General features: G+C 47.5%; 2 protein-coding genes across 20 annotated transcripts; one reads left to right on the forward strand and one right to left on the reverse strand.

Moving 5' to 3' along the window:
• Window positions 1–53,161: 53,161 nt before the first annotated feature.
• On the reverse strand, window positions 53,162–58,270 carry JMJD4 (jumonji domain containing 4). 2 transcript variants are annotated; one of them, XM_077857445.1, is made up of 6 exons: window positions 57,890–58,270; window positions 57,567–57,732; window positions 55,606–55,740; window positions 55,051–55,318; window positions 54,416–54,562; window positions 53,162–53,574 (listed from the first exon to the last, which is right to left on the reverse strand). In XM_077857445.1, exons 1-6 carry the CDS (start codon window positions 58,152–58,154, stop codon window positions 53,272–53,274), a joined length of 1,284 nt encoding a protein of 427 aa, XP_077713571.1. In that variant the 5' UTR covers window positions 58,155–58,270; the 3' UTR covers window positions 53,162–53,271. The 2 variants fall into 2 exon arrangements, with proteins under 2 accessions (XP_077713571.1, XP_077713572.1); XM_077857446.1 differs by having other exon boundaries at window positions 55,615–55,740; window positions 57,890–58,269.
• Window positions 58,271–58,333: 63 nt separating this feature from the next.
• Window positions 58,334–110,367, forward strand: SNAP47 (synaptosome associated protein 47). 18 transcript variants are annotated; one of them, XR_013357194.1, is made up of 10 exons: window positions 58,343–58,593; window positions 64,568–65,102; window positions 74,832–74,912; window positions 86,499–86,989; window positions 93,241–93,365; window positions 103,654–103,817; window positions 106,619–106,667; window positions 108,083–108,133; window positions 108,604–108,629; window positions 109,196–110,367. XR_013357194.1 is itself a non-coding variant. In XM_077857441.1 (7 exons), exons 2-6 carry the CDS (start codon window positions 64,618–64,620, stop codon window positions 98,700–98,702), a joined length of 1,278 nt encoding a protein of 425 aa, XP_077713567.1. In that variant the 5' UTR covers window positions 58,337–58,593; window positions 64,568–64,617; the 3' UTR covers window positions 98,703–98,717; window positions 99,514–100,126. The 18 variants fall into 18 exon arrangements, 7 of the variants coding, with proteins under 7 accessions (XP_077713570.1, XP_077713567.1, XP_077713569.1 ...); XR_013357195.1 differs by having other exon boundaries at window positions 107,088–108,133; window positions 108,436–110,367; XR_013357190.1 differs by having other exon boundaries at window positions 108,083–108,629.
• Window positions 110,368–143,679: the final 33,312 nt, after the last annotated feature.

Below are 143,679 nucleotides of genomic sequence, written 5' to 3' on the forward strand. Positions count from 1 at the left end.
AGGCTCTGTGCAGAACGGGCTGCGTGGCCCTGGGAGCAGGAATCCAACAGCGAAAGCCCGGGAGAAAACGGCACCGGGGACACAGCCCAGGATCCGGCACTCCCCCCGGGAAAGGAGAAGCCAGGATAGCACAGGACAGCAAAGACACTCCTGCCCCAAGCTAAGCAGATCAGCGGCCCCGCCCCCGGAGCATCCAGGCCCCGGCAGACTGAGAGCTCTGTTGTTACTGCAGGAGCAGATTCCAGGGCTCCAGAGCTGGCCACTGCCACTGCTATTCTTCCTCTGGGGCCTCACAGGGTAAACAACCCCCACTGAGACTCAGAGTGGCCTCACCGGATAAACAGCTTAAACATCTTTCACTGAGCCCTGCATTAGGCAAGGAGCTGAGCAGCTCCCCCAAATGCTAACACCTGAAAAACAGCACAGCAGGCCCCTCCCCCAGAAGACCAGCTAGACCGACAGGGGAAAAAAAAATTATTGACCAAACAACACTGGAAAGTTCCAGGGGATTTACACTATACAGAATCAGAGGATACTCCTCATTATTTTTTTGTTTGTTTGTTTTTGTGGTTTTTTTTTTTTTTTTTGACTTCTGTATGCTTACCCCGCCTCTTTTTTCTTTTTTTCTCTTTATTTTCTTCTTTTTTTCTTTTTTCTTTTTTTCAGCTTATTTCCGTCTTTCTCCTCTCTTTTTTCACCTTTACCCAATACAACTTGATTTTGGCCATATGCACTGAGCAAAATAACTAGAAGGAAAACCTCACCTCAAAAGAATAAATCAGAAACAGTCCTCTCTCCCACAGAGTTACAAAATCTGGATTACAATTCAATGTCAGAAAGCCAATTCAGAAGCACTATTATAAAGCCACTGGTGGCTCTAGAAAAAAGCATAAAGTACTCAAGAGACATCATGACTGCAGAATTTAGATCTAATAAGGCAGAAATTGAAAATCAATTAAATGAGATGCAATTTAAACTACAGGTCCTAATGACAAGGGTTAATGAGGTAGAAAATGAGTGAGTGAAATAGAAGACAAGTTGATGGCAAAGAGGGAAACTGAGGAAAAAAGAGACAAACAATTAAAAGACCATGAGGATACATTAAGGGAAATAAATGACAGCCTGAGGAAGAAAAACCTACGTTTAATTGGGGTTCCCGAGGGTGCCAAAAGGGACAGAGGTCCAGAATATGTATTGGAACAAATCATAGCTGAAAACTTTCCTAATCTGGTAAGGGAAACAGGCAATCAGATCCAGGAAACAGAGAGCTCCCCCACCCTAAAATCAATTAAAAACCGCTCAACACCTCGATATCAAATAGTGAAGCTTGCAAATTCCAAAGATAAAGAGAAGATCCTTAAAGCAGCAAGAGACGAGAAATCTCTAACTTTTATGGGGTGAAATATTAGATTAACAGCAGACCCATCCACAGAGACCTGGCAGGCCAGAAAGGGATGGCAGAATATATACAGGGTACTAAATGAGAAGAACATGCAGCCAAGAATACTTTATCCAGCAAGGCTCTCTAATTCAAAATGGAAGGAGAGATAAAGAGCTTCCAAGACAGGTAGGAACTGAAAGAATATGTGACCAACAAACCAGCTCTGCAAGATATTGAAAGGGGACTCTTAAAATTCATCTTTAAGGGATCCCTGGGTGGCACAGCGGTTTGGCGCCTGCCTTTGGCCCAGGGCGCGATCCTGGAGACCCGGGATTGAATCCCACATCGGGCTCCCGGTGCATGGAGCCTGCTTCTCCCTCTGCCTGTGTCTCTGCCTCTGTGTGTGTGTGTGTGTGACTATCATGAATAAATAAATAAAATCTTTTAAAAAAATTCATCTTTAAGAGGAGTCCAATGGAGCAAACCACAAAAACAGGGACTGAATAGGTATCATTATGACACTAAACTCATACCTTTCAATAGTAACTCTGAGCGTGAATGGGCTTAATGACCCCATCAAAAGACGCAGGGTTTCAGACTAGATAAAAAAGCAGGACCCATCTATTTCCTGTCTACAAGAGACCCATTTTAGACAGAAGGACACCTACAACCTGAAAATAAAAGGTTAGAGAACCATTTACCATTCAAATGGTCCTCAAAAGAAACCAGGTGTGGGCATCCCCATATCAGATAAACTAAAATTTACCCTGAAGACTGTAGTGAGAGATGAAGAGGGATACTATATCATACTTAAAGGATCTATCCAACAAGAGGACTTAACAATCCTCAATATATAGGCCCCGAATGTGGGAGCTGCCAAATATATCAATTAATAACCAAAGTTAAGACATACTTAGATAATAATACACTTATACTTGATAACTTCAATCTAGCGCTTTCTACACTCGATAGGTCTTCTAAACACAACATCTCCAAAGAAACGAGAGCTTTAAATGATACACTGGACCAGATGGATTTCACAGATATATACAGAACTTTACATCCAAACTCAACTGAATACACATTCTTCTCAAGTACACATGGAACTTTCTCCAGAATAGACCACATACTGGGTCACAAATTGGGTCTGAACCGAAACCAAAAGATTGGGATCATCCCCTGTATATTCTCAGACCATAATGCCTTGAAATTAGAACTAAATCACAACAAGAAGTTTGGAAGGACTTCAAACACGTGGAGGTTAAGGACCATCCTGCTAAAAGATGAAAGGGTCAACCAGGAAATTAAGGAAGAATTAAAAAGATTCATGGAAACTAATGAGAATGAAGGTACAACTGTTCAAAATCTTTGGGATGCAGCAAAAGCAGTCCTGAGGGGGAAATACATCGCAATACAAGCATCCATCGAAAAACTGGAAAGAACTCAAATACAAAAGCGAACCTTACACCTACAGGAGCTAGAGAAAAAACAGCAAATAGATCCTAACCCAGCAGAAGAAGAGAGTTAATAAAGATTCAAGCAGAACTCAATGAAACCGAGACCAGAACTGTGGAACAGATCAACAAAACCAGGAGTTGGTTCTTTGAAAGAATTAATAAGATAGATAAACCATTAGCCAGCCTTATTAAAAAGAAGAGAGAGAAGATTCAAATTAATAAAATCATGAATGAGAAAGGAGAGATCACTACCAACACCAAGGAAATACAAATGATTTTAAAAAAAATATTATGAACAGCTATATGCCAATAAATTAGGCAACCTAGAAGAAATGGATGCATTTCTGGAAAGCCACAAACAACCAAAACTGGAACAGGAAGAAATAGAACCTGAACAGGCCAATAGACAGGGAGCAAATTGATGCAGTCATCAAAAACCTCCCAAGACACAAAAGTCCAGGGCCAATGGCTTCCCAGGGCAATTCTATCAAATGTTTAAAGAAGAAACCATACCTATTCTACTAAAGCTCTTCCGAAGATAGAAAGAGATGGAGTACTTCCTAATTCGTTGTATGAGTCCAGCATCACCTTAATTCCAAAACCAGACAAAGACCCCACCAAAAAGGAGAATTACAGACTAATATCCCTGATGAACATGGATGTAAAAAATCTCAACAAGATAATAGCCAATAGGATCCAACAATACATTAAGAAAATTATTCACCATGACCAAGTAGGATTTATCCCCGGGACACAAGGCTGGTTCAACACTCGTAAAACAATCAATGTGATTCATCATATCAGCAAGAGAAAAACCAAGAACCATATGATCCTCTCAATAGATGCAGAGAAAGCATTTGACAAAATACCGCATCCATTCCTGATCAGAGTGTCAGTATACAGGGAACATTCCTCAACATCTTAAAAGCCATCTACGAAAAGGCAACAGCAAATATCATTCTCAATGGGGAAGCACTGGGAGCCTTTCCCCTAAGATCAGAAACAAGATAGGGATGTCCACTCTCACCACTGCTATTCAACATAGTACTGGAAGTCCTAGCCTCAGCAATCAGACAACAAAAAGACATTAAAGGCATTCAAATTGGCAAAGAAGAAGTCAAACTCTCCCTCTTCACTGATGACATGATACTCTACATAGAAAATCCAAAAGCCTCCACCCCAAGATTGCTAGAATTGATACAACAATTTGGCAGCGTGGCAGGATACAAAATCAATGCCCAGAAATCAATGGCATTTCTATACACTAACAATGAGACTGAAGACAGGGAAATTAAGGAATCAATCCCATTTACAATTTCACCCAAAAGCATAAGATACCTAGGAATAAACCTAACGAAAGAGGGAAAGGATCTATACCCTAAATCTACAGAACACTTCTGAAAGAAATTGAGGAAGACACAAAGAGATGGAAAAATATTCCATGCTCATGGATTGGAAGAATTAATAGTGTGAAAAGTGAATGTTACCCAGGGCAATTTACACGTTTAATGCAATCCCTATCAAAATACCATGGACTTTCTTCAGAGAGTTAGAACAAATTATTTTAAGATTTGTGTGGAATCAGAAAAGACCGCGAATAGCCAGGGGAATTTTAAAAAAGAAAACCATGTCTGGGGGCATCACAATGCCAGATTTCACGTTGTACTACAAAGCTGTGGTCATCAAGAGAGTGTGGTACTGGCACAAAAACAGACACAAAGATCAATGGAACAGTAGAGAACCCAAAAGTGGACTCTGAACTTTATGGTCAACTAATATTTGATAAAGGAGGAAAGACTATCCATTGGAAGAAAGACAGTCTCTTCAATAAATGAGGCTGGGAAAATTGGACATCCACATGCAGAAGAATGAAACTAGACACTCTGTTTCACCATACACAAAGATAAACTCAAAATGGATGAAAGATCTAAATGTGAGACTAGATTCCATCAAAATCCTAGAGGAGATCACAGGCAACACCCTTTTTGAACTCAGCCACAGTAACTTCTTGCAAGAAGAAACAAAAGCAAAAATGAACTATTGGGACTTCATCAAGATCAGAAGCTTTTGCACAGCAAAGGATACAGTCAACAAAACTCAAAGACAACCTACAGAATGGGAGAAGATATTTGCAAATGACCTATCAGATAAAGGGCTAGTTTCCAAGATCTATAAAGAACTTATTAAACTCAACAGCAAAGAAACAAACAATCCAATCATGAAATGGGCAAAAGACATGAAGAGAAATCTCACAGAGGAAGACATCAACATGGCCAACAAGCACATGAGAAAATGCTCTGCATCACTGGCCATCAGGGAAATACAAATGAAAACCTCAATGAGATACCACCTCACACCAGTGAGAATGGGGAAAATTAACAAGACAAGAAACCAGAAATGTTGGAGAGGATGTGGAGAAAAGGGAACCCTCTTACACTGTTGGTGGGAATGTGAACTGGTGCAGCCACTCTGGAAAACTGTGTGGAGGTTCCTCAAAGGGTTAAAAATAGACCTGCCCTACGACCCAGCAATTGCACTGCTGGGGATTTACCCCAAAGATACAGATGCAATGAAAAGCCGGGACACCTGCGCCCCGATGTTTCTAGCAGCAATGTCCACAATAGCCAAACTGTGGAAGGAGCCTCAGTGTCCATAGAAAGATGAATGGATGAAGAAGATGGGGTTTATGTATACAATGGAATATTCCTCAGCCATTAGAAATGACAGATACCCACCATTTGCTTCGATGTGGATGGAACTGGAGGGAATTATTCTGAGTGATATAAGTCTTTCGGAGAAGGACAAACATTATTTGGTCTCATTCATCTGGGGAATATAAACAATAGTGAAAGGGAATAAAGGAGAAAGGAGAAAAAATGATACATATAATTTAAACTTCCTGTTGTGAAAAGCTTTTCAGAGGGGCGTTCCAGGAAGGCCTATATCTCCTAGAGGTGGACAGCACCTTACATGACCCGTCCAAACTTACTAAGTAGCTGGGTTCAAAAACCACTCATTGAGAGTCCAGTGGATAGCTGAAATTAAGATAAGCTTCTGCTTAGGGTCCAAGACAGCCAGTTTCATTGTGTCTCAAGGCTAATGTGGCACTAGAACTTACCCCCACCTGGGAGGGGCTAACTGAAAGTTCCACTCAAGGAACGCTAGTTCCTTAGCGTTCAGGGGGTCACAGGGAATATGCACCTCTATACCAACTGAGGAGAGGTTGTGCTAACTCACACCAGTGACAGATTTGTGGTCAGCTACAGGCCAGGAAAGCTGCTTTCTTATTGAAGAGTACCTGGCCCCTGCCCTTGCCCCTCCCTCACAGAGGTTGGCCCTAGCTGCTAATCTCCCTCAGCTGTGAGGGATGGCATGTTCTGGATTCCCTCCAGAAGGGTCTGGTTCTCACACTGAAGCCCACAGCTTTGCCACTGCCCAGGCTTCTCTGTCTGCTGGGCTGAGAGGTTTGACTTTCCTCAGAGAAGGCGCCAGTGGAGAGCTATAGCTCTTTATCATGTTAGCATCACCAATTGGCCATGGGCTTTTAAGAGTTTCATTTCTGAGCATCTCTCTCTCTGCCTTCTTTTCACCAGTGTGAATCCCTGATCCCACTTCACAGCGTCCACCCACCCCTGGATGGAAACTGTTCCCGTAAATCCTACATCCTGAGCATTATGAAAGCTACTGATGAGAAGCCCACAAGAGAGAAATCAAGCAAGTCATGTGACTCGGAAGGCTGGACATCAAGTGGGTTGAAAGTATTGACTGAACATCAGAAACTTGAAAAGAAGAGTTTTCTTTCAAAGGAATTCCTCCTCAGTTGGCTAAACTATGTGCATTCCTGGTATTTTTTCCACCTGGAGGGCAACTGAGCAGAAGGCTGCTCAGCAAGAGAAAGGTCACAGGTGAAGACTTCACATTTGTTTTTCAAGAACACGTATTTCAGGGCATCTGGCTATGGCTCCATCGGTCAGAGGAGCATGTGCCTCCACACATGATCGGCATGCCTCCTGAGTGCCAGCACCACATCAGATGGGTGTAGAAATGACCTCAACAAGCTAGACTGGTGGAGGATTAGGGACACTATGGCCCTCCGCTTTCACCTCTTCCGGGTCATTCAGGACTGATCCCAGGGAGTGGGATGGCTGGATCCTTCAGTAAGAGCGTGTGCAGCTTGCAAAGGCATCACCCCTATCCAGGGCATTTCTTGAGACAGCAGCTGAGAGTGGGGCAGCACCCTGAAGGGAGGAAGGCCATGAAAGAGGTCAAATCCAAAGATGCTGGAAACGACAGCATCCCTGAGGTACCACCTTGACCTCCACCCTCTCAGCGTCTGGGGCCTGACCCCAAGGATGACCTTTTTTTAAAAAAGATTTTATTTATTTATTTATTCATGAGAGACACAGAGAGGCAGAGAGAGAAGCAGGCTCCATGCAGGGAGCCTGATGCAGGACTCGATCCCAAGACTCCAGGATCATGCCCTGGGAAGGCAGGTGCTCAACCCCTGAGCCGCCCAGGTGTCCCTCAGGAGGATGACCTTGATGTCACTCCTATGAAGATGGGGGTGGGGGGAAAGGAGCAGAGGAGTTTGTCCCTGACAAGCTTCACATGGCAGAGCCCTCCTGAGCAAACAAAGACCCCAAGGAGTGGCAAACCCTAAATGCTTGTCTATTGGGTTGAACAAGGAGAAGAGATATGGAAGGGCAACTCAACTATGTGGGGAGGCTAAAAGAACATAACGATTTTTTTTTAATAACAAGATCTGTTTGTCCAGAATTCTCATTTTCATGCTCAACTTCCTGTCCTTGAAGAAAAGAATGTCATTCACTCCCCTCCCGGCACTCCCCTCCAAGTCACCTTCCAGGGACATGGGAGGAGGTGTGCTTCTTGGGAGGAAATGAGGAGAGTCAGCACACCCCCCTAACACCTGCTGAAGGGGGGATGTGTTTTGTGTGTGTTTTTTTGCTGCTGCGGCTACTTTTTAAAAATGTCTAACATTCAAAAAATTATTCTGGTTTCCTTTATATGCAAGTCTTATCTCAGATTTGACTTTTGAGAGGAGGAGGGAGGGTGGGCCACATTTCCTTCGGCCATGGTGGAGAAGGATAAGATGGGTGCAGACCTGTACATATTTTATGTTGTCAGGGTGAGCAGAGGATTCAGATTCAGCTCTTGTGGGATGGGATCTAATTTTTCCATGAACAATCAAGCAAAATATCAAGCAAACAAAGGGCGAGTAAAGGTTAGAAGAACATGGACAAGATCAGCTATAGATTCTGGAGTTTCCAGAGCAACGATTGCATCAGAGTCATGTGAATGTCAAAGATTTCTGGGGACTATGTTTATGGGTGCCTTGGCATGTAGGTCCTCTTAAATTGACAGTACTACCATCCAGTCACTTTAGCATATTGTCTCCAGCTCATGTGAGAAGTGTGGTCATGCAATTATAATATGGGCTTAATGGAGAATGGAATTGTGCCAGAGAAAGTGAGACAGCATCAAGTCATTGAGCCTAAGAGACTCTAAGAGAGTGACTCTCTACAGTAGATTGAGGCAGAAAGAAGCCAGATGAATTTATGTTTTGTTGGTTGGGTATCTGTGGCAATGGGGTGGGTGTGGGTGGCTCTTTGTTTGTTTTCTGGACGAGGTGAAAGAACTCTTCAAGTGGAAATATTTGCACAAGGGGTCTGGCAGGATGGGAGGGTGTGGGTCAGTCCATTCACCGAGAAAACAGGAAAATCTGGATTTTCTTTTTTTATTGGAGTTCAATTTGCCAACATATAGTATAACACCCAGTGTTCATCCCGTCAAGTGCCCCTCTCAGTGCCTGTCACCCTGTCCCCCTTCCCACCTCCCTTTCCACTACCCCTTATTTGTTTCCCAGAGTTAGGAGTCTCTCATGTTCTGTCACCCTCTCTGATATTTCCCACTCATTATGCTGAGTGAAATAAGTCAGTCGGAGAAGGACAAACATTATATGGTTTCATTCACATGGGGAATATAAAAAATAGCAAAAGGGATTAAAGGGGAAAGGAGAGAAAATGAGTGGGAAAATCAGGCTTTTAAGTACTAGGCAATGGGAGGAGTTTAGCGTTGCTCTTTTCAGCAAATGGCAACTCAGCAGAAACAACGGAACATTCCCAGAATGAATTGAGTTGCAGGAGCCAGCTTGAGTTTGCCCCACCACCCTCAGTGCATGCATACATATAAACACAAACACATATCTGGCCTACCATCCCCAAATCCATTGGAGGACTCAAGGGCCGGAGGGGATGGGGTGATGGGTGGCTGAAGGGAGGTTCAGGGTGATCCATTCCAATGGATCTCATTCATTCATTTCATTCAAATGCACAAGGCTTATCTTTGTGTATGGTGTAATAGAATGGTCTAGTTTCATTCTGCACGTGGATGTCCAATTTTCCCAGCACCATTATTGAAGAGACTGCCCTTTTTCTGGTGGATAGTTTTTCCTGCTTTGTGGAATATTAATTAACCATAGAGTTGAGGGTCCATTTCTGGGTTCTCTATTCTGTTCCATTGATCTATGTGTCTGTTTTTGTGCCAGTACCACAGTCTTGATGACCACAGCTTTGTAGTACAACCTGAAATCTGGCATTGTGATGCCCCCAGCTCTGGCTTTCTTTTTCAATATGCCCGTGGCTATTCGGGGTCTTTTCTGATTCCACACAAATCTTAAGATGATTTGTTCCAACTCTCTGAAGAAAGTCCATGCTATTTTGATAGGGATTGCATTAAATATGTAAATTGCCCTGGGTAGCATAGACATTTTCACAATATTCTTCCAATCCATGAGCGTGGAATATTATTCCATCTCTTTGTGTCTTCCTCAATTTCTTTCAGAAGTGTTTTGTAGTTGTTAGAGTATAGATCCTTTACATCTTTGGTTAGGTTTATTCCTAGGTATCTTATGCTTTTGGGTGCAATTAAAAATGGGATTTACTCCTTAATTAAACTCAAAATGGATGAAAGATCTAAATGTGAGACAAGAATCCATAAAAATCCTAGAGGAGAACAAGGCAACGCCCTTTTTGAACTTGGCCACAGCAACTTCTTGCAAGATACATCTATGAGGGCAAGGGGTTGTTGGGACTTAATCAAGATAAAATGCTTCTGCACAGCAAAAGAAACAGTCAACAAAACTCAAAGACAACCTACAGAATGGGAGAAGATATTTGCAAATGACGTATCAGATAAAGGGCTAGTTTCCAAGATCTATAAAGAACTTATTAAACTCAACAGCAAAGAAACAATGAATCCAATCCTGAAATGGGCAAAAGAAAAAAAGAAAAAAAAAGAGGGAAAAAAAGAGAAGAAAAGAAAAAAGAAAGAAAAAGGGGGGGGAAGCAAACAGAAATCAAAAAACAAGGGGGAGTATCCTCTGATTCTGTATACTGTAAATCCCTCCACTTCCCCTGGGACTTTCCAGTGTTGCTAGGTCAATAATTTGTTTTTCCCCTATAGGTCTAGCTGGTCTTCTGGGGGAGGGCCTGCTGTGCTGATTTTCAGGTGTTAGCACTTGTGGGAGCTGCTCAGCCCCCAGCCTGGTGCAGGGCTCAATGAAAGATGTTTAAGCTGTTTATCAGGTGAGGCCACTGTGAGGCTCAGTGGGGGTTGTTTATACTGTGAGGCTCCAGGAGGGTGGGGGTGTGGGGGTGAATGGGTGACGGGCACTGAGGGAGGGCACTTGACGAGATGAGCACTGGGTGTTATTCTATATGTTGGCAAATTGAATACCAATAAAAAATAAATTTATATAAAAAAAGAAATGGGCAAAAGACATGAAGAGAAATCTCACAGAGGAAGACATCGACATGGCCAACAAGCACATGAGAAAATTCTCTGTATCACTGGCCATCAGGGAAATACAAGTCAAAACCACAATGAGATACCACCTCACACCAGTGAAAATGGTGGAAAATTAACAAGGCAGGAAACCACAAATGTTGGAGAGGATGTGGAGAAAAGGGAACCCTTTTTCACTGTTGGTGGGAATGTGAACTGGTGCAGCCACTCTGGAAAACTGTGTGGAGGTTCCTCAAAGAGTTAAAAATAGACCTGCCCTACGACCCAGCAATTGCACTGTTGGGGATTTACCCCAAAGATACAGATGCAATGAAACGCCGGGACACCTGCACCCCAATGTTTCTAGCAGCAATGTCCACAATAGCCAAACTGTGGAAGGAGCCTCGGTGTCCACGGAAAGATGAATGGATAAAGAAGATGTGGTTTATGTACACAATGGAATATTACTCAGCCATTAGAAATGACAAATACCCACCATTTGCTTCAACATGGATGGAACTGGAGGGTATTATGCTGAGTGAAATAAGTCAATCGGAGAAGGACAAACATTATATGGTCTCATTCATTTGGGGAATATAAAAAATAGTGAAAGGGAATAAAGGAGAAAGGAGAGAAAATGAGTGGGAAATATCAGAAAGGGAGACAGAACTTGAGAGACTCCTAACTCTGGGAAACGAACAAGGGGTGGTGGAAGGGGAGGTGGGCGGGGGACTGGGGTGACTGGGTGATGGGCACTGAGGGGGGCACTTGTCAGGATGAGCACTGGATGTTATGCTATATGTTGGCAAATCAAACTATAATAAAAAAATATACAAAAAATGCACAAGGCTGTCTGTTAAAGTCAGAGCCTGGAACATCTCTCCATTGAAAGGCTTTCTCCCCCAGCCCTCAGGCTGCAGCTTCCAAACTTCAGGGGAGGGGGGAGAGGAAGGGATGGGAAAGGGATGGAAAGGGAGGGGAGAGAAGAGGAGAGCAGGAAAGGGAAAGGGAAGGGGAAAGGATGTCTGAAGAACTCACATTGTCTGGGGGCAAAAGAGTCCCCTCCTGGTTTCCTGACCCAGGAAACCCCAATAAACCCTTTGGGAATCCTGGATGTGGAGGATGACATCTCACTCTAATGCCTTCCAGGGGTAGGTGTGCATCTGGGAGGGTGTGGCATGGTGTGGCTTGCTGAGTCTGAGGGGGACTTAAACACATGATGGTGGTGTCTTTGGGTTGAGAGACCAAACACTGGCATGGAGTGATAAGGGAGAGGGACTACAGGAGGCTCGCCAGGGGACAGTTCTGACTCATCCACCCTTGGTGAGGGCCCAGCAAGCACACTCTTTCCTCTAAAGCAATGCCAACAGTTTACTGGTTCTCCATCGACCTGTTGCTCCCTCTTGCACCCACTTCCCAAGGTAAATCCTCAGTTTCATTTGACATAGTCACTGGCTGTTTCACAAGACACCTTCTGTCTTCTAAAAGGAGGAAGGAAGATGGACAAACATGAACAAGCCCAACAGATGTCACCTCCACATGGAGAGGTGGATGGTGGGGAGACCTCACCAGACAAATGGTGAACCATGATCCCAGGGTTCTTGAAAAAATGAAATGGAAGGAGCACCTGGCCAGCTCAGTCAGAAGAGCACTCAACTCTGACCTCAGTGAGAAGAGCACTCAACTCTTGTCCCCAGTAAGGGTCGTGAGTTCAAGCCCTACATTGGGTCTAGAAATAATGAAAAATGAATGAATGAACTTTTACAAAATTAAGTATGTATGGGGCACCTGGGTGCCTCAGCGGTTGAGTGTCTGCCTTCGGCTTGGGGCACCATCCCAGGGTCTTGGGATTGAGTCCCGCGTCAGGTTCCCTGCAGGGAGCCTGCTTCTCCCTCTGCCCATGTCTCTGCGTCTATCTCTCTGTGTCTCTCATGAGTAAAGAAATAAAATTTTTAAATCCTATAAAAATTAAAATTTAAAAAATGGAAAGATAATGTGGCAAGGAGGATGTGAATGTACCTAATACTGCTGAACTCTAGGCTTAGAAATAGCTAAAATGCTCCATTGTAGGTGATGTCTATTTTTAACCACAACTTAAAAACAAAACAAGACCCCTTTTCCTTGGCTCAGAGTAAGGGAGCTCCTGGGTCAGGTTGGAAGGGGTCCTGTTGTCCGCAGTGTGGGAAACCAGGATTCAGCAATCTGTAATATTTTCTTCCTCTCCAGGGAGACAGACGTGATCACTGATGTCATCCCTGTAGAAGCAAGGCAAGAAGGAAGAACTTCAGCATTTCTTTTTTTTTCTTTTCTTTTTTTTAATCTATAAATTTATTTTTTATAAATTTATTTTTAATTGGTGTTCAATTTGCCAACATATAGAATAACACCCAGTGCTCATCCCATCAAGTGCCCACCTCAGTGCCCGTCACCCAGTCACCCCCACCCCCCACCCACCTCCCCTTCCATCACCCCTACTTCGTTTCCCAGAGTTAGGAGTCTTTCATGTTCTGTCTCCCTTTCTGATATATCCCACTCATTCTTCAGCATTTCAAAGTAACTTTTAGGGGCACCTCGGAGGCTAGGTCCCGTTAAGCATCTGACTCTTGCTTTCATATGCCAGGAGGTGGCACTCTTGACTCACCTGGTCAGGCTGTGGGGAACTCTGGAAGAAAGGTATCAGGCCAAGATTTTCCAACGGGCTTGATTGGCTCCAGAAAGTTGATCTGAGTTTCTTAAAGCTGTCTGATCCTATCTGAGTTTTGAACAAGAGTCACTAAAAACAGTCATCATTGTCCTTAACCCATTCAGTTCCATGTTGTTTCTTTTTGTTCTGTTTAAATATAGCTTTTTGTTAGTTCTGACAATTCATACTTTAGTTTTATGATCTCAGGGTGACCAGAGACCAGTATTTGTCAAAAGCCCTTTTCGTGAATCTTCTTGAATCTGGACCATATTTTTGCAAGAGCATTAGAACAACACCTGTAAGTGACAGGGCAGTAAAAAAAATGGACATGGTTAAAAACCCAATGAGAGTTCATTATAATGCAGTCGATAAGATACGTTGATTATTGTTTGTAACACACAGTATTTTAACAATTCGAATGTCCAGTGATGACACTGTACCAGGACATGTTACAACTTTAGCAATTTCATTTCATTTTTGGAACAACAACAGCATTCACGCACCCAATATAATCTAAGAGGGCTTATAATTTTTTGACAATGCTTCTCGTGGAACTTCACATAGCAGGTAAACTATGCTAATTAGTCAAAAAACTCTATTTAAGGTTTGACTTCCTGGGAATCTATTGAAAATCGATTAATGAATGAATGAAAAAGCCACCAGCCAGCCAGCCAGCTAAACCAACCAACCAACATCTCAGAAGGTTTCAAGGCACATGCCTACAAAGGATCATGGATCCTTACAAAACTGAAAACTTCAGTATCTGTTTTGCCAAGGTAGCCCTAGAAGATTCTACAGGAGGTTATAGAGTTGTCACCAAAATATTACTCAGCCATTAGAAATGACAAATACCCACTATTTGCTTTGACGTGGATGGAACTGCAGGGTATTATGCTGAGTGAAATTAGTCAATCGGAAAAGGACAAACATTATATGTTCTCATTCATTTGGGGAATATAAAAAATAGCGAAAGGGAATAAAGGGAAAGGAGAGAAAATGACTGAAAATATCAGTGAGGGTGACAAAACATGAGAGACACCTAACTCTGGGAAATGAACAAGGGGTAGTGGAGGGGGAAATGGGTGGGGGGTTGGGGTGACTGGGTGATGGGCACTAAGGAGGGCACTTGGCGGGATGAGCACTGGGTGTTATGCTATATGTTGGTAAATTGAACTCCAATAAAAGAATTTTAAAAACAAAAACAAAATGTAGCTCCTTTAATATCGAGAAGTTTTCACTCTCTTACTTAGGTAAAGATTAGGTAAAAACGAATATAAAAACCTTGTTGTTCCAGGCAGGTAAAGAAAAAAAGTCTTTTCTTCTCTGTTCACAATCTCTTATCAAGAGTAGACTAAGAATTCAAGAAAACTTTGGCGTTTTAACAGAGAGAAGAGGCAAATCTCAATGTTATACCAGTGTGCTTGTAAAACTCACTTCTTCCAATCTCAGTCAGTCCTGACCATGCATATATAATTCCGTTTCAAAAAGTCTCCTTCAGGGATGCGTGGGTGGCTCAGTGGTTAGGCGGCTGCCTTCAGCTCTGGTTGTGATCCCGGGATCCGGGATCAAGTCCCACCTGGGGCTCCTGCCAGGAGCCTGCTTCTCCCTCTGCCTAGGTCTCTGCCTCTCTCTGTGTCTCTCATGAATAATTTTTTTAAAAATCTTAAAAGAAAAAATAGGGACACCTGGGTGGCTCAGTGGTTGGGCCTCTACCTTAGGCTCAGGGCTTGATCCCAGATTTCTGGGACCTAGTCCCACCTTGGGCTCCCTGCAAGGAGCCTGCTTCTCCCTCTGCCTATATCTCTGCCTTCTCTCTGTGTGTCTCATGAATAAATAAATAAAATCTAAAAAAAAAAATAGCCGGGCTCATTTCAGGACAAAATTATTTTCTTTTTCCTCAACAAAAATGTATTCTCATGCCTTGTACCTCTTCTACACGTCTCCTACCTTCTCAAACAAGCAATTGTTTTCCATATTGTTTTCCAGCAGTCTCGATTCCATGTGGCAGACTTTTTGTATTTAACTGTACTTATTTACATTTTTTAGAGAGAGAGCACTTGTGTGAAGGGGGAAAGGGAGAAAGGGAGAGAGAGAGAATCTTTCTTTGTTTTTTTAAGATTTTGTTTATTTACTCATGAGAGACAGAGAGAGAAAGAGCCAGAGACCTAGGCAGAAGCAGGCTCCCTGCAAGGAGCCAGATGCAGTAGTCGATCCCAAACCCCCTGATCATGCCCTGAGCCAAAGGTAGATGCTCAACAGCTGAGCCACCCAGGCGTCCCCCATGTGGCACACTTTGAACCTCAGTCTCTGGTAAAAAGTCAATAGGAACGAATGGCGCACTGTCTATTGTCCCAGAATTCTTTACATTGGCAAATGTATGAACACATTTCATAGTTTTTAGAAACACTGTGTGTGTGTGTTTATAATACAATTTTTAAGAAAGCATGAACCATGTTTACTAACACATCCAAGTATCTGCAGTTTCCTGAATAAGACAAAAGATAAAAAGAAAAAAAGGGTGGGGAGGAATGAAAACATAATGGAACAAAAAACCACCTTGCGTGTCTTAGTGATTCATGCTTTAGTATTTTACCTTATGTTGAAAAGACGTAGCTATCCAATGAATTCAACCCAATTATCAATTAACCTAGCACGACTTCAAAGTTTCAGGTCACCAAAGATTTTGGAAGCTACTGTAAAGGTTTACCTAATAAACCTGTTTTCAGGCAGCCCGGGCGGCTCAGCAGTTTAGCACTGCCTTCAATACAGGGTGTGATCCTGAAGACCTGGGATCGAGTCCCACGTCCGGCTCCCTGCATGGAGCTTGCTTCTCCCTCTGCCTGTGTCTCTGCCTCTCTGTGAATAAAATGTTTTTTAAAAAATAAACCTTTTCACTTTTATTTTACCTATTTTCTCTTAACAATGAAAAGTATACAAAACAGACAAAATAAACCATTTTAAGTAGTTTCTGTGGATAAATCACAACAGGTACAACTTAACTAATCCATTGAGTTACAGCAAAGTTGAGTAGGGCCCTCCCTCAGGCCTGGACCCTCCAGCGTCCCGGTCAGTCCGAGAGTTAACAAGGGTGTAAGTAGTTCTCATTTTCTTTTTTGTACCTGTTGTATAACAAGATAGCAAATGTGGTTTACTGGTGACGGAAAGGTCTATTTCAACTACCACCATTCGAGGCTCACAAACTGTGATGGGAGTGCAGCACATCCCACCACCCACCCCAAGGGCTTATAAGGCAGACAGAACTGAAAATCAAGTGATTTTAGAACTCGAGGGAGTGGGGGGGATGGGAGATAAAGCTGGTTTTCTGTGTGATGTGTGACATTGATAGCTCCAAAGACACGTCTTTTTAAAATAAACCAACAACCTTGAATTGACTTGAAAGCCGGATATGTCGCCCCTGTGTCCACTAAAAAGTCAACTGATTTGTTCCCCACTCCCATTGTCAGGCTCTCATGAGAAAGTCTGAAGTGAGCAGTTTAAGTCCAGGGGAGCCCTCGGGCCCCATCCTGCCTGCTGATCTGCGAGGTACTCCAATGTGAACCTCAGAAGAAGGTGGCCGGCCCAATGGCTTGGGGTGATTTTTGCTCCTTGGTGGGGTTGGGGAGGTGGGGAGGAGATGGCACTGGTGGCACCTGGGATGGCAGAGAGGTTTACCACTCCAGCCAGGGGCATGGTGCAGGGGGAGAAGGAGGGGAATATGGGGAAGGAAGAAGGGGAGAAACAGAAGTGGGGGCTGAGGTAGATTTAAAGTTTTGGGTTTTTTTTTTAAAGATTTATGTATTTATTCATGAGAGACACAGAGAGAGGCAGAGACACAGGCAGAGGGAGAAGCAGGCTCGCCGCGGGGAGCCCAGTGTGGGACTTTAACCCAGGACCCCCGACATCACACCCTGAGCAGAAGGCAGATGCTCAGCCACTGAGCCACCCAGGCGTCCCTCTTTCCTTTTTTCTTATCCATCACTTTCTGCTCTTCCACCTCCACCTCTGCCTATTCCTTCATCTCAGTCTCCTGTCTTTTCCTCCTGTAATACAGGCTTCATCTGGGGTTGCCTTTCAACCCTCTGAAAGAAGTGGTGGAGCAGACAGTGGGTTGAACATCAGTTCTGCTGCTTGTGCTTGGGGAGGAGTGGATTTCAGATTTCTGGCATCTGCCTGGCCTGCTCTCCCCCTCTTCTGTATGATTTTGACTATTGGGAAGCAGTGGTTGAGTCAGGTGTGTAAAATTTTGGTCTATCCTTATGTCTCTGGACAACCTCTTGGGTCCTGTCCCAGGAGGCATCTTTCTGATGAGGTGACCTAGAAGTCCGAATGTAGGCAATTTCTTTTTTTCTTTTGTCTTTCTTAAAGATTTTTTGAATTTCTTTATTCATGAGAGACAGAGAGAGAGAGAGAGAGAGAGTCAGAGACCTAGGCAGAGGGAGAAGCAGGCTCCATGCAAGGAGCCCGATGTGGGACTTGGTCCTAGATCCCGGGATCACGCCTTGAGCTAAAGGCAGACGTGCAACTGCTGAGCCACACAGGTGTTCCAAATGTAGGGAATTTCAGACCAGATCATAGGAACTTGTAAAACATTGGGGCTCGTCTTTAACTTTCTGAGCTGTACGGTGCCCAATTTTTACCCGCACCTGCCTTTCAACTCATGAGCTAGACAGTTCCTTTACAAACAGATTTTAGCAATAGCCCCTGTAGGCAGAGGAAACCTCTTCCACAGAGAACACATACACAGACACATAGACACGAACAAGATGCCAACAAACTCTATCCTTTGTATCACTCCTATTTGTGGAGAGGTCACAAAAGACCCGATGTTCCAATATCCCCCTTTTATGAAAACAACTCCAGATGTCAGGTAGCGTGACCACGTCTACCGTGACCACGTGTTCTGATCAAATCAGAACAGGGCCGGTTTCCTGCAAAGATACCAAAAGCTGCAGAAACAAACCAAACAACCAAAGACCAGAGTATCTCCCCCAAGGGAACCAAGCATCAGTTCCCCACCAAAAGTCAGGGCATTCGTGAGGGAACCATACGTCAGAGGCTAGTTGAAAGCTACATTCAAGGAATGCTTGTGTCTGAGAGTTAAGCACGGTGCATTTCCATTGCTCGCCCTCACCTACTGTTCAGATAGGTTCTTAACGAGTGAGAGGCTAGTGGAAATCGCATACAAGGAAGAAACCATTCTCAGAGTTAAGACAGGGCCTTTCCTTGCGCCTCCTGGTAAGATATTTCTTAGCTCCCTTATGAGAGAACCTAGTTGAAAGTTCCATTCAGAAAAAACGACTTTCTCAGACTTAAGTACAATTCACTTCTACTGCACCTGCGCCACCTACTGTCCAGAGGAGTCAGGCTCTGTTTAAATAGAGGCAAGTTGACAGCTGCCTTCAATGAACCCTGTTATTTGGAGTTATGTACAGGGCATTTACATGCGCCTCCACGCTACCTGTTGACATAGATTCTAACTCCCTTATGTTAGAGCCTGCCTGCAAGGAACACTTGCTTCTCAGAGTGCAGGAGGCCACATTTCCCGCGAGCCTCCACAGGTACAATTGATCTAGGTTCTAAGGCCAGGAGGTGAGAGGGTAGTACAGAGCTTCTCTCCAGGAACGTGGGTTGCTCACAGTTCACTACCTAGCATATCCATGGACCATCCACTCCTGTGCAGCTAACTTGTATCTGCCGTGGGTGAGAGGCTAGTGGCAAGCTGCAGGCCTGGAATGCTTGTGTCACACAGTTTAGCACAGCAGCTTTCCATGGCACCTTCTCACCTATAGTGGAGCTAGATTCTAACTCCTATAGGAGCGAGGCAAGTTGAAAGCTGCGTTCGAGCAGTGTTTCTTTCTGAGAGTTGAGCGCAGGGCCTGTCCCTCGCAGCCCCACACCTACTGTGGAATTAGCTTCTAACTCCCTTAAGTTAGAGGCTTGTCAGAATCTACCTGCAAGGAAAGCTTGTTTCTCAGAGTACAGTAGGCTGCATTTATTTTTTTTTAATGGAGTTCAATTTGCCAACACATAGCATAACACCCAGTGTTCATCCCATCAAGTGCCCCCCTCAGTGCCCGTCATTCAGTCACCCCTACCCCCCACCCACCTCCCTTTCCACCACCTCCTTGTTCATTTCCCAGAGTTAGGAGTCTCTCATGTTTTCTCTCTCACTCTCTCTAATATTTCCCAATCATTTTTTCTCCTTTCCTGTTTATTCCCTTTCACTATTTTTTATATTCCCCAAATGAATGAGACCATATAATGTTTGTCCTTCTGCGATTGACTTATTTCACTCAGCACAATACCCTCCAGTTCCATCCATGTCGAAGCAAATGGTGGGTATATGTCGTTTCTAACAGCTGAGTAATATTCCATTGTATACATAAACCACATCTTCTTTATCCATTCATCTTTCCGTGGACACCAAGGCTCCTTCCACAGTTTGGCTATTGTGGACATTGCTGCTAGAAACATCGGGGTGCAGGTGTCCCGGCGATTCACTGCATCTGTATCTTTGGGATATATCCCCAACAGTGCAATTGCTGGGTCGTAGGGCAGGTCTATTTTTAATTCTTTGAGGAACCTCCACACAGTTTTCCAGAGTGGCTGCACCAGTTCACATTCCCACCAACAGTGCAAGAGGGTTCCCCTTCTTCCACATCCTCACCAACATTTGTTTCCTATCTTGTTAATTTTCCCCATTCTCACTGGTGTGAGGTGGGATCTCATTGTGGTTTTGATTTGTATTTCCCTGATGGCCAGTGATGCGGAGCATTTTCTCAGGTGCATGTTGGCCATGTCTATGTCTTCCTCTGTGAGATTTCTCTTCATGCCTTTTGCCCATTTCATGATTGGATTGTTTGTTTCTATGGTGTTGAGTTTAAGAAGTTTTTTATAGATTTTGGAAACTAGCCCTTTATCTGATACGTCATTTGCAAATATCTTCTCCCATTCTGTAGGTTGTCTTTAGTTTTGTTGACTGTATCCTTTGCTGTGCAAAAGCTTCTTATCTTGATGAAGTCCCAATAGTTCATTTTTGCTTTTGTTTCTTTTGCCTTCATGGATGTATCTTGCAAGCAGTTACTGTGGCGAAGTTCAAAAAGGGTGTTGCCTGTGTTCTCCTCTAGGATTTTGATGGAATCTTGTCTCACATTTAGATCTTTCATCCATTGTGAGTTTATCATTGTGTATGGTGCAAGACAGTGGCCTAGTTTCATTCTTCTGCATGTGGATGCCCAATTTTCCCAGCACCATTTATTGAAGAGACTGTCTTTCTTCCAATGGATAGTCTTTCCTCCTTTATCTAATATTAGTTGGCCATAAAGTTGAGGGCCTACTTCTGGGTTCTCTATTCAGTTCCATTGATCTATGTGTCTGTTTTTGTGCCAGGACCACACTGTCTTGATGACTGCAGCTTTGTAGTACAACCTGAAATCTGGCATTGTGATGCCCCCAGATATGGTTTTCTTTTTTAAAATTCCCCTGGCTATTCGGGGTCTTTTCTGATTCCACACAAATCTTAAAATAATCTGTTCTAACTCTCTGAAGAAAGTCCATGGTATTTTGAGAGGGATTGCATTAAACGCATAAATTGCCCTGGGCAACATTGACATTTTCACAATATTAATTCTGCCAATCCATGAGCATGGAATATTTTTCCATCTCTTGGTGTCTTCCTCAATTTCTTTCAGAAGTGTTCTATAGTTTTTAGGGTATAGATCCTTTACATCTTTGGTTAGGTAGATTCCAATTGCTTTTGGGTGCAATAGTAAATGGGATTGACTCCTTAATTTCTCTTTCTTCAGTCTCATTATTAGTGTATAGAAATGCCACTGACTTCTGGGCATTGATTTTGTATCGTGCCACACTGTAAATTGCTGTATGAGTTCTAGCAATCTTGGGGTAGGGGCTTTTGGGTTTTCTATGTAGAGTATCACGTCATCGGCAAAGAGGGAGAGTTTGACTTCTTCTTTGCCAATTTGAATGCCTTTAATGTCTTTTTGTTGTCTGATTGCTGAGGCTAGGACTTCCAGTACTGTGTTGAATAGCAGTGGTGAGAGTGGACATCCCTGTCTTGTTCCTGATCTTAGGAGAAAGGTTCCCAGTGCTTCTCCATTGAGAATGATATTTGCTGTGGGCTTTTCGTAGATGGCTTTTAAGATGTCAAGGAAAGTTCCCTCTATCCCTACACTCTGAAGAGTTTTGATCAGGAATGGATGCTGTATTTTGTCAAATGCTTTCTCTGCATCTAATGAGAGGATCATATGGTTCTTGGTTTTTCTCTTGCTGATATGATGAATCACATTGATTGTTTTACGAGTGTTGAACCAGCCTTGTGTCCCGGGGATAAATCCTACTTGGTCTTGGTGAATAATTATCTTAATGTACTGTTGGATCTTATTGGCTAGTATCTTGCTGAGAATTTTTGCATCCATGTTCATCAGGGATATTGGTCTATAATTCTCCTTTTTGGTGGGGTGTTTGTCTGGTTTTGGAATTAAGCTGATGCTGGCCTCATAGAACGAATTTGGAAGGACTCCATCTCTTTCTATCTTTCCAAACAGTTTTAGTAGAATAGCTTTGATTTCTTCTTTTAACGTTTGATAGAATTCCCCTGGGAAGCCATCTGGCCCTGGATTTTTCTGTCTTGGGAGGTTGTTGATGACTGCTTCAATTTCCTCCCTGGTTATTGGCCTGTTCAGGTTTTCTATTTCTTCCTGTTCCAGTTTTGGTAGTTTCTGGCTATCCAGGAATGTGTCCATTTCTTCTAGATTGCCTAATTTATTGGCGTATAGCTGTTCATAATAGGTTTTTAAAGTCATTTGTATTTCCTTGGTGTTGGTAGTGATCTCTCCTTTCTCATTCATGATTTTATTAAATTGAATCTTCTCTCTCTTCTTTTTAATAAGATTGGCTAATGGTTTATCTATCTTATTAATTCTTTCAAAGAACCAACTCCTGGTTCTGTGGATCTGTTCCACAGTTCTTCTGATCTCGATTTCATTGAGTTCTGCTCGAATTTTAATTAACTCTCTTCTTCTCCTGGGTGTAGGGTCCATCTGCTGTTTTTTCTCTAGCTCCTTTATGTGTAAGATTAGCTTTTGTACTTGAATTCTATCCAGTTTTTGAATGGATGCTTGTATTGTGATGTATTTCCCCCTTAGGACTGCTTGTGCTGCATCCCAAAGATTTTGAACGGTTGTAACTTCATTCTCATTAGTTTCCATGAATCTTTTTAATTCTACCTTAATTTCCTGGTTGACCCTTTCATCTTTTAGCAGGATGGCCCTTAACCTCCACGTGTTTGAGGTCCTTCCAAACTTCTTGTTGTGATTTAGTTCTAATTTCAAGGCATTATGTTCTGAGAATATGCAGGGGACGATCGCAATCGTTTGGTATCAGTTCAGACCCGATTTGTGACCCAGTATGTGGTCTATTCTGGAGAAAGTTCCATGTCCATTTGAGAAGAATGTGTACTCAGTTGAGTTTGGATGTAAAGTTCTGTAGATATCTGTGAAATCCATCTGGTCCAGTGTATCATTTAAAGCTCTCATTTCTTTGGACATGTTGTGCTTAGAAGACCTATCGAGGGTAGAAAGAGCTAGATTGAAGTCACCAAGTATGAGTGTATTATTATCTAAGTATTTCTTCACTTTGGTTATTAATTGGTTTAAATATTTGGCAGCTCCCACATTAGGGGCATATATATAGAGGATTGTTAAGTCCTCTTCTTGGATAGATCCTTTAAGTATGATACAGTGTCCCTCTTCATCTCTCACTACAGTCTTTGGGGTAATTTTAGTTTTTCTGATATAAGGATGGCTACCCCTGCTTTCTTTTGAGGACCATTTGAATGGTACATGGTTCTCCAACCTTTTATTTTCAGGCTATAGGTGTCCTTCTGTCTAAAATGAGTCTCTTGTGGACAGCAAATAGATGGGTCCTGCTTTTTTATCCAGTCTGAACCCCTGCGCCTTTTGATGGGGTCATTAAGCCCATTCATGTTCAGAGTTACTATTGACAGATATGAGTTTAGTGTCATCATGATATCTATTCAGTCCTTGTTTTTGTGGATTGTTCCACTGAACTTATTCTTAAAGGGGAATTTTAAGAGTCCCCCTTAAAATTTCTTGCAGAGCTGGTTTGGAGGTCACATATTCTTTCAGTTCCTGCCTGTCTTGGCAGCTCTTTATCTCTCCTTCCATTTTGAATGAGAGCCTTGCTGGATAAAGTATTCTTGGTTGCATGTTCTTCTCATGGAGGACCCTGTATATACCCTGCCAGCCCTTTCTGGCCTGCCAGGTCTCTGTGGAGAGGTATGCTGTTACCCTAATACTCCTCCCCATAAAAGTCAGGCATTTGTTGTCTCTTGCTGCTTTAAGGATCTTCTCTTTATCTTTGGAATTTGCAAGCTTCACTATTAGATGTCGAGGTGTTGAACGGTTTTTATTGATTATAAGGGAGGATCTCTCTATTTCCTGGATCTGAATGCCTGTTTCCCTTACCAGATTAGGAAAGTTTTCAGCTATGATTTGTTCAAATACATATTCTGGCCCTCTGTCCTTTTCGGCGCCCTCGGGAACCCCAATTAAACATAGGTTTTTCTTCCTCAGGCTGTCATTTATTTCCCTTAATCTAACCTCATGGTCTTTTAATTGTCCGTCTCTTTTTTCCTCAGTTTCCCTCTTTGCCATCAGCTTGTCTTCTATGTCACTCACTCGTACTTCCACCTTGTTAACCCTCGTCGTTAGGACTTCTAGTTTGTATTGCATCTCATTCAATTGATTTTTAATTTCTGCCTGATTGGATCTAAATTCCAATCTAGAATCAGAAATAGTCCTCTCTCCCACAGAGTTACAAAATCTGGATTACAATTCAATGTCAGAAAGCCAATTCAGAAGCACTATCATACAACTACTGATGGCTCTAGAAAACAGCATAAAGGACTCAAGAGACTTCATGATTGCAGAATTTAGATCTAATCAGGCAGATTAGACCTACCCTTGATAGGTCTTCTAAGCACAACATGTCCAAAGAAATGAGAGCTTTAAATGATACACTGGACCAGATGGATTTCACAGATATCTACAGAACTTTACATCCAAACTCAACTGAATACACATTCTTCTCAAGTACACATGGAACTTTCTCCAGAATAGACCACATACTGGGTCACAAATCAGGTCTGAACTGATACCAAAAGATTGGGATCATCCCCTGCATATTCTCAGAACATAATGCCTTGAAATTAGAACTAAATCACAACAAGACGTTTGGAAGGACCTCAAACACGTGGAGGTTAGGTACCATCCTGCTATAAGATGAAAGGGTCAAGCAGGAAATTATGGAAGAATTAAAAAGATTCATGGAAACTAATGAGAATGAAGATATAACCGTTCAAAATCTTTGGGATGCAGCACAAGCAGTCCTAAGGGGGAAATACATCGCAATACAAGCATCCATTCAAAAACTGGAAAGAACTCAAATACAAAAGCTAACGTTACACATAAAGGAACTAGAGAAAAAAACAGCAGATAGATAAAACACCCAACAGAAGAAGAGAGTTAATAAAGATTTGAGCAGAACTCAACGAAATTGAGACCACAAGAACTGGGGAACACATCCACAGAAGCAGGATTTGGTTCTTTGAAAGAATTAATAAGATGGTTAAACCAATAGCTGGCCTTATTAAAAAGAAGAGAGAGAAGATTCAAATTAATAAAATCATGAATGAGAACGGAGAGATCACTACCAACACCAAGGAAATACAAACGATTTTAAAAACATATTATGAACAGCTGTACGCCAATAAATTAGGCAATCTAGAAGAAATGGACGCATTTCTGGAAAGCCAGAAACTACCAAACTGGAACAGGAAGAAATAGAAAACCTGAACAGGCCAATAACCAGGGAGGAAATTGAAGCAGTCATCAACAACCTCCCAAGACAGAAAAATCCAGGGCCAGATGGCTTCCCAGGGGAATTCTATCAAACGTTTAAATAAGAAACCATACCTATTCTACAAAAGCTGTTCTGAAAGATAGAAAGAGATGGAGTACTTCCAAACTCGTTCTATGAGGCCAGCATCAGCTTAATTCCAAAACCAGACAAACACCCCACCAAAAAGGAGAATTACAGACCAATATCCCTGATGAACATGGATGCAAAAATTCTCAACAAGATACTAGGCAGTAGGATCCAACAGCACATTAAGAAAATTATTCACCATGACCAAGTAGGATTTATCCCGGGGACACAAGGCTGGTTCAACACTCGTAAAACAATCAGTGTAATTCATCATATCAGCAAGAGAAAAACCAAGAACCATATGATCCTCTCATTAGATGCAGAGAAAGCATTTGACAAAATACAGCATCCATTCCTGATCAAAACTATTCAGAGTGTAGGAATAGGGGGAACATTCCTCAATATCTTAGAGCCATCTACGAAAAGCCCACAGCAAATATCATTCTCAATGGGGAGGCACTGGGAGCCTTTCCCCTAAGATTAGGAATAAGACAGGATGTCCACTCTTACAACATAGTACTGGAAGTCCTAGCCTCAGCAATCAGACAACAAAAAGACATTAAAGGCATTCAAATTGGCCAAGAAGAAGTCAAACTCTCCCTCTTCGCCGATGACATGATACTCTACATAGAAAACCCAAAAGCCTCCACCCCAAGATTGCTAGAACTCATACAGCAATTTGGAAGCGTGGCAGGATACAAAATCAATGCCCATAAATTAGTGGCATTTCTATACACTAACAATGAGATGGAAGAAAGAGAAATTAAGGAGTCAATCCCATTTACAATTTCACCCAAAAGCATAAGATACCTGGGAATCAACCTAACCAAAGAGGTAAAGGATCTATACCCTAAAAACTATAGAACACTTCTGAAAGAAATTGAGGAAGACACCAAGAGATGGAAAAATATTCCATGCTCATGGATTGGCAGAATTAATATTGTGAAAATGTCAATGTTACCCAGGGCAATTTACACGTGTAATGCAATCCCTATCAAAATACCATGGACTCACTTCAGAGAGTTAGAACAAATTGTTTTAAGATTTGTGTGGAATCAGAAAAGACTCCGAATAGCCAGGGGAATTTTATTTTTTTTATTAGGTTTTTTAAAAATTTATTTTTTAAAAGTTAATATGTGCATACAAGGAAACTGAAAAACACAAGAAGCAAAGAACAAAGTCATCCATAATCACAAGCAGTTTGCAGTTTGACTTCTAGGTCCCGTGTGTGTATCTATCTATACAAGTAAGCATTTTAAGTAATATTGTACAGTTACAAAGGACAAATGATTCCTAATTTACAACATCTAGTCTTTCTAGATGTTAAAGAGGTTGCCAGTGTATGACAAAAGTAGTAAACAAATATATAGTGTACACTTTGTGTTTAAATTCATAGGAAAGACTATTCTGAAAACTAGAAGTGAAATTGTTAAATCCCCTCTAAGCATTACAGATGCTTATACTTTTCACTAGGTTGATATAGATGAGAAGAGGAAGGGTTAGGCCAGAATGTTCTTTCAGTGCTACTATGTATGTAGTGGGCAAATTTTAAATACTTAACTTGAAACATCTAGTATTCTGGATGTTTGAAAGTGAACAACATGTTAGGAGTAGAGAGTTAAAGTAACAACATCCTTTAAGTATTAATTTACAGGAATGGTTGTTACTTTGGGAATGGAATTGTTAAACCTGATGTCTTGGAGAATATGCTGACTGTTCACTGGGGGACAGGGGCAGGGAAGAAGTGAGAAGAGAAGGGTTCTGTGCCCTTGAGTCTTTAGACTAAAATTCTGTTTAAAAGTAGAGGTAGTAAAATAATCCCTTTATAAATGTCCTTTTGTTAGTTTTTAGGAAGGACTGTTCTGGGAATGTCTGTTAATCCACTTCTTAGAGCTAGATGTAGTCCTATACTTAGTCGTTAATATGGTGGAGGGAGCAGAGGAGGGGTGAAGGGAAGGGCTTTTTGCTAGTATCTCCACATCTAGAAGACAGTTTTAGGTTATAACCATAGGTCTATATGTATGTTTTTATGAAGTACCTGTGTTTGTTGTGGAGAAGTTTCGTTATTTTGCAACATCTAAGCTTTTTGGATGTCCTGAGGTGACAATGTATGATAAAATGTACAGCTAGTGAATTAACCAATTTATAAGTTTCTCTTTGTTATCATTGATAGGAAAGAAGCATCTTGGACATGAGATTGTTAAGCTGTCTCTGAGAAGTGTCAGAACTTACTAGGTTGGCAGCCAGGGGAATTTTAAAAAAGAAAACCATATCTGGGGGCATCACAATGCCAGATTTCAGGTTGTACTACAAAGCTGTGGTCATCAAGACAGTGTGGTGTTGGCACAAAAACAGACACATGAATCAATGGAACAGAATAGAGAACCCAGACGTGGACCCTGAACTTTATGGTTAACTAATATTCCATAAAGGAGGATAGACTATCCACTGGAAGAAAGACAGTCTCTTCAATAGTTGGTGCTGGGAAAATTGGACATCCACATGCAGAGGAATGAATCTAGACCACTCTCTTGCACCATACACAATGATAAACTCAAAATGGATGAAAGATCTAAATGTGAGACAAGATTCCATCAAAATCCTAGAGGAGAACACAGGCAACACCCTTTTTGAACTCGGCCGCAGTAACTTCTTGCAAGATACATCCATGAAGGCAAAAGAAACAAAAGCAAAAATGAACTATTGGGACTTCATCAAGATAAGAAGCTTTTGCACAGCAAAGGACACAGTCAACAAAACTCAAAGACAACCTACAGAATGGGAGAAGATATTTGCAAATGACGTATCAGATAAAGGGATACTTTCCAAGATCTATCAAGAACTTCTTAAACTCAACACCAAAGAAACAAACAATCCAATCATGAATGGACAAAAGACATGAAGAGAACTCTCACAGAGGAAGACATAGACATGGCCAACACGCACATGAGAAAATGCTGTGCATCATTTGCCATCAGGGAAATACAAATGAAAACCACAATGAGATACCACCTCACGCCAGTGAGAATGGGGAAAATTAACAAGACAAGAAACAATAAATGTCGGAGAGGATGTGGAGAAAGGGGAACCCTCTTACACCGTTGGTGGGAATGTGAACTGGTGCAGCCACTCTGGAAAACTGTGTGGAGGTTCCTCAAGGAGTTAAAAGTAGACCTGCCCTATGACCCAGCAATTGCACTGTTGCGGATTTACCCAAAGATTCAGGTGCAATGAAACGCCGGGACACCTGCACCCCGATGTTTATAGCAGCAATGTCCACAATATCCAAACTGTGGAAGGAGCCTCGGTGTCCATCGAAAGATGAATGGATAAAGAAGATGTGATTTATGTATACAATGGAATATTACTCAGCCATTAGAAATGAAAAATACCCACCATTTGCTTCAATGTTGATGGAACTGGAAGGTATTATGCTGAGTGAAGTAAGTCAATCGGAGAAGGACAAACATTGTATGTTCTCATTCATTTGGGGAATATAAATAATAGTGTAAGGGAATATAAGGGAAGGGAGAAGAAATGTGTGGGAAATATCAGAAAGTGTGACAGAACATAAAGACTCCTAAACCTGGGAAACGAACTACAGGTGGTGGAAGGGGAGGAGGGCGGGGGTGGGGGTGAATGGGTGACGGGCACTGAGGGGGACACTTGACGGGATGAGCAGTGGGTGTTATTCTGTAAGTTGGCAAATTGAAAACCAATTAAAAATAAATTTATTAATAAAGAAAAAAAGAAAAGAAAACCCAAAGACTCCACCCCAACATTGCTAGAACTATACAGCTTTTTGGCAGTGTGACAGGATACAAAATCAATGCCCAGAAATCAGTGGCATTTCTGGACACTAACAATGAGACTGAAAAAAGAGAAATTAAGGAGTCAATCCCATTTACTATTGCACCCAAAAGCATAAGATATTTAGGTATAAACCTAACCAAAGAGGTCAATAATCTATACCCTAAATCTACAGAACACTTTTGAAAGAAATTGAGGAAGACACAAAGAGATGGGAAAATATTCCATGCTCATGGATTGGAAGAATTAATATTGTGAAAATGTCTATGCTACCCAGGGCAATTTACATATTTAATGCAATCCTTATCAAAATACCATGGACTTTCTTCAGAGAGTTGGAGCAAATCATCTTAGGATTTGTGTGGAATCTGAAAAGACCCCGAATAGCCAGGGGAATATTGAAAAAAAAAAAAAAACATAGGGGCATCACAATGCCTGATTTCAAGTTGTACTACAAAGCTGTGGTCATCAAGACAGTGTGGTACTGGCACAAAAACAGACACGTAGATCAGTGGAACAGAATAGAGAACCCAAATATGGGCCCTCAACTCTCTGGTCAACTAATATTCGACAAAGCAGGAAAGACTATCCACTGGAAAAAGGACAGCTTCTTCAATAAATGTTGCTGGGAAAACTGGACAGACACTGCAGAAGAATGAAATCGGACCTTTCTCTTATACCATCCAGAAAGATAAACTTGAAATGGATGAAAGATCTATATGTGAGACAAGAATCCATCAAAATCCTAAGGGAGAACACAGTCAACACCGTTTTTCAACTTCTTGCAAGATACATCTACGAAGGCAAGTGAAATTAAAGCAAAAATGAATTATCGGGACTTCATCAAGATAAAAAGCTTCTACACATCAAAAGAAACAGTCAACAAAACCGAAAGAAAACCTACAGAATGGGAGAAGATATTTACAAATGACTTATCAGATAAAAGGCTAGTTTCCAAGATCTATAAAGAACTTATCTAACTCAACACCCAAGAAACAAACAATCCAATCATGAAAGGCCAAAAGACATGAACATAAATTTCACAGAGGAAGACAGAGACATGGCCAACATGCACATGAGAAAATGCTCCGCATCACTGGCCATCAGAGAAATACAAATCAAAACCACAATGATATAGACCTCACACCAGTGAGAATGGGGAAATTTAACAAGACCAGAAACAACAAATGTTGGGGAGGATGTGGAGAAAGGAGAACCCTCTTACACTGTTGGTGGGAATGTGAACTGGTGTAGCCACTCTGGAAAACTGTGTGGAGGTTCCTCAAAGAGTTAAATATAGACCTGCCCTACGACCCAGCAATTGCACTGCTGGGGATTTACCAGATGCAGTGTAAAGATACAGATGCAGTGAAACGGCAGCATACCTGCACCCTGATGTTTATAGCAGCAATGTCCACAATAGCCGAACTGTGGAAGGAGCCTCAGTGTCCATCGACAGATGAATGGATAAAGAAGAAGTGGTCTATGTATACAATGGAATATTACCGAGCCATTAGGAATGACAAATACCCACCATTTTCTTCGACATGGATGGAACTGGAGGGTATTATGCTGAGTGAAATTAGTCAATCAGAGAAGGACAAACATTATATGGTCTCATTCATTTGGAGAATATAAAAAAATAGTGAAAGGGAATAAAGGGGAAAGGAGAGAAAATGAGTGGGAAATATCAGAGAGGGTGACAAAACATGAGAGACTCCTAGCTCTGGGAAACAAACAAGGGGTAGTGGAAAGGGAGGTGCACGGGGGGATGGGATGACTGGGTGACGTGCCCGGTGGGGGGGGGGCGGGCACCTGATGGGACGAGCACTGGGTGTTATACTAACTATATGTTGACAAATCAAACTCCAATAAGATAAATATACAAAAGAAAAAAAGAAAGTTCCTCAAAAAATTAAACATAGAAATACCATATGACCCAGCAATATGACTTCTGAAGAAAACAAAAACACCGACCTAGAAAGACATATGCACCCTTTTGTTTATGGCAGCATTATTCACAGTAGCCAAGATATGGAAGCAACCCTAAGTGTCTGTCAATACATGAAGAAAGAAGATATAGCTTATATACATAATGTAACATTATTCAGCTATGAAAATGAATGAAATCTTAACATTTGCAGCATCATGGATGGACCTAAGGGTAACATGTTAAGTGAAATAAGTCAGAAAAAGACAAATCTAGTATGATTTTACTTATATGAGCAATCTAAAAAAGAAAACAAAACAGATGCAGACTCATAGATGCAGGAAGCAAGCTGATGGTTACCAGATTGGTAAGAAGGGGCTAGGGACAAATGACAAAGGTGAAGAGGATTAAAAGGCACAAACTTCCCATTATAAAATAAATAGGCCATGGGGATATAATATATACATAGGGAATATAATCAATATAATTCTAGTAACTTTGTATGGTGAAGGATGGTAACTAGACTTACCCTAAGGATCATTTCATAATGTCCAGAAATATTGAATCATGCTAATGTACACCTCCAACTACTAAGAATTTGTGTATCAATATAGTTCCATTAAAAATTAAATTAAAAAATAAAAATAAAACTGTTAACTCAAAAAGATTCTGGAGGTCGGCTCCTTCTACCATGCATACTATGTAGTTCCTTGTGGCCAGGCCCCAGCTGCCCAAGACCTGCACATTCAGGGCTGCTCAGTGCAGGGTTGCCAGGGATCTGGAACATGGCAAGGGTATGCAAATGCTGGTTGCCGGGAGATGGCTCGCAGTGGACAGGGGTTTGTACAATCACATGCCTTATATGCACAAATGAGCTCTCCTAGTCAGGGCAAGGGACAGTGACTTGCTGGCATTTCCTCCAGTAAGAGACAGCTGGGGTCATTGCTGGGAGAGACACTTGGTACCCAACCAAGCAACCAGTACAGATGTATTCTGCACATACTGGACACGCGGGGCTGTGTCGTTCACGGTTCCCAGGGATCTAGAACAGAGGCCAAGTCATTGGATCAGTCTCTAGGGAAATAAAGAATACGCCTAATTTCAAGGCATAACCAACAGAAATGAGCATACTTTTCCCAAGGCATGATTGGAAGATACTGGAATATATTTCCAGGGCAATGCTAGCTGGCTGGATGGTGATTCTTCCAATAAGAAACCTTGGGGTTCCCTGGTTCAGGAAGAACCCTTGACCTGATCAGGCAACAAGTCCAAATAAGGATTAACCCTCACCAATTTGCAGCTGCTGCCTCAGGGTGCATCTCCTGATCCATCCCCACCTGCTCTGTGCTGCCTTGCAGGCAGATGAGCTCTAGGAGAAGCCGGCAGCCTCTCAGGCTGAAGTCACGCATTTCCCATTCTCAGTCATCTTCATCCATTCTTGTTCACATGTATCTCTCTGTTGGGGTGCACGGCCCCATAGTTGGAAGGAATTCACCAGCTGTGCCCATACTGCACCACCCTCGGGCCTCCAGCGGGGGCTCCACAGAGCAAGGACCTGGGGTTTGCTCACCACGCAGCCAGAGAAGGGCCTGTCACCAAAGGGGCACCTATAAATTCTGCAAGAAGGCTGGATTCTGGGTCTGCGATGGAGGAACCAGGAGCTCTACTGGGGCACCAATCATGTAGGGTCAAAGACTCCAGCTCCCACATGATGGGAAGCAGCCTCCACTAGAGACCACCCCACTGTCCATCACAGCTCCTCCCAGCCCTGAGAGACACAAATGATATCGAATCCCAAAACAACCTAGGGGCCAGTTCTACCTCCCAGAACTTGCTCATCCTCCCACCTTGAGAGTGTACTTTCACTTTAATAAAGTGTTACTTCCCTTCTGGCTGTCTTTATTCAAGTACAAATCCCCATGTAACTCTTCTCCTGGGGAATTCGAAGACAGAAACCTCCATTCACACAATGTAGGGTCATGAGTAACAGCTTCAAATGGCACCTGAGTGCCACCAATTTGCATCTGCTGCCTCAGAATGATTTGGGGAGGCTAGGCTTCCACCATCCTCTAGACTATGCAGTCATTTGGGGACAGGCACTAACTTTCCAGACCTGGGGAGCTCCGTTGCTCAAGGTCTGCTGAAGGAGTATGAGCTGGGCATGTGCAGCTGCGCAGATCAGTGTTGGGGGGCAGGATCTGGAATAGGCAAGGGTCTATTGGGGCCAAGTCACAGGATTCAGGTCTTGCAGGACCATGTATGTACGTGCCCAGTTGCAAGCTCTACCCTGCACAAATGTGCATAGTCCCCCTGAAGACAGAGATGGAAGACATTTCACTGCCTTGCTTCAGCCTAGCCCATTGGCTAGGATATCCTTCACTAAGAGACTTGATTACTGTAAACTCAGGACACCATCAGGCATCCAGTCCACATGGCACTGGTAGTCCCTAGTTTAAAGCTGCCACCTTAAGAAGATTGGGGGTGTGGGGATTGGGATTGTGTCCACTCTGGATGCTATGTAGGTTTGGGGGACCAGCCTGAGCCCAACAGGCCTGGAGAACTCCAAGAGCCAAAGGCTAGCTGACAGGTCATATATAGGTGACACAGGTCAGGGGAGTATGGAATCTGAAACAGAGCATCTGTAGGGAAAGGCTGGGTTCCAGGACTGAGCTACTGGGGGTACCACGCCACTACCTAATTCCAAGTGCTCATCTCCTAATCTTCACCCTGAAGACACGTCTAGAGGAATCTGGACTGCCTTGTCAGGCAGGGCAGTGCAGGATGGGGTGAAATACCCTCTGATAATAGACACCCAAGGGCCCTGGTTATGGTAAGTCCAGGACCCCATCAGCCACTGGTCTAAGTGGGGAGTGACTCAGCAGTTTAAAGCTGCCACCTCAGAAAGATTTTCAAGGTAAGCACTGTCCACCCTGGGGATTCTGCAAGTTCAGGGGACCCGCTGAAGCCCAAAAGGTCTGGAAGCCCCAACAGCCCAACTCTGCTGGCTGACACAGTGCTGACCCTCTAGGAACACACTACTTGTCTCTCCTGGTTTAACATCTGAAAGTGCTGATTAAACTCACATTTCCTCTCCTGTCTTAACCTGCTAGACCTAAATGGCCTTCACCTGCAAGTCTCCGTACTCACTGTCTTCATTATGTGTACATTACGCATTTCTTTTCCTTCCTTCCTTCTCTACTTCCTCCCTCCCACCCTCCCTGTCTGCCTTCCCTCCTTCCTTCCTCCTTCCCTCCCTGCCTGCATTTCCTCCTTCCTTCTTTCTTCGTTTCATTTGTTTAGGCTAACTGGTGCACATTAATTTGTCCAAAGCTTGTATCTCCATGCATTGTATCCAAATAAGCTGCTGGCCCCGAGGGTAGTTTTTCTAAGTAGTCACAGACACACCTTAGCAAGTGAGTGGAAGTCATGCGGCTCAAGACTGAAACCAATTCCTGTCAAGTATACCCTGGCCTTTAAACTGCTCAAGCCACTTATCTCCCCTCAAAGGCCATCCACACCTGGGTTAATCTGCATGTCTGGGTGATGATGGAGAGGACAGACAGGACTTACAGGAAAGGCACAGGAATGTGCAGGACACTGAGTAGCAGGGCTTCCAGGATCCCCCAGGTCTCTCTTGGTTTTAAGGGCTGAGGCTGGAGTCCTGGCAACCTCCTGGGAAACTACCTGCTTCCCGCAGCCCAGCCCCTATAGCATGTAGCTCCTGGGTGAAAGGGTTGCTTGGTGCAGGACAAGGTGGCCCCCAGTATGTGCAAGCAAGTGCTTGTGTACATCTTGGTCTTCCTTTTCACCTCCTTCTCACCTCCTCCTTGCCTACTCACCTGATTCTGCACATTCACCATCTACTCTTCTATTGGCCCACACACATCTACTCTGTGCCTGCTGTGTGTCATTAAGCAACATGGCCACTGAGCATACTGATGTCTTTAGGAATACTTGTTCACCATTTTTTTTCACCATTTTTTTAAGCAACCAAATTGGGTATCTAGGCATTCTATTGATAACTAAAACTAGTTGGATTTAAGCTAGACAATTTCTAACATTTTCAGTTAGTTGACATTAGTTATTTTAATTGAAATGTGATTTAATTGATGGTGAAAGTAAGATAATACTTTGATAGAACTTGTGTTGAGAATACATCTATTCCTATTTTTGTCCAATTGATTTTAAAATAACAATAATGAGGGATTCCTGGGTGGTTTATTTGGTTAGGCATGGGACTCTTGACCTTAGCTCACGTCTTGATCTCAGGATTGTGAGTTCAAGCTCTGGATTGTCTCCATGCTGGGCTTGGAGCCTACTTAAAAAAAATTTTTTTAAATAAAAAATGAAATAAAATAGCAATGATTACACAGTGCGTCTGAACTTCTAAATATACATTTTATTGGTAATGAAAATAGAGGTAAGGGGAAATCAAAATTTTATGACTGTTAACTCCTGCTTTTGCATTATACAAAATAACCTGATGTTAATAAAATTAACATTAAGGGACCATTAAGAAACAATAAATAAGTATCACTTGTGACTTTATAGGTATAGGATATAATTTTAGTGACTGAAAGTGTCCTAAGTTTTTTTTCTTTAAGAATTTTTAAAATTTATTTATTCATGAGAGACACAGAGAGAGGCAGAGACACAGGAAGAGGAGAAGCAGGCTCCCTGCAGGGGGTCCAATGTGGGACTTGATCTCAGAACCCCGGGATCACACCCTGAGCTGAAGGCAGACACTCAACCATTTAGCCACCCAGGCGTCCCCAAAGTCTTTTTATATTAAAAATATACATATCTGTATGGGGAACCAGCTGCGGAGCCCATCTGAGAACTGAATCTTGTAGTCCTCAGCACACTGGGGATGTGGGAGGTAGGTCCTGATGATTCACGGACAAACGTGGCTAGGTAGGGCTAGGTAGGGGGCCATGGAATCAGGCTCACAAAAATCCCAAAAATGTGGAGATGAAAGAAAACAGAGATAAATAAACCATCCTGTCCCAGGTGCCAGGGGTGGTATCTCCTTATAACTACCTGTGACCAACAAAGAATTACTGGATTGTAAAAAGGAAGTGAGCCATTAAAGATGCTGTCACTAGTCCTTACTCAAGGATGGTATCAATAGATATGTAAAAGATTTAGGTTCCCTGGTTGGCTTTCAATAAAATACCAACCCTATAAGCTCTCAGTGGCCACCCAGTTGGGACCCTCTCACTTCTGAGAGCTTTCTCTGTATCTTTGCTTAATAAACTTCCATCCCTTCACTCACTCTCCATTGTCTGAGAGATTCATTCTTCGACTCCCTGAGACAGGAACCTAGCTCTCCCATATCACCGAGTCCACACACTGACTCTCGACCCATAGTTCTCTAGATATATCTCTTCCACTCCCCACTCCTTGAATCAGTAGCCTATTCTTTTACCTTTTGAAGTAAACATGTTTTTTTCTGAATCTCAAAGCTAATCATTCCTATAGCTAACCTGCTAGCTCTCTTAGTAAAAAGTGGAGGAGACAAAGCCTCAGTATCCGAGTCCGAGTCTGGTTTGAGTCCCAGTCCAAGTCTCAGTCCCCCTGTCCCCAATATTAAAATTCAGTGAGACTCCATGTCTTTCTTCCTATGGTCACCTCTGACTATCCTGTCTCTGCAGCAAGTGGCACATGAACAGAGACCTGCAATCAGAGTTCTGCATGGTGATACTCTGTAACTTGGGTCATGTGACAAGGCAGAGGACCTTGCTGAATGTTTTGGGCAGGGTAACAATGAGGCAGAATTCATCTAGTCTAATGCATTATGTTTCCCTTCTAAAATGTTTGATTTAACAAGCTGGGGCACACATAGCCACTGAACATTTGCAGGAACTGGTCCAAGTTGCTAGCTCCAACTAGCATCTAAGGTCAGGAAGTTAGAAGCAATCTCAAAAGTATGTGTCAAAGCATAAGGCCAGTGGCCTACACTTAACTCTAAGAAACAAGTGTTACTAGATAAAGTCAGTGTCCCATACTTCATTCTGAGAAACAAGCATTTCTAGAATGAAGATCGTACCTCGCATGTAATGCAAGAATTTAGAAACTATCTTCTTACTTCCTTATATTTGATGCTAGTTGTAAACTGCATTCTAATAAAACTTGTTCCTCAGAGTTATGGGCCACTGGCCTTATGCTTTCACATACTTTTGAGATAGCTTCTAACTTCCTTACATTCGGTGCTAGTTGTAAGCTGTATTCTAGTAACGCTCGTTACTAGAGTTCTGACCCAACCCAGCTCAAGAGCCTTGTCCTGAAACCCATGGGACTGATGAAACATGAATTACACCACAAACACCAGCCACCCACCAAGAAAGAAATGGTGCTAGTTCTGCTGGGGATTTACCCCAAAGATACAGATGCAATGAAACGCCCGGACACCTGTACCCCGATGTTTCTAGCAGCAATGTCCACAGTAGCCAAACTGTGGAAGGAGCCTCGGTGACCATCGAAAGACGAATGGATCAAGAAGATGTGGTTTATGTATACAATGGAATATTCCTCAGCCATTAGAACTGACAAATACCCACCATTTGCTTCAATGTTGATGGAACTGGAGGGTATTATGCTGAGTGAAATGAGTCAATCGGAGAAGGACAAACATTATATGGTCTCATTCATTTGGGGACTATAAAAAATAGTGAAAGTGAATAAAGGGGAAAGGAGAAAAAATTAGTGGGAAATATCAGAAAGGGAGACAGAACATGGAATACTCCTAACTCTGGGAAACGAACTAGGGGTGGTGGATGGGGAAGTGGGCGGGGGATGGGGGTGACTGGGCACTGAGGTGGGCACTTGACGGGTTGAGCACTGGGTTTTATTCTATATGTTGGCAAATTGAACACCAATAAAAAATAAATTTATAAAAAAAAAAGAAATGGTGCCAGTTTTGTGAGGGGAAGATAGCTAGAGCCCGAGAAATCTGAAGGACCTCTGAACCCTTCCCCAAATCCAGCACCCCCCCTCCACCCACCAGCCATGCATCTGAGTCTCACACTAAGCCTTGCTTGCCCACAACTCAGGCCCCCAAGGAGGTCTCCCCCATGCTAGCAATAAGACTTTCCAAACTCCTGGTCCCTACCCTAAACCCAGATTGGATTCTGACCTGACCATGTGGGACCCAAGGAATTTAACAAAAATCCCCTACCCCTGGACAAGCAGAGCAGGACTAATTCCATTTTGTGCTACACCTGCCATCTCATGTATAACCCCCATATGGCCTGCTTATTGCTTAAGGCACTCTCCCACCCTAGTCAATTCACTGAGCACACCCTTACTAGAAACCAGCTCATATAGGAATGCAGAACCCCTAACTGCCAAAGAGTGTAAACCTCGGCTTTTGCACACCAAACCTGCGTGCCAATTCTGACCAGAGTGATAGGCTAGTTCAAACGGTCACTATAGGGTAAATTGTAATTCAATTGGCCACCTGCGTGTGGGCCGACATGACTATGCAACTTTCTCTGTGTGTTACAATCTCACTGGCCACTGGCCCCTATAAAACTGCTATACCTCTTAACCTCGGGGTCCAAGTCCCTGCTCCGCTGTGTCTGGTATACTTGGACCCAAGCTCGAGCTTGCTAATAAACCCTCGTGTGCTTGCATTGGTGTCGGCTCCTTGGTGGTTTCTCAGATTCGCAATCTTGGGCGCAACAACCCAGCCCCAGAGCCTGGCGCCAACACCTGAGGGACTGGTGACACATGAGCAACCCCAGAAATCTTGACTACCCATTCAGGTAAAATAGTCCCATTTTTATGATGGGTAGACCAGGAGACCGAGAAATCCAAAAGGCTCCCTAACCACCAGATAATATTCAAGGTCCCCTTTCACACCATCCAGAAGCCTGAGCCTCATGCTCAGCCTTGCTCTCAAATCAGGCCTGTGGGTAAATTTTCTCCATGGCGGTAGATAGGATCCTCCAAGTTCCTGGGCCCTAACCCATGTGTACCTGGACCCGTACGGTAACCCTAACCAAAACCCATACTCTAGCCCTCACCCTAACCCTAAACTCTAACCTGTACCCTTACCTTAACCCTAATGGCCTTAACCCTAATGGCCTTCCTGCTCCTTCCTGGGAATTGCTCTCCCACTTAGCCAACAGAGCTTTGAAGTGTGTCTGTAAGTATCTGCTGTGCTTTATCTCAATTGATTTTGGGCATCTGTTAGCAAATTGTTTCCTGAGGCCCAAGAAAGGCCAAAGAATTTTTTTGATCTGTTCTACTATTCTTCTGGTCTCTATTTCATTGAGTTCTACTCTCAGATTTATTATTTCTTTTCTCCTACTTGGTTTAGGCTTTATTTCCTCCAGCTCCTTTCAGTGTAAGATTAGCTTGTGCATTTGACATTTTTCTAATTTTTTGAGGGAGGCTTGTATTGAGATGTACTTCCCTCTTAGGACCATCTCTGCTGTATCCCAAATGTTTTTTTGTTTTTTTTTGTTTTTTTAATTTTTATTTATTTATGATAGTCACAGAGAGAGAGAGAGAGGCAGAGACACAGGCAGAGGGAGAAGCAGGCTCCATGCACTGGGAGCCGGACGTGGGATTCGATCCGGGGTCTCCAGGATCACACCCTGGGCCAAAGACAGGCGCTAAACCGCTGCGCCACCCAGGGATCCCCCAAATGTTTTTGAACAATTGTGCTTTCAGTTTTATTAGTTTGCATGAATCTTTTTTTTTTTAATTTACCAGATATTTTATTGAGATATTCTTGACATAGAATATACGTATTGTGAAATGATTACTACAGTAAGTTAACATCCATAACCACATAGTTACATTTTTTTCTTATAAGAACTCTTAATATCTATACCCTTACCTAGTTTCAAACATACAATATTCTTTTTTTCTAATAATAAATTTATTTTTATTGGTGTCCAATTTGCCAGCATACAGAATAACACCCAGTGCTCATCCTGTCAAGTGCCCACCTCATGCCCGCCACCCGTCACCCCGACCCCCACCCACCTCCCCTTCCACCATCCCTAGTTCATTTCCCAGAGTTAGGAGTCTTCCATGTTCTTTCTCCCTTTCTGATATTTCCCACTTATTTTTTCTCTTTTCCCCTCTATTCCCTTTCACTATTATTTATATTCCCCAAATGAATGAGACCATATGATGTTTGTCCTTCTCCATTGACTTATTTCACTCAGCTTAATACCCTCCAGTTCCATCCACGTCAAAGCAAATGGTGGGTATTTGTCGTTTCTAATGGCTGAGGAATATTCCATTGTATACATAAACCACATCTTCTTGATCCATTCATCTTTCGATGGACACCGAGGCTCCTTCCACAGTTCGCCTATTGTGGACATTGCTGCTATAAACATCGGGGTGCAGGTGTCCAGCCGTTTCTTTTTTTTTTTTTTTTTAATTTTTATTTATTTATGATAGTCACAAAGAGAGAGAGAGAGGCAGAGACACAGGCAGAGGGAGAAGCAGGCTCCATGCACCGGGAGCCCGACGTGGGATTCGATCCCCGGTCTCCAGGATCGCGCCCTGGGCCAAAGGCAGGCGCCAAACCGCTGCGCCACCCAGGGATCCCAATTTCATTGCATCTGTATCTTTGGGGTAAATCCCCAGCACTGCAATTGCTGGGTTGTACGGCAGATCTATTTTTAACTCTACAATAAAATATTCTTTTTTTTTTATCTTAAAATTGGAAGTGTGCATCTTTTGACCCCCTTCACTCACCACTAGCAACCATCAATCTATTCAGTGTATCTATGAAGTTTGATTTTTGTTTTCTAGATTTCCTTTTTTTATTTCTTTTTATTGGAGTTCAATTTGCCAACATATAGCATAACATCCAGTGCTCGTCCCATCAAGTGCCCCACTCAGTGCCCATCACTGAGTCACCCCCACCACCCACCCACCTCCCTTTCCACCATCCCTAGTTCGTTTCCCAGAGTTAGGAGTCTTCATGTTCTGTCTCCCTTTTTGATATTTCCTACCCATTTTCTCTCCCTTCCCCTCTATTCCCTTTCACTATTTTTTATATTCCCCAAATGAATGAGACCATATAATGTTTTGTCGAAGCAAATGGTGGGTATTTGTCATTTCTAAAGGCTGAGTAATATTCCATTGTATACATAAACCTCATCTTCTTGATCCATTCATCTTTCGATGGACACCGAGGCCCCTTCCACAGTTTGGCTATTGTGGACATTGCTGCTAGAAACATCGGGGTGCAGGTGTCCCAGCCTTTCATTGCATCTGTATCTTTGCCAATTTGAATGCCTTTTGTTTATTTTTGTTGCCTGATTGCTGAGGCTAGGACTTCTAGTACTATGGTGAATAGCAGTGGTGAGAGTGGACATATCTGTCTGGTTCCTGATCTTAGGGGAAAGGCTCCCAGTGTTTGCCCAATGGGACTGATATTTGTTGTGGGCTTTTCGTAGATGGCTTTTAAGATGCTGAGGAATGTTCTCTCTATCCCTACAGTCTGTAGAGTTTTGATCAGGAATGGATGCTGTGTTTTGTCAAATGCTATCTCTGCATCTATTGAGAGGATACTATGGTTATTGTTTTTTTCTCTTGCTGATATGATCAATCACACTGATTGCTTTAGGAGTGTTGAACTAGCCTTGCATCCTGGTGATAAATCCTACTTGGTCATGGTAAATAATCTTCTTAATGTATTGTTGGATCCTATTGGCTAGTATCTTATTGAGAATTTTTGCACCCATGATCATTAGGGATATTGGTCTATAATTCTCCTTTTTGGTGGACGCATTTCTGGAAAACCACAAACTACCAAACTGGAACAGGAAGAAATAGAAAACCTGAACATACCAATAACCAGGGAGGAAATTGAAGCAGTCATCAAAAATCTCCCAAGACACAAAAGTCCAGGGCCAGATGGCTTCCCAGGGGAATTCTATCAAACGTTTAAAGAAGAAACAATACCTTTCTACTAAAGCTGTTCGGAAAGATAAAAAGAGATGGAATAATTCCAAACTCGTTCTATGAGGCCAGCATCACCTTAATTCCAAAACCCGGCATGAATCTTTTTAATTTTCCTCTAATATCCTGGTCGACCCAATCATTGTTTAGTAGGATGCTCTGTAACCTCCAAGTGTTTAACCTCTTTCAAATTTCCTCCTGTGATTGAGTTCAAGTTTCAAATCATTGTGGTCTGAGAATATGCAGGGAATGATCCCAATCTTTTGGGGTTGGTTGAGACCTGATTTGTGACCTCATATGTCATCTGTTCTGGAGAATGTTCCATGTGCCCTTGAGAATTATGTGTATTCTGTTTCTCTAGGATGGAATGTTTGTATATATCTCCAAAATCCCTCTGGTCCACCAGGTCATTCAAAGCCCTTATTTCCTTGTTGATCTTTTGCTTAGATCTGTCCATTGCTCTGAGTGGAGTGTTGAAGTCTCCCACCCAGAGCAATATACACATGCAACTCCTATCAAAATACCATGGACATTTTTCACAGAGTTGGAGTGACTCTGATCCCCCACAATATGATACATACATCCTGGTTTCCAATCTGGGGCCAAGCCAAGAGCCCACATGGCACCTTTCTGAGAGTTACAGAAGGCCAGCCCAGCACCTCCTAGAAAATATTTCTAATAAAATACAAGTCTATCAGGACTACAGTGTGAAAAGTCCCCAAAGGTGTGCAGTGCATAGCCTAGATGGTAATAGTTAGCAATCCTAACAAGGGTTGACCCCCCATCTCATTGTAACTTCCTCTGTGCCCTGCAGAACTCATGATATGCCCTCAGGAAAAAAAAACCCTCAGGAGACAAACCTTTCATCTGAATGCTCCTTTCACCTTCTTGTTCAAATCTTGTCCAACCACAATGGAATGAAACTAGAAATCAGTCACAAGAAAATGTGACATTCAAGAATATAGCGATCCCTGGGTGGCGCAGTGGTTTGGCGCCTGCCTTTGGCCCAGGGCGCGATCCTGGAGATCCGGGATCGAATCCCATGTCAGGCTCCCGATACATGGAGCCTGCTTCTCCCTCTGCCTGTGTCTCTGCCTCTCTCTCTCTCTCTCTCTGTGTGTGTGACTATCATAAATAAATAAAAATGTAAAAAAAAAATTTTTTTAAAGAATATGTGGAGGTTTAACAACATGCTACTAAATAACCAATAGTCAAAGAAAAAAATCAAAAGAAAATTTTAAACTATCTGAGACAAATGAAAAAGAGAACCTTCAAAAATTTATGGGATACAGCAGAAGTACTTCTCAGAAGGAAGTTCATAGAAATTCAGGCCTTCATCAATCCATGAGAAATCTCTTGAGTAAACAACCTAATTTTCCATGGCAAGGAAATAGAAAGAAATACAAGCAAAGGAGAACAGTACGGTAGAAATAATGAAATAACAAAAAGGAATGTGAAAATAAATCCAATGGAGACTAAAAAGACAATAGAAAAGATGAATGAAAACAACAGCTGCTTTTTTTTTTAGAAAGATAAACCAAATCAACAAACTTTAATCTAGACCAATGAAGAAAGAGAGAGGACTCAAATGAATCAGAAAAGAAAGAGGAGCCATTACAACAAATACCATGAAGCTACAAAGGATCATTAAGAGACTACTATGGACAGTTATATGTCAACACATTGGATAACCTAGAAGAAATGGTAAGTTCTGAACAACAACATAGAAAGATTGAATCCTGAAGGAAAATAAATCTGAACAGACTGATTACTAGTAAAATGATTGATCTGATAATGAAAAATCTCCCAACAAAAAAATGTCCAAGGCCAGACAATTTCATTGAGGTGTTCAACCAGACAGTAAAAGGAGAATTAACACCAACCCTTCTCAAACTCTTTATGAAATAGGAGAGGAAGACAAACCTCCAAACTCATTTTATGAAACTGGCATTACCCTACTACCAAAACAGGACAGGACACTACAAGAAAAGAAACTCATAGGCCAATATCCTTCATGAGCATAGATGCAGAAATACTCAACAAAATATCAGCAAACAGAATATGTCAAGAGAATCATACAACATGATCAAGTAGGCTTTATTCCAGGGTTGCAAGGATGACTCAACATCTGCACATCAACCATTGGAACAAACCACCTTAATAAAATAAAAGATAAAAATCATTATGATTTTTACAATAGGTGCAGAAAGAACATTTGACAAGATTCAACATACACTCATCATACAAACCCGAAACGATCTGGGGTATACAGGGAATGTACCTCACCACAACAAAGGCCATATATGAAAATCACACAGTTGATATCATATGCCAAGAATGAAACACTGAAAAGTCTTCCACTTGAGGTGGGCACTTGACGGGAAGAGCACTGGGTGTTATTCTATATGTTGACAAATTGAACACCAATAAAAAATAAATTTATAAAAAAAAAGAAAAGTCTTCCACTAAGATCAAGAACAAGACAAAGGGGCCTCCTGGGTGGCTCAGTCAGTCAAGCATCTGCCTTCAGCTCAGGTCATGATCCCAGGGTCCTGGGATCGAGCCCAGCATTGGGCCTCCTACACAGTGGCGAGTCTGCTTCTCCCTCTCCTCCCCATTCATGCTCTCTCTCACTATCTCTTTCTTTGTCTCTCAAGTAAATAAATAAATAATCTTTAAAAAAGAACAAGACAGGGCAGCCCAGGTGGCTCAGCAGTTTAGCACCACCCACGTTTAGCCCACGGCATGATCCTGGAGACCCAGGATGGAGTCCCACATTGGGTTCCTTGCATGGAGCCTGCTTCTCCCTCTGCCTGTATCTCTGCCTCTCATTCTCTCTGTGTCTCTCATAAATAAATAAATAAAATCTTAAAAAAAAAAAGAACAGGACAAAGATGCCCACCTTCACCACTTTAATTCAGCATAGTATTTAGGGGCGCCTGGGTGGTTCAGTGGTTAAGCACCTGCCTTTGGCTTTGATGTAATCCCAGGGTCCTGGGATCAAGTCCTGCATCAGGTTTCCTGCGAGGAGCCTGCTTCTACCTCTGCTTATGTCTCTGCCTTTCTCTGTGTCTCTCACAAATAAATAAATTTTTAAAAAATCTTAATTCAACATAATATTTAAAGTCCTAGCCAAAGCATTTAGACAAAAGAAGGAAGGAAGGAAGGAAGAAAGGAAGGAAGGAAGGAAGGAAGGAAGGAAGGAAGGAAGGAAGGAAGGAAGGAATGACATCCAAATAGGAAAAGAAAACTGTCACTATTTGCATATGACGCTATACTATATATAGAAAACCTTAAAACTTCCACCAAAAAACTTAGAATTTGTAAACAAATTCAGTAGAGCTGCAAGATACAAAGTCAATATATAGAGCCCTGTTGCATTTCTATATACTCATGACAAACTTTCACAAAGAGAAATTAAGAAAGCAATGCCATTTACAATTGCACCAAGAAAAAAATCTAGGAATAAAACTAAGAGTGTGAAAGACCTGGTATACTGAAAACATGGTGGGGAAAAAAGGGAAATATTTGTGTATGTGGGGGTGGGGGTTGATAAAGGTAAATATACATTATACTCAATAACTGGAAGAGTTAATGTTAACATGGTCATAGTACCCAAAGCAACTGCAGATGTGATGAAAATATCTGAATTCCAATGGCATTATTCAAAGAAAGAGAAGTCAGCCCAAAAATTTGTATGGAATTGCAAAAGACTGCAAATAGCCAAAGCAATCTGGAAAAAGAAAGCTGGAGTCACCACACTACTGGATTTTAGGTTAGATTATAAAGCTGTAGGCATGGAAACAGTGTGGTATAAAAACAGACACATGGGTCAATGGAACAGAATACAAAACTCAGAAACTAACCCACACATATGTGGTCTTAACTTACAACACAGGAGCAGAAAATATACAAGGGGTAAGGACTGTCTCTTCAGTTAATCATACTGAGAAAACTGGAAACTAAATGCAGAAGAATGAAACTGGATCATTTTATTACACTGTACACAAAAATTGTAAATGAATGAACAACTTGGACATAAGAATCTATATACCTCTGAGAGGAAAACAGACAGCAAGTTTCTTGACATTGGTTTTGGTGAAGAGTCTTTTTTTCAAAAAATTTTTCATTTATTTATTCATGAGACACGAGAGAGAGAGAGAGACAGAGACAGAGACAGAGACAGAGACAGAGACAGAAGCAGGCTCCATGCAGGGAGCCCAACATGGGACTCGATACCGGGTCTCCAGGATCAGGCCCTGGGCTGAAGGCGGCGTTAAACCACTGAACTACCCGGGCTGCCCCAAGTGAAGAATCTTTAGATCAGACATCAAAAGCAAAGGCAACAACAAAAAAATAAACAAGACCACATCAAACTAGAATCTTCTGCACAGCAAAGGAAGCCATGAAAAAATTAAAAGACAACCTACCTAATGAGAGAGAATGACTGCAAATCGTATGTCTGAGAAGAGGCTAATATCCAAAATATACAAAACAGTCATATAAATCAAAACAAAGCAAAACAAAAACCTCTGTATAAAAAATGGACAGGGTGCCTGGGTGGCTCAGCGATTAAGCATCTGCCTTTGGCTCAGGGAGTGACCCTGGGGTCCTGAGATCGAGTCCCACATCAGGCTCCCCACAGGGAGCCTGCTTCTTCCTCAGCCTGTGTCTGCTTCTTTCTCTGTGTCTGTCATGAATAAATAAATAAAATATTTTTAATGGACAGAATATGTGAATAGATACTTTCCAAAAATGGCATCCAGGAGGCTAATAGGCACACAAAAAGTTGTTCAACATCACTAATCATCATCAGGGAAATGTAGGTCAAAACCATAGTCAGGTATCACTTCACAACTGTTGGAATGGTAATTGTCACAGAGACATACAACAGATGTGGTCAAGGATGTGTAGACAGGGAACCCTGGGCAATGTTGGTGGGAAGGTAAATGGGTGCAGCCACTGTGACAAATGATATGGAGGTTCTTGGAAAAAAATAAAATACAACTACAACATGACTCAATAATTCCTTTACTGAGTATTTGGAGAACACAGAAACACTACTTCAAAAAGATAGATACACTTGCAGGTTTCCTGCAGCATTATTCACAATAAGCAACTCATAGAAACATAGACCTTGAAGGCCTTATGCTAGGTAAACCAGATGCAAAGAGACAAATACCAGGTGATCCCATGTATATATCAAATGGGGGAAAAAAAATACTGAACCCATCGATACTGAGAACAGATTGGTAGTTGCCAGATTTGGGGATCAAGGGAAATGGGTGAAGGTCATCAAAGGTGCAATGTTTGAGTGATAAAATCCATAACTTATGGAATCTTCTGTGCAGCACGGAGACTAAAGCTAATTCTGCGTGTTGGGGTACAGCTTCCCCTGCTATTTGAAAGTGCAGTGTTCCTATGAAATCTTTTGTAAGCAGAAATGATCTAAATAAGCAATTACCATTAATTTATACAGAAAAATTAGTGAACATGCTAAGACTCCCCCAAAATTACTTCTCTTTGGCTTATTTTACTTTTTTTAAAAATTTAAATTCAATTTGCCAACATATAGTATAACACCCAGTGCTCATCCCATCATGTGCCCTCCTCAGTGCCCGTCACCCAGTTACCCCCAACCCCCTGCCCACCTCCCCTTCCACTACCCCTCAGTTTGCTTCCTAGAGTCATGGTTTGTCACCCTCTCTAATTTTTCCTAGCCATTTTCTCTCCTTTCACTTGTAATGCCTTTCACTATTTCTTATATTCCACATATGAGTGAAATCATATGATTGTCCTTCTCCAATTGATTGACTTCACTCAGCATAATGCCCTCCAGTTTCATCCACATCAAAGCAAATAATGGGTATTCATCCTTTCTGATGGCTAATATTCCGTTGTATATATAGACCACATCTTCTTTATCCATTCATCTGTCGAAGGACATCATGGCTCCTCCCACAGCTTGGCTATTGTGGACACTGCTGCTATAAACACTAGGGTGCAGGTGTCTCGGCATTTCACTACATCTACATCTTTGGGGTAAATCTCCAGTAGTGCAATTGCTGGGTCATAGGGTAGCTCTATTTGTAACTTCTTGAGGAACCTCCATACTATTTTCCAGAGTGGCTGCACCAGTTTGCATTATCTTCAACAGTTGAATGTATGTATGTGGCTATTCTTTAGGATCTTCTACATATAAGATCTTGTCATCTATAAATAGACAGTTTTACCTCCTGCTTTCCAATTTGGATGGTTTTCTGTTTCTTGCTTACTTGCTCTGTCCAGACCTTCCAGTGAAATATTGAGTAGGAGTCATGAAAGTGTGTGTCTTTGCCTTGTTCCTGATCTTAGGGTGAAAGCTTTGTCTGCTGAGCATGATGCTACCTGTAGGTTTTTCATACATGTCCTCTATCATGTTGAGGACATTCCCTTTAATTTCTACTTTATTGAGTTCTCTTATCGTGAAAGAATGTTGGGCTTTATACAATACTTTTTCTGCAGCAGTGGAGATGATGGTGTGAATTTTTTTCCCCTTCATTCTACTAATCTGGTATAGGTTGCTCTTCATAGGTGGAACCCTTTAATCTCTGGGATAAAACCCACTTCGTCATGATGTACAAATCTTTTAAGTTGCTGCTGGATTATGTCTGCTATTATTTATTGGGGGGGGGGTTCTGCATGTACAGCATAGGGGATATTGGTCTGTAGGTTTTTGTGAGGTCTTTAGTTTTGGTATGAGTGTGGTGTTAGCCTTGCAGAAATTAGAAGAGTTCCCTCCCCTTCTATTTGCTGGATGAGAAGAATTGGTGTTAATTTTTCTCTAAATGTTTAATAAGATTCAACTGTAGAATGTTCTGTAGTTTGTGTGCTTCTAGGAATTTGTGAAATTCATCTAGATTATCCGATTTAATTGTTCATAGTCTCTTATAATAAACCCTTTTACTTATGTAGGGTTGGTAGTGTTGTAACTTTGTTTCTGATTTTGAGTCCTGTCTAAATTTCTCTTAGTCAATCTAGCTAAACATTTGAGAATTTTTTTCATTTCTTCAGAAAAACAATTTTTGCTGATTTTCTTTACTGCTTTTCTGCTCTCAATTACATTACTCTCTGCTCTAACATTTTTTTTAATGTTTACTTTGCTTTTTTTCTAGTTCACAAAGTGAATCTTCTAACTGACCTCTGGCAATGCCAGCCTCAGGATCACTGTCTCTAGGTTATGGCTGACCAGGTAGCTGAACACTCACAGACTAGAGTGGCCCAGGTCACCATGACTCCGGTCTCATTGCTGAATCTCTTCTATGGCTGGGCATGATACCTGACCATCGAGAGGCCAGCCTGGAACCCTGTGAACCACCTGCTGCCCTAGGTAACTTCTGCTCTCTGGGAGTCTGAGGACTAGCTGACCCTGGCCAAGGAGCACTGCTAATGGGCATAGGGCCCTGCTGGCAACCAGGCATTCCCCTCACCCCTTTACAGGTATGGGTCACTGCCACTGCAGAGCACTCACTCTCACACACTGGGTCTGATGATTACAGTTCTCTCCTCATGTCTACAACATCTGCACATGACCCTCCCAAGGGTCCTGGCTCTGCTTCCCACTGCTCCAACCTTTCTCAGGGTAGGTGGAATCTCAGGTTCCACCCTCAAGGCCAATGGTGAATGAGAGTCCTGCCCCCCCTTCCATACCCCACCACTCCCTGAAGACAGGAGAGACCCCCTTCACATACCTCACTCTTTGCCAGGTGAGAGGGGCAGCTGAGTTCCACTCATATCCCCTGGTAATGCTGCAAATGCCAGGCACTAGGGGATTTGAGACCATAGGGGATGGGGTCAGTGGGAAGGGACAATATCAGAAGAGGTGAGAGGGTAATTGAATTTTTGTACAGCAGGTTAAAAAAAGGTATATTTATTTGGACAATATTGGTCATAAATAGCAAAAGCCACACTTGAATACTCTTTCTACTATAGCTGGGAGTTGTGATTTTGTTCTTTCACTTCTTTCACTTCCAGCATTTAAATGAAACAGACTCCTCCTTCAATAGGAAGTCTTGCAGGGTCATTAGTCTTTTTTAGGTGAGAGAAGCAAGGGGGACCAGCCACATTTCTCTGGCTTCTCTGAGAAACACCCAGATGCCCCTTGCTTGGGGAACACGTCAGTATTGGGACCCTGGATGAGAGCAGAGATGGCCCCACAGAATCATGGCATTTAGAGATTGAAGGTCCTTTCACATGCAGGCAACCACTAAAATTTGGGAGCCCTTAAAAATAGAGACTGCCAGGACCATTTTCCATTTGCCCCAAGTGGGGAAAATCATACAAAAACAAAAACAAAACAAAAATGAAACAGGTGAGAATGCACAATGTGGAAAGGACAAGGCCAGAGGAAGGTTATCAGTGAACTGGCTAAGGGCAGGCAGGACTTTGCCTCTGCAAACCCTCCCCAAGGGCCCTTACCTAGATGTAAATCCTCCTGGGGTTCTTTCTCTGATCTCAGAACTCCTTTTCCCGCTGGCTTCTCATATAGGAGAAAGATTTGTGATGCAGAGTTTAGAGCTACAGCTGCATCCCATTCCATAAGCATTCCTGCTTCCTGTACACAAGGACCTGCAGCATCCCTGCAATGCCTTGCACAACTGCTCGCCACAGAGATGGCCCCCACCCCCCACCCCCTGGGTCCACTATGGTCACTCCTCTCTGGCTGAGGCCTGATGCTGTGTCTGGTTACGTCATGGGGGTGAGGAGGCTGAAAGATGCGGCCTGACCAGAGATGGGTACCAGCTGAAGCGACGACCCTTGGGCAGCCCTGAGCTGACCAGAGTGCCCTCCCATGGCCTTTCCCAGAATGAGCTGAAGGGCTACACCAGGCCAGCGAGGGAACCACCAGTGTGCTCATCGCATATTGCCAACATCATCCCCTGAATACGCAGCCTACAGAGTTAAGAGCTGGGTGAATGAGGGGTTAGGCCCCCCTGCCCAATGGCTGCGAGTGTTACCGGAACACAGCACGGCTCACACCCACCAGGGTCAGTGACTGCAGGCTGTGGAATGCAGGTGCGTGTGCAATAGGTGGACATAAGATAGAGCAACATGGAGCAAGCACCCATGGAACCACACGTGGCAGTTCTTGGTGGCATAGTGGGCTGGATGGTATAGAAGGGACATGCGAGGAACACTGACAAATTGTGTGTGCAGCGGTCAGAGGCTTGCACAGTGAGTGTACAGCACCATCTAATGGCACACCACGAGTCAACAACCTGGTCCGCCAGGGTCCAGTGTGTAGTGTGCAGTGAGACATGGTCTGATGGCACAAAGTGGGCGTGCTCAAACCAAAAGCCTGAAAGTGAGCACAGGGGGAGGCATGCTGGGGAACGGGGGACACACAGGCTTGGATTGTTGTATGTAAAAGGATGACAAACAATGGCCATGCAAACCATGCAGCTGACTGGAGAGTAGCATGAGCACCCACCTTTGAGTGACACACAGCGAGTGCAGAAGCGACTATATGGCAGTGGGACTGCCAGTGGTGGAGGCTGATGGGACAGAACATGTGAGCAAGGGGTGAACATGAGCCACACACAGGCACATGTCCAGACACAACTGTCTGGGGCAAGTGCAAAGAGCAGGGCGGCCTTGGGACTGTCCATGGCTGCTGTGCAAGGAGTGGTTGCTGGGTGTCGAGGCAGCATGGAGCAGAGCAGCACACCTGCCGAGTTCCAGCACGTGCTGGGAGTGACTGTCAGTCAGCTCTACACACCCGCTTGGCCAGACCAGTGCTACGCCAGTCACTCAAATGCCAGTCTCCATGCAGCCGTGACCCCATCCTTCAGAGGTGGTTAGCTCTGAACTCCACACAGCTTGATAAAGCAGATTCCCCTCTACACTTTGGGTGGGCCTCATCCTATCAGTGGGGGGCCTTTAGGCAAGGGCAGAGGTCTCCCAAGGAAGCAATTCTGCTTCCAGACCACAACGCACAGACGCTGCCTGGGTTTCCAGGCTTTGGGCCAAGACCACGACATCCATTCTCCCCTGGGTCCTTAGCCTGTGGCCTGCCTCACAGATCTCACTCACCAGACCCCACTCTCTCACTCTAGATATATCTTGGGGGTACCATGTCTCTGAAGAGCCCTACTACTGTCACTGTTGAGTGGCACATGGGTGTGCGAGGAGTGGAAGCTGAATGCTGCAGGTAAGTATGCCCTTCAAAAACTGGACCAGAGTGCAATGGTGCCTTTTCTCCTAGCAGAGGAAGCTGGGTAGGGCCAATGTGTGCAGAGTGGTTTTGAACTTGCTGGTCACCTAACATGGCCAGACCATGTGAAGGGTGGGAGGGGGCCTGCAGGGAGCCTTGAACACCTTGGGCAAGGTCCTGGCCCTTGCTGGGTCCCCAGCCATGAGGGTGGACTCAGAGCCAGATTGACAAAGGCAGTACTGTCACATGCAAGAGGGAGATGGCATCCCTGGTGCCAGCAGACCCCAAGTGGCACCTGAAAATGACAGACCCATGATGCCCGGGGACCGCCTGAGGGACGAGGTACGAAGCTTGGCTTGGTGCCCTGACCAAATAGACCTCTTTGGCTTAGGGCCCTGGGCAGGGGACAAGGGGGCAGGGGAGGCACAGGCCAGTAGAGGGAAGGCAGGCTCTACATAAATAGTGGTTCTTCTAGGATACAGACAGAGGCCCTGGTCTAGGGGTTGCCCTGGGCCCAAGTCTACACCCTACACGGAGAAGCTTGCTCCAGGGGAAGATGTAGGCAAGCGCAAATGTGGTCCCATTGCAGAGGGGGCCCTGCCAGGCAGGCCAGCTGCCTCACCCCGCCATGGATGGGAAGCCTACTGGCTCGGATGCTGGCCTCTGCTCAGAGAAGGCTGGGGGCATCAACTATCCCAGCCACATGCCGCCCCAATTCCTGAGTCCCCAGCACACTCCAGGCCTCTGTGCTGCAAATCTCATTTGGCATTACCTTCCACCCCCCTCACTGGATCCAAGGCACTCTGGCTGAGCCTCATGAAGACAAGAAGCGGAATCTTCTGCACAGGCATCACAGTCCGAGGGATGCCAAAAGACAGGCAGGATAGTACTAGACCTTTAAGAGACACTTGAGACAACAATGGTTCAGCAGGAAGGTGACATGTCCGAGCCCACACAGAAGCACTGAGCTTTATTTCTGGAAGCGACACTAGAACAGACTGCCTGCCTCCCAGGCTGGTGCCTCAGGGTCCCGCCTGATCCAGGCTGCATTCGCTAAAGAGAGGCGGTGGTGACCATGACCTCTTCCAGCTGCTGCAAGAGCTCCTCTGGCTGCAGAGAGAACATGCTAGTGTCCAGTCTCTGGAAGTCGGGGTGGGCCACCACAGATGCCAGCACCTCTGCAATCCGGCTGACATCAAAAGCAGCCTGCTGGCGGCCCAGCCGAGTGTCCTGACTGTCCTCCACTTCACCATGGCCCATCCCTTTGGCCAAGAGGAGGAGCCTCCTTTCAGCGATGATCTTGAGGAAGTGGTAAAATTCTTCAAAATTGATCCCAGAGCAGGATCGCATGATGACCTGGCCAGAGGAGAGCAGAGCATGAGCAGTATCTGCTGACTATGGGTAGGGCCCAGACTGCAAACTATCTTAAGAGTGGTCCATCCCACCTGCACCCCGATGTTTCTAGCAGCAATGTCCACAATAGCCAAACTGTGGAAGGAGCCTCGGTGTCCATCGAATGAATGGATAAAGAAGATGTGGTTTATGTATACAATGGAATATTACTCAGCCATTAGAAATGACAAATACCCACCATTTGCTTCAATGTGGATGGAACTAGAGGGTATTATGCTGAGTGAAGTAAGTCAATCCTAGAAGGACAAACAGTATATGTTCTCATTCATTTGGGGAATATAAATAATAGTGAAAGGGAATAGAAGGGAAGAGAGAAGAAATGTGTGGGAAATATCAGAAAGGGAGACAAAACATAAAGACCCCTAACTCTGGGAAATGAACTAGGGGTGGTGGAAGGGGAGGAGGGCGGGGGGTGGGGGTGAATGGGTGACGGGCACTGAGGGGGGCACTTGACGGGATGAGCACTGGGTGTTATTCTGTATGTTGGTAAATTAAACACCAATAAAAAATAAATTTATTAAAAAAAATCTGATATAACCACAGTAAATGTACAAAACCAATAAATTAATGGTGATATAATAATAATAAAAAAAAAAAGAGTGGTCCATCCCTGATGGTGGGGACAGCCCTGGTCCTGCTGAGCTTCCCCCCACTCCCATTGCAGCCCTGATCCTGCTGAGCCTCCCCCTACCCCCCCCTGCCCCCCGAGCCCTGGTCCTGCTGAGCCTCCCCTTCTCCCCCCTCCTCCACTGCAGCTCTGGAGAGCCCCTCCAGGCTACCCTACCTGGCAGTGTTGGTGCCAGTCAGGCATCGTGTCCCTCCACTCACTGACCTCCTGCTGCACAGCACGGAGCTCTTGCTGCAGGAAGTGCCACATATTGGCCAAGTTACAACCGTTGACCCAGTTGTGGTTGATGGAAATAGTGTCATCCTGAAAAAGGTGGGGCATGGGTGTCCCCATAAGTCCATACCAGACCATGCCCACCACTGTCCAGAGGTCCTTCCGACTGTCTCCCAGTGGATGCTAGCATGAAGAGGGGGCTGGTGTCTCCTGAGTCCATAGCTGACCCAAAGCAGGGATCCCAGGGGGCTGGTAACTACCCACTGCTGCCCAGGAAGAAATATGGAAAGGAGGGGAAGAAACAGAGGCTGGGACGGGGGCCCTTGCCCATAGCCTGTCCGTCCCATACCCAGGCTCTCCTAGAGGGTAGCTTGTCTGCTGTGGGATCAGGAGGGGGTGGGCCTGGCCCTCTCTCTGGAAAGGCATCTGAGACGTGCCAAGGGTGAGAAGGGCTACCGGGCAGGCCAAGGGGCAGACGACACTCTGGGGTGGGGGTCAGACCAGTGGGGCCCCAGGGCATCTCCCTGACCTGTCTGGGCCACGCTGCAGTCACATGCGGTGGGGTGTGCCCACCCTACCAGGTTGTGGACTTGGTGGTGCCACCCGCTGGGCACAAAGACCATCTCGCCCGCCTCCTGCGTGACCTCCAGGGGTGGGCTGCAGTGCTCGCGCATGGGGTACAGCTGGCTGTCAAGGAGTGCAGGGGAGGTCACATCGTAGGGCAGGCCACCGTGGCAATCGCGCAGGGCTTCTTCCTGCCCCGGAGGGAAGAAGAACCACTTTTTCCTCCCACAAATGTTGACAGACCAGCTGAAGGAGCGGAAGATGTCGGCATGGAACGGTGACCTGTGTGAAACCTCCTGTTGGTGCCTCTTGGCTCAGAGGCGATCTGCTTCTTCAGCACAGGCTGGCCACGGACATGGGCCCCAGGGTCCTACCTCCCCCACTTGAGAACACAAGGGCTCTAAGCAGAGGCTCCAGGGGCAGTGAGTAAGGAGGCTGGGGACTGGAACACCTGGCAGCCTATTCCACGGACTGGGCATCTTAGAGAGGCTCTCCCGGAGTCGACGGGGTAGGGGAGGGTGTGGGGGAGAGGCAGGCAGGGACGAGGCACAGGAAGGAGGGTGGCGCACAAATGGTACCAGGTGCCGGCAGGCCCCATGTAGATGAAGCGGTAGTCATCCACGTCCAGGATGTCCCAGTACTCATTGAGCCAGTCAGATGAGAAGTACATGGGCAGGGTGAACACATCCTCTGCCAAGGAGTCCCTGGATGGAGTGACACAAGGCTCTGGCAGGAGTGCTCACCTCCCCACACCTGTGCCCCCAACACACGGGAGAGCAAGTTTCAGAGCGAGTGAATGACCCTGAGGTGCCTTCTGGAGCCGGTGCCTGCAGTAAGGCTGAGTGGGGCCATCTCAGACCACAGCCACTACAGCCCGTGACCCCACCTAAGCCCCATCCGAAGAACGAACCACATGAGCCAGCTTTGCCGGTGCTGTGACGCAGCTTGGGTGACCCATGCAGGCAGCACCCCATAACCCAATTATTCCAGACCACTCTTGCAACATTCCCAGGATTTCAGCCTCTGGTTGAGCTGGGGCTTTAAGTGCCTCATCTGCATTTTGCTGTTTTCCAGAACCTGTGGCCTCATCTATACTCTCACCCCGCCAGTGCCCTCGAATCTTATCAAGTGGATGCACGACCCGTGGCCCAGGCAGTACGGCCCATGTCCACCCATCGGCCCATGTCCATCCATCGAGGTCCCTCTCCCCTACCCCTCAACTCCCTACTCCTCTGGTCCAAGAGCCTGATCCCCACAACCAAACCAACGGGCCTCCAGACACAGGAGCTCATCAGCCCAAGGGAGAGCATAGCTCTCCCAGTGACATGTTGGAACAGGCTCTGGAGTAGCTCACACATCTTCATGGCCAGAGGTCATGACAGGGGAGATCCCCAAAACACCATGCCGATCTCTCTGTTCCATGCCTTGGTCACACTTCTGCTTATCCTTCAAAACTCCCAGAGCCACCTCTGCCTGCCTGACTCAGCCTTCCTCTGCTGTGTATTCTAGGGTTTCCAGAGAAAATACAGGATACTCAATCAAAACTGACCTTCAAATAAACAGTGGATAAGTTTCAAGGACAACCATGTCCCATGCAAAACCTAAAAGACAGTTACACACAAATACCCACTTCTTGTTTATTGGAAACCCAAAACCACCATGCAGGAGCATCTGGGTCTAGGAGTCCCTATGTGTGCTAGAATAGGAGTCCCTGAGGGCCAAGACCACTGTCCCTTGGCCAGCTCTCCATGCCAAACATGCAGCGTGGCAGGGAGCATCTGTGAGGTGCACTCTTGGATGGATCCAGAGAATCATAAGGAAGTGAACCCAGACTCCCTTTAGCATGCTGAGCCTTAGTTTCCACATCAGAAAAATAAATATTCAGTTGTTGGCTCATTTATACAACACGAATTGAGCGTTTACTGTGTGTCCTGTGCCAGCTGGCTGGGGTGGCCAGCACAGCCCTGGGTAGGGGAATGGGCACAAAACCCAAGGACCCCCTCTGAGAGCAGGAATGCAGCCAATGGGTGAGGCTGCATGAGGGTGTGACATGTGTCCCAGAGCCCCCATCATGGGACCCCCTGGCGCGGGAGCAGGGTGAGTAGGTGGGGACCAAGCACAAGAAGGAAAGCTTCCTTAAAGTCAGTGAGTCACTGTTCACTGATGGAGAGTCTCCCCAGGCTGGGTACCGCCTTGCTGAAACAGTGGCTGAAAGAACCTGAGTATGCAAAGCAAGGCTGTGCAGGACGGGCGGCAGCCAGGGTGTGAGAACCGGCCTAAGCTGAGCGGACAAGCGCAGCACCCGACAAGAAGGGTGCCGCTGCCACCGCCAATCAGAGGCCTGGGGTGGCCAGCACAAGTCTGGCACACAGGCCGGGAGAGGTGGTCCCCTCGGCCCACCGGGGCTCCCAGCTGGGGGCCCTGCGATCGGACGCTACGCTGAAGGAGCCAGGACTGCACACCTCCCAGGGGGCAAGCTGGGCGCATCCAAGGCTCAGTGTGAGGTACAGAAGCAGCATCCGGCCTTTACCTGCACAGGTGCCAGTCCTTGAGGTAGAGGCAGCCGCGCGGAGAGGAGTAGCCCCCCTGGATGTAGTCCTTCCAGTAGCTGATGTAGTCGCGGAGGAGCATCTGCTCCTTGGGGTTGGAGTTGTACTCCCGCACCCCGCAGTTGGCCACGGGGACCACCACTTCTCCTGCGGCCAGGGGCAAGGCCGGAGGGTAAGGCCACTGCCCGCGGAGGCGTGAACCCTACGGACGCACCCCCGCCCCCACCCCGCCCCTCCCGCCCCTCCCGCCCCTCCCCGAGGGGCCACACGCCCCCGCCCAGGCGTCCGCGCGCCCCGCCCCTACCATACTGGCGGAGCAGGTGCTCGAAGTCGGGCTTCCCCGTGGCGGTCACCCAGTGCCTGCGGCTGCCCCAGCCCTCGGTGAACGCGCTGGAGAAGACGCACGGCACGTTGGGCAGCAGGTAGCCCTTGAAGAAGTCGGCGTAGGAGAAGGAGTCAGGCCTCTCGATGAAGTCCACGCGGCCCGGGGACGCGCCCACCCCGCCTGCTGGGCGCCCCCGGAGGCCTCGGAAGTGGCTCTCGGCGAACACGCGTGTCTCCCGGTCCATCCTGCGCGGGGCGGGAGAGCGGCGAGGGCCCCGGCTTCTGGGCCCCCGCGACCCAGCGAGGGGCACGGGCCGGGAACGCGCCTCCCGGCTCCCGGCTCCCGGCTCCTTAAGCCGGGCGGGGAAAGGAAGTACTTGCTAAAACTACTTCCGGAGTAGAGGCTAGTGCGGAGACCGGAAGCTCACAGCCTCGGTGCCAGCCGGAGCGAAAGCCGAGCGGCACAGGAGCTCGGAGCCCGCGGTCGGCCCAGCGCGGCCGAGCAGAACCCACACACCGCGGCCCCAGTTCCGGCCGGAGCAGGGATCCCGGCGCGGCGGGCCCGGGCGCACGCGCACAGCAGCCCGCGGACCTCTTTCTGCTCGGGCGCGAGAGCGGTCCGCAGCCCTCCGTCAGGCGGCGTCGGGCCCGAGTCTCGCCGCGTTCGCACCTGCGGTGATTCAGGTAAGCGGCTCCCGGAGTCTGTGGCCGTCCCTTGGGTCCGCCCTGCCTACCGCTGCTGCCTCGGGGACAGCCCCTTCTGCTGCCAGCGCGCCCCAGGCTGGGGGAGCTCGTGGGACGTGCGCCGGGCTGACAGCGGGGTCCCGGGGGCAGGGCAAAGGGCGGCGCTTGGAGGGGCTGCCGAGGTGGCGGTGGACGGGGCGGGGGGGGGGTGCCGGTGTGGGGCGTGGGCGTGGGCGTCGGCGGGGAGGCTGGAGAGGGGGCTGGGGGGCTGGGGGGGTGCAGAGGAGGTTTTGCGGGGCTTGGAGGCCGGAATACGGTGGAATACGGAGTATCTGAGGGGATGCTGGGGAGCCAGAGGGATGGTAAGGACCCAGAGGGGATGTGGGGGGACCCAAGGGGATGCTGGGGACCTGGAAGAGATGTTTGCGACCTAAGGAGATGATGAGTGGCTGGTGGGGAATAGAGGCCTGAAACGCGAGTTTGGGGGAGCAAAGGTGAGGATCTGAGGCTGCACTCCAGCAGGATTGGAATGGGGGGGCCTGGGTGGGGGTGACCAGCAAGGGTCTGAGCACGTAAGAGAAAGTGTCCTGGGAACACAGCCTAACCCCGTTGGGAGGGAAGGAAAGAAGGCGGGCTGCTTACTGTGAGGGCTCTGCAGATGATAGGCACGTAGAGTGGGCAGGCCTTCACACACCTCACACCTGGTAAAGCACTCAGGTCCTTGAGGGAAAAGCAGATGCACCTGTGTCATCTTGCACCTGGTGAGACACTCCTGACTCAGTTCTGTAGGAATGTGTTACAGCTCTGAGGTGGCAGTTGGTGACTGTGCCTTGTAAAATATGGATGTGGGCTTACATCATTCCTGAACAAAGGGACCCTCTGAGTGAAAGGGGGGGCAGAGGACGCCCCTTTATTAGACGAGGAAGATACCACTGTGTTTACCTTTGCAGGTGTGATAAGGAAGGCCTGGGGGTGTTGGGACTCTGAGCTTTGCAGGGCTTGAGTGGGACTCTTGCCCCTGAAGAACAGGGTGGACCACGAGGAGGGAGAGGCAGAGAGGAGGGAGGGACCAGGAGAATGAGTTTGGGAGCGTCTGACATCAGGGCGAAGAGGGTCCACGGTGGGAGCTGAGAATGCCAGACAGGGGGGCAGTGGAGCCGCAGGAAAGGCTGCTTCCCAGGCAGAATTCCTCAGGGACCAGCAGGTGCCCATCTAGGAGAACACGACGGCAGTGTGTGGGGAGAGGGACCCCCATAGTCCTCCCTAGATGGGACTTTGAGATACAGTTGTCCTCCCAGGCATTTGTGCATTCGTTCGTATTTTCCACTCCTTTCTCCCCCCATCGTACACACCCCCTCCCGCCTATTTCTTACGTATGGAAACATGTATGTAAGCTTTTGCTGTTTTTAATCTTTTTTTAAAAAAAAAATTGAGCCAATACTGTCCACATCTTACCGTGGATTGACTAGATCTTCCTTAATTATTGGGTTTCAGTTGTGCTGAATGCAGATCACCAGGAGGCAGTTAGGAAAAGCTTGGGAAGCAGAGCGTTTATAACTGTCTGAAGATTTAGAAAATGTGGTTTAAAGTTTGCCTCTTGGGAGAAACACGGAATTCAGATAGGTGTCTCCTGGGAAGAATCCTGGATTCTGGCTCCTGAGGCTTGGTCATTGAGACTAAGTTACCTCAGAAACAGGAGGCTTTGGGCCACCAGGTCCACTTGCTCCCCAGAATGGTGGAGGCAGCCAAGCCAGGGTAGGAAATGAGACCCCGTGTTTCGTGCTGTGTCCACACGGTGGCCCTCTGGTTCTAGACGTGTCACCAGCACTGCACAGATGGGGCTGTGGCTCTCAAAGGCGCCTGGAAAGCAGCCCTGGCATTGCCTGGGAACTATGAGAAATGCACATTTTCCGGGCCCCGCTCGGACCTATGGAGTCAGAACATGGAGGCAGAAGGGGGCTTGCACAGTCAGCCCTCAGCGGGAAGGAAGACTGCTCCTTCTCTCCAAGGAGTGAGGAGGTTGGTGTGTGTCATGTGACTCGGCCACAGTGTGGCCCTGAAACACCCCAGCAGCACACTGGCACCTCCCGGGTTGTAAGTGGGAGCTTCTGAGGAGCAGGAGATGGAGGTAATGGAAACGGTGGCTGCCGGCACCAGGAGACACTGCTGCCACTGTTCTGCCTCCAGACCTCCTTGTGTTCAGAAGTCCTTGGAACTTGTGTAAAATGTCGCTGGTTCTGTTACTTTAGAAACTGACTAAAAATAGGGTGTTTATTTGATGCTGAGTCTCACCCAGGGCACAGGCCGGTGCAAGCACTAGGAGACATCCGTGTACAATAGTATGTGGTTCAAAATGCCGGATGCCGCACACTCCATCCACGTGCCGGTTCGTGTCTCCCCTTGAGCATCCCTCAGAGTCCTGCACCAAGATCTTCCCATCCTACTTCAGCTCCATGCCCTAGTTCAGGCCCTAGGTCAGTGCAGGTCGATGTGGGTTCCAGGTTATAATAGGCAAGGACTGAACAAGGCCTCCAGGAATACACCATGGATCAAAGACCCAGGTCAGCACACTTAAGGAAGAAAGCCATCCACGGTGAACACAGTCAGTGTTTCCGTGTGATGTCACTAGGTGGTTCAGTCAGTGAGTGTTTACTGGGTGCCCATGGTGTGCTGGCATTGTGCCCAAGGCACCGTCCTCCTGACGTGTACACTGAGCCTGTCACCATGTAGGAACATGCCCAGGCTCCTGGAGGTTGTGGCAAGTGCTGCGTGGTCAAGGAAGGATCTGCTATGGGAGTGAGGGGGCTCCCCTGGAGCTGGCCATGGGGTGGGGAGGGTGGGAGACCAGAGAAGGAGCCCGCTGTCTCCAGAAGGGCAGCTGTGTCGGACAGGGGTTAGAACACATGTGGGCATTGCATTTGGCCACCTGCAGGCCTGGGGAGGCCTGGGCAGAGCAGCATCAGTAAGCAGTGGGGAGCAGCCTGTCTGGGGGTGGGAGGCCTGGTGGTGGGAGCCGCAGTGGGTGTCTCTTGGAGGAGCGGTAGCCAGAGAGGGCTGTGGCAAGAGGGTGGGGGGGGCGGCGCTGGTCTCTTCTAAGATGGAGACCTTAAAGCATCTGTGCAAACTGATGAGAGGGTCAGGACAAGGAGGGCAAATGTGCGGCTGTGAATTCAGTTTTGTGAACAAGGATGGCCACACATAGCCCTCTGTCTCTGCGCTGTCCCTGGCCGCTTCCACTGTCCAGCGGCAGAGCTGCGCCCTGGCAGCAGGGCCCACATGCCCACAACACCTAAGATACCGTCTGGCCTTTGGAAAAATAGTGTGCCCTAGTGTCGGAAGAACGGAGAGGTTGATGTTGCTGGAAGGGGTCGTGATCAAGGGCACAGGACCAGGCGCGGCCTCGTATGCAGTGGGGCCCTGTTTCCCGCAGTGGGTAGTGGGGAACAGAGGGCAGGCAAGGGCAGGCAGGACATCTGGGGACAGGTGTGGCAGGTGAGTCTGCAGCTCAGGGAGAGGGAGGGTGTGGGAATGTTGTTCTTGCTTTGGCTCTCCACTTCACCCTTGTTTACTCCGTCTGTTTAGGAAGACGCCATGGAAATGTGTGGGAGGCAGAGTGCTGTCCACAGCTTTCTCCTGTTGCTTTTTCCTGGAATCCATAGTGAGAAGTTTCATTTCTCCTCCTCTTTGAATCCTAGTGCATTTTAGAGCTGATGTTATCCTTGCCTTTTCGGTTTTTAGTGGTGGGTAAACAGGCCCAGAGGGCGAAGTGACTTTCCACAATGGTAACATATGTGGCAGACTGGGGTCCTCGGACCCTGCCGTGCTCCAAAGTGCCCCCAGGGGCACAGACTCTTGGAGGTAGGGACTCAGCCTCCATGCTGCAGCAGGCCCCCAACCACTCGATGCCCCGACTCTCTCTGCGGGTTGGAGACTTGTGTGGGGGTCAGGTGGCTGAATGGCAGGAGGCTCCCTTCAGCCGGGAGGACCGGGGTCAGGCCATCTTCAGGTGGTGGGGCCCAGGCATCCAGCCTCCGACCTTGGTCTTGAACTGGGAAACACCCAAAACTGAATAGTCGTCCCTGGTTCTGACAGTCTGAATGACTGCCTGTGGCCTGGTGGCCCAACAGCACTGGCAGGTCTCATGCGAGGGACCTTGCAGGTCTGTGCTGTCAGAGGCCCCGGGCTGGCAGCACTCTGTAGTCTGGATTTGCTTCAATGTCAGGTGGGGGGAGAAGTCTGACCAAGACACGTTTGCTTTCCAGTTCCCTCTGTCCAGTGAGAGACATGGTCACAGCGGAAAGGCAGCCACACTGCCCCAGATGGTAGACTTGCACACCGTCCCAGCATGGCCAGAAGACTCCTGTGAGAGCCCACAGGTCATGCCCTGTAGGAAGGTGACTCGGTATTCCATTCCGAAGGTCTGGTGTGTGGGTTTGTGGACTCTTTGCAGAGGCCCCTAAGCTCACACTGTGAGCTGTGAGCTTGCCATCTACTAGGCGCATCGGTAGTGTTGCGATGCATTGCCAACTCTCTAGTCTCTCGGATTCTGTATAATGAGGAAGCTCCATACCATGCAAGCTCTTTTGTGTTTTGCCTAGCTTTTCTTGTTTGATGCCGTCACTAGAGGTCTCGGTCTTTAAAAGTATAACTCTGTGGACAAATTCATAGGGTTTCAGTAGATGCTGAGCTCCAGGAGCCAGGGATGATGTCAGAGTCAAGTCCTGCCTGCCAGCTGCCCCACGTGGCATGTGGGGCCTGGCACCTGTGGCCACGATTCAGAGACTCCCTGAGGCTCTGGCCATGCTGCAAAGGCCCACATTTCTCAGTATTGTAAAAGATAACATCAGCGATTCATTCTCTCATTTTTGTAAGTAGGTTGTGCCGTAACTGCATGTATGCAGCAGGGGATGCGGGAGAGTGGAAGACAGGCCCCAGTATAGGTGGCCCCCTGCCCAGATGTGAGGTGCACAAGGTATTTCCAAGCCTAGTTGTAGCCAATTCCACACCCTGTACTTGTGGTTTGACCTTGTACGAGGTCCTCTTCCTTTCCTAGCTTTGTTGGCTCATCTGGTTAAGTGAGAAGGACAGACATAGTGTTCTATAACGATTGTCTTACTCCGTCATTCCTGGGTTTCCATATTTCATTAACAAATGAAAACTGTAGGAATGCTTGGGTGGCTCAGCAGTTGAGCATCTGCCTTCGACCCAGGGTGTGATCCCAGAGTCTCAGGATCGAGTCCCACATCAGGCTCCCTGCGTGGAGCCTGGTTCTCCCTCTGCCTCTCTCTCTCTGTGTCTCTCATGGATAAATAAATAAAATCTTTTTAAAAAAGTGCAAACTAGATGTGGATGGTATATGTTCACTATGTACAACTGTATAAAACTGAAGGTAGAGCTAGATAATTACGTAGAACTGTATGGAATTTGTGGGCCATGCAAGAAGGGAAAAGCCTTTGTGTAGACTTTCCCTTCATTATTTCCTTTATGATAAAAATTTCAAGAGGAGAATGTTAGTGTAGGAATGTGTGAGGAGGGACTTCCAGGTAGTTCAGCAGTTGGGCGTCTGCCTTTGGCTCAGGCGTGATCCCTGAGTCCCAGGATCGAGTCCCATGTTGGGCTCTCTGCATGGAGTCTGCTTCTCCCTCTGCCTATGTCTCTGCCTCTTTCTCCCTATGTCTCTCATAAATAAATAAATCTTAAAAAAAATAAAAGGAATGTGTGAGGAGTGTGTATTGGTGAGATTGTCACAGCCAAAACAGTGTTCTTGTGAAGGATCCTGGGGTTGCAGTGGCATCGGGCTGTGGGCCCTGGTTTGGGTGATGTGGGCTTCCGTCCTGCATGTCTGGGTGGTAGGAGTCCCCAGTGTGCTCAGCAGCCCAAGCACAGCCTCGCCACCACTGTCCTAGTGTCTGTAGGCCAACTGTGCTGACGCTCATTAGACTCTCCCACCCACTAACTTGTCCCTCTCCTCCAGAGACGGAGTGGCTGACGCCGAGCCGTAGGACAGACCACCTTGGGAGCCAGATGAGCAGAGAGATCTGCGTGCACTCTTGGCCTTGTTCCTACTACTTAGAACCAGAGAAGCGATGGGTTCCTGGAAAGCTTTCATTAACTTCTCGCTCCCTGAGATTTATGACTGATAAAACCGGGGAGACCTTGGTCAGCTTCCCGCTGTCTAGTGTGGTTGAGATAAAGAAGGAAGCTTCTCACTTTGTCTTCAGTTCCATCACCATCCTGGAGAACAGCGGCCTCAAGCACTGGTTCAGCTCCTTGCAGCCCAGTCGGAATGCAGTCTTCAGCATCATTGAGCATTTCTGGAGAGAGTTGCTGCTGTCTCCACCAGAGGCAGCGCTCCCTGTGACCAAGGGGAAGCAGCTGACAGGTCTGATGGCCTGTTCTCAGAAGCGCCTAGAAGAGACAGCCCGAGTCCTCCACCATCAGGGCGAACAGCTGGACAGCATCACCAGAGGCCTGGACAAGATGGAATCGGACCTGGACATGGCTGACAGGTATAGGGAGTGTCTCAGACATACGGGTCATGCTGTGCACGGTTACACCGATTAGGCGTTGGTGGGGGGCACACTGTGTGCCAGGTGCAGAGCTTCAGTTTTATGTGATTAAGGAAGATTACCTCATTTAATCATGTGGGGGAAATGGGCCCAGAGGCTGGTGATTTCTTCAGTGTCATGCATACTAAGTTTGTTATTTTGCGTGGCCATGTAGCCTCAAGGTTTGAGCTGACTCACTTTGGCTCCAGGAGCTGCCACTTTTGCTGCCACACCAGCCACTCCCAATCTTCTACCTCAGAGACCCCCCACTCTTTTGGGGGGATTGGGGTTAGGGACCCCAAGGAGCTTTTGTTTTTGTGTATGATGTGTGCCAATGTTCCTGCATTTTTTGAAAACTAAGAAACTAAGAAAAGATGATTTGTTCGTCTAAGAAATGCAATGATGAACCCATGATCTAGTTATAGAAATAACTGTCAATGAAAAATAGCATTTATAAAGTAGATGTGTTAGTGGGAAGAGTAGCACCTTTAAGATTTCTACACATCCCTTTATAGAAGACTGCCAAGTCCTCCTGCCTGTGTCTACAGTCTGCCTGCCGTGTTATCCTATGTCCTGGGGCCTCTGGGCTCTCCATGTGCCCAAGGGAGAGAGCGCGTGAAAAGCCAGGCAGTACCATGGTGCTTAACCTAAGGAGGGGTGCTTGTGGTGGATGAAGTGGGAGGTCATGAACCCTTTGTGAGCTTTCCTCCTGGGAACACAGTTGGGCAGTTTCTGCCTTTTATGCCACCCCGGGGTCATGGGACCAAGTTGTGGGCAGGAGTGATGTGAGTCACTTCCACGCCTGGTCCCTGAAAGCCTGCCACCCAATCTCCAGTGTTGTCTTCCCCTCACCTGGAAGTGGCACACAGAGAATCCTCCCCTGGACTCGGGGGCCCGGGGCAAAGTACACAGACATGAGTTGGATGGAGTGTGGGTTGCCAGGCGGCACCCCAGAGCAGATCTGACCCCAGCCCTCCACAGGGGTTCTACCATCAGCATTGGAATAACAGAAATTCAGGTTTCGGTGATGACATTAATAAGAATTAAAGGAAGGGTACACAGTACCGGCTAGAGGACAGTGAATAAGCATTTTCACACACTGCTATTGGGAATGTCTGTTGGTGTAATCCTTTCGGAGAACAATCTGGCAATTTAGAAATGTTCTTTTAACAAAGGACAGGGGAAGATGAACCTGAGAATAGGAGAAAATGCTTATAACATCCACCCCTATTCCCACCAAAGGATTCACACCCAACCAGGTAAAGAACTCATATGACAAAATGGGAATAAGCCAATTCGACAGAAAAATGGGCTGTGGCCGTTGATTGGAGAGTAGGATAAGCGTCTGTCGGTGTCCCAGGCAGGTAGAAGTAGAAGGCTTTAGGTAATGCGCTGGGCCCCGTGGCTGCGTCCAAAGCTGCTGCCATCCGTCTTCCAAGCCAGTAGGGGTGGGATGTGCACAGGGAGGCCAGGGCACATGCTCTTGTCTTGAAGCAAATGACGCAGGCCCATGACAGGGAGGCTGGCACCCCTGATAGATGAAACAACACTGACGGCCAGTCAGCGTGTGGGTCAGGACAAGAAGTCTCCTGCTGCTGTCATGGATGTGACTTGGCTCGGCCACTGGCAGGACCTAGCCAGGCCAAGGATGTGCAGACCCTGTGACCAAGCCCACTGTGTGGACGAGCTCTGATGGTCATGAACAGCTGTGGTGGCTGCTCCTCAGGGGGCTGGGCAGGTAAGTGGTCCCTACTGACTGTGATGCAATACACGGATTTTATCAGGCTGACTGGTCATATCCACACAGACCCACCTGGATCCCCCCGAAAGCAACAGGAACAAAACAAAATCAAGTGCGTACTACAGAGCACCACTTATAGGAGCTTTTAAATAGGCAAAGTAGCAGTATAGGAAAATGCAAGGAGCACCCAAGTGTGAAAGCCCAAGCTGGAGGGGTGTGCACGGCCACCACGGACAGCTTCCGCAGACCAGCTGATGGACCCCTGGGCGGGGGGGATCTCCTGCTGGCACAGGTCCTCAAGTGGGTCCCTGTGAGCCTTCGGGTTTGTCTGTGACGTGGGGCTCTTCCCCTCAGTGGTCAACTGTGTTCCTTCTGGAACTCCCATTGTCTGGTTATCAGGCGTCCTGTACTGAGCTTCTCATAGCATTCTCATTTTCCTCTCTCCATGTTTTTTTCTTGTTTCTAAGGTTTTATCTTCCTGCTACCCTTCCATTTTTGTGATATTTTTGATTTCTGATTGATTTATTTTTTATTTTTTTTTAATTTTATATATTAAGATTGTATTTATTTATTCATGAGAGACACAGAAAGAGAGGCAGACACACAGGCAGAGGGAGAAGCAGGCTCCATGCAGGGAGCCCAATGTGGGCCTCGACCCCAGGGATCCCCAAAGATTTTTTTTTAATCTTCCTTTTAGTAGCAGCTGTTGTTTCTCTCTGGGTTGCTGTCCTCTTACCTCTCAGAGTTTGCTGGAAAACCTCCTACAGGGAGGGCCAGGGATGTACCTCCCATTTCCGTGCTCTCAGCTCACCACACCTGCTTCAGCAGAGCAGGAAGTGGTGGCCAGATGGTAGTGGGGCCCAGCAGCACGGGGTTCGTGAGGTCGGCAATCTCACCAAGCTCTCCTTAAATGAACTTTGAGTCTGCTGGGTTGTGAGCCCCAACTTCACGCCAGCTTTTGGAGGTCCCTGATCTTTTTCCCCATAGGGGGTTTGCACTGCAGCCTGGCTTATTTCTTGGCTTGTGCCACTGCGGCCTTACAGCTTACTTTCTTGGTTTTGCAAAGTCTGCCTGGTTTCCAAGTTCTAAAATTTTGTTGCTCCTATCTCTTCTCTTTGTCCCCAGGGAAAATACGTGTGTTTACTTTGCCTTCTCTGATCGCGTGGTTTATACCACGAAGTACGTGTGTGTCTTTGTCATGGCTCCTGGCACAGAGTGCCTAAGGCCCTTGGGGTTTCCCCAAGTGAGGAGAGCGATGGAGGTGTCCTGGTGCTCATAAGGAGCCCCTGAGGGAGTGTGGAGGAGGTGACCTTGGGTGGCCCCTCAGGATGGGGGCAGGTGGCCAGGGGACCCAACCCTGGGAGCAGAGGGTTGGACACTTCAGTCCCCTCCCCCCGCCCCGACCTCTGGGAGGGGAGAGGGGATCAGTCACCAATGCCCAGTGATGTAATCAATCACGCCTTTGTCATGAGGCCCCATGAAAACCTGGGAGGATGGGCTTGGGGAGCTTGGGGCTTGTGAGCACATAGAGACTTGGAGAGAGTGACCTGCCCCGGGGCTGGCCCCGGATCACAGCCTTGGATAATAAGCTGGTAACATGGGACGTTTCTTTGAGATCTGAGCCACTCAAGCAAGTTCAGGGACCCAAGGAGGAGCCGTGGGAGCCTCTGGTCTGTAGCCGGGGGGTCAGTGGGGGCAACCCCTGGACTTGCAGCTGGTGTCTCGGGGAAGAGGGGGAACCTGTGGCGTCTGGTACCGTCCCCAGATGGGCAGGTGGTCAGGAGTGAGTGAAGGGCTTCCTGTAGGGATAAAACCACACACAATTGGAATTGGTCATTTTTAGCCAGTCTTCTGTTTTTCCAAACAGCATATCCTGGAGTATCTTTTTCAGCAGACCAATGTATACTTATTTAGAATAGTATCTGTGTTCAGTTCCTACTGCTATGTTTTGAGGATTAGCTCTGGGCTGTGTTCTCTTTAAGTTATTGCAGTTGTTCAGAGGAGCGCTGGCGCCCTGCAGATGCAGCGGGTAAAATGCCGTCCTCACGCTTGGGCAATGGCCCCGCACCCTAGTGGATGGGAGCCTAGATGCAGGTCAGTGAGCACCTGCTTCCACATGAGTGTGGTGAGCTGGGGCTCTGCCGCTTGCCGAGCTGTGGAGGAGCAAGAGCACAGCAAAGCCCTCCACGGACTGCAGGTCCTGCCATGTTCATCAGAGCTCACCATGAAACAGAAGTGGCAGGGTGCATGTACGGTGTCTGCAGGGGTCATGGGGCTGGTGGCTCCAGACTCCAAGTTGGGTAAAACAGACATATGGCTTCATCTGTCCAATAGATCAAGCTTTGGCCAAGTGGTCTCTTTTGATTTACCATTTGGCTGTTTTCTATACCTGGATCCATGCTTTTTTTTTTTTTTTTTTTTTTTAAGCATGACCAGATTGTTGTGTTTTTTTTAAATATTTTTTTTTTTAATTTTTATTTATTTATGATAGTCACAGAGAGAGAGAGAGAGGCAGAGACACAGGCAGAGGGAGAAGCAGGCTCCATGCACCGGGAGCCTGACGTGGGATTCGATCCTGGGTCTCCAGGATCGCGCCCTGGGCCAAAGGCAGGTGCCAAACCGCTGCGCCACCCAGGGATCCCTGGATCCATGCTTTAATGGGAAATTAGGAAGAGTAATACAAGGCTGCTCTCATATTTGCTGTGACAACCCCCAAACCCCTGCTGTTTGCTTAGGGTTCCCACTGGGAAATGAGGGTAACTGCTAACTAACCTGAAGTATCGGAGCCATTAGTCTTACGTGTTGTGTTGCTTTTCCTGAGAATTTAAATGGTGACCCAGAGAAGCTCCCGTTGAATTGAAGAGAATCAGATCCTTCTACCCCCGATGGCTGCCCTACCACTTCCCTGTGGGGTCGGACACCTCCAGTGCCTAGGAGAGCCCATTGTCTCAGAAGGGCCACCCCTTCACATCTCACTCCATCCTGGTGTCCTTGGGGCCAGCAGCACCTGATGGGGCCGGAAGCGTGGCCTCCCCTGACCCTCCCGCAGAGCCAGCACCTTCAGCCCCTGCTGCCATGGCTTCCATTCTCATGGCTGAGATCTGTTATTCTCCTCTTAGGATTCTTCCCCACCCCAACTCCTCCCCACCCCACCCCACCCCACCCCACCCCTCCCTTGCCTCCCGGCAGCCCAGCCAGTAACCAGGTCACAGCACTCCATCTGAAAACCTCTGTGCTCTCCTTCCCCACAGTCCCAGGTTGGAAACACAGGGTGTCCTCGGTGCTCTTCAGGAAGAGGGATCCTCCCTGTCTCCACATACCTCCTCTCTGCTCTCCCTCCTCCTCCTCTCTCTCTCCCTCCTCCTCTCTCACCTTTCTCCTCTCTCTCTCTCCCTCCTCCACTCTCTCCCTCTTCTTTCTCTCTCCCTCCTCCTTTCTTTCTCCTCCTCTCTCTCCCTCTTCCTCTCACCTTCCTACTCTTTATCTCCCTCCTTCTCTCTCCCTCCTCCTCTTTCTCCCACTCCTTCTCTCTCCCCCCTCTCCACATGTGTGTGTGCATGCGTGTCATATGTGTGGATGTTATTTATGTTTGCTGTATAGATGATATGTCTCTGGAGGACCCTGATAAATATGGAATCTGGTACTAGGTCTAATGGGTGTTTTCTGAACATATTCTGTAGTTTCTGGGATTTCTAACCTGAATAGATTTAAAGGTGCTGCTGACTCTTATTTCCAGTGGTGTAGAGGGAACTACTGCATGGCCTTTGGCTCTAGACATGCCTGAATGCCACCATGGGACACCCCTACTCACATACTTTAAAAGGTAAGGTTCTGAGTGACCATTTCTCCATAGTAACGAGACTTGCTCACTGCTCCTAACTCCCCTGCACAAAGTAGGAGAGGGAACGGATGAGTTCAGGGTGCCCCATAAATGTCCTGACCATTTCTGTCTCTACTCTGAAAGAAACCCTGAGCTCCTGTTTGCAGGGCCAGGATCTCTGAACATGAGATCTAGAGTGTCATCTTTGAGCGCATGGATCACATGCAGGAGGCATGCAGCCCTGTGGAAGTACCACATGATGCTCCCAGTAAACACAGACAGAAGTCTGCAGGACTTGTGTGGGAATAGCTATCACAGGAGGGGGCAGCAGGGAACAGGACCGAACAGGGGACAGGACCAAACGAATGGGAGAGATGCTAGATTTGGTATTACAGCACCTGGGGTCGGAGAGGGTTCTGGCCAGTGGGTGACATGCACACTGAAGAGTGGCCTACACTGCGTGAACTTTGGAATGGTAGCCTGGACTTACCACATTAGACCCACTCGCCCACCTGGTGTGGTCCAGAGGACACATTTTCCTCCAGGACTGTGAGAAATGCATTTGTGAAGGGCCCCAGTGTCCTTGAGGTTCTGGGTGGCTCCTTTCTTGTCTGTAGGCCAGAAGGGACGGTGGGACTACAGCAGGGATAACAAGATTCTGAGGTGGCAGGGCCAGGTGGTGGCCCTTGGTCACTGAAGACAAGTGGGGATGGTCACCATCATGCACAAGAGCCAAAGCAACAATCTCAGTAGTCTGACTCCCAGAGACCTGTGGCATTTAAGCAGGATGGCTGTGCATTGGGGAGCAGGACTCAGTTTTTTTGAGACTACTAGATGCTGAAACTGCTGCTGATTGTAACATACCATTCAGAGTAGGGGCTTCTGGGGGGTCAAGAGATCAGTGGAGTTTTAGCTCAGGTCTGCCTCACAGTGGGCCCAGTAGGCCCTGAACCCACTCCAGGGCTATTTTCCTGGTACTGGAGCACATAATTAGAATATACACACTCAGCAGCTAGCAGAACCCCATGCTGGTTCCCTGATCGGGGCAGCAAGGGCTATTCTGGTGGCAGAGGCCAAGTGGAAGCCTCCAGACTACCTAGAAGAGTAAGCCATTCTTGGAGGGATTTAAGAGATCAGCACCCCATCAAGGACCTGAAGGGTGCATGAATAGTGAGCCCTACTTCATCTCCATCAGCTCACTTATTCGACTTTGCAGAAAAAGACAGATCTTGGGAAAAAACAGTGGACTGTCCTAAACTTAACCAGCTGGTACTCTAACTGTAGTTGCTGTTCCAAATGCCTGAGCCAAACAACACCTTCTCTGGAGCCTGATAATGCTGCAGTCGGTCTGGCAAATGTTCTCTTTCTGTGCTGTTTGTCAGGACAGCTAAGTCAGATTACTTTCAGCCGCACATCTAGCAGGACATCTGCGTCATCCCACATCAGGGATATTTCAGCTCTCCAGCCCTGTGTCACAGTGTATGTCCGAGGGCCCTTGACTGGCTTTCACTGCACAGGATAGCGTGCTGGTCTATGACATGGCTTACACCATGCAGACTGGATCGAGTAAGAATTAGCAGCTACTCTAGATGCATTGGAAAGATGTTTGCATGTCAGAGGGTACGAAAGAAACCTGACAAAATTAGGGACTTCCCTTCTCATTGAGATTTCTGGGAATCCAGTGGAGTGAGCAGGGCTTGCTGAAATATCTCCTCTAGGTGAAGAAAGAGTTTTTGCACCTGGCTCTTCAGTTGGAGCACCTGAGTGGCTCAGTCAGTTAAGTGGCCGACTCTTGGTTTCAACACAGGTCACCATCTCAGGGTCATGAGAATGAGCCCCATATTGGACTGCACACCCAGTGGGAAGTCTGCTTGAGATTCTCTCCCTTCTCCCTTCCCACTCTGCCCCTCCGCCCATCACACACAGGTGCACACGTGCTTTTTCTCTCTCTTTCTCAAATAAATAAAATCTAACAGAGAGAGAGAGACACACACAGTACCTGGTGAGCCCCTTAGCATTTTGGAAGCAACATACTCTTCATTTGGGTGTGATACTCCAGCCAGTTTACAAAGTGACTTGAAACCTTTGAGTGGGGCCCAGAACAAGAAGGCTCTGCAGCAGGTCCAGGTTGCCACTTGGGCCACATGATCCAATAGCACTCAAAGTGTTTGCAGTAGACAGAGGTGCCCTTTGGAGCCTTTGGCAGACCTTTGTAGGGAGTCACAGTGCATGTGTGTGGGATTTTGGAGCAAAGTCCTACCATCTTCTATGGATAACTGTTTTTGTTTGTTTGGTTGGTTGGTTGGTTGGTTGGTTGGTTGGTTTTGTTTTGTTTTTGTTTTGTTTTGTTTTTGAGAAACCGCTCTTGACCTGCTACTGGGCCTTTGTAGAGACTGAATGCTTGACCATGGACCACCAGTTATCATGCAATCTGAGCTTTTCTTCGTGAAGTGAATATTGTGTGACCCACCAACTATAAAGTGGGGCATGCACAGTGACACTCCATCATCCAATGACAGTGGGATATGGGAGATAAGGCTCAAGCAGGCTCTGAAAGCACAGGCTAGGTCACATGACAGGTCAGCTCAAATGCCACGGCCCCCACTCCTGCTGCACTGCATTCTCTGAGCCTGCCCCTATGGTGCATTTCCTACATGGGGAGTGCCCCCCATAGCCAGTTCTGAGGAGGAAGATAGTGGAACCTGGTACAGATGGTTTTGTGCAATATGGAGGCATCACCCAGAAGTCCACAGTGGTGAAGGGAAATCCTTTCAAGGGGCAGAACTTCAGTCTATGCACCTGGAAAATCATTGTGTTGGGTGAGTAGTCTTGTGTATACAGTCTTCTGACCCACTCTCAGCCTCATGAGGATGGGTCTTAGGGCTGGAACACACAGCCTGTGCCAGTTTATCCCCTAGTAGGGAAATAGCTTTCCCTGTTACAAGCTCAGCCGGTACTCTTGTCCTACACAAGCATACATGTCAGTGGCTCTCAGGCACACCCGCAGCTTTCCGTATTTCAGACTGCAGGGGGTTGGAGGGGGCATGAACTGCAGCATTACAGGGATATGTATAAGCCAGTTGCCCTGTGTCAGCTGCCGGGGGACCTACTGGCCATGAGAGACCACTGCCTAATATTGGAACTGATTTCGTTCTGTCTCTTCTCTACGTAAGTAAAGCTGGGTTAGGTATTACCCCATCCAGTGATTGACCACGTTGTGTTCTGTGGTAAATGCAGTACCAAGATGCTATGGGCAGAAGTGTTTAGAGTCCTCTCCTAAGACTGGTGACCACTATGTGGTACTCTGCTCAGCCATTTCCTTGGAAGGAGGAATGGCCAGAGGTCAACTGCATACTGCTTGACTGTGGCCAGTGGTTTGGCTGGATGTTTGGGGAATGGAGGAAACACAATTAGAAACTTCACGACAAGGAGGTCTAGAGTAGAAGTATGTGGATACACTTCTCTAGTGGGACAAGAGGCAAAGATGTAACCTGTGTGAATGCTTCAGCAGAGGAGGACTGTGATAACCATGTGGACAAGATGACCTGTTCTCTGGGTACCAGTCAGCCTGTTTCCCCAGCATCTCCTAACCCAATGGGCCCATGAGCAAAGTGGCCATGGTAACAGGGATGGAAGTTATGAGGGGGCTCAGCAATGTGGACTTCAACTCACCAAGGCCAGCCTGGTCACAGCCACTGCTGCACGCCTAATCTGGAGACCCCAGTGCTGAGTCTCCAGTATGGCTCCATTCTCCAGGCTGGTGAGCCAGCTCCTTGGGGGCTGCTTGATTACATTGGACCACTTATTGTGACTCTCCTGAATGTGACAGGTCACTTTTCTCTTCCTGCTTTCAAAACTCTTTTTGCGTCTTTGAGTTTCAACACTTTATAATGTATCTCAGTGTGGATCTTTTTAAGTTTATCCTCCTGGGTGTTTGGTGAGCTTCTTGAATGTTTACGTTCATATCTTTCATCAGATTTGGGAAGTTTTCAGCCCAGTGTTTCCTCGGATTACTTTTCTGCCCCTTTCTTGTCTATCTGGGATTCCTGTAATACATTTGTGGATGCTTGATAGTGTCCCACAGATTGTTTAAGCTGTATTCATTTTTCTTTTTCTTTCTGCCTGTCAGACTGGGTAATTTCAAAGATATTACCTTCAAATTTGCTGATTCTCTGTTCTCCCTGCCCACATCTGCTGTTGAATCCCTCTGGTGAGTTTTTCATTTCAGTTATTGTATTTTTCAGCTCTAGAATTTGTTTGGTTTCTTTTCATAATTTCTGTCTTTTTACTGATATTCTTGTTTTGTTCATTTTTTTTTATTCCTTTCAGTTATTTGTTATAGTTTCCTTTAGCTCATTGAATATATTTAAGATTTTGGTGTAACATCTTTGACAAATAATCAAAATATTAGAGTTTCCTCAGAAATGGTAATAGGCCTTGTGAATGGCCATACTTCTTTCTTTGTATGTTGTGTAATTTTTTTCTTGGAAACTATACATTCTGTTATGGTTGTGGTAACTCTGTTATGGACTAAGTATTTGTTTCCTTGATACTCATATACTGAAGTCACCCCTCATTGTGATGGTGTAAGGAAGCAGAGCCTTTCGGAGGTGATTAGGTTTAGATGAGGTCATGAGAGTGGAGCCCCCACAATGGGATAAGTGGAAGAAGCTAGAGACCTTTCTTTGCTATGTGAGGACATGGGAAGGCAGCTATCTCCAAGCCAGGGAGAGAGCTCTCCCACAAAACCAGATCTGCTGGCACCCTAATCTTAAGCTTCCCAGTCTCTATAACTGAGAAATCAGTCTGTTGTTCAGGCCATGCAGTTTGTTATTTTTTTTTTTTTTAAGATTTTATTTATTCATGAGAGACAGAGAGAGTGGCAGAGACACAGGCAGAGGGAGAAGCAGGCTCTGTGCAGGGAGCCCGATGAAGGACTCAATCCCAGGACTCCGGGATCACAGCCTGAGCTGAAGGCAATCAACCACTGAGCCACCCAGGTGCCCCAGTTTGTGGTATTTTTGTTATAGCAGCCCAAGCTGACTGACTCACTCTGGAAACCTAATTCTCCTACACCTTGGGGATTGGTGGTCTTTGCTTATTGAGGATTGGGGCTGACCTTTGTGTCTTTTCCAAACTATTTTTGCAAACCATGTCTTCTTTGTTGTGTGTGATCATTGAAGTTTCTCTTGCCTTGTCTCTCCGCTCAGCTAGTGAACTGAAAAAAATCTTAGATATCTGGCTCCTGTCAAGGGAAAAGGAAATACGTCTTGTCTCTTTGAGTTCCCTCTGGCGGGAAAGCCGCTTCAGTTCATGATGTTTGAAACCTCTGTGTTGGCCTCTCCATGATAAAAAGCAGCAAAAGGGCCCCATAGAACTTCTAGAAAACAAATTTGTTTACATATATTAAAATTCTGATTATATACTTCCTACTTCTTGGTATTCTATATCTTTCTTTAAATGAAATGAAGACAAGTTGGTTTTGATATCAGGAGTTTGCTGGAATCTAGTTGTTGAGGTAATTAGTTTGGTTGTGTTTTCACTGGCATCTATGAGTATGGCCTCAGTGCTCAGATGTTGGAAAATGGCACTGTGGAATGACAGTTGACTCTTCACAGTTGAGCCTAATGTAGCTCAGCATTTTGACAATGTTTTCCGTTGTCTTCCTGCTGTATGCTATTGCTAAGTCGTGTAGGATTGTGGCTATTTTTTCCTCCCTATCCTAGATATTCTGAAGTTTTATTCTGATGTGTCTTAGATTTTTTAAAATAGCCTTCTAATTTACATACCATATGATTTACTCATTGTATGTGAACAATTCAGTGATTTTTCTTCAATTTACAGTGTTGTGTAGATATCACTATAGTCCAATTTTAGGACATTTCTGTCACTCCCACAGGTTGCCTCAAGCCCTTTGGCAGTCATTCTCTTTTCACCCTGCCCAGGTCACCACTGATCTACTCTTTCTCTGTAGTCTTCTCCTTTTTAGAGAGTTAACATACATACCATGTTTTTGGGGGTTCATCCTTGTTGTAGGATATAAGGATATACTTAAGAAGTACTTTGTTACTTCATATTTCTTCTTCTTTCTTCTTTCTTCTTTCTTTTGTTTTTAGGTAGGCTCCATGCCCAACATGGGCTTGAATTCACAACCCTGAGATCAAAGAGTCACATGTTCTACTGACTGAATCAGCCAGGTGCCTTGTTGCTTTGTATTTCTGACTAAGATTCTATTGTATTATCTATTAACATATCACATTTTGTTTATCCATTACCGATTTTGATGGATGTTTTGTTGTTTCTGCTTTGCTGCTATTATGAATAGTGCTGCTATGGACACTTGTGTACAAGTGTTCGTATGAACATTTGTTTTCATTTCCCTTGGGAGGGAAATTGCTGGGTCTCTAACATTTTGAGAAACTGACCAATTGTTTTCCAAAGTGGCTGCACCATTTTATGTCTCTGCCAGTATTGGGAAGGCTCCAGTTTCTCCACAACCTCATCAACACTTGTTATCACCAGCCTTTTTTATTATAACTCTTCTAGTGGGTGCAAGGTGGCATCTCACTGAGGTATTGATTTTCATTTTCCTAATGATAATGAGCATCTTTTCATGTGCTTTTTTCCCATATGTTTTCAGATCATTTGAGTGTTTTTTATGTTGTCGTGTTTTTATTATGGAGTTGGTAAGAAGTCCTTATATATTCTGGATAGAAGTCTCTTTATGGTATATATGATTTGAAAGTATTTGCTCCCTTTCTGTGGATTGTTGTTTTACCTTTTTTTTTTTTATTTTTTTTTTATTTTTTTTTTATTCATGAGAGACAGAGAGAGAGAGAGAGAGAGGCAGAGACACAGGCAGAGGGAAAAGCAGGCTCCATGCAGGAAGCCTGGCATGGGACTCCATCCCAGATCTCCAGGATCACACCCTGGACTGAAGGCGGCGCTAAACCGCTGAGCCACCCGGGCTGCCCCTTTTTTTGTTTTGTTTTTAAGATTTATTTATTTTAGTCTTGGGAGGGGCAGAGACAGAGGGAGAAAGAGAGAATCTCAAGCAGACCCCTGCTGAGCACAGAGCCTGATAGGAGGCTCAATCTCACAACCCTGAGATCATGACCTGAGCCGAAATCAAGAGTCAGATATTTAACTAACTTTGCCACCCAGGTGCCTTCATTTTACTTTCTTGAAGGTATTTTTTGAAGCAGAGAACTTTAATTTTTTTTTCTCCAAGGAATCAAACACAATTTATTTTAGAACTAAATAGAACAGATTGAATAAAAGAAGTTTTGTCTTAAACTTTCCAAGTAGATATTTTCTTTTTTTTTTTTTTTTTAAGATTTTACTTATTTATTCATGATAGACACAGGCAAAGGGAGAGGCAGGCTCTGTGTGGGGAGCCCTGTGTGGGACTCGATCCCAGGACCCCGGCATCAGGACCTGAGCCAAAGGCCACTGAGCCACCCAGGCATCCCCCAAATAGATATTTTCTCCTCAGGCTTCATGTTATCAACTTTAAGTCCCATCAGTGACCTTCATAATATTCACAAAAGATGTGCAGATTGTGTCATTTGGTTGAACAGTCGAGTTTGGAAATAACAATCTTTACACTTTTTGTGCTTAACCTTTTTTTTTTTTTTTTTTTTTAAGTAATATCTATGCCAAACATGGGATTTGAACTCAAGACCCCAGGATCAAGAGTCACATGCTCTGCAGACTGAGCCATCCAGGTGCCCCACTTTGTACTTTAGAACAATTCTCAAACATGTTATAATGCTCATGACTGTTCAATTAATTTTTTCTTCTTAAAATACTTACAGCAAGAGAATCATTTATACATATTCAAAAACAGAATTCATCCATTTTCTTCTGCGTTCATGGTGGGAAAAACTTATCCAACCCAACAGATGTAGCAAAGTCTGTTTCCTATTTTGGCTTCTCTGTTTTAATGACCAGAGAAAATCCTTTGTTGTTTTTATTTTTGGTTTCAACATACTAGTACCAAATATCCTTTTCTTTTTCTTTTTTTTTTTTATAAGATTGTATTTATTTATTCATGAGACACACACAGAGAGAGAGAGAGAGGCAGACACACAGGCAGAGGGAGAAGCAGGCTGCATGCAGGGAGCACATGAGACTCGATCCCAGGACTCCAGGATCAAGCCCTGAGCCGAAGGCAGATGCTTTAACTGCTTAGCCCCCCAGGCATCCCAACATTGATCTTTTCCATTCAAAAAATCAGCATTTCAGAGCTTTGCAGTTTCCCACCTTCAGACACTGCCAAGGGGACTTCCCTCCCTGGAGCATACCATGGGACCAGGGCAGAAAACTGTGGCATTCTTGTGCCCAGGCTCTCTTCGTAGCTGCGTCCTCAGCTCCTCCTTGGGATGCTGGGACACCAGGGCCTGACTGCATCACCTCCTGCGCCTGTAGCCCTGCTCTGGCTGCCTGATGAGATCCAGTGTATCTGTTTTTCTTTTGTCACTTGCCTTTGATGTCCTACATGATTCATTGCCTAGTCCAAAGTCACAGAGGTTTACTCTTTTTTAGCCTTTCTGTTTAGGTCTGTGATCCACTTGGAGTTCATAGCATGAGAAATGGGTCCAACTTCTTTTCTTTGTGTGTAGATATCCAGTGGTCTCAGCAATATCTCACTGTTTCCCCCATTGAATTGTCTTGTCATCCTTGTTGGAGACCAGTTGACCCTAATGTAAAGGTTTGTTTCTGGACTGAGTTCTATCAATAATCCATGTGTGTGACCTTATGGCAGTACCACACCATCTTTATTTCTGTAGCTTCATAGTAAGCTTTGCACTCAGGTAGTGGGAACTCCACCAATCTTTTTCAAGATTGTTTTGGCTATTCTGGGTCCCTTGCATTTCTGTATGAATTTTAGGATCAACTAGCTAGTTTCTGCACAAGAGCTAGCTGGGATTTTGATAGAAATTGGATAGAATCTGGAGCAGTTTTGCCATCCTAGCAATGTAATTATTAGTGTATAAAAACACTTAAATCTGCTATTTTATTTTTTGATACTTATTCCCTCTGTTCATTTCTTTTCTCCCCCCTGCCTCCTGTAGGTTACCTGAATATTATTTCAGATTGCATTGTGACTTACCTACACTGTTTTGAATGTTATCTCCTTACATAGATTCTTCATCTTCATCGCTCTCAGTATTACATTATATATGCATAATTGGTTCCAGGGTGCTGGTGGTTGGCATTTTACCAGATTGAGGACTATGTAGAAACCTAACCTGTCTTTATGTCTTTATGTCGCTTTACCCTGCCTGATTCATAGAAAGGATGTATAAGTTAATTATCTCTTGACTTCGTTTGCCTACTTGAGAACCACATCAGTGTTGTAATTTTTACTTCAAATGCCATACATATTTTAGCCAGCTCAAGAGGAAAAAAAAAGTCTGTTTTATTTCCCTATATTTTTACTCTGTTTTTCTACCCTCCTTCCTGATGTTCCAGGATTCCTGCCCTCAGTGATTCCTTACTGATTCATCCATTTCTTTGAGACATTCTTTTAGGGCACACCTACTAGCAGCAGTTTCTTTGTGGGTTTTCTTCCTCTGAGAATAATTAAATTTCCTCTTTATTCCTGAAGAAAAGTTTCACTCAATATGGAATTTTGAAGTGACAGTTCTTTTCTTGGAGCACTGAAAACCATTGTGCCACTTCTTTCCAGCCTCCATGGTTTCTGACAAGCATCTTATCATTGGAATTGGTTTCCTCCTGTAGGTGAATCTCTCCTACTGCTGTCAAGATCTTTTGTCTATTTAACATCAGTTCACAGTAATTTTTTTGATTTTATGCTATGTGGGTCTAATGAGGTTTTATTTTTTTGAATCTATGGGCTTATATATTTTTGCTTGATTTGGGAAATGGTCAGATTTGTTTGAACTGTTTTCTGGCCCTACCCTCTCTCTCTCCTCCAGCTGGAGTACTGGTGATACGAATGTTCAGTTTTGGGTTTGTTGTCATTGTTTTTAGTATTTTTCTCTCTGTTGTTCGCATGGGTAATTTCTATTCTTTGATCTTTAATTTCATGGATTCTTTTATCATCTCATGCAGCAGTTTACATCTACCCATTTTTTTATATCAGTTATTATATTTCTAAGTTCAAAAATTCCCAGGTACTTTATTGTTTCTTCTGTTTCTCTGCTAAGACTTTCTGGTTCTTAATCTATTTCCAGCATGTCCATAATAGCTTATGGAAATACTTTTATGACAGTGCTTTAGAATCTTTGTCGAGTAAGTCCATCGTTTCATCCTAGTTTTGGCATTTGCTTACGTTTTTAATCTCAGTGGAGATTTTCCTGGTTCTTGGCATTGTAAGTAATTCTTCATTGTATCTTGGACATTTTGGGTATTAAGACTCTGGATATTATTTTTCTGTTTTTGCAGAGCTTTCCCTGACATGGCATCCCAGGAGTAAGAAGCTGATTCCTCTTGGGGTGCCTGGGTGACTCCGTCCATTAAGTGTCCAACTCTTGATCTTGGCTCAGGTTGTGATCACAGGCTTGTGAGATCAAGTCCCACATTCAGCTCCATGGTGAGTGTGGAGCCTGCTTGAGATTCTCTCCCTCCCTCCTCCACTGTCTGTCTTTCTCTCAAAAAAAAAAAAAAAAAAAAAAAAAACTGATTCCTCTTACTGCCATGTGAGGGTCAGAGCCCTCATTTCCCCATTTGGCCCTTGTTCGTGCCTTGGGGTAGGTACAGACACCTGTTGCTGCTGGCTGGGAGTGGGATTTTTTGCTTCTTCACCACTGTGCCCTAGCTGGGAGAATTAGGGAGGTCTTGTTACCGTCCCCCTCTACGGACTGGTAAGGTTTCCCTTGTTGCCCCTGGCCTTTCATGTGGTGTTCTCTACCACCATCCCACTTAGGGGAAGGAACCCTAGTGCAGCCAGGTAATGGTGGATGTCGAGGTGGCTCAGGTACCTTTTCTGACACTGTTCCAGTTAGGGGAAGGCATCCATGCCCCTTTTTTTGCATTGAAGTTTAGTTGACAATGTTCCATTAATTTCAGATGTATGTTGTAGTGATTTGGCAAGTTTATACTTAATGCTATGCTCACCACACATGTAACTACCATCTGTCACCAGAGACACTAGTACAATACCATTGACCATATTCCCTATGCTGTGCCTTTCGTCCCCATGACTTATTCATTCCATAACTGGAAGCCGGTAATACCCCATCCCCTTCATCCATTTTGCCCCTTCCCCAGGCCCCATCCCCTTCAGCAGCCAACAGTTCTCTGTATTTACAGGTCTGTTTCTGCTTTTTTGTTTGTTTTATTTATTTGCTTATTCTACATATAAGTGAAGTCATGTAGTGTTTGTCTTTCTGTCTTATTTCATTCAGCATAATACACTCTAGCTCCATCCACATTGTTTTTTTTTTTTTTTTTTTTTTTTTTTTTTTAATTTTATTTATTTATGATAGTCACATAGAGAGAGAGAGAGAGAGGCAGAGACATAGGCAGAGGGAGAAGCAGGCTCCATGCACCGGGAGCCTGACGTGGGATTCGATCCGGGGTCTCCAGGATCGCGCCCTGGGCCAAAGGCAGGCGCCAAACCGCTGCGCCACCCAGGGATCCCTCCATCCACATTGTTACAAATGGCAAGGTTTCGTTCTTTTTTGTGACTAAGTAATATTCCTGTGTGTGTGTGTGTGTGAGAGCGCGCGCTTCATTATTCATTCATGTATGGAGACCCTTGGGTTGTTTGGCTACATAGTTTGGCTACAGTAAACATAGGGGTGCATATATCTTTATCGCTAGTGTTTTTATTTTCTTTAGGTAAATACCCAGTAGTGGAATTATTGGATCATATGGCAATTCTATTTTTAATTTTTGAGGACCCTCCATACTGTTTTCCAGAGTGCCTGCACCAGTTTGCCCACCAACTGTATAAGAGGGTTCCCCTTTCAACACATCCTCACCAACACCTGTTGTTTCTGTGTTGTTAATTTTAGCCATTCTGACAGGTATGAGGTGATATCTCTCTTTTTTATATAATAAATTTATTTTTTATTGGTGTTTAATTTGCCAACATACAGAATAACACCCAGTGCTCATCCCGTCAAGTGGCCCCCTCAGTGCCCGTCACCCATTCACCCCCACCCCCCGCCCTCCTCCCCTTCCACCACCCCTAGTTCGTTTCCCAGAGTTAGGAGTGTTGTGGTTTTGGTTTGTATTTCCCTGATGGTGAGTGATGTTTAGATCTTTTCACGTCTCTTGGCCACATGGATGTCTTCTTTGGAAAAATGCCTATTCAGATCCTCTGCCCATTTTTTAATTCAATTGCTTGTTTGTTTTGGTGATTAATTGTATAAGTTCTTTATATATTTTGGATATTAATCCCTTATCAGATGTATCATTTGCAAATATCTTTTTCCATTCAGTAGGTTGGCTTTTTGTTTTGTCAGTGATGATTTCCTTTGCTGTGCATAAGCTTTTTTTTTTTTTTAAGATTTTATTTATTTATTAATGAGAGACAGAGAGAGAGAGACAGAAACATAAACAGAGGGAGAAGCAGGCTCCCTGTGGGGAGCCCGATGTGGGACTCAATCCAAGGACCCGAGGATCACGACCTGAGTCAAAGGCAGACGCTCAACTGCTGAGCCACCCAAGTGCCCAGTATAGAAGATTTTTATTTTGATGTAGTCCCAACAGTTTGTTTTCACTTTTGTTTCCATTGCCTAAAGAGACAGTTCCGTATGTTACTAAGGCTAAAGTCCAGGCAATTACTATATACGTTTTCTTTTAGGAGCTTTATGGATTCAAGTCCCATATTTAAGCCATTAATCTATTTTGAGCTTATTTTTGTGTGTGGTGTAAGAAAGAGTCCTGTTTCATTCTTTTGCATGTGGCTGTCTAGTTTTACCAACACCATTGTTGAAAAGACTGTCCTTTCCCTGTTGTATATTCTTGCCTCTTTTGTCATAGATTGACCATGAAAGTGTGGATGTGCTTCTGGGCTTTCAATTCTTTTCCTTTGATCTGTGTGTGTTTTTGTGCCAGTACTGTACTGTTTGATAACTACAGCTTTGTAGTATATCCTGAAATCTGGGATTATGATACCTCCAGCTTTGTTCTTATTTCTCAAGATCACTTTGGCTAGTTGAGGTTTTTTGTGGTTCCATACAAATTTTATAATTACTTTTTCTAGCTCTGTGAAAAATGCATTTGGTATTTTGAAAGGGATTTCATTAAATCTGTAGATTGTGTTAGGTAGTATGGACATTTTAACAATATTAATCCTTCCAATCCATGAGCATAGTATTTATTTCCATTTGTTTGTGTCATGTTCAGTTTATCAATATCTGATAGGTTTCAGAGTACAGGTGTTTCACTTCCTCGGTTAAATTTAACCCTAAGGTATTTATTATTTTTGGTACATTCATAAATGGGATTTTGCCAAATTTCTCTTGCTGCCAGTTTGTTATGAGTATTCATATTCTTTTTCCTTTTTTTACGATTTGATTTATTTATTTAACTGAGAGACAGCATGAGCACAAGCAGGGGGAAGCAGAGGGCAGAGGAAGAAGCAGACTCCCCACTGAGCAGAGAGCCAGGTGCAGGGCTTAATCCCAGGACCTTAGGATCATGTCCTAAGCCAAAAGCAGGCGCTTAACCAACTGAACCACCAGCTACCCTGTGTATTCATATTCTTAAACTACTTCCTGCTTCAATTTTAGAAGGTTGGGTCTTTTAAATATGTTGTCTACTTACTGTTGTCCCAATCATCAGTGTAAAGCTGGGTATGATATTCCCTAGAAGCCTTTCAAGGGCTAAAGTATCTATGGTGAAACCTCTGTTTTTATTCCTAATATTGATAATATGCATTTTCTTTGTTTTTTTCTTGATCATTTCTTGTAAGGGTTTAATTATTTTAATTACTTCGAAGAGGGGCACCTGGGTGGCTCAGTGATTGAGCATCTACCTTTGGCTCAGGGCATTATACTGGGGTCCTGGGATCAAGTCCCACATCGGGCTCCCCGCAGGGAGCCTGCTTCTCCCTTTGCCTGTGTCTTGCTTCTCTTTGTGAGTCTCTCATGAACAAATAAAATCTTTTTTTTTTTTTTTAAGATTTTACTTATTTATGCATGAGAGACACACAGAGAGACACAGAGACACAGGAGACAGAGAAGCAGGCTCCATGCAGGGAGCGCGACTTGGGACTTGATCCTTGGTCTCCAGGACCAGGCCCTGGGCCGAAGGTGGCGCTAAACCGCTGAGCCACCGAGGCTGCCCTCATGAATAAATAAAATCTTTAAAAAATAATAAAATTACTTCAAAGAACCAACTTTTGGCTTTGTTCATTTTTTCTTTTTTCAATTTCATTGATTTCTGCTTTTGCTTCTTCTTTGGGTTTAATTTATAACTTTTTGCAACAGAAGCTTAAGTCACTTATTTTAAACCTAAGAAGTTTTCAAATGCGTGCATTGAGAGCCATAAATTTTACTCAAGACTGCTCCATTTGCATCCAGCCATTTCCTGCGTATTATTTGGTTTCATTCATTTCAGATATTTTCTGATTCCCTTTATTTAGAATTGTGCTTAATCTCCAAATATTTGAGGATTTTCTACTAATCTGTTATTTCATTTCTTTGGGGACAGAGGGTACGCTCTGTAGGATTTCAATACTTGAAATTTATTGAGATGTGTTATGGTCTTTTTCTTAATCTTCTGAGTACACTTTAAAAGAGTGTACATTCAGCAGTTGGGTGATGTTTCAATAAATATCAGTCAGGCTGAGTGGATTAAATAGTGTTTATATTCTTATTAATCATTTTTGTCTTCTTGCTGTGTTAATTATGGAGGAAAACATATTAAAATCTACAACTGTGATTATCTATTTCTCCTTTTAGTTTTGTTAATTTTTGCTTAATGAATTTTGAAATTTTGTTAGATATATGTTTTAGAATTGTATTTTTTTTTTCAAATTGACTCTCTTACTATTATGCATTGCCTGTCTTTATTCCTGATAACACCCCTTATCTTAGAGTTTACTTTTGGCACAATCTATCTTTTTCCCAATCCATTTGCTTTGATGTGTCTGTGTCCTTATATTTCAGCGTCTCTTGTGAACAAGATATAGCTGTAGTTTATTGGTTTATGTCTTTAATCCAGGATGACAATACACCTTTAAATTAGAGGATTTAGTCTATTTATGTTTAGTATAATTACTAATATGGCTGAGTCTAACTCTACCATCTTGATATTTATTTTTTGTTTATATCATTTGGTCCTTCTTCCTTTGCTTTTCCTTTCCTGCTTCCATTTTTTTCAGCACAAGGTAGATCTCTTGGTGTTATTTGCAGTTATTTTATAGTGTTGCCATCCACTGTGGTAGCCACTAGCCACATGTAGTTAAGTTTAAAATCAGTCCCTCATTATATCAGCCACACTCCAGGGACCCAGTAGCCACATGTGCTTGTTACCACATTAGACAGGACAGATCCCTGCAGATTGAGGTCAGGATTTATTTTGAGTCAGAATTAGCTAGGGTCCAGGGTGAAAAGGGCAACATTTCTAGTCAGAAGATGTGTGTTTCTGTTGTGTGTTTACTATTGACGGCTTTGTAGTCTGTAAGCCTAAGAGATCTGCTCTTAGCCTCAGTTTTCTTTTCTAAAACACGCAGGTAGTAATTCCTGCTCTTTGCTTCATGGTGTGCTTGTGGAAAAGAACACTATAAAATGGTTAGCTGCTTTATGAACCCTAAGGCAGTTTTGAAGAAAACATTCAAACTCAGTTAACTGTGTTTCGTTTGGTCTTTTAGGTTGCTGACGGAGCTGGAGTCCCCTTCTTGGTGGCCATTTAGTTCCAAGCTTTGGAAGATGCCAGCAGAAACAAACCCCAAGGAAAGCACCTCAATGGCTAGTCCCAAAGTTCTTGGAAAAGAAGGGGTAGTGGTCCGAATTCCTGCTGTTATCTCCCAGGGGAATGCATCTCATGTTAAAGCAGGAAGTCTCACCATCCTTGTGTCTGGGTTGGAAATCCATGACTCCTGTTCTTTGCTCATGCACAGATTCGAAAGAGAAGATATAGATGACATTAAGGTTCACACGCCTTATGAGATTAGCATCCAACAGCGGTTCATTGGGAGGCCAGACATAGCTTATCGCCTGATATCTGCCAAGATGTCAGAGGCTATCCCCATTTTGGAGGTGCAGTTCAGCAAGAAGATGGAGCTGTTAGAAGATGCCTTGATGCCCAGAAGTGCCAGATCGTCTTCCCCAATAGAGAAGGGCTGCTCAGTCTGGCAGGCGGGTAAGTGAGCGTTGGCATTTGGAGTGTGCCTCCTTCTCCAAACTTGCAGTCAGAACGTAGCATGCCTGGGGTACACTGTTCACTTGTGTCACTTGGAGCAGCTGCTGATTTCTCTGCAGCAGTGACTGTCCATGTGTTTGTGAATGAAAACAACTTAGTACTTGCCATCCCAGAGTGTGTAAATCCCAGAGCTCAGGTTTATCACCCACTGAGTGCTATGTGGGTTTCCCCGGAGGGCAGGAGGGCTTGATGGCCCTTTCAGATCAGAGGCAGGCTCCAAGTTAGGCATTTCCCCCTTTCCTCTGTGTGACCGGCCTGCCCTGGTAGGCATCCAGTCCCTCCACCCCTGACCTCAGCCTCAATCAGGGTCATCTCAGCCTGCCTTCTGGGTACCTGTTTAAGAAATCAGAATCTCTGAGAACTGCAGCATAGTTTTTGTAGGTTTGCAGGCCTCCCCTAGTGGGGAGTGTGTGGCATTGGGCGTGGCCCTGGAGGTTGAGAGAGTCCCAGGTCCAAGCCCCAGCCTTGCCTGGGGCAGCCTGGGGTCATCTGACTTGTCAGTTTGCCATCCAGATGGTGTCAGGTAGCATCTCGCTGGTGCCTTTATTTTCATGTCTATCATTGATTGTGATGTGGAACATCTGACGCTCCTTATTTGCTTTCTGGCTTCACACATTTTTCTCTGTGGATTGTGTGGCTTTGTTGTTGTTGTTGTTTTCTACTGTGCTGTTTATTTTTTGTGATTTGTAGGAGCTCCTCACATGTAGGTTTGCATCCTTTCTTGGCTCTAGAGGCTACCAGTACCTCTGCCAGACCGTCATTCTCCGTTACAGAAATCCTTAATTTTGCTTTGGTCTAATCTAGCATTTTTCCCATTAAGTTTGTTTTAGAGCCCAGCTAAAGAAATCCCAAAGTCATAAAATACCATATTTCTTAATGCTAGCATTATAGGTGACCTGTGTCTGCATTATAATGATTTTTCTAACAGCCTAGTAGTCTCTTCTTATTAACTTTGATTGCCGGACATCTGTTACAGTTAGAGAAGTGTTTGTTACGGTTCTGGTTTCTTTTTGCTCTGAAGTGATTGATTTCAGCACTAATATGTAACCTGTTTCCCTAACACATGAACATTTCTAGATGGCTTCAAGTTTCAAAAGAAATATACCTGAAGATAGATCTGGTCCCATAAGCACCAAAATGTAAAAACTTCATTTAAAAACTTATTTCCTTAGCATTTCCAGATTTTTCTTTGGCCCCTCTCTCAAGGCAGGACTGAGAAGGGTGGGCAATGCCACGAGCCTAAGACTCTGAGCAGGTCAGGCCGTTGGCCACCCCTTGCCCCCACACTGCTGTTTTCCTGTGGGAGGGGCCAGGCAGTGGGAGGAAGAGACTCAGGGCTTCTGGGTCCCAATGCAGAGTGCCTCCAGCCATTGCTTCTGCTGCTGCTGAACCAGAACTCCCTGCGCCAGGCGTAGTGCCAGGCACCCACAGTCCCTGTTCTCATGGAGCTCCGCCTGGTGGTTTCAGAGAAGGGGCATGGCACAGAATGTCCCATGTAGGGGGCAGCTGTGAGCACACGTGGCACAGAGTGTGGCACTGTGCAGGGGAGAAGAGGCTTGCTGGGCCCTGACCCCACGTGTCCAGGTGCAGACAGGGCTGGAGGGGAAAAGGAGGTGCATGCCAGGGCCTCTGTGGCCGTCGTCTGGCTGCAGGAAGCTAGGTGAGTACAGACTCCGCAGGGCCCGCCCTCAGGAAGGGTACAGGCCAAGGCTGCTGACCACAGGCCGAATGTCTTCTTCCTCAGGGAAGCCACAGACAGTTTCCCTCACCTAAACTCAGCTGGGGCTGGGCCTCCACCACCTCTGCAGACACCTTCCCAGCAACACCTAGATTCGGGGTGGCTCGCATGACGGGGTGTGTGGCTTCGCCTGTCACAGTCAGGGACTGTGTGTGTGGAATGAGTGGAACCACAACCAGGATGACATATGGGTTTTCATCCTGCGCTCAGCCCACTTCAGCCTCTGGCTGGGTTCCCGCAGGAGGTCTGCGTCTGCACGGAGCAAGAGGGGCCGTCCTCCCGTGGTGAGGCCACCCCATCCCAAGGAGTTTATGCAGAGGGGAGCTGGGGAAGAGGCCAGCATGTGGGCTTGTGAGCAGCACCATGTCTGGCTTGCTGGGACCTCTGCAGGAGGCCTGGGCAGCCCTCTCTGTCGCCCCTGATGGTGTTTGCCAGCACCTGTGTTTTCACTGTCCCAGGGTGGAAAGTACAGAAGCAGTGGAGGTGGAAACCATGACTTGACATCTCAGAAATGTACTCCTCTTCTCCAGGAGCAGTGTTGGTAGAACGGGTGACCAGCAGGTGGCAGCGTCACCACAGCACCCATGTTTGCCTGGAGTCCCTGTCTGGAAGAACTTTCCAGAGACCTCCACAGTCATGTGAAGTGCCGGTGGCCCAGCCAGCAGCCAGCCACAGCGGTCTCCTGGGCTTCGGGGGTGGGGAATGACACAGGGAATGCCCCCTGGGGCGAAGCCATGCAGAGTCCATGTGTGTTCACACAGCATCTTTAAAGGACTCTTTACGTCCTGGAGTATTTCAGACATGAGGAGGAGCTAGGAGGCTGGTACAGACCCCGATATTCCCCTGCCTTGCCATTCTCATCGTCACAGCGCACACGCATGTGTGCATACAGCATCACTCTGTGAAGTCTCAGTTCTGTCCAGGTTCTCTCGCACTCACTGTCCAGAACCGCATCTGGAACCCTCGTGCTGGGGGGCGACTCCCTGGGCCCCCCTGGCCCTGACGGTCTTGACGGCCTGTAGGAGTGCTGCCGAGGTTTCCTATGTCTCCCAGTTGTGCTTCACCCGTGTTTTCTCAGGGTCCTGGGGTAATGGGTTTCAGGAAGATGACTTCAGAGCATAGCCCACGCGTGGCCTTTTATCTTTTTGGTACTTATTTTTGTCTCTGTTGTTTGCTGACTGCCATATTCTGAGAGAAGCCTTCTCTGGCCCCCTGATTAAGAGACCTCCAGTTACCTGCCCTACACTTGCTCTCGGCACTGCTACCCTCTGGTTGGCTGTTGTGCTTTCACACTGGGGCATGCGCTCTGTCCTCACCAGACACAAGTTGTCTCTTCATGACCACGTCTCCAGCACCCAGAAGAGGCCCGGGCATCCAGGGGCACACGTCTGTGAGACAGTAATACATGTCTGGGGCACTGATACCCAGTGCAGGACTACTCATTGAAGACTTGGGCTTCAGACAGTGGAGTTCAGTGCCAGGACGTGGCACCACACTGACCACAGGCACACCCCCCACCCGCATGGTCACTAGGACGCAGGCACCACGCTGACCACTCGCAGACCTCCATTGGGTACTTAGAAATGGGCACCCCTTGACCCCAGCCGACCCCCTGGGAGCTGTGTGGCTCTCACACACTTGATCTCTTTCCAGGAGCCCCAGGTCCACGCTGTGCACTGTGTAGGTTTGAACATTTGCCAGTAAGTGGCTTTGGCTGTAGGCAGTTGGGATTGCTTACTCGCTCTCCGTTTCAGCTCTCAGCTCTGTGAAGGGCGTGGGCATTTTGTGATGTTTGTAGGGCTTCCCACCCCAGTTGTGTATGCTTCTGGGGCTGTCCCTGTGTAGAGTAGGTGTTTCCTTCCCTGTGTCACTGATGAGGCTTTTGGGTCCCAGGGACAAGGAGGAAAATCTGCCCGTGGCCAGATGGGCTTGGAGGGGTTCTTCTGTTCTTGGGGCAGGGCCGGTGGTTCTTGCTCTGAATCCCCAGTGAGGCCGGGATCTGAGGCCAGGGTCTGCGTCTGTACGTCAGGGGGCTGGAGTCCGCAGCTGCCCATACCAGCCCAGCTGTCGTTCCTGGAAAGTGAAATCATCCCTAAGTTCCCTTGAAGCTGGAACAATTTGTGCTGATTTTGTTTAACTGTGGTAAGTGATGACTTTAGAGGCAGAACCATTGTATACTGAAGTTGATTCTTTTTCGAAGATATTTCAAGGCATTGAAGAAACTGAGTCAGTGGGTCAGGGCTCAACACAGAGCACCCAGGGTGCCGAGCTCTGTGCTAGGCGTGATCCTGCTGACCCTGCAACATGTCATAACCGACACCCCTGACTTAGTGTGTTCCGTACTGAGAAATTCGCTATTTTGGCTTTCTAGTTAAGTAAAACCCCGTTTGTTTAACATTTAAAAAATGTCAGTATGTCCCTCCCGAACATAGGGGTATTGGAATGGAAACCAGAGCGGTGCTGAAGGAGCACAAGGGTGGGCGCTGGCGTCAGAGAAGCTGTGGGGTGCAACACGTTGATACCAAAGCTGTGCAAGCTAAATGATGCCAGGACATGTGAGCGAAAGTTGCTGCTGATGGAATGGCAGAGTAGAGGACATCCGTGTATGTGATGTATTCCGGGGGGCGGGGTGCAGAGTGGGCAGAGCCAGTTGGCTGGGGACAGCGTGCCAGGGTGGTAGAACAGGAGTCCACGAGACAGTGGAGTGGAGTGGACACCAAGGAAGGAGGAGGTTCTGGGCTGAGTGAGGAGACCACTGTTTGTCATCACATCAGCACCAATGACTTGCTAACGTGTGCATGGATTGGCCTGTAAGACTAATAATAGCTGGTGGCACATGTTTGCTATTTCTGCCGTCATAGCTTCCAGCTAGCTCTGACGGCTTCTACTGCAGGCGGAACTTCTGCGGTACCTTTCCTTATGTAACATTTTAGTTGTGACACTTTAGATCACGTAAGGCCAAACAGTTGCATGCTGTGGAAAGTTCCTTACTAATTAAATCCCTTAGAAGCTGGAATAGGATGAGACTTTGGAGATTTTAGAACACAGGTTGTGAGATCAGTTTGATTGGTTGCAACCAGCTTTTATTGTTTTTGAAGAATGAACGAGAAAAGCAGACATCTGTGTGCATGGTATACAGTAAGGGCTTTGGTAAGACACGTAGGCCTCCTGGATGCAGCTGCGGGTGTGGCGGGTCTCCGTGGGGTGCAGTCCTCACAGGCGCTCTGCGTGGGTGCCCGCCCACTGCTTCCCGAATGCTCTCCTCTGCAGGACCTTGAGAAGCCTCTCTCGTCCCCACAGCAGCCTGCGTTTATCCTGGGTGAGGCCACGCTCCCTTTGCTTAGCCAGGCACCCCTTGGGGAGTATCACTTCGTAAGGATTACTTCGAGGACTGAGAAGAGAGGGTATTTCTGTATGTGTTGGAGGTGGCTGGTCTGTGCCCCAGAAGGAGGGGCTTGTGCAGTTGGTATATGCTGGGGATGGCTAGCTGGGCCCCTTCCCTTCCTGACAGTGCATTCATCAGGCTGCTCTGCTCGAAGGAGCCTCTGCTCACCGCCTCCAGGGTCCCCACGTCCAGGATCCTGTTGGCCCTTCTGTGCCTCCTGTTCCACAGAAGCGGAGACGCGTTCTGAGGAGTTGGTGCTGGCATCCAAACAGTGGATTCTCATCCAAATGCTGTCTGCTTTCCAGCATCCTGATACATGAACGTGACCATGCTGTGTATCCGAGGGGCCTTGTAATATGGGGAAGAACAGGCAGTAGACCTAACTGATGCCCTTCCCTGGACCCTGTGGTGCCAGGGTTTGGTGAATGTCAGCTCTCTAAATAAAGGACGGTGGCATGCAGTGGGGGGCACGCAGGGCCTCTTGAATATCACTGCATCTCCAGGCTGCCCTTCTGCTCTTCCAGGAGCCTGCCCAGGTGCGGGTGCTGGGAACACCCCTGAGCAGGGCCCAGCCACGTTTAGCACTCTGACTCACCCCCCCACCCCCACCCCAAAGTGGCCACACCACCAGCTTTGCTTGGCCGAGCCAGCCGGCCATTTCCTGTGCTCTGGGGAACCGCAGCGCTCTGTGGGCTGACGAGATGGTGCCGCAGTTTCCAGGACCATGTTTTATGTGCGTTTCACCAGGTTCCGCAAGTGGCCTGTTGGATACTCCCCATGTGTAGCCCTTTCCTGAGAGACCAAATACACAGCCAGACCTGGGACATTGTCAGTGGTGCACTCTCTAACCAGAGCAGGGTAAGGAGGCAGCTTGGGCCAGGGTCCCTGTGAGCCCAGGCAGCCCCCAGCCCAGCTCCACACAGCAGAGCTCAGGAAGATGGACCCACCACAGCTGCCAGCCCAGAGAGAGCTGATGGTCTTAAACATCACTCCCTGTGAGGTTCTGCATGTTCGTGCGTTGTTCGTACCTCCTGGAAGATGTCACTGCTGTTTGACTTTCCATTCCAGCGTCTGGACTGATGGACCGTGCCATGCCCCACGAGCCCTGCTCAGGGAGCCAGGAGGGCCCGTCACTTCAGCTGCAGAGGAGCGAGCCGCTCGTCTCTGAGGGGGACGCCCAGGAACTGAGACAGGTAATGTGCACTCCCGGCACCACGTGGTCCCTGCATGTGACATGCTTCCTCTGCCTGCCCATAGCTCCTCGCTGGGTGATGCTGGCCTCTCTTCTGCAGGGGCCTGTCACTGTGCCCCCGAGCTCTGTCTGCTCCAGTAGCTGGAGAAAGGAAAGAGCGGTGCCCATTCTGAGTCCCTGTGTTCCGTGGCACACAGACACTCCGTGCGCACAGCCCGCCTGCTGGCTGCTCTGCCTGTTGTACATGTACACGTGCAAGTATACATGTGGGCTGTGTGTGTGTGCAGGATATGCAAGCTCATATGGGCTTTCTGTGCATATACATGCGTGCATATGTGTGGTACATGTACTCGTGTGTACATGTGTGTGCTGTGCGTGTGGTGCCCTGTATGTGTTATGAGATGTACTGTGCCTGAGATGTGTACATGAGATGTACATGTACTGTGTATGTGCTATGAGACCCATCTGTGTACATTTGTGTGTTGTGACTTATAAGTGCATTTTATGTACATGTGCTCTGTGTACATGTACTGTGTGTTCATGTGTGCTATGATACCATCCATGTATACACGTGTGTGCTATTGGTGTGCTTATCTATGTCTTCATGTGTGCGTGTATTCTGCATGTATCTATGTGTCTGCTGGTGTGTGAATGTACTGGGTGTCCCAGTGTGTGCATGTACTGTGTGTATGTATGTTGTGTGTGCCACGTGTGCATGTTTTTCTGTGTGTGTGTGTTGTGTCTATGTGCCATATGTGCATGTACTGTGTGTGTGCCGTGTGTGTACTGTGCTTGTCTGAGCATGTCTGTGTGCATATCCTGTGCATGTTTGTGTGCTGTTTGCATGTGTCTGTGCATGCCTGCATCTGTGTCTTGTGCATGTGTGTGCTGTGTGTACATGTCTATGCATCTGTGTGCACGTCCTATGTGTGTGTCTGTGTGCAGTGTTTGCGTGTCTGCATTTCTGTGTGTGCCTGTCCTGTGCGTGTGTCTATGTGCTGTGTGTGCATGTCTGCGTGTGTGCATGTCTGCATGTGCACATCCTGTGCATGTGTCTGTGTGCTGTGTGTGCGTGTGTCTGTGTATGTCAGCGTGTGCATGACTCCACAGGTGCACATACAACTGAGAGTACTCACTCATCCCAATGCTCTCAAGGGCTTGCCACCAGATTCTTGCCACTTTTTGTCCGGGAAGTAGAAATTTAAACAACATTTGCTAGAAATACTTTTAAATTGTCTTCCTGTGTTATTGCTGGACAGTACAGTGTTTTTTCCTTTTATTTTTGAGTAGTTTTGAAGCAGATACCGAGTGTCACCTTGTTCATCAGCATCTCAGTGCACTTCTTTAGAACATAAAAGCTGTTAAAAGCCCTCATGCTATGCTGCGCTAGCCTTGGTTTGTCAGAATCCATCGTCTCATTCAGGGAGATGTGCTTGTTGGTTTGTGAGAGAGAGAATGTGTGTGTGTGTGTGTGTGTGTGTGTTCAGCTCACAACCGTATGAGGCCTGTTCCAGCTGCTCAGCAAAGTGCTTCTCACTACATAGCTTCCCTCTGTCCTTTCCGTTACCTTCACAGTCTTTTTGTAGCAAAAACTCAGTTGTTTCTCTGTGGAGATTTTGGTTTGCTTCTTCCTGACTCAGTTTCCCTGGTTCATAGCTCGAAGTTTAGTCATATCCAGGCTCTGGTCTAAAGAGGTTGTGTCATCCCTGGCACCGCACACTTCCACCAGGGCACATAGGAAGACCATTTGTCTTTCAAACCTGTTTTTAAAGAAAAAGGCTGGGATCCCTGGGTGGCGCAGCGGTTTGGCGCCTGCCTTTGGCCCAGGGCGCGATCCTGGAGACCCGGGATCGAATCCCACGTCGGGCTCCCGGTGCATGGAGCCTGCTTCTCCCTCTGCCTATGTCTTTGCCTCTCTCTCTCTCTCTCTCTCTCTCTCTCTCTGTGTGACTATCATAAATAATAAATAAAATTAAAAAAAAATTTTTTTAAATAAAATAAAATAAAAAGAATTAAAAAAAAATAAAAAAATAAAAAAAATAAAGAAAAAGGCTTACTGACATGTCAGCCTAGGCATAGCCTCCTTTAAACTTGGCCATTTCCTTTCTGGAAAAAAAGTGCTCATCTTTGCTATGGGATATTTTAAATATGCATGATTTGTCACTCTTTCCCTGGGTCTAACTTAGTCACTTTGAGTAATGACCACGGAAATGCTGCTTTCTAGCTGCGACCAGCAAATGCTGCAGGTTACCAACTGAGGTTTTTGATGCACATATTGACTCCAGAATATGGCTTCAGGACTTGAGAAACCCCCATCCTATAAGGAAACACTCCCATTCTCTTGAGAATGGATGCGAGCCCACACACCTCAGGCTGCTGGGATCTGAGACCCTTCTCCCACCCTCGTGTGAAGCTGTCCTGCCGCTGTGTCAAGACCAAGACAGGGACACAGCTTTTTGATGGGAAATGTAGGGATTTTATGTTAATTCTGGTGATGGCCATGTAGTGTGAGAAGGCCCTTCCAGTTTCACACCAGCAGCCTCTGCCCTAGAAGCCAAGATGGTAGAGGTCATGATGAAGATGCCAGCAGCTGGGAATGGAATGAGCTTCCTCACCCACCTTCCACGTGAGAGCATGTCTGTGGGGTTGGTCCTGAGCATCATCAGCAGCTTAGTGAGCCCTGTGGTGTCCGTGCTGGGAACAGCAGCTGCTGTGCTGAGTCAGGACGTTGGCCACAGGGTGGGGACGTGGTGACCCTTGAGTGGTGAGCCTGGGGAGAGCCGCTGCGGAAGAGCAGGGCTTCACACCAGCCACCGGTCCTCCTCCCTGCAGGCACCCTGGGTCCACCAGAGAACGTTTTCTGGAGGTAAAACACATGTTTCCTATTTAGAGAATTCTTAGCTGTGTAGCTGAAGCCCCAGCGTAAGTAGGAATGAGGTAAATTTCTGGGGAAAACAGAAATGCGAGAACCACTCCTCCCGTTCAGCTGTGGTTTCTGTGGCAGATGCGATTACCGTCCTTACGTGGAAATGGGTCTCGGTGACTTAGCCCGCAGTGGATGCTGAGAGACGCGGCTGGTGTGGTTGCCCCAGGACAGAAGGGTTCTGCACCCTGTGCCAACTGCCACTGCACGTGGGCCCCGGAGCAGCCCTCACTGCGGCGTCCACTGTCCATGGGGAGGGCCTGTGGTGGCAGCAGCCAGGCCAGGAAGCAGATTCACTGGGATAGGTTTGGCAGAGCGCCCTGAACCGTGGCTCCCATCTGAGGTGCTGACCTCTCCTCGCTCGAGCTGCTGCTTGTTTGTCACCAGATCTGTGTCCACTGCCAGGTCCATGCAGTTTGAGGTTCCGTCAGTCACCCTGCTCCCCAGACTGTCCATCCTGACCTTTCCCCCCTCTCCCCACCCAAGACCAGGATGAATAGTGAGCACTGCCAAGGGGCTCCCCTTAGGGGCTGCTGACCTTTTCCATAGTGGGGGTGCGGCGTGTGGACTGGGGCGCAGGTCACGGTTCCCACAGCAGGGGGTGCAGTGTGTGAACTGGGTGGGACTTAGGTCACGGTTCCCACAGCAGGGGGGTGCAGCATGTGGACCGCGGTTCCCACAGTGGGAGTACCCTGTGTGGACTGGGGTGCAGGTCACGGTTCCCACAGTGGGGGTGCCCCGTGTGGACTGGGGCACAGGTTACAGTTCCCACAGCAGGGCGTGCAGAGTGTGGACTGGGGTGCAGGTCAGGGTTCCCACAGCGGGGGGGTTATATGCTATTGTTTTCCTGGCCTGATACCAGTGCAAACACTGGCCATCACTGGCCATCACTTAGGCCCAGTTGGGCATCTGTTACTTTGTAAATTATTAACAAAGCTTCCTGAATACATCAAGCCTATGTCATCTGTTAAACCAGCAGAAGGGACTTGGTACCAGGAAAGAGGTGCTGAGTAACTTCTCACATCCATGGCAGGTGACATTTCGGGGAGCAAACATCTATCAGGGGACCTGCCCTAGCTGGGCCGTCTGGTCCTGGCACTGGTGCGGCCCTGCTCTTGGCCCCACAGTCCCGGGTGGGCTGCACGCCTGCCCTGGCCCCCGCCTCTGGACAGCAAGGGCTCTGGGCAGGAGGGACCCTAGAACCCTCCACCTGCTGCACAAATGAGCACAGTGACAGGAAAGCTGACTCACAGGAGAATGTCATGCCCCACCTTATGTATTATCCATGGGTTTTCTGTACACTCTGCTGGTGAACTGCATCACTGGCAAACATGAGCTGCCACTGTGGACCCCCTCCCCAGCCTCTCTGTGGCTTCACGTGCCCTTCGTGCTCTCCTCTGGGATCCTAGACAGCCCATTGCGCTCTCACACGTTGGCTGTGGCCCCAGTCAAGAGCTGGCCCATGCTGTCTGTGGCAGTGGTGGCTCAGGTGGGGCTGGCAGGGCCCCTCACCCGCACTCAGAAAGGACAGACCTGGGCGGTGCAGATGCTTTCTGCCCCCTCCGCTGTCTCGGAAACATGAACAGGGCGGGAATGCCGGATAAGGAACCCGGGGTCTTGTCCATTGACAGGATTCCAGACGTGCCAGCGTCTGAGTGAGCATCTCCCAGGGCAGCTGCTGTGCTGTGCAGACAGAGGAGCACCAGGGCCAGGGGCAGACGCTTTCCCGTCTTCTCAGTCAGCCTAGACGTGCCCCTGCCGTGTTAGGGGGTTTGGTCGTTTATTACTGAGTTGCCTGGCTGTTTTTTATTGTAGGGAATGTATATGGTGTAAACGTTGCCATCTCGCCCACTCTCAGTGTGTAGTTCACTGGCACTGATCATGCGCAGAGTGCCCTGCAGTGCCACTGCCCCCAGACAGTCCCCTGCAGCGCCAGCCCCGTGCTGGCCCCTCCAGTCCTTGCTCTGTCATGTGTGTGTCCTTCCATGCTGGCCCCCCTCGCTTTGCACTGTGTTTTCAGAGCTCATCTGTGTTTCCTTTTCACAGCTGAGTGGATGGCCGACAGTTTGTGTGTCCATTCATCTGTGCCTGCAGTACGTGGTGCTGCTCTGAACATTCACACAAGAATCTGTGTGGGTCTGTGTCTGCTCCTTGGGGGCATATACTAGCTAGGCGTGCAATTGCTCGGTCACGGGATAATTCTAGGTGTAGATTTTTGATGAGCTGCCAAACTCTTTTCCATAACGGCCATACCATTTTATGCTCCTGACGGCACGGATGTGGGGAAGTGAGTCCTCTAGCTTCATTCTTCTTTTTCAGGATTGCTCTGGCTCTTCAGGGCTCCATGCAATTCCATATGGATTTGAGCATCCGTTTTTCTGTTTCTGGGGGAATAAAAGGCTGCTGGAAATTTGATACTGCATTGAATGTGTAGGTAACTTAGGGGCGTCTTGTTGTCCTGCCATCCAGGAGCACAGCACATCCCTCATTATTTAGGTTGTCTTTAATTTCTTTCAATGCGATGTGTGGGTTTTAGGCCTTTACCTCTATTTGCTTGTGTTCTGGGCTGAGCCCTATTTGGATCCCATCGTGACCTGATAGTGGGCTGGTTTCCAGGGTCCCCCTACAGCACTGTGGGTCCTCACGTGCATGTGCCCTGACTGGACCTTGAGTTAGAGAGGCCCCTGGAGGCTGATCAGCCAACTGTGAGTGAGGGCTCTCAGGGTCTCGCAGTTAGGCTGCAGATCTTGAGGTGGGGACCGTGGTGGGGGCCTCCCTAGAAAAGAATCCTGTGCTGCTATCCACAGATAGCCCTTGGGGCCTCAAGGAATGCAGCAGAAGGGACAGGGTGGGACGTGGGGGTGGTCTGTATGTGCTGAATGTGACAGATTGTAGCCTAGAATGTTCTTTACAGCCTCCAGAGCTTTGGCTGTGCTGGAAGCCAATTTTTCCCTCTTTACCTTCTCTATAGCATATTAATGGCCCCAACTGGAAGAACTATTTGGAGTTGCAGACAGCTTGATTTATCCCAGCTCTGTTCTTAAATGGTTGCTAATTTCTCACTGCAAGAAAATTCACAGTTTTTCAGTGAGTCAGCTTAATAACAAGATCAGGGCAGACAGTCTAGCTAATACTAACCTCACTTTAGGTGCTTCATATTAATACAGTAATACTCAGAATCCTGGAGCTTTATCATGAAGAACAACCAAACATTCTTTTCTTTCAGACCCTACATGAGGCCACCAGTACATAAAAGATGTTTTGGACACATCAAGGCCCATGCTTCCGTGCACCGCCACTCCCCTGCTGCCATTATGCAGTGATTCCACAAGGCTGGGCGCCCTGGGGTCCTGGTGGCACAGCTCGCAGCAGAGCTGGGCCTCCGACTCCCTGCTTCCCACATCTTGATGGCTGCTGTGAGGTGCATACATGGAGATGCATCTGCTTTGGTCAGCGGACCTCCTCTGCTGGATGAGCTGTTTTTCCGTTTTTATAAACAAGGTGGAAACATGTCCGTCTCTGCTCGTATCTGTGCTGCTGTCCCAAGATCTGTGGTGCCAGGAGGTAGAAGCTGTCAGGGCATGTGGCCAGAGCAGAGGAGAACGTAGTGATGTCTGCTGTGTCCTGGGGAGCACGTGGTGCCTCCTACTGCCAGCCCGGGTCACGGACACACCTGCACCCTGCCCGTGGAGAACGGAGCTTGCTGTGCAGACACAGTTGAGCACCTCTGCCCCTCCGGGCTGCAGATCGCTGAGTATTCCGGACCATGCCGGCACACATTTGTGTCTCACCTGTGCCTGTGTATTTCTTTGGAGTTTATAAAAGTCACTTTCTCCTCAGCTCAGTTGGACAGTTTCTGTGTCGGGTGGACGTGCTTGCAGAGATGGCTGGTCACCGGGCTGACTTACTGGTGTGGCAGGGGCTTGAGGCAGAGCCCAGGGACAGCCAGCTGATAGTTCAGAGGCTGGCGGCAAGACACACCGATGACTAGACAGCTTGTCATCCTGGGCCGCAGAAGTAACAACTGTGTGAAGGTCTGGCCAGACTTCCTGTTCCCCATTCTTTCCACCCCGTGTTATATGGCATGCACATGATGGCATTTAATTTCTCTCATTCATTCCTTAAAGAGAAAAACACTGGACCAGGACTTGAGGTTCCTACTTTGAAGACTTGCTCGGTGATTTTCTTTGCAGACTTGGTAGCTACGCAGATCACACGTGTTTTTGTAGTATTCATTTCAAGCACAGTTTTGGCGGGTCAGCCGGGCTCTCCACAGGCCACAGAGGAGGGGTCTCGGTGAGACATTTTCAGAATCAGACAGTTCAACAGGAACGAGCCCGTGTTTACACAATAGACTCCATAAAATGCTCAACTTGCATAGGCACATCAGTTGGTCTTGCTCACGAAGTAAGTTGTGTGTCTGTTATCTCTGCATAGGAGGCACAGACTCCTCCCGCTGCTGCTGCCATGATAGGGAGGGGAGATGCCCACACAGGGGCTGGCATGGGGGACGGTGCTCAGGGGGAGGGTGTGGAGATGTGCTGTGAGGATACCACTCAGCAGCTTGCTACAACTTCACATAATAGAAGACCATACCTCGTTAATAATTCGTTATATTGATTCTATGTTGAAATGATAATTTTATTGAATTGAGTTAAACAGGATGCGTTCAAATTAATAACACCATTTTTTATAGGGCACCTGAATGGCTCAGTTGGAGGAGCCTGTGACTCTTGATCTTGGGGTCGTGAATTCAAGCCACATATCAGGATGTAGAGATTACTTAAATAAAAAAATGCTTACTGTTTCTACTGTTGAAAATGTGAGCATTAAAAAATTTAAAGTCACAGGTGTGGCCCTCCTTATGTGGGACCTTTGCCATAGCGTCTCAGGGCTCCAAGAGCAGGCCTGGGGCTGGTGCCCTCCTCTCACGGCTCTTTGAATGGCTTGCTGATCCCTGGCAAGGGCCCTTTTGCCTTTCTAAGGAATGTGTGGAGTTCCTGTCAGTGTCACTGGTGCTGTGACACCTGTCGTCCACGAGCTCATCACACCAGGGCCACACAGTGCACACTCGCTGCAGAGCCCGGGGTCTTGCACATGTCTCTCAGCCCCGTGTGTGCAACAGTTAGTGCAAGGGTTCACAGAGACATTACATGCCCTCATTAGGGATGACTGTGGATGAGAAACCAGGAAACAGCTGCGTGGATATGCACTTCTACCCCCAGTGTCATGTCCCCAGGCCAGCGTATGGGTATGGGTATTCACACAGGTGCCACAGCATCACCAGCAGTGCTTGTCATCTAGGCTCAGGACAGGTTTTACTTTCTTCTCTGGCCCCATGTCCTGATTTTCTATCTGTGGTGTGAGTCTCGGAACAGGACAGGACAGTGGATGCCCCGCTCTGAAGGAAGCATCTGTTGCCTTGTGGCAAGGCTGCACCCGGCCATCCACACAGCTATGGTGGTGACTGCTCACAGTTCAGAGCCAGGTGGTTCTGAAGGACACTACATGGTTGACAAGGACATGGAGGTGGTGGACAGTGCATGTGGCCTCATTGCCCAGCACAAGGCAGGGGGGTGGAGGTACCACTCCTGAGTGTGAAGTCAGGTATAACCAAACATGTGGCCAAGGCCAGTCTCCTCAGGGCCATAATGTGAATGTACCTGCTGGAGCAACCTCATTAGAACACTGAAAGTACAGGCCAACTGGGAGGGGTCATTGAGCAGAGAAGACGGAGCGCGAGGACCTGCCTCACACGGTGGTGATGGTGAGCAGCGACTGTTTATTATGCTGTTTGGGCCTCAGCCATATGAGGTCATAGGAACGCGATGGAAAAGACCTCCTGTATTAGGTCATCTAGCCCGTCCCTCAGAGCTGACTGACCCCACAGTATACTTTCCAGAGCTCCGTCCAGTTTTTCCAGTGACTCAGCGGCTCCCAGAGGGTGCAAAAGGCTGGTGTCTGAGCCTGCGACCTTGGGTCAGGATTTGTTCCTCCGCGCCTAGACGGAGCTCCCAGGGATGATGCTTGTGTGCAGAGATATGGGGGGTAAGTCCTGCCTCTGTCAGGAGCGCCTGTGACTGCAGATGGCCCTAGCGCTCCTCACCACCGGGTCCCTCCTGCAGCGGAGCCCTTCCAGGACTTGGCGGGGGCGCCTCACATCCCACTTTATAGTTTTCACAGCTTGTTCACATTTGTGAGCTCATTGCAGCCTCACCATTCCTGAGGAAGGAGTTGATCTTACTACACTCCAAGCCACCTCCCTGCCTCCTCCCTTCCATTCCTCCTGTATCCGATGAAGCAGCTCTCTCACAGGGTGGGCAGCACAGGGTCACTTTGTGTGAATGCACAGGGAGTGTCACGCCTTCCCCTGGGGTGCTGTGTGGTCTCCATGATGACAGTAGGTCTCAGGCTGCAGTGTCCCTGGCTGTGCCTGCGACAGTGATCTCTGTGTGCGGCGTGGTGTGGTGCCAGTAAAGTTAGATCTGGGGCCCTTCTCATGCTCACCCAGGCTGCCCACACTGACATCCGTCCCTAAGGGACAGAGGCCTTTGACATGGGGAACAGGCCCCGGGCTCCTCTGATGATTCATGTTCTGCAGTTCCTTTGTCCTGACCTAACCAGTGATCTGAAACTTTCCCTAAAAGAGGTATTAACATTTATTGCAAGTAGTTGGTCATTAAGATCTCTCTTAAAATCTTTCGTTTTTGTTGTTACCTTGAGGATACTAAATTTTTAAATGCAGGCTCACCATGCATGTAGTTAAAGCACATTTCTCAATGCAAGTGGCCTCAGTAGGATTGCAGTAAAGTGGCTGCTCTTACCAGCGTATGAGACGTTTTGACATGTGACATGAGTCCCAAAGATGTTGGCCTCCCAGAGCCCTGGGGCCTATGCTTCCAGGCCAGCCCACCTCTTTTTACAGGGGCCCCACGGACTGTGCTTTGAGGCTGCTCCAGGCCTCGGGCTATTTGTATGTATCTGTGAAATGTTTCAAACAGGAAGAAAGGGATTTGGCTTAGTGGGTGCATACAGGTAATAGAGACAGTGGTTGGTCAGAGCCGGAGCCTGGTTGTGCCCTGAGCCAGCCCTCCCCTGCTATGTGGCTGGAACAGCAGTGCCCTGGGGCATCGTCAGGAGGGAGGGGGCTGGAGCTGGCCAGAGGGCAGGCTCCGCAGCCCTGGGGGTCAGTGCTGGTCAGCAGCAGAGCTGAGACCCAAACCCGGGATTGGAGGGCAGAGGGTTTGTCATCCCCACTGACTCACAGAATTTCCTAAGTACTGCAAAAGTGATGGAAAGAAATAGTGTCTATTTTTGAGAGCTTAAGAGAAGGCAGCCCCTCCTGCCATGTATGCTGCTCTTGCAGATCCTGAGGAAGCTGAAGAGTCTCGCACTGGACACTGAGACGGAGCTGGAGAGGCAGGATGACGTCCTGGACGGCATCACCGCAGCCATTGACCGGACCACCTTAACCATTGACAAGCATAACCAACGTACGAAGAAACTGACCTAGGACTGGAAAGCAGAGAGGTGACTGGTTCTGATGACAGTGGCTTCCCTGAGGACTTTGTCCTCAACACTTGCATGCTTCCTACATAAAAATCTGGGAAGTCGTCCCAGGGGCCAGTTAGTAGGTGGAGGCCCTGTGCCAGGAGCTGTGGGCTTGCCTCAGGGTGCAGGGCTGCTGTGATGTGATTCCTGCCATGATACAGGCAGGGAAGGGGGAGCTCCAGGAGAGGGAGGTCTGCCTGCAGATCCAGCAAGTCCCCCCAAGCCCCTGCCATGGTGGCCCTGCTCCCCCACTCCCCCCAGGCCCCAGGTCCCTGCCCCCCTGTTCCCCTACTCCCCACAGGCCCCAGCTCCCCTGCTCCCCCGTTCCCCTCAGGTCCCAGTTCCCTGCTCCCCCCAGGCCTCGGCTCCCCCTTCCTACTGGAGCCCTTCAGAGGGTCCACAGTAACAGGAAGGCTCTTACCCGCACAGCTGGCTGCACCCAGTGGCTGCTTTGCATGGCCAGCATCCCCACTAGCTGAATTTTCATTCTTTCTCTGTTCTTGCTAGGTGTAAAAGGGCAATTTAAAACTCTGTGAAAGAAATGTGCTGATTTTTGAATCTGCCTCACCTCTGTGGGCTGCTCTGCATGGGCCCCTCTCATGTCACTTCGTTCCATTCTTCTCTGGAAGACGGGCCTATGTCTTTTGCTTTACTGTGACCTCCAGTACGTCTGTAGGTCTTTCTGTGAACACCTAGAATATTCTTGTCCAGTTTGTAGCCAAGTGTGAAAATAATACATACTGCACCTCTTTTAAAAAGTGTTGATTTTTTTTTCTTTAACTGCTCTATTTCTATCCAGAAACAAAAGAGAAATCATGGTTTAGAATATATTTTGAAGATGTGCAGTCATGCTGCTTTTTGCTTAGTTTTGGGTGTCTTAGTGAAAGGGCCCCTCAGGGAAGGACGAGGCCAAAGTGGAGAAGTGGGAGACCCCTTCCCCTATCACAGCCAAATAGGCCACCTGCAGACTGCTTTGCAGTAGCATCCAGGAGGGCTGTGCACAGAGACGCCTTTAGACCTTGCCAAGGTGTCCCTATCAGACTGCACGGCAGGCCCCGTGCTGACGTTCTGGGTCCTGGACGGTTTGAAGAGTGAATGGGCAGGCACAGTGCTAGTTTTCTAGGGATGCTAATGAAATACCATAAATGAGGGTCTCGGGACACCAAGCTCTGTCCCCTCCCAGGTCTGGAGCCCAGGAGTCTGCAGTCAAGGTGTCGTGGCCGTGCTCTCCACCTGGAGGGGCCCCAGGCATTCTGGGCTCATGACCATGTCTCCCCAGTCTCTACCTCTGTCACCACATGGTCATCTCAAATCTCCTTTTCTCATAAGGACATCTGGCTCGCCCTGAGCCAGGATCAGCCTTTGCATCGTGTGACAATTTCCACTAAGGTCTCATTTCTGAGGTGTGGTGTGGATGTGAATTTTGGAGTGCTGTGACTTCTGGAAGCTGACCTGTTCGAGAAGACACAGGAAGGGGCATATGGATGGCCCAGTGGTTGAGCACCTGCCTTTGGCTCAGGTCATGATCCCGGGGTTCCAGGATCAAGTCCCGTATTCCCTCCAGCCTGCTTGTTCCTCTGCCTGTGTCTCTGCTTGTCTTCGTGTCTCTCATGAATAAATAAATAAAATCTTCAAAATATTTAAAAAATATTTAAAATCTTTAGAATCTTTAAAAAAAAAAAAGACACAAGAAGTAGCACTTCCAAAAAGTATCCTTCACAGGGGTCTTCTAATTCTTCACTTCTTGGTGAATTCTGTTCCTAGTCTCTAGCTGCATTATTTGGTCTGGACTTCCCAACCTCCGCTGCACCTGTCCCGTCAAGGTTTCTGACTGATGCTGGTGTGTGAGTGGTTGCTCCTGACTTTTCCTGGCAGGATGAGGATGGAGCTTTCAGAGCTCACAGCCACTCCAGAGATCTGAGCCCCATGCAGTTCTTCTGCTCATGCTCAGTGCTGAAGAGGGCAGGGAGGGCACAGCAGATGTGTAGATGTGTCAACAAGCACAGTCACTGAGAGGTTATGTACTGCCCAGAGGTGTTGGCTGGATGGTATCCTATGGAGTGAGGAAGAATGCTGGAGGAAAGGCAGCCCGTGCCCTGGGCCCAGGGCAAGTGCAGGTGGGCAGGCTGTGTGCCCAGAAGCTGCCACTTGTCACAGCACCCCAGGAGTGACATTCCCAGACATGGAGCATATGGTTCTGAGTGACAGCTGTGCTCTGGCCTTACACTAGGGACTCAGAAAATGCACACACGTGTGTCTACCCACATGTACGTGCATGCGTGCGTGTACACACACTGACCCCAGGCTCCTCAAAGTCTATGGGAAACATGCTTCTCAAGTATTTCTAAGGAGCAGGCAAAGCGAGGGCCGCAGACCCGTTGTCTTTCTCTCCACATCCCTGTGTGGAGAGCCCTGAGCAGCCAAGGGGAAATCAAACGTGCCCCACCCTTGATGCTGTTGTGAATCCCCAAGGGTGCTGATGCCTTTCTGATCCCCTGAGGGCCCTGAGGTCACCCCCTCCAGCTCCCCACCCCAGGTGCTCTAACTCTACCCCCCACTGCTCCCCACCCCAGGTGCTCTAACTGTATCTCTTACTACTCTTCCCTTTTGTGTATTCACTCCTCCTCGTACTACTCCCTAGTGTGGGTGGATGGGCTCTGCCTCTGCATTTTGGACTCTTGTAGAGAATGTAACTGGGAGTGCACACTGAGTTCTCCTGAATGCTGGACCAGGGGAAGTAGGTGAGTAGTCAGGCTAGTGACCTCTCCTGTGCTCCTCAGGTGGCCCCAGCAGTGGTGGGATGGCTGGAGCCTGGTTCTTCTGCATCAGGTGAGTAGATTATCTGGACAGTGTCAGGGGCCCTATTCTGCAACCGTTGTCAGTAGCAGCTGGCTGTTTGAAGGCAGCCTGTGGCATCTCCTCCTTCCTGTTTCAGTTTCCTAACATGGGCCTTGACCTCTGACACTGCCGTTCAGTCCATGTGGGGGCTGAGGTCACCATGTGCTTTATTCCTGCCCCTAAATCTGTTTGCTCTTCACTGATGGGGTTGGATTATGTTAGTCTGTTGTCACCATGTGAGGTATTTGCGCTTCCCCAAACACAAAATGTCTCGAATTCAGTTTTACTCAACATAACTGGACAAAATGCAAGAATCTTAGAGCAGCACAAATCAGCATTGTGGTGACATGATACTGCTACTTTTCAATCAGGACAAAACAATCCTGAGGTTAATCAGTTTGTTTCGGGTAGGGACGGGCGGACTTGTATAAAAGGCCCAGAATTCACTGCTTCCTGTTTTGAACCATATGATGTCTGTTGCAACATCTGAGGTGTGCTGTTTACAAGACCACAGCCTGGACTTGATGTCTTCAGATAAAGTTGCCTGTGACATTTGAGTGTCATTTATTTCATGTGTTAGGAAATGTTTTTCTTGTTTTCTTTTTGTTAATTTTATTTATTCATGAGAGACACACAGGTAGAGACACAGGCAGAGGGAGAAGCAGGCTTCATGCAGGGAACCTGACATGGGACTCGATCCCGGGACCCCTGGATAACACCCTGAGCCAAAGGCACATGCTCAACTGCTGAGCCACCCAGGCGTCCCTGTTTTTCTTGTTTTGATTTTATTCTTTGAACTAATTGAATTTTAGACACGTTCTATGCATGCAAGCTGTAGGACAGGCGGTGTGTGTTCCTCAGGAGGCTATACCTGGCCTTCTGTCCAGGAGGCCAACAGCACGGCAGTACTGCAGGTGACTGCAGCTGAGTCCAGGGTCGTCACCAGGAGGCCCACACCCCATCCCCAGGTTCACAGATGCAGTAATGGCACATAGTCTCCTCCTAGAGCTAGGAGAGGGGAGGAGGGTGACTGATGATGGTTTCTACAAATGATTTTCTCTACAGGCTCCAAATTATCATGCATGGAAATTTTAGGAGAGGAAAATACAAACATGCTTGAGACATTTTCAGACACCACAGAAACACTTGGCTGTGCAGTCAGTGAGGGTTGGGGCTTTGGGTTGGGTTGGGTTTGGAGTTTGATAAATGCTCTCTTGGAGGCAGCTCTGCAGGTTAAGGCATCAACCCTGGCGCAAGACTACCAGCCTCACCTGTGAGGACCCCCTCCATTCTCACTGCTGCCAGTGTAATTATTAGCTATAGGTTGGAGTAAAACTTGAAAGACACACAAATTGTAGTCAGTTTTCACATTTGCAACTGATTTCCACATCCACATAATATTTCAGACTTTTGGCACCCATCTGGAAACTTGGAACAGCAGTCAGCCTGTTGAGGAGGTAATTTCCTTGATTCATTTTGAAAATGAAAAGCCACAGGGTTGGAGGCAAGGGTGGTCCTGCTTCCCAGAAGGGCCCTCAGGCTCCTCCCTGGGTTTCCTCAGCAGGGAAGGTACTGACTTGCAGATCCAGGGGCTCCTCCCAGCCCTGGAGAGCTACGCAGGGGCCAGGCTCTCAGTTATCAGGAGTGGAGGGCTGTGGTACAGGGACGGGAGCCCCTGTACCCTCCTGCTGCAGGAGCCGGGGGTGACGAGTGTGGAGACTGCTCTGCCAGCCTGGCCTGTGTGCTGGAGCTCCTGCAGGTGTGGACAGGCATGTCCTCAAAGCATGGTTGGCGTCCCATCACGTACAACTGCAGGCAGCGGGACCTCAGAGAAGCTCTGGCACCTTCCCCCACCAGGTTCCTCAGGGTCCTTTAGATTTTGCTCAGCATCTCCTGTCCCCACCTCTGCCTTTTCCTTTCATCCTAGGGAGAGAAGTGTGAGCTGAAGAACAGGTGAGTTGCTTTCCTCAGCTGACCCTTCTGCTTGGAAGGTGGGAAAGTTACAGCAGGGGCATCTTTCCTAACGGGAGCAAAGGCCTTGTGTCCATCATCTGGTTGTAGGATGCAGAAACCCAGCTGTATGTGGGGAACAGTCAGGGCCTCACAGGCTTTCCTGAAAGTGCTCCACCAGCCCAACACCACTGTCCCAGGCCGCCCCCCCCCCCCCGCCCCCAGTGGCTGTTCCCCCTTGCCTGGCCATGCAGCTGGTGCAGGAGGTCGGTGAGGCTGACCCTTGTTCTGAAGCACTGGGGCACTTGCCCTGGGAGGGGTGGGGGCAGTCAAAAGGGCATGCCTACCACTCGGCGTCCCTCACATGAAGAGCTATCATTACAAACCCCAAGAGAAGAGCATCAGTTACAGGCCCCAAAAAGACAAGGTGTGCATTGCAGCTCCTATCAGAAATTCCCCACCTCGGCAGTCCAGCCAATGAGAAACCATTACTGTCCTGAAAAAATTGCCCTTCTCTTATCCCTGAATACACCCATTTTTGCTCACAAAGTAACAATTTTATTTTTAAGGTTAACAAGGGAAAGCAAGGAATGTGCAGCCTCATGACGTCCCTTGGATGTCACTCTTGGGACCTCAGGCTGTGTTTTCCAATGGATGTAATATGCTGGTTCCAGATGTGGCAATAGCTCTGAGAGGTGCTGCTGGGGAATGAGATGATGGGGACAGGTAGAAGGCCTAAGCTCCAGCAGCATCTCCAAGTGCTGAGTGAGTGCTTCATCTACTAATCGAACACATCTGGCCACTTGTGTGGCATTGCTCCAAGGGCTCACAGAGCAACCCCACAATGGCACCGACGCCACTGGCAGGTATCACGCGCTCTGCACGTGAGATTCCAAGTGACCAGCAGGAGCGAGCCTGCAAGGAGGACTGTGTGGAAAGAAGGGAAGGAGTCTCAGGTCCCATACTGGGGCCTGGACGAGCAAAGGCTGCTCAGGGTCCAGATCTAAAACCACCCATTTATGCCCCATCTCATAGTAAAATGGTCTCCTTCTGGAGTCGGAGGCTGGCTGCTAAACCCAGACGACCTTTCTCCCCCAAGTGGCTTGACCCCACAGCACATGGCCCTGACAAAGGGTGTCACAGAGGGAACTGGAGAAATTGCTGGGGGAGTGGAACAAGATACCCTGGGTAGCAACAGTATTATCCCTCCAAACAAACCCAAATTGGGAGGTGCCCGAACCTGCAGCCGCACTTTCTTTGTGTGCTGGCAGGAGTGTTTAGGTCATGAGAAGGGAGATCATTGCATATTGTCCAAGCGCACTCTGACCTCTGGGTTTGGAAGAGTAAGTGCTCTGCCCTCGTGAATTCACACCCTGACCCTAGATGCCCACAGTTCAAGACCTGCTGCCATGAACATGCTCAGCCCTACCACATTACACTGCCCAGAATAGTAATGTCACCCACTTCCTAACACATCTATGAGGCCAGCATTACCCTAATATAAATCCAGCAAAGACATTACAAAGGAACCACAGACGAATATCTCTCATGAGCATAGATGCAAAAATGTTCAACAAAATGTTAGCAAATCAAATCCAACAATCCATAAAAGTAATTATACACCCTGAGCCAGTGTTGTGCAAGGCTGGTTCACCATCCAAAAGTCAATTAATACAATCTATCACAACAGACTAAGGAAAAATTGTATGATCATGTTAATAAAGTATTTGACAAATTCTAACATGCATCATGATTAAAAAGTAAAAGAAAAGAAAGAAAAAGAAGAAAGAAAGAAAAAGAGAAAACACCTTCCAGCAAAATAGGAATGGGGGAAATTTTGTCAACTTCATAAAGAACATCTATAAAACATCTATGTCTTCCTCTGTGAAATTTCTGTTCCTGTCTTTTGCCCATTTCATGATTGGATTGTTTGTTTCTTTGCTGTTGAGTTTAATAAGTTCTTTATAGATCTTGGATACTAGCCCTTTATCTGATACGTCATTTGCAAATATCTTCTCCCATTCTGTAGGTTGTCTTTGAGTTTTGTTGACAGTTTCTTTGGATGTGCAGGAGCTTTTTATCTTGATGAAGTCCCAATAGTTCATTTTTGCTTTTGTTTCTTTTGCCTTCATGGATGTATCTTGCAAGAAGTTGCTGTGGCTGAGTTCAAAAAGGGTGTTGCCTGTGTTCTCCTCTAGGATTTTGATAGAATCTTGTCTCACATTTAGATCTTTCATTCATTTTGAGTTTGTCTCTGTGTAAGGTGTAAGAGAACGGTCTAGTTTCATTCTTCTGCATGTGGATGTCCAGTTTTCCCAGCACCATTTATTGAAGAGACTGTCTTTCTTCCAATGGATAGTCTTTCCTCCTTTATCGAATATTAGTTGGCCATAAAGTTGAGGGTCCACTTCTGGGTTCTCTATTCTGTTCCATTGATCTATGTGTCTGTTTTTGTGCCAGTACCACACTGTCTTGATGACCACAGGTTTGTAGTACAACCTGAAATCTCACAGAGGAAGACATAGACATGGCCAACAAGCACATGAGAAAATGCTCCGTATCACTTGCCATCAGGGAAATACAAATCAAAACCACAATGAGATACCACCTCACACCAGTGAGAATGGGGAAAATTAACAAGACCAGAAACAACAAATGTTGAAGAGGATGTGGAGAAAGGAGAACCCTCCTGCACTGTTGGTGGGAATGTGAACTGGTGCAGCCACTCTGGAAAACTGTGTGGAGGTTCCTCAAAAAGTTAAAAATAGATCTGCCCTACGACCCAGCAATTGCACTGTTGGGGATATATCCCAAAGATACAGATACAGTGAAACGCTGGGACACCTGCACCCCGATGTTTCTAGCAGCAATGTCCACAATAGCCAAACTGTTGAAGGAGCCTCAGTGTCCATCAAAAGATGAATGGATAAGGAAGATGTGGTTTATGTATACAATGGAATATTCCTCAGCCATTAGAAATGACAAATACCCACCATTTGCTTTGACGTGGATGGAACTAGAGGATATTATGCTGAGTGAAATAAGTCAATCAGAAAAGGACAAACATTATATGGTCTCATTCATTTGGGGAATATAAAAATTAGTGAAAGAGAGTAAAGGGAAAGGAGAGAAAATAAGTGAAAATATCAGTGAGGGTGACAAAACATGAGAGACTCCTAACTCTGGGAAACGAACAAGGGGTAGTGGAAAGGGTGGGGGGTGGGGCTGACTGGGTGATGGGCACTGAGCGGGGGCACTTAGTGGGATGAGCACTGGGTGTTATGCTAAATGTTGGCAAATTGAACTCCAATAAAAAAATTTTTAATTAAAATAAATTAAAAAAATAAAACTGAAAATATAAACTCAATTTCTGCCAAAAATAAACAACAAAATAAAACATCTATGGCTCACATCATATTTACTGGTGAGAAATAAGAAAATTTCCTGCTCAGATCGTGAACAAGGCAAAGTGTTCCCTCTCACCACTCCTTTTTTTTAAATAATAAATTTATTTTTTATTGGAGTTCAATTTGCCAACATACAGAATAACACCCAGTGCTCATCCCATCAAGTGCCCCCCTCAGTGCCTGCCACCCAGTCACCCCCACCCCCTGCCCTCCTCCCCTTCCACCACCCCTAGTTCGTTTCCCAGAGTTAGGAGTCTTCATGTTCTGTCTCCCTTTCTGATATTTCTTATCCATTTCTTCTCCCTTCCCTTATATTCCCTTTCACTATGCACCCCTATGTATGCCACGGACTTTGGGTGACCATGCTATGTCAGAATAGGCTCTTCTGTGTGCATGGATGCACGCCTCCAATGTGAGATTTGGGTGGCGGGACAGCCTGTGCTCATCTGGGGTCAGGCGTATATGGGAACTCTGTCCCTTCCACTCAATCCTGCTATGAACCTAAACTGCTCTAAGAAAGAGAGTTGGAGGGAGGACAGCGGGGTCTGATCCCAAGATATACCAAAGTCCAGTCGGTTTCGAGGCCTAACCGCACTCCTCTGTGATCCAAGGCTTTGCTCTCTGCTCTTGGGGTCACTCTCTTCTCTTGAAGGGAAGAGCATGTCCAAAGCCTGTTTTCTGCCTGAAATTTTGGAAGTACAAGGGCCCTATGTCCCTGGGTCCCTTTCGGTCTAAGCGGGCAGTACTTCTGCTCATATGACGTTCTCCACGACCTCGCGGGCCACACTGTCAGAGGGTCCTGCGCTCCGCAGCCTCTGTGCTGACTTCCGCAGAGAGGCCCAGGCACCCGCAAGCCAAGGGCTGGCTCTGTCCAGGGCATGCTCTCCCAGCCGTGGATCCTTGCAACTTAGCAGGCTGAAACCTTCCCAAACCATCAGGAGCTGCTCCGGGCATCTTCTTCCATTCACCTCCACGTGGCCGGCCACACACCAGGCCAGGCCGACCACCCTTGACTCACAGGTTCTGCTCTTGACACAGTCCCGCTGAGCTCTCTGCTGTTGTCCCAAGTGTCCCCCATCTCTGAGAGCCTGTCGAACTGCCTGTTTCTGCCAAAGGACTGTTCAAGGCAGCTGGGGCTTTTTTCTCTCATGTGTCAAAATTGTCAAACCATTCTCCAATTCCAAAGCCACTTGCAGTTTTAGGTACTGTTAAGGTGGCCCCCCACGTCCTGGTAACAGGATCTGCTAGTTTCCTGTGGCTGCCATAACAAAGCAGCACAAACAGGGTGGCTTGAACCAAAAGGAATGCTTTCCCCCAGCTCTGGAGGCCAAGATCTGCAGCCAGGTTGTTGGCTGGGCTGCATCACTGGGGCACATCCAGGCACATCCAGGTTGCCGTCAGAATCGGGCTGCTTGCCAAGGTCCCACTTTCATTTCTGGCTGCCAGCTAGGCCGCTCTGAGCTCCTGGAGGTCGCCTGCACCCCTCACCCCATGGTCCCCTCCGTCTGTGCCAGCAGCCAGATCTTCCCATGCTGGGAATTTCAAACTCCCCTTCTGTGACCAGCGAGAGAATGGTCTGCTTATAAAGGACCTCATGTGGTGAGGTCAGGCCCACTCGGATGCTGCCCTGCCTGAAGGTCCCTGGATCTGGGACCCCAAATCTGCAGAATCCTGTCACAGCGCCGTCCTATGGGTGTTGGATTGAGTTACTGGGAGCAGCTGTGTGCACAACAGAGCAGAGATGCTGGGGGCATCTCGGGATCTGCTCCTGTTTCCAGGAGAGCTGCGGTCCATGCGGTCCAGCTCTCAGTCCTCATGTACCCAAAGGGAGTGGACACCTCGCCCCTCAGCGACCATTCCTTGCCATGTGAGGAAGTCAGTCCTCACCTCTGAACGTGCATTTCTGCATCTAGATTATGCAGATCCTGAAGAACCCATGTCCCAAGCAGACAGAGCCCCTGGCCGGGGCCCCTTAGTGCTGCAGCCCTGGTGAGATCCCCTGCCCCCTATGTGTCTGAGGAGGCTGCAGCCGTACGATGAAGGCCGTGCTGGGGGAAGAAGCCCAGCGGCTAAGGGGACCGGGTCCTCTGTCATCGCAGCAGGAACCCTCTCCTGTCTGTCCGGGCAGCCTGACTGTAGGCTGACAGCCCCACCAGAACCTGCAGCAGGCCAGCGAGGTACAGCCGCAGGTCCGCACTGGGTGGTGGGAGACACCAGCCCCATCCATGGAATCGTGCCAATGCGTTCCACATGTTTGGCACGTTTTCAATTGGATGGTTTCTTTTGTGGCACCTGGTGTTTACAGCAGTGCAGCCAGGAGAAGGCCGCTGTGGGCCTTGGACCCCCGTCCAGTGCACATGGCAGTGAGTTGGGTCCAAGAGGGTGCCATTTGCCACCATTCGTGGACATGGCAGTGGGAGGAGGGGAGGCAGGAAGAGAGAGAGGCCCCCGGGGCCGGGGCTCCCGGAGCTCACTCTACCCACCCACCCCCGGGTCCCTTAGCCCCATAGATGAATGGCACCCTGTAATGCAGGCCACAGTGCCCAACAAAGACCAAGTCCTGAGCGCCCCTGCCTGGGCTCCCATGGGCAGGGATGGGCAAGTGGCGTGGGTGAGGCCCAGGCAGGTCCAGAGGTGACCCCTGGGGCGCCAACTAGGGTCTAAGTGCGCCAGCAAAACCCCCGTGCAGCCAGAGTCCTCCCTCTCCTGGAGGGCGCCAGCCTGGCACACGGTCAGTCCAAGCCCTGCGTAGGGCTCCGGCAGCATGAGGCCTGGCTCCCGAGGGCTGTGCCCCTGGGAGAACTTTGTTCTGGCCAAAACCTCAAGCCCCCAGGTTAGGTGCGCCTCCGAGCCGGGGGACAGGAGCAGGACCCGGAGAGTCCCAAGCCTGGAGTGGGGTCCCGGGGAGAGGAGGGGTGGGCCTGCCCAGTCCCCTCCCTGGAAAGAAGAGGCCGTGAGGGGACAGGCACAGCCTTGGAGAGGATGCAGCTGCCCCGGAAGGCTCCACACTGGGTGCTCGTCCCCGAGCAGCCCCTTGTGTGACGAGGCGGCTGGCGCCCACGCAGCTGACGTCGCTGTGTGCTGCTCACCGTGGAATCGCAGCTCTCACCAGAAGCAGATGTCTACCTCCAGAGGCCATCCCGGAGAGCGAACAGCCTGAGCAAATAAACCACTCTGCAGTTCAGGGGAAAGCATGCCTGTCAGCATCGGCTTGCTGTGATTTTCAAAGGAGAAGTTTCCAAAACAAAAATCTCTGCTTAGATTTGGAAATGATACCTCCTTCAAAGCTTGATTCTTTCCTCATGTTCAGAGTCTGATAAAAACTCATGCTCATGCGCCCTGCTATGTGTCTGGGGCTGAAAGGATCGAGATCTGTGCTGGGGAAGCGACTGGCTTGTTCATTGGCGGAGCGCACACCCTGCGTGTGGCACGCCTCGACCCTGCCCTAGCGCCCTGGGAAGGTGTGGGGGTGGCAGACCGCCACAGTGGGAAGGGGGAGTGGCATGGGCTGAGCGGCGGGTGGACCCAGGTGCACAGAGGGTGTCCACAGGGGACACAGAGGTACACGGGGGATGGCATGGGTGGTGCAGAGCTCCGGGGGCATCTCACAGCAACCAGAACCCAGCCTGTGTGGAAGGCGGGGAAGGGCTGGGTGCTGAGCTGTGTATCTGTGTGGGGAGATCTTCAGTAAGCATCATGGGGGGGGCAAAGGACCCACACCCCCTGGGCTCCAAGCCCTGTGCAGTGCCCTGGAGATAGAAACGCGGTGACCCAGAGGTGCCTGCGCACACTGGAGAGCCCTCCAGACAAGCACGTGTGCACACACGTGTGCACATACAGCCCAGGTGGGCATCGGCTGACCGCTGTCAGCTGCTGGCTCCTGTGGAGGGTCCCATCTCTGACCAGACCTACGGCCTCCTCAGACCCTGACCTGCACTGCGTGGGCCTCGCACGCCAGTATTTGCGTAGGAGCCTGACCAGGAGCCCTGCCCAGGTCTGGCCTCTTTCCCTCAACTCCAGAGCTGGGTTTGGTCGGGGACACAGGCCTGGTGTTGTCTGTGGGTGCAGTGCAGACAGCAGCGTGGGTGGGAAAGGGAGAGGCCAGTGGGAGAGCGTTCTGCTCCAGGGCCCATGAGGATCCCACAGGGCTGCTGCTGGTGGTGTTCCCAGTCCTAGGTGGAGACATGTCACAGGACAAGTGGTACATGTGCATGGTGTTCGTGTGAATGTGTGTGTGCTATGTATGCATGCGTGTGTATGCATGGGTTTGGGGTATATGTGTGTTCTCATGAGTGTGTACACGCTATGCACATGGGTGGGGGGGTGAGAGTGCGCACAGGCGTGTGCATCAGAGTCCATGTGCGGCATGTCTGGGTGGCATGCCCAAGCCGTGGAGCAACCATTCCCTGGCTGCCCACTGACAGCTGTTTAGGATTTGAGTGTGGTCAGACCGCGACCTCCCGGCAGCCAGCTGTGATGCTGGCCACAGGTGCTGGTGGGCCCTGGCTCCCCACCTCCACCCTCTGGGCACCCCTGGCGGTGCAGGCTCCTGAGGCCATCCTCTGAGACTCCACAGCAGCAGACCAGTCAGACCGTGTCAGCACGGGAGCAACTGCAAATCCCCGGCCACCCCCAGCGTGAGCCGCAGGCCCGGCGACCAGTACCCATGGGAGGCCCGCAATCTGGGCCAAGGGCAGCCGGTGGAGGCAGGGCCTGCCGAGGTGAAGAAGCGGAGCACGCGCCACTGTGCCTTCCAAGTGGCTCAGACCCTCCCCTGTGATTCTCCAATAAGAGCACAGTCACCCTTGGGAGGAGCATCCCAAGCTCAGTTCCCATGGCTCCATCGGGAGAGGGCCTGCACACTCACGAGGCTGCCCAGAGGGCCAGCCCAGCAGGGTATGAGCCCCTGTGCGCATCGCCCAGGGAAACTCAGGGTGGGAAGGGCTGGGGACACCAGGCCAGCCATGGGACATGACCCTCTGACGTACCAGGGACCCAGACCCCTACAGTACCCCCAAGGGACTACTTATGGACGGACAGGGGCTGTGGCCAGCAGGAGTTCATGTTCACCAGCACTGCCCGCCGGGCTTCCTGTCTGTGCCCCCACATGGGCAGCATGCCACCACGGGCCGGGCCGGCCAGGTCATCGGACAATAGGAAGAAGGAGCAGTGGGGCAGCCATAGCAGCTGCCTGGCACAGGCTCCAGATGGGGCCCTCTCCAGCCCCCAGCCCCGGGGACAGCAGGACCCTCGTGGCCTCCGCCCTTGGCCCCCCTACTCCCCAAGGGCTGCTGCTTCATTCCTGCAGCAGGGTCCCCGCTGCTGCCACAGCCACAGCCACAGGACGGCTTTGGGCCAGCAACCCCAAGGACAGGAGGCTGCTGTCTGCACCAGATGGGGGCACGCAGGTTGCAGTGGGTTTGCAAAGATGAGACGCCCCTGGTTTAATCTGCCTCCCTGACAGAAGGGAGGCTAAATCCAGAGCGAGAATGGCCTGAGGCTGCCCGGGGCCACCGGGTGGGAGCCAGAACACAGCGTGGCCTCTGAACAGACCCCGCACTTAGAACCACGCTGCCCAGGGGGCAGGCACTTTTCCCAGACTCTGTCCCCGGGTTCCCAGGTCCTCGCTGAAAGGCGCACCCAACAAGCTGCAACAGGCTTTTGGAAATTGGAATTAAAATGCAGAAAAATTCATAAATACAGAATCTGCGACTGGTGAGGATCCATCCTAATAAATGCATGTACCAATCAACTAATTAACCTTCTTTCCAAAAGGACGGTGCTGGCTTAACATAAAAACAGGTCTACCGAACACTAAAAGTTGGAAGAACATTGAGGGAACTCCAAGGGTCCCTCAGAGGAGGAGGAGGCCAGGGAGTCACGCAGAGGCACCTGGAGACACTGAGGCAGGGATCCACACGGCGCATAACTGTGCGCGCGTGTCACGTCTCTGGATGGCCTGGACAAGCTGAGGACTTGGTGGGAGGACAGGCTTTTTCCACACAAGGCTGTCGGGTCCTTCCCAGAAGTGTGGACAGCGCCGGTGCCACTGAGCGGCTGCAGCCCTGGAACCAGCCCGCTACTTCTGAGACCCACAAATGCTGGAGCTCCGTGTCTACAGTTTTGAGATGGCTCCAGGTGCTTGCCAGCACTGCAACCTCCCAGCTGACTTATAGTATTTATAATTAAAAATGAAAGCAACTGTGTGGAGCTTTGCAACACAAGTTTTCCTTTCTCTGGAGTTTCTGGGTGAGTTTCATTAAAATGTGTCTTGATATTGCAAGGTGAGCTGAAGAGCTGAAATCCTGAATTTTCTGTATGACCAACGAGCTAAGTCCCCCGTTTGTGTAAAGCAGTAAGCGTCTCCTTATGCAGACTGACTTGACATCCAGCTTGGAAGCCAGGTCTCTCTGGGATTGTTCTGCAGTTTTATGGGATTGATGGATAGGTCTCCAGTTCCACATGGATTTTTGCAGAATAACAGCAGACCCACTGTCAGCGTGGTTCTCCCTGGGGCCCCGAGGGTGGAGCATCCTCGCCATAGCTGTCTGCTTTCCTCCGCACCTTGGTTGGCATTCCTAAAACTAGGTTAGTCAGCCTTCTTTGCGAGAGGGAGGAAGGGGTAAATTCATGTTGGGAAGTAGTCTTCTTCTCTGGTTACATTTGTTTTAAGTAGGCTCCACACCCAAAAAGGAGCCCAACCTGGAGCTTGAACACATGGCCCTGAGATCAAGACCTGAGCTGAGACCCAGGGTCTGATGCCTAACCGACTGATCCAGGCAGGTGTCCTCTCATTAGTTTTTAATCTACAAAAGGTAACAGAGGTAGTTTTCAGGTGAAACTGTGCCTTTCAGACAGAGAGTGAGTCCAGAAGTCCACCTACTGAGAGCCGTGTCTGCCCTGGGCCACCGGTCTCCACAGGCTTGCTAGTCCATGTCCTGTCTTCCCAGAAGGTCAGATGAATTCGTAGCATCATGCAGCATTTCTGTATATTCTGCATTTTTCCACACAAACCCCTTTCCCACGGGGCTGGGCCCGAGGAAAGGTCATGTCCCAATCTCCTCTGGCAGCCACTACATGGAAGCATGCCTTCCATCACATGGGCCCCTGGGACATGCGCCAACCCACTAAAACCAGTGTGAACGAGTTGCCCTAGGACTTCCCCATCTCCCACTGGCTCAGATGTAATTATGCAGTAATTTATTCGTGTGTGTGTGTGTGTGTATGTGCACAAAGAGGCATGCAGACCTATGCAGAAACACAGAGACATGTGGAAACATGCAGAAAGCATGCACACACAGTATTTGCTCAATGCTTGCAAATGTACCTTGTTCCAAATTTTTTAAAAAGAGCTCTAAAGAATTCATAAAACATCTCTGAAAAATTATAAGAAAGCAAATCAGAGAAAAGGATGGTGACATCAGATGGGGATAGAAAAAAGCTAACAGAAAATACACTGATAATCATATAAACAACAGCTGTGCTCCAAGCTGCTCACTGTGTGCCTGGGCTGAGGAAGGTAGGATGACTCCACATTTCACAGGTGGGGAGCCGCAGGCTCAGGCTCCTGTCTGGCATCTTTGGACAGCATCACCATGCGAAGCGCGGGACCCCTTGAGCCACGTTTATGAGCGGTGGTGCCTCTGGGTGACAGATGGGGCTGCTCTCTGGAGGCGTCTGTGGGTGTGCTCTGCCCCTACAGCCTGTGATTGCCAGCTCTTGTGCCCCAGATGAACACTGTGGCTTTGGCATTTACAAAGACCAACGCTGGGCCATGGCAGGCGGGGGAGGGGGGGAGGCTTTGTTTTGGAATAAATGTGGTTTAGGGATCAGAGAGAGTTCTTTGAGAAGGGGTGGAGAATTTGTGTTTGGACACCCCCTGTGTCACCATCTTGGCCCTTTGCTGGGACGGAAGAAGGGTTGGCAGCCAAGAGATGGTCCCAGCTGTGTGGACATGTGGTCGCAAGCATTTCCCTGCCTATCCAGGCTCTTTCCAGCCTGACCACCTGGTCCGTGAAGGGGAAGCCTTGTGAGTGAGTGTGTTGTTCCAGTCAGGCCAGCCTCTGAACTCACACAGTGGGAGGGGAACCACAGCTGGGACCCCAGACCAGGACAAGTGCAGGTGCTTGACCAGCAGATACCACCTGGCAGCCTGGAAAAGCTGAAGAGGAAGGGAAGAAAAACTCAAGTGAAAACCCCACCCACTGGCCAGGATGCTCATGGGACAGGTGCATGATCAGGATCCTTTCACAGTCTTCATAGAACTCACATCATCTGAGGTTTTTTCATCCTTGTCTTCCCCACCCGGCAAGTGGAATGCAAAACCTATAAGCTCCAGAACTTTATCCATACTTGATGAGTGCCCTGGAGAATCTGCCTCAGGTATGCATACAGCCTCACTGGACAAGGTGAGATGGAGCATCCGGGGAGGTGGAGCAGCCCCAGGGAGGTGGAACAGTTAGTGAGAAGGAGGCCTGGGAGAGGAGAAGGCCAGGGCTTGCCGATGGTCATCCCCAGAAAGGTGCAGCTCCCTCTCTGAGCTTTGGCATGCTGTCATGGAGTCCCAGCCACAGCCCCCCGGGACAGCTGGAAGGACCCTCAGCTGTGCCCCTTGGTTGTGTCTGTGTAGCCTGTCCAAACACGCAGTCTCCTCTACAGGGACAGGAGCAGGTCCTTCAAACCTTTTCCATCCCCTGTTCAGTGGGCCCCGAAGCCTAATCTAGCTGATTAGGGTCCCTGCTGCCAGGGTGCAGCTCTGCCGTTGGACAGTAGAAGAGCCAGGGACAGCGCAGAGGAAGAGGACTATGTGTCGCCATCCTCGTTCAAAAAACAGTGAATTCACAGCCGCACACTTGCCCTCCCTGTCCTTGGGTGGGGTGGGCGGGGGGGTGGGCTAAGACAGCAAAATTCACAAAACGTGAAATCGACAGTTTTTACGTGAACAGCAAAGTGAGACTTGGTGCATCGGCAGTGCTGTGACATCATCATGTCTAACCCTGAATGAAGCCCGCCAACCTGCCTGCAGGCTCTGGCCCCTCCCCTCAACCCATCCACATGGCCTTCCATGCCTGTGGTCTATCACCAGCAGCGTTTCCGGGAGAGTAGTGGCTTCGGCAGGTGACAGCACTGTCCCTGCAGATGCCGAGTGCTGATCTGTGGGCACGTTAGTGGACCGTGTTCCACCGTGTGGCCCGTGGACAGGCTGCTGTGCACGCAGGTGTGCACGTGCCTGTTCAGCTCTGTTGGGGCCGAGGGTCTCCATTCCGCCTGTAATTGCGGAATAGCTCATAGGTGCTGGCCCTGGATCCCCCATGGCTGCAGCCCCACAAGCTCCTCTGGTCAGTGGGCGGGGGCCTTTCCACATCTTCCCCACCACGTTTTCTTCCTGCCGCCGCCGAAGCAGGTGCAAAGGTCTCTGCTTCCATCCCTAACAGATGACCCTCCGAGCGTCCTCCTGGGTGCTCGCTGGCTGTTTGTGTCTGTGAATGTCTGTCAAAGCCCTTTGCCCCTTTTTTTTTTTTAAGATTTTATTTATTTATTTAGGAGAGACCATAAGAGAGAGGCAGAGACACAGGCAGGGGGAGGGAGAAAAGCAGGCTCCCCGTGTGGAGCCCGATGTGGAACTCATGCCAGGACCCCGGGGTCACGCCCTAATTGGAAGGCGGACAATCAACCCCTGAGCCGCCCAGGCATCCTCCATTGCCCATTTTTTTGTATATATTTTTATATAAATGTATTTTTTATTGGTGTTCAATTTGCCAACATATAGCATAACACCCGGTGCTCATCCCATCAAGTGCCCTCCTCAGTGCCAGTCACCCAGTCACCCCCACCCCCAGCCCAACCTCCCCTTCCAGCACCCCTAGTTCGTTTCCCAGAGTTAGGAGTCTCTCATATTTTGTCACCCTCTCTGATATGTCCCACTCATTTTCTCTCCTTTCCCCTTTAATCCCTTTCACTATTTTTTATATTCCCGGATGAGTAAAACCATATGATGATTGTCCTTCTCCGATTAACTTACTTCACTCAGCACAATACCCTCCAGTTCCATCCACGTTGAAGCAAATGGTGGGTATTTGTCCTTTCTAATGGCTGAGTAATATCCCATTGTATACATAAACCACATCTTCTTTATCCATTCATCTTTCCATGGACACCGAGGCTCCTTCCACCATTTGGCTATTGCGGACATTGCTGCTAGAAACATTGGGGTGTAGGTGTCCTGGCGTTCCACTGCATCTGTCTTTGGGGTAAATACTCAGCAGTGCAATTGCTGGGTCATAGGGCAGATCTACTTTTAACTCTTTGAGGAACCTCCACAGTTTCCCAGAGTGGCTGCACCAGTTCACATTCCCAACAACAGTAAAAGAGGGTTCCCCTTTCTCCGCATCCTCTCCAACATTTGTGGTTTCCTGTCTTGTTAATTTTCCCCCCATTCTCACTGGTGTGAGGTGGTAACCCACTGTGGTTTTGATTTGTATTTCCCTGATGACAAGTGATACGGAGCATTTTCTCATGTGCATGTTGGCCATGTCTATGTCTTCCTCTGTGAGATTTCTGTTCATGTCTTTCACCCATTTCACGATTGGATTGTTTGTTTCTTTGGTGTTGAGTTTAATAAGTTCTTTATAGATCTTGGAAACTAGCCCTTTATCTGATACGTCATTTGGAAATATCTTCTCCCATTCTGTAGGTTGTCTTTGAGTTTTGTTGACTGTATCCTTTGCTGTGCAAAAGCTTCTTATCTTGATGAAGTCCCAATAATTCATTTTTGCTTTTGTTTCCCTTGCCTTCATAGGTGTATCTTGCAAGAAGTTGCCATGGTCAAGTTCAAAAAGGGTGTTGCTTTGTTCTCCTCTAGGATTTTGATGGAATCTTGTCTCACATTTGGATCTTTCATCCATTTTGAGTTTCCCTTTGTCTTCCCAATGTCTAACATTGACATTTTCACACTATTCATTCTGCCAATCCATGAGCATAGAATATTTTTCCATCTCTTTGTGTCTTCCTCAATTTCTTTCAGAAGTGTTCTGTAGTTTTTAGGGTATAGATCCTTTACCTCTTTGGTTAGGTTTATTCCTAGGTATCTTATGCTTTTGGGTGCAATTGTAAATGGGATTGACTCCTTAATTTCTCTTTCTTCAGTCTCATTGTTAGTGTATAGAAATGCCACTGACTTCTGGGCATTGATTTTGTATCCTGCCACACTGCCGAATTGCTGTATGAGTTCTAGCAATCTTGCGGGGGAGTCTTTTGGGTTTTCTACGTAGAGTATCATGTCATTGGCTAAGAGGGAGAGTTTGACTTCTTCTTTGCCAATTTGAATGCCTTTTGTTTCTTTTTCTTGTCTGATTGCTGAGGCTAGGACTTCTAGTACTATGTTGAATAGCAGTGGTGAGAGTGGACATCCCTGTCTTTTCCTGATATTAGGGGAAAGGCTCCCAGTGCTTCCCCATTGAGAATGATATTTGTTGTGGGCTTTTCGTAGATGGTTTTTAAGATGTCGAGGAATGTTCCCTCTATCCCTACACTCTGAAGAATTTTGATCAGGAATGGATGCTGTATTTTGTCAAATGCTTTCTCAGCATCTATTGGGAGGATCATACGGTTCTTGTTTTTTCTCTTGTTGATATGATCTACCATGTTGATTGTTTTACGAGTGTTGAACCAGCCTTTCATCCCAGAATAAATCCCATTTGGTCACCGTGAATAATCTTCTTAACATATTGTTGTATCCTATTGGCTAGTATCTTGTTGAGAATATTGCATTTGTGTTCATTCAGGGATATTGGTCTATAATTCTCTTTTTTGGTGGAGTCTTTGGTTTTGGAATTAAGGTGATGCTGGCCTCATAAAATGAGTTTGGAAGTATTCCGTCCCTTTCTATCTTTTGGAACAGCTTTAGTAGAATTGGTATTGTTTCTTCTTTAAACATTTGATAAAATTCTCCTGGGCAACCATCTGGCCCTGGACTTTTGTGTCTTGGGAGGTTTTGGATGGCTGCTTCCATTTCCTCCCTGGTTATCAGCCTGTTCAGGTTTTCTATCTCTTCCTGTTCCAGTTTTGGTAGTTTGTGGTTCTCCAGAAATGTGTCCATTTCTTCTAGATTTCCTAATTTATTGGTGTACAGCTGCTCATAATAAGTTTTTAAAATCGTTTGTATATCCTTGGTATTGGTTTTTTATCTCTTCTCTTTCATTCACGATTTTATTCATTTGAGTCTTTTCTCTTTTGTTTTTAATAAGGCTGGCTAATGGTTTATCTATCACATAGATCATGGAACAGAATAGAGAACCCAGAAATGGGCCCTGAATTTATGGTCAACTAATATTCGATAAAGGAGGAAAGACTATCCACTGGAAGAAAGTCAGTCTCTTCAATAAATGGTGCTGGGAAAATTGTCCATCCACATGCAGAAGAATGAAACTAGACCACTCTCTTGCACCAGACACAAAGATGAACTCAAACTGGATGAAAGATCTCAATGTGAGACAAGAATCCATCAAAATCCTAGAGGAGAACACAGGCAACACCCTTTTTGATTGTGGCCACAGCAACTTCTTACAAGATACATCCATGAAGGCCAGAGAAACAAAAGCAAAAATGAACTATTGGGACTTCAAGATAAGAAGCTTTTGCACAGCAAAGGATACAGTCAATAAAACTAAAGGACAACCTACAGAATGGGAGAACATATTTGCAAATGACGTATCAGATAAAGGGCTAGTATCCAAGACCTTTAAAGAACTTATTAAACTCAACAGCAATGAAATAAACAAATAGTGAAATGGGCAAAAGACATGAACAGAAATCTCACAGAGGAAGACATAGGCATGGCCAACACGCATATGAGAAAATGCTCCGCATCACTGGCCATCAGGGAAACACAACTCAAAACCACAATGAGATACCACCTCACACCAGTGAGAATGGGGAAAATTAACAAGACAGGAAGCCACAAATGTTGGAGAGGATGCGGAGAAAAGGGAACCCTCCTGCACTGTTGGTGGGAATGTGAACTGGTGCAGCCACTCTGGAAAACTGTGTGGAGGTTCCTCAAAAAGTTAAAAATAGACCTGCCCTATGACCCAGCAATTGCACTGTTGGGGATTTACCCCAAAGATACAGATGCAATGAAACGCCGAGACACCTGCACCCCAATGTTTATAGCAGCAATGTCCACAATAGCCAAACAGTGGAAGGAGCCTCGGTGTCCATCGAAAGATGAATGGATAAAGAAGATGTGGTTTATGTATACAATGGAATATTCCTCAGCCATTTGAAATGACAAATACCCACCGTTTGCTTCGACGTGGATGGAACTGGAGGGTATTATGCTGAGTGAAATAAGTCAATCCTAGAAGGACAAACATTATATGGTCTCATTCATTTGGGGAGTTTAAATAATAGTGAAAGGGAATAGAAGGGAAGGGAGAAGAAATGTGTGGGAAATATCAGAAAGGGAAGCAGAACATAAAGACTCCTAACTATGGGAAACGAACTAGGGGTGGTGGAAGGGGATGAGGGCGGGGGGTGGGGGTGAATGGGTGACGGGCACTGCGGGGGGCACTTAGTGGGATGAGCACTGGGTGTTATTCTGTATGTTGGTAAATTGAACACCAATAAAAAATAAACTTATTATAAAAAAATAAAAATAAATAAAAAAGAAGAAAAGAGGGGGGAAAAAAGGAATTAGAAAAGATCCCGAATAGCCAGGGGAATATTGAAAAAGAAAACCAGATACGGGGGCATCGCAGTTCCAGTTTTCAAGTTGTACTACAAAGCTATGATCATTAAGACAGTGTGATCCTGGCCTTTGCCCATTTTTAACTGAGCTGTTTGTGTTTGTTGCTGGTCTGCAGGAGATCTTTGTATATTCTGCAGACTGGGTTCCTCACGTTTATGATCTGCAAACACTTTCTTCCATCCTGGATGCTCTCCAGGGATGGATGTCATCACTCCCTTGATGATCTCTTCTGAGGAACTGAACTTTCGTTTTTCATGAAATGGCTCATTTTTCTCTTATCGCTTCTGCTTTTAGCGCCACATCCAAGAATCCATCGACAAATCCCAGTCGTAAAGATTGGCCCCTTCATCTTCCTCTCAGAGTTTTATGGTTTTAAGTCTCTGATCCATTTTGGTTCATTTAGGGGATTAATTTGACACAGTGTATCCGGCACCATTTGTTGGTGAGACTGATCCTTCACCCTGAAAGTTCTAGATGCCTGGGTGTGCCCTGCCGTGCAGCCCCACCTGGCTGGTCCTAGCGCTGCATTTCCATGACGCTGTTCCCTTGGGTGTCTGGGTCCAAGGCCCATTCAGCCTTACTTCTCATACCCTGTCCCTGCTTGGGCCTCAGTCTCCCCATTTGCAGGACAGGGTCTTCGCAGAACCCCCACTAGTGTCGAGTGCTGCATCTGTCTCCTCCTGCCCTCCACACACCTCCACACAGCTGACCTTCCCTGAGGGGCTGGGCCTGAGTCCCTGCTGCACGCCCACAGCCCAGAGCCCGGGTGCCCCACCACTCATGCCTGGGTGCCTCTGCAGGAGTGCGGTTGCACCAAGACCCTGGGGCTAAGGGGCAGCTCCAGGCATGCAGCACTTGACAGTGACCTCATGTGTGCACGTGGGGAGGCCCAGCTTTGACAGCCCGCACCCTGGATACGGATCCCACTCACCCGCTTCTGTGGTGTGACCTGGGCCAGCTGCCTGTGCAGTGGTGGGTGACCTACTGCCTTGAGGGCCTGAGCCCCGTCTTTCCAGCTCCCCCCTCTGTCCCAAGACCCCAGAGACCCCCAGAGAGCTGGAGCCAGAGTGAGTTGGTGCCGATTAGACTGGGCCGGCATCTGTTGAGTGGGGTGGTGTGTGTGCAACAGTCCTGCCCTCCGCATGGGGCAGGGCCCTGGGAGCTCACCTGAGGGACCAGTTGCTGCACAGAGGAGGCTCAAATGACTGGACCCTGATGGCAGGCCACCCACGGACCAGAGAGGGGACATTGTGGAGGGGGCTGCAGCTCAAATCCAGGAAAGGAAAGAGATGGCTCAGGTGGTGCAGGAAGGCACAGCATGTGTAGGCATGAGTGCTTGGGAGTGTCACCCCAGGTGTGCAAGTGCCCAGGCACATGTGTGCCTGCATGTGTGAACGTCCCATATGGACCGTGCCCTGGGGGACTAATGAACAGACACAGAGGTGGGCACCTGGGGAGGGGTGGGTGTTTGGACAGAATCCCTGGGCAGTGGTGACCCTCAGCAAGGAGTCGAGAAGTAGCAGGACCTGCAAGCAAGACACGTTGCCTTCCAGGCTCCCGGCGCTATGTGGTCACAGAAGCCCAGGGGGTGCTGGGCCCCAGGCTGGTCAGCGCCAGGCCAGTGCCCCGCACCGTCCCTGCCTCTACTGCCTCAGTCCCCCCTCCAATTGTGGGAGCCCCGGGACCTGTTCCAGCGGCCAGGCGGTGCCACCCCAACCAGCCCACCAGGGCAGGAAGCCCCAGGGCACACTCCTCAGGGCAGGAGCAGAATAAGAAGGGGACCCTGTTGTGTGTCTGAGCCTAGAGCAGAAGCTCAGCACCCCATCACCTGGCTGCCCTTTGCCCACCAGGCCCCCCCAAGAGGACCCAGGGTGAGGAGCCAGGCCAGGCCCCTGAGGGCGGAGGCACAAGCTGCCTCTCCTGTTCTAGAGATTGAAGCCTCGGGGATCGGCCAGGCCTCTGCCTCCAGGGGGAACAACTGTGTCAGCCTTGCCTCCTGAGGGTCAGACCAGGGGTGAGACCAGGGCCTGAGCGCTCCTCGCCTATCCGACCTACTGCCAGGAGGAGCACTCAGGGCATGCTCCCCCACCACACACACTCAACTCACACACACTCAGCTCACACACACAGCTCACACACTCAATGCACACAGCTAATACACACACAGCTCACGCATACACAGCTCACACAGCTCATGCATGCACAACTCACTCACAGCTCACACACACTCAGCTCATGCATGCACAACTCACACACACACAGCTCACACACACACAGCTCACACACTCAGCTCACAGCACGCACAGCTTTCACACACAGTTCTCATACACACAGCTAACACAAATACACAGCGCACACACCTATAGATCACACAGCTCACACATACAGCACACACAGAGCTCACACACACACACCCCAAAGCATCAGTCCTCTGTTCCTTAACTGTTGTCTAATACCAAGGAGCCCACAGTGTGACATGTGGAGAACACAGCAACCCTTGGGGTGAGTGGCTTCCTGGTCAAGAGACTGGGCTCCAGGGCTTGGCCAGGCCAGGGTCAGACAGGAGTCAAACTGGCCAAGTCGGCGCTGGAGAGAGACAGGGCTGGTGGAGATGTGGCCCTAGCACTCAGGGTTGGCCCACATAAGCAGGGTGAGCTGCTGGGGATCTTGGAGCAGCTTCTGCCCTTCCTTCTCACTGGGTGGGTCCTTGAAGGACTAGGGGTGGGGACCTTCTCTCATCCCGGGAACCCCAGCCTTCATGGGGACCCTCTCCTGGCCCAGCAGCTTGGAAGCCAGGCCATGCAACAGAGTCTCTGCAAACAGTTCTCCTGATGGAACGGCCACCTCCAACCTCTTAGTCCCAGAGCCCCTGTCTGCTTTCAAGAGCCGCTTGAGAGTGAGGTCCTAGAGGGGCTGAGGAGGCAGGAGGAGCTGCTGGACTGCTCCCAGGGCTGGAATATGGGATGAGCCATGAGGGATTGGGTTTCCTTATTTGCCTGAAAGCTCACTTAGCTGGGGGAGCAAGTCTTGCTCTAATGGGAACCAGCTGTGGGAGGGGGAGGCTGTATCTGAAAGAATAGGCCACCTACTCCCTGCTCATACCACCTCCCAGGGCAGACCCCATGAGCCCCTCCCTTTACAGCTGGGGAAACTGAGGCCCAGGGCAGTCCTGTGTCCAGGGCCCTCCAGCAGGCTGAGCTGGCCCTGGGTCTGCAGGCCTCCCCTAGGGTACACGTGTTTCTCCTCGCCCCCAGGTCACACGGGGACACGGCTCTCAGGCCATCAGCACAGGGTCCATCGGAGAAGGAGAGCAGGTGTGGTGTGGGCAGGACCAGGGCATCCAGGGGCCCGATCCCACCCCACCCAGCTCCTGCTTACCAGCTATGCATCAGTCAGCTTCTGGTGCATGACAAAGCTCCCCTGACCTGGTGGCTGAACTACAAGTAAGTCTCATTCCTCATGACTCTGGGTGCTGCATGAGTACTGGGGTGGCCTCACAAGCTGTCTGCAGGCCTGGGTGCTGGGTCCGAGGAAGCAGCAGCTGCAGGCACATCCCCTGTGGCTGAGCCTCCTGCAAAGGGCTGGGATGGGGGAACCCTAAGGTGACAGGCCAGGGGCCTGCCATGGCTGGAGGGGTGCTGGAGGCGTGGGAGGGGGATTCAAGCAGGAGACAGGGGAGGGGGAAGGATCAGACCAAGTGCAGGCATGAGGCACAGGGATAACCATGCACTGAGCCTGCACTCAGGACCCCAGGGTCTGTGCTGACACCCTAGGGCCGGGTGGGCCAGGCACCCCTTCCTGGTCTCCGAGCTGTGGCCTGTCTTGTCCATAATGGGTCCCCCAGGGCAGAACTGGTGCAGGGGGGCCAGAGCAAGGTCCAGGCTGTGGGTGGACGGGGTCTCCATGGCAAGGAGATACTGGAGTGTTGTATAGGAGGGGATGTGGGGGTGACGGAGTAGGTCAGTGGGGACGGTTCTTGGGGGATCAGGTGGATGTGGGGGTGATGCAGCAGGTCAGGGGGACAGCCCCGGAGGGGACAGGAGGATGTGGGGGTGGCAGAGCAGGTCAGAGGGGACAGCCCCAGGGGGGACAGGAGGACGTGGGAATGATGGAGCAGGTCAGAAGGGACAGCCCTGGGGGGGACAGGAGTATGTGGGGGTGAAGGGCAGGTCAGGGGGGACAGCCCCGGGGAGGAACAGGAGGACATGGGGGTGACGGAGCAGGTCAGGAGGCACAGCCCGGGGGAGACAGGAGGATGTGGGGGTGACGAAGCCGGTCAGGGGGACAGTCCCGGGGGGACAGGAGGACGTGGGGGTGACTGAGACAGTCACTTGTGTAAGGAGGGTCCTACTGAGTAGTCCCCAGGGTCCACACAGAAGCCCTGGGTGGTGCACACGAGGTCTGGGACCATGCTGGACACACAGGGACAGGCCCAGCTACCAGGCAGTGTTGCTGTAGCACAGAGGGACATGATGTCGCAGGAGCAGGCTCCCCAGGGCTGGGTCAGGGCTGACCTCGGGCAGGAGCTGGATTAGCAGAACATTCCTGGGATGCTGCCCCCTTCCTGGGCGGCCGCTGGCTGACCCTGCTCCTTCTCACACTGTCCAGGGAACACTGACCCCAGGGCTCAGGGAGGTGGAGGACAGGAGCTCCCAGCAGGGCCGGACGGCCTCTGTCACATGTGGCCCCAGGGGAGAGTGGGGGCTAACCGCTCCCTACGCAGCTGGAGGGTGTCCTGGGTGAACTCGGGCCTTTCTGGACCCCTCTCACAGCCCCCTTCCCACACCCTCCCTGCCCCCCCTCCAGGATGGAGGGGAGTGCTCCCAGGAGAGGGAGGAAATTCAGCCAGCCCCCCCACCAGCAGGCACTTCCCACCAGAGAATGGGCGTCATGTCCCCGAGTTCAAAGGGTGCATCTCCCCCTGCAGCTTCTGGCTCCCCTGTCCTTGGGTGCAGGGCTCAGCTGTGTGCGGCCTCCACCTAGGAATCCTCCTCCAGCCCCTGCTATTGACCCGAGGTCCCACCAGGTGGTGGGAGCAGCGTTGACTCAGCGGAACACCCGGGGGCCAGGTCTGTGCACACTGGGCTCCTGGCTGACCCGCACGCGGCCCTCCTGGGTCTTGGGCTGCAGCTTCCGTTTGAGGAGAAAGTTCCCTAGCTGTCCAGGGATCAGCACTCAGACTTCCAGCCTCCATAGCCTGCCCACAGCTGGCCCAGGAATCAGACATTACTGTGTCCCCTGCAGTACGATGACTTAGAGGATGACAGGCTTGAAGCACAGGGCTGTGCAGAGAGCAAGGTAGGGCACAGGGTCGTATCTTGCAGAGCATCTGGGTTCCACCAGTGTCCCTGTCCCCAGCTCAGGGCTTAGTTGCAAAGATAAAGCACCCACTGAGACAGCTGAGTCCCCCACAGAGGATGTGCAGGTTCATGGCCAGAACATGAGGACAGCAGAGAGCAGGCCTGGGGAGTGGGGCACTCAGTCACTGGCAACCAAACAAAAGCTCTTCCCACCACTAGGTCCGTCCTAATCTTCCTGTTCCCAGGCCTGTCCTAGATCTCCCCATGCCCAGACCTGTCCTAGATCTCCCCGTGCTCAGGCCTGTCCTAGATGTCTCTCTCCCCCCATTCCTCCTCTAGATCTCCCTGTCTTCCCAGGCCTGTCATAGATACTCCTGCCTTCCCCTGCCTGGTCCACAATGCCCCACGAATTGCATGGCCCCGGCTCACTTGGTGCAATGTTCTGTTCTATAGATGAGACACAGGAGGGGGCTGTCCCATTGCAGCCACCTATCTTCTTAGTGGTGGGTTTGACAGGACACAGCTCTTGGTGGGTGGAGAGTGTTCAGCAGCCCCTCGTCATGAATGACAGACCCCTGCACAGACAGCTGTGGACCTCACACAGCTGGGTTGTCTCCTTACTGTGTGGTATGAGCTGAGGGTTCCTTTGGATTTAAAGGCTGTATGATTCTTTCAGGCCCCTTGGTTCTGAGACTTGAGGCTGGTTTCTGTCCCCAGATCTGTCCTCCAGGGTTTGCTATTCTTTGAGCTCCTCAGCTCTGTGCTCAGACTTCATGGAGTCTGTGGACACCCCAGGAGGGGAGGCTCTCTGATAGGAGCTGGTGGTGGTGTGGAGAGGGTGTTCCCCAATCATATTAGGAGATTGTGGCCAATTCTCTGGAGGCTACAGACAGAAGGCTACACGTACCTCATTTCTGGAAGCCCTTTACAGTGACATGCCATGGTGAAGATGCAGCATCATGGTAGGGCTTGTCCCTTTCTGGGCCAGCTGTAGACCACCTGCCTATTTCATCCACAAGGCGAGTTATGCTGCTTGGGCTGTGCAGAGAGCAAGGTAGGGCACAGGGTCGTATCTTGCAGAGCATCTGGGTTCTGCCAGTGTCCCTGTCCCCAGCTCAGGGCTTAGTTGCAAAGATAAAGCACCCACTGAGACAGCTGAGTCCCCCACAGAGGATGTGCAGGTTCATGGCCAGAACATGAGGACAGCAGAGAGCAGGCCTGGGGATTGGGGCGCTCAGTGATCAGGCTGGGGTCTGAGCCCCTGTGTGAGACACAGAATGGCCAGGGGCTTAGAGGTCTGCCCAGAGTCCCTCGGGGGTGGCGTAGCACCAGTGTGGATGGGAGAGTAAGGAGGCCACTTCAGAGAATGTGATTCAGCCAGGTGAGGCTGACACTGTAGCTGGGATGGTGCACATATGGCCTGGAGCAAATGGGACTCAGGCCCAAGTGTGGGCTGGGGAGGGGAGCCCAGGCTCAGGATCCTGGTGTCAGGCTGCACATTGATCCTGCTCAGGGAGCAGCAAGGGCACTTTCTGAAGATCCCAGAATATCGTTTGCTGGGCTTCATCAAAATTAGGGACTTTTGTGCATCAAACAGCACTATCACAAGAGAGGGAGGGCAGCCCACAGAATAGGAGAAAATCTTTGTAAGTCACATATCTCACTAGGGATTGATACCCAGAATATAATAAAACTTTAAAGTACAACAACAAAATGCAAACAACCTAATTCAAACCCCGACAAAGGACCTGGACAAACATTTCTCCAAAGAAGACACTCAGAGGGCCAAAAGGAATACAGGAAGATGCTCGCCAGCGCTCAGAGGCGGAAATGCAGATCAGAACCACAATGAGAGACAGCTCGCGCCCCCTGGATGTCTTCTCTGAAAAATAAAACCAGAAACTGACCAGTGTCAGCAGGATTGCGGGGAAACTGGAGCCCTGGGTGTCGCTGGGGGAGATGGCTCCCCAAAATATTCAGTTTGGGCTCTTCGTGTGGCCCAGTGATTCTACTTCTAGGAATATATCCAGTGGGCTTGAAAGCAGGCAAACAAACTGGTATTTTTGTACACTCGTTTGTGGCAGCACCACCCACCGTAGCTGAAGTGTGGCCGCACTCGAGTGAATGAGTGCACGGCCGCGGATACACACAACACAGTGCCATCCAGCCTCACAGGAGGAGATCCTGGTGCTCGGAAACCCCACACTACACGAAATAAGCCAGACACAAAAGGACAAACCCCGTGTCATCCCACTTGCATAACTATTTTTACAAGGGCCTAATGTACCAGAAAAGAGTAGAACAGAGGTTGCCAGTGGCTGAGGAGGGGTGGCAGGAGCTAGTTAATGGGCATGCACTTTCTCTGTAGGATGATGGAAAAGTTCTTGACACGGGTGGTGGTGACAGTTGCACAGCACTCGATGCCATACACTTAAAAGTGGCTAAAATGATACATCTTGGGTATATTTTACCACAATGTGCATTTTACCACTAGGCATATGACGACACAGTTCACTGAGACATTATCGGCAGCAGTGGAATATATATCTATGCAGATATATAAACGTGTATCAGGCAATAAATGGCGGTAAAACAGACACTGGCACATTGAACGTTACAGAGGGCAAGAGGCAGCAAAGCATCATTTGCCATCTCTAATAGCATTTCGATTCCACATTCTTTATACAGATTTCATGATTTCTTTTGTTACTGGTACCACCTTTTTTAATAATAAGGGTTTTCTGATTTTATAGGATTACTTTAAATTTTGAAATTAAGCACAAGTTTCTATATAATCCAGGTTAATCTCCCTCCCCTCTTAGCAATCAGCCTATGTCTTTACGATCCACAGGGGGGATAAGACCCAAAATCAGAATAAAAACTGCTTATTTTATATATTTTATGCACACATGTAGGTAAAATGAGAGATTTTTTTTGCTCTGAATTTAACCAAATATTCTTTTAATCCCACAAATAGTACAAGCCTAAACCGATGCCACTTTATGAACTTTAAATATTTTGCAAATTTAAAAATATCCTCTGTTCACTTTTTTACTATGTTTTCTAACACAAGCATTTTAAAAAGACATTTGGGTTTTTTTTTAAGATTTTGCTTTGAAAAGATTATAGACTTGCAAGAAGCTACAAACTACAAAATAGAGAGTGCCATATACCTTTGGTCCTTAAGCTTTCACCTTTAAAAACCCACATGTGGGAAGGAAGGGGCAAGATGGCAGAAGGGTAGGGTCCCCAAGTCACCTGTCCCCAGCAAATTACCTAGATAACCTTCAACTCATCCTGAAAACCTACGAATTTGGCCTGAGATTTAAAGAGAGACCAGCTGGAATGCTACAGTGAGAAGAGTTCGTGCTTCTATCTCGGTAGGAAGAGGGGACGGGGAAGAAAGAAAGAAACAAAAGGCATCCAAGGGGGAGGGGCCCGCGAGGAGCCGGGCTGAGGCCGGGGCGAGTGTCCCAGGACAGGAGAGCCCCGTCCCGGAGGAGCAGGAGCTGCACCAACCTTCCCGGGCGGAAAGGGGCTCGCGGGGAGGTGGAGCAGGACCCAGGAGGGCGGGGGTGCCCTCGGGCTCCCGGGGACAGTAACAGACACCTGCGCCCCGGGAGAGTGCGCCGAGCTCCCTAAGGGCTGCAGCGCGCACGGGGGACCCAGAGCAGCTCGGGGGGCTCGGGGGCGGCTCCGCGGAGGGGGCTGCGGGGCGGGAGCAGCTCGGGGGGCTCGGGGGCGGCTCCGCGGAGGGGGCTGCGGGGCGGGAGCAGCTCGGGGGGCTCGGGGGAGGCTCCGGGGAGGGGGCTGCAGGGCGGGAGCAGCTCGGGGGGGCTCGGGGGCGGCTCCGCAGAGGGGGCTGCGGGGCGGGAGCCGAATCCAACAGCACAGGCCCCGGAGCACAGGGCGCCGGGACACACCCCAGGATCCGGCCTCCCCTGGGACAGGCAGAGGCCGGGAGGGCCCAGGACAGCAAGGACGCTCCTGCCTCAACCTGAGCAGATCAGCGGCCTGCCCCGGAGCCTCCAGGCCCTGCAGACGGAGAGCTCCCGAGTTACTGCGGGGGCTGACTCCAGGGCTCCAGAGCTGGCCCTGCCACTGCAGTTGTTCCTCCTGGGGCCTCACGGGGTAAACAACCCCCACTGAGCCCTGCACCAGGATGGGGCAGAGCAGCTCCCCCAAGTGCTAACACCTGAAAATCAGCACAACAGGCGCCTCCCCCAGAAGACCAGCTAGACGGACAAGTTCCAAGGGAAGTCAAGGGACTTAAAGTATACAGAATCAGAAGATGCTCCCCCGTGGTTTTTTGGTTTTGTTTTGTTTTATTTTTATTATTATTATTATTATTATTATTTTGCTTTTAGATTTCTGTTTGCTTCCCCCACCCTTTTTTCTTTTTTTTCTTCTCTTTTTCTTCCTTTCTTCCTTTTTTTTCTTTTTTCTTTTTCTCTTTTCTTTCCTTCTTTCTCTCCTTTCTTTTTCTCCTTTTCCCAATACAACTTGTTTTTGGCCACTCTGCACTGAGCAAAATGACTAGAAGGAAAACCTCACCTCAAAAGAAAGAATCAGAAACAGTCCTCTCTCCCACAGAGTTACAAAATCTGGATTACAATTCAATGTCAGAAAGCCAATTCAGAAGCACTATTATACAGCTACTGGCGGCTCTAGAAAAAAAGCAAAAAGGACTCAAGGGACTCATGATTGCAGAATTTAGATCTAATCAGGCAGAAATTAAAAATCGATTGAATGAGATGCAATCCAAACTAGAAGTCCTAATGACGAGGGTTAACAAGGTGGAAGAAAGAGTGACTGCACAGAAGAAAAGTTGATGGCAAAGAGGGAAACTGAGGAAAAAAGAGACAAACAATTAAAAGACCATGAGGATAGATTAAGGGAAATAAACGACAGCCTGAGGAAGAAAAACCTACGTTTAATTGGGGTTCCCGAGGGCACGGAAAGGGACAGAGGGCCATAATATGTATTGGAACAAATCATAGTTGAAAACTTTCCTAATCTGGGAAGGGAAACAGGCATTCAGATCCAGGAGATAGAGAGATCCCCCGCTAAAATCAAAAAAAACCATTCAACACCTCGATATTTAATGGTTAAGCTTGCAAATTCCAAAGATAAAGAAAAGATCCTTAAAGCAGCAAGAGACAAGAAATCCCTGACTTTTATGAAGAGGAGTTTTAGGGTAACAGCAGACCTCTTCACAGAGACCTGGCAGGCCAGAAAGACTGGCAGGATATATTGAGGGTCCTAAATGAGAAGAACATGCAACCAAGAATACTTTATCCAGCAAGGCTCTCATTCAGAATGGAAGGAGAGATAAAGAGCTTCCAAGACAGGCAGGAACTGAAAGAATATGTGACCTCCAAACCAGCTCTGCAAGAAATTTTAAGAGGGACTCTTAAAATTCCCATTTAAGAAGAAGTCCAGTGGAACAATCCACAAAAACAAGGACTGAATAGATATCATGATGACACTAAACTCATATCTTTCAATAGTAGCTCTGAACATGAACGGGCTTAATGACCCCATCAAAAGGCGCAGGGGTTCAGAATGGATAAAAAAGCAGGACCCATCTATTTGCTGTCTACAAGAGACTCATTTTAGACAGAAGGACACCTACAGCCTGAAAATAAAAGGTTGTAGAACCATTTACCATTCAAATGGTCCTCAAAAGAAAGCAGGGGTAGCCATCCTTATATCAGATGAACTAAAATTTACCCCAAAGACTGTAGTGAGAAATGAAGAGGGACACTATATCATACTTAAAGGATCTATCCAACAAGAGGACTTAACAATCATCAATATATTTATGCCCCGAATGTGGGAGCTGCCAAATATATCAATTAATAACCAAAGTTAAGACATACTTAGATAATAATACACTTATACTTGGTGACTTCCGTCTTGCGTTTTCTACACTCGATAGGTCTTCTAAACACAACATCTCCAAAGAAACGAGAGCTTTAAATGATACACTGGACCAGATGGATTTCACAGATATCTACAGAACTTTACATCCAAACTCAACTGAATACACATTCTTCTCAAGTGCACATGGAATTTTCTCCAGAAAAGACCACATACTGGGTCACAAATCGTGTCTGAACCGATAACAAATGATTGGGATCATCCCCAGCATATTCTCAGACCATAATGCCTTGAAATTAGAACTAAATCACAACAAGAAGTTTGGAAGGACTTCAAACACGTGGAGGTTAAGGACCATCCTGCTAAAAGATGAAAGGATCAACCAGGAAATTAAGGAAGAATTAAAAAGATTCATGGAAACTAATGAGAATGAAGATACAACCGTTCAAAATCTTTGGGATGCAGCAAAAGCAGTCCTGAGGGGGAAACCCATTGCAATACAAGCATCCATTCAAAAACTGGAAAGAACTCAAATACAAAAGCTAACCTTACACCGAAAGGAGCTAGAGAAAAAGCAGCAAATAGATCCTACACCCAGCAGAAGAAGAGAGTTAATAAAGCTTTGAGCAGAACTTAACAAAATCGAGACCAGAAGAACCGTGGAACAGATCAACAGAACCAGGAGTTGGTTCTTTGAAAGAATTAATAAGATAGATAAACCATTAGCCAGCCTTATTAACAAGAAGAGAGAGGAGACTCATATTAATAAAATCATGAATGAGAAAGGAGAGATCACTACCAACACCAAGGAAATACAAACGATTTTAAAAACATTATGAACAGCTATACGCCAATAAAAGGCAATCTAGAAGAAATGGACGTATTTCTGGAAAGCCACAAACTACCAAAACTGGAACAGGAAGAAATAGAAAACCTGAACAGGCCAATAACCAGGGAGGAAATTGAAGCAGTCATTAAAAACATCCCAAGACACAAAAGTCCAGGGCCAGATGGCTTCCCTGGGGAATTCTATCAAACGTTTAAAGAAGAAACCATACCTATTCTACTAAAGCTGTTTGGAAAGATAGAAAGAGATGGAGTACTTCCAAATTCGTTCTATGAGGCTAGCATCACCTTAATTCCAAAATGAGACAATGACCCCACCAAAAAGGAGAATTATAGACCAATATCCCTGATGAACATGGATGCAAAAATTCTCAACAAGATACTAGCCAATAGGATCCAACAGTACATTAAGAAGATTATTCACCATGACCAAGTAGGATTTATCCCCGGGACACAAGGCTGGTTCAACACTCATAAAACAATCAATGTGATTCATCATATCAGCAAGAGAAAAACCAAGAACCATAGGATCCTCTCATTAGGTGCAGAGAAAGCATTTAATAAAATACAGCATCCATTCCTGATCAAAACTCTTCAGAGTGTAGGGATAGAGGGAACATTCCTCAACATCTTAAAACCCATCTACGAAAAGCCCACAGCAAATATCATTCTCACTAGGGAAGCACTGGGAGCCTTTCCCCTAAGATCAGGAACAAGACAGGGATGTCCACTCTCCCCACTGCTATTCAACGTAGCAACTGGAAGTCCTAGCCTCAGCAATCAGACAACAAAAAGACATTAAAGGCATTCAAATTGGCAAAGAAGAAGTCAAACTCTCCCTCTTCGCCGATGACATGATACTCTACCTAGAAAACCCAAAAGCCTCCACCCCAAGATTGCTAGAACTCATACAGCAATTTGGCAGCGTGGCAGGATACAAAATCAATGCCCAGAAATCAATGGCATTTCTATACACTAACAATGAGGCTGAAGAAAGAGAAATTAAGGAGTCGATCCCATTTACAGTTGCACCCAAAAGCATAAGATACCTAGGAATAAACCGAACCAAAGAGGTAAAGGATCTATACCCTAAAAACTATAGAACACTTCTGAAAGAAATTGAGGAAGACACAAAGAGATGGAAAAATATTCCATGCTCATGGATTGGCAGAATGAATATTGTGAAAATGTCAATGTTACCCAGGGCAATTGACACATTTAATGCAATCCCTATCAAAATACCATGGACTTTCTTCAGAGAGGTAGAACAAATTATTTTAAGATTTGTGTGGAATCAGAAAAGACCCCGAATAGCCAGGGGAATTTTAAAAAAGAGAAGCATAGCTGGGGACATCACAATGCCAGATTTCAGGCATTGATCACAATGCTGTGGTCATCAAGACAGTGTGGTACTGGCACAAAAACAGACACATAGATCAATGGAACACAATAGAGAATCCAGAAGTGGACCCTGAACTTTATGGTCAACTAATATTTGATAAAGGAGGAAAGACTATCCACTGGAAGAAAGACAGTCTCTTCAATAGATGCTGCTGGGAAAATTGGACATCCACATGCAGAAGAATGAATCTAGACCACTTTCTTGCACCATACACAAAGATAAACTCAAAATGAATGAAAGATCTCAATGTGAGACAAGATTCCATCAAAATCCTTGAGTAGAACACAGGCAACACCCTTTTTGAACTCGGCCACAGTAACTTCTTGCAAGATACATCCATGAAGGCAAAAGAAACAAAAGTAAAAATGAACTATTGGGACTTCATCAAGATAAGAAGCTTTTGCACAGCAAAGGATACAGTCAACAAAACTCAAAGACAACCTACAGAATGGGAGAAGATATTTGCAAAGGACGTATCAGATAAAGGGCTAGTTTCCAAGATCTATGAAGAACTTATTCAACTCAACAAAAAAGAAACAAACAATCCAATCATGAAATGGGCAAAAGACATGAACAGAAATCTCACAGAGGAAAACATAGACATGGCCAACATGCACATAAGAAAATGCTCTGCATCACTGGCCATCAGGGAAATACAAATCAAAACCACGATGAGATACCACCTCACACCAGTGAGAATGGGGAAAATTAACAAGGCAGGAAACCACAAATGTTGGAGAGGATGTGGAGAAAGGGGAACCCTCTTACACTGTTGGTGGGAATGTGAACTGGTGCAGCCACTCTGGAAAACTGTGTGGAGGTTCCTCAAAGAGTTAAAAATAGACCTGCCTTATGACCCAGCAATTGCACTGCTGGGTATTTACCCCAAAGATTCAGATGCAATGAAACGCTGGGACACCTGCACCCCGATGTTTCTAGCAACAATGTCCGCAATAGCCAAACTGTGGAAGGAACCTCGGTGTCCATCAAACGATGAATGGGTAAAGAAGATGGGGTTTATGTATACAATGGAATATTACTCAACCGTTACAGATGACAAATACCCACCATTTGCTTCAACATGGATGGAACTGGAGGATATTATGCTGAGTGAAATAAGTCAATCTTAGAAGGACAAACATTATATGGTCTCATTCATTTGGGGCATATAAATAATAGTGAACGGGAATAGAAGGGAAGGGAGAAGAAATGGGTAGGAAATACCAGAAAGGGAGACAGAACATAAAGACTCCTAACTCTGGGAAACGAACTAGGGGTGATGGAAGGGGAGGAGGGCAGGGGGTGGGGGTGAATGGGTGACGGGCACTGAGGGGGGTTCTTGATGGGATGAGCACTGGGTGTTATTCTGTATGTTGGCAAATTGAACACCAATAAAAATAATTTTATTATTAAAAAAATAAAAATAAAAATAAAATAATAAAATTAAAACCCACATGTGCGTGGGGCTCTGTCCATCTGGATCCTGTGAACAGATTCAGATAACCCCCAACCAGGGTGTGGAACTATACCATTACCCATCACCACACCACCTCTTAAGAATCACACCTTTCAGAAAGGTGAAATCACATCTTCCATTTTTCTGCTAAGCAGCTTCAAAAGCTATCACAACCAACTTTTTCAGAACTTTGAAAATTATTCAAAACTTTGACACAACTCAAGCAGCATCTTTTTCCTTTTTTCAAAATTTTATTTAAATTCTAGTTAGTTGCTGTACATTGTAATATTAGTTTCTGGAGTGGGATCTAGTAGTGGTTCATCACCCAGTGCTTATCACATGTGCCCTCCTTAATCCTCACCCCCATCTAGCCCATCGCCCACTCACATCTCTCTTTCAACCCTTAGTCTGTTCTCAATGGTTAAGAGTCTCTATGGTTTGTCTCCCTCTTTTTTTCCCCCTCCTTTAAGTAAGTTCCCTTGTTTTGTTTTTTTAAATTCTACACAATGAGTGAAATGAGATGTCCCAAAACCTGCAGATGTCAAACTGGAGATCAGGAGAGTTGATGGCATAGTTTCACTCTGAGTCCAAAGGCCTGGGAACAAGAAGAGTCAATGGTGGACATTCCAGTCTAAGGGCAAGAGGAAACCAATGTCCTTGTCAATATTCAGGCAAGGAATGCTTCCTTCTTATGTAGAGAGACAGATAAAAAGAGAATTATTATAAGGAATTTGTTTATACAATAAGGGAGGCTGTGAAATCACCCGGTATTCTTCTTTCTCTGACTGAATTATTTCACTCGGCATAATACCCTCTAGTTCCACCCACCTCATTGCAAATGACACAATTTCATTCTGATCACGATGTCATATTTGGGTCGCATGAATTGAAAGCACTCCCTCAACTTCTATCTTTGGAAGACTTTGTGAATGAGTATTACTTCTTTAAATGTTTGGTAGAATTCACCCCCAAAAGCATTTAGTCTGGGGTTTTTATTTCTGGAACATCTTAAATTTACTCAATCTCTTGTAATAGGTCTATTCAGACATTCTATTTCTACTGGGGTCATTTTAGATAGTCTGTGCCTTTCTAGGAATCAATCCATTTCATCTCAATTTCTCATTAGTTGTCACAGATGTCAATAATGTTCCCACAGAAAACTTTTTTTTTGTAAATAATTACTGATTTTATTATGTGAGTCTTCCTTTTTTCTCATTGTCAGTCTAGCTAGTTTGTCAGTTTTGTTGATCTTGTCTAAGGCCTTCAATTTTGTTGATTTTTCTCTATTTTATTTTGTATTTCATTGATTGGCTCCCATATTCATTATCTCTCCCCCCCCTTTTTTTTCACTGTTGGTTTTGTTTCTGCTTCTTCCTGTTACTTAAGGTGGAGGGTTAGACATGGTTTGAGAACTCTCTCACTTTTCATGTGGGCATTTAAAGTTATACTTACTTTTAAGAGCTGCTTGAGCTATATCTCTTATGCTTTGACATGTTGTGGATGTTGTGCTTTCATTTTAATTTAGTTCACAGTATTTTCTAACTTATCTTGTGATATTTTCTTTGACCCCCTGGTTACTGAGGAGTGTGTTGTTTAATCTCCTCATATTTTCAAATTTCCCAGATTTTATTCTATTATTCATTTCAGGTTTCATTCATTTCGACTAGAGGACATAGTTTTTATGACTTCTTTATTTAAATTTATCAAGGTTTAATTTTTGACCTAGCATATGGTCCATTCTGGAGAATGTTCCATAAGTTGGAAGATGTGTATGCTGCCGCTGTCAGGGGAAGTGTTGTAGAAACCTGTCAAGTCTGGTTAGCTTACAGTATGTTTCAGGCTCATTTATCGTTGCTGGTCTTCAGCTTTGTCATTTTATCCAGTATTGAAAGTGGGCTGTTAAAGTATCCAGCTTAGGGGACGGGGGGGCTCCATGGTTGAGTGTCTGCCTTCAGCTCAGGTCATGATCCCAAGGCCTGGGATCGAGTTCCACATCAGGTTCCCCGCAGGGAGCCTGCTTCTCCCTCTGCCTGTCTCTGCCTCTCTCTGTGTCTCTCACGAATAAATAAAATCTTTTTAAAAAATAAGTAAAGTATCCAGCTTGTTATTGTTTGTCTGCTTTTCCCTTCAATTCTGTCAGTTCCTGAAACAGGAATTTCGGGACTCTGTTTTCAAGTGGCTATATAACTATTGCATCTTCATGACACATAACACAATTCATGATGAACTGATGCTTTTATTATTTTCAAATGTCACTTTTTAAAAGATCTTATTTATTTGAGAGAGAGAGTGTGTGTGTGTGTGTGAGAGAGAGAGAGAGCCCAAGGGGGGAGCAGGAGTAGCAGACTCCCCACTGAGCAAGGACACACCCCCCCCCCCCCCCCGACTCAGGGCTCCATCCCAGGACCCTGGGATCATGACCCAAGCCAAAGGCACATGCGCATATGACTGAGCCACCCAGCCACCCGTCAAATGTCATTTTTTTTTACCTCTAGTAATATCTTTTGTTTTGAAGCCCTAATGATGCCCTGAGCAGAGAATCCAGCCACACCATTCTAGACTCCTGACCTACAAAGTGTGAGATGACAAATAGCTGTTTTTATGCAAGCTGACAGGTTTGTAATCATTTGTTATGCACCAATAGGAAACAAATACAGATCTTAGTACCAAGTGTGAGCTGCTGTTTTAATATCTACCTAAGTGTGTGGTGGCTTTGGAATCAGGCAGAGGGTGGTGGCTGGAAGCACTCTGGGGACATGGTAGAAAAAGCCTAGACTGGATTGATGGAAATGTGGTGGGAATGTGGACACTGGGGACACTAAAGACGAGTGTGCTGTTGGGAACTGGGGGGAAGGAGGCTCCTCACTGTACAGTGGGAGAAGGCTTAGCAAAACTTGTGTCACAGGGAGCCTGGGTTTCTTCTTGCTTTTACAGGGAAAATGAAAGAGGAAACATGACTGGGAGAAGAGCTGTTTAACAACAAATCCCCACGGCATGATGATTTTGGAAATT

This window comes from Canis aureus, chromosome 18 (genome assembly GCF_053574225.1).
Source record: "Canis aureus isolate CA01 chromosome 18, VMU_Caureus_v.1.0, whole genome shotgun sequence".
Classification (NCBI taxonomy): domain Eukaryota; kingdom Metazoa; phylum Chordata; class Mammalia; order Carnivora; family Canidae; genus Canis; species Canis aureus.

Excerpts from the sequence above, each read along its gene's own strand:
- JMJD4 (XM_077857445.1), bottom strand. The coding sequence starts at position 58,154 with ATGGACCGGGAGACACGCGTGTTCGCCGAGAGCCACTTCCGAGGCCTC. Across the intron at positions 55,741-57,566 it reads AAGGACTGGCACCTGTGCAG|GGACTCCTTGGCAGAGGATG; the intron begins GTAAAGGCCGGA and ends CACTCCATCCAG. Across the intron at positions 53,575-54,415 it reads ACTGGCACCAACACTGCCAG|GTCATCATGCGATCCTGCTC; the intron begins GTAGGGTAGCCT and ends TCCTCTGGCCAG.
- SNAP47 (XM_077857440.1), top strand. The coding sequence starts at position 64,618 with ATGAGCAGAGAGATCTGCGTGCACTCTTGGCCTTGTTCCTACTACTTA. Across the intron at positions 65,103-74,831 it reads GACCTGGACATGGCTGACAG|ACTGGGTAATTTCAAAGATA; the intron begins GTATAGGGAGTG and ends TCTGCCTGTCAG. Across the intron at positions 74,913-86,498 it reads TCTGCTGTTGAATCCCTCTG|GTTGCTGACGGAGCTGGAGT; the intron begins GTGAGTTTTTCA and ends TTGGTCTTTTAG.